The sequence below is a fragment of the Maylandia zebra genome, linkage group LG6 (genome assembly GCF_041146795.1).
Source record: "Maylandia zebra isolate NMK-2024a linkage group LG6, Mzebra_GT3a, whole genome shotgun sequence".
NCBI classification, from domain to species: Eukaryota; Metazoa; Chordata; class Actinopteri; order Cichliformes; family Cichlidae; genus Maylandia; species Maylandia zebra.
In genome coordinates, this window is record NC_135172.1 from 10,886,481 (window position 1) to 10,999,509 (window position 113,029).

A 113,029-nucleotide genomic window follows, 5' to 3' on the forward strand; every position below is an offset into this window, starting at 1 on the left:
TGTCAGCCACCCGTTCACTCAGTTTCTGATGAGGTTTCGTTGAACAGCAGATGGATCAACGAAATGACTTACAGATCTTATTCATCTCGTGTAGATATTTTTTAGGCCTGCCACTTCACATCTTGTCCTCCTCTTATCCAGTGTCCTCACATTTTCTGAGGGCACACTAAACATATTGCTGGGATATGCCAGCAACAAAACAAAAAAAAAAAAAAAATCACTCAATGGCAAAAGAAATATTTTGAAAGACTGTCAGAAAGCATGGAGAACTATTGCTGAAGACCACTTGATGTGGGGGTGGCTCAAGATTTAAGTTCTAAATGTTGTATCTGTATTTTTCAAAGCTGTAAATGGTCACAAGCAGGCTGGTTAGTCCACTATTTATAAGACACAGCTCCCCCTGCTGGCAGGAGTTTTACCCGCGAGTTCAACTGCAAGACAGCTTTTAATTTAATGCAGTTATTCAGCTTTTTTTTTTAAAACTTGCTCTTTCTTTTGTTTTAGTTCACACAGTTAACGTACTTTTAAAATAGTTAATTCGAGAAGAGTAAAGCTGCTAAGCGCATGTGTGGCTAATTTTATAATATGGAAAAATAGATAGTCTAAGCACAAAATACTAAATTAAGAATGTGTGCTACTTTTTTGGAAGGGCGATTGAATATATAGAAGTTTAGTATGGTAGTTTAAGAAATTACAATCACAATAAACATAAAAAGTGTAAAGCAAAAAGTGGTAGGTAGAGGTAGTTTATGGTAAACACATGGTGGCGGTATTGTCAAAGAAATCCGTTTCAGCAAAAAAGCAGAAGTCGGGAGTTTTTCTTCCTTTCTTTTTGTCGTTTTATTATTTATTTAAACAGTTTTTTTCAGTTTATTATTATTTACTTATCTTTTCCACTTTATAAATGAGGCAAATCAAAAATGTATTATGGAAATACAAAGCACGCTTAGAAAGAGATTTTAAAAAAGCCCAAACAAACAAACGAGCTTGACGTTATATGCTGCCTTCAAATACCATCAGAATTGCTGTAGCAATTTAGCAGACGAGTGTAAATCTTACCGTCTCCGATATCCTCCAAGGGACGCAGCCCCTGAATTTGGATCATGGCTCACAGACTTGCATGTGGAAGAATTAGGAAAGACGGGTATAAGAAAGCAAGACGTGTATGCAGTTCCTGTTGTTAAAACGCGATAACAATAATTTTAATATGTGAATACGTTTTATATCCGTATACTACCTGGTAATGGTGAATTTAGCTGTCGGTTTAGATATATATTTTTAGTTCAATTTTACTCTCGCATAGCTTGCCTTCCAACTTCAGACTTTGAAGCTAAGATTTTCTACCTCTGTGCTGAATCGTGAACGTAACGAGTTCCGTTCAACATGGCGGCCCAGCGTAGGAATTTGATGCAGAGCGTAAGTGAAAAGCCTGCCGTTTGTTACTCTCAGTAACTCAATATGTGCAAAGTTCCTCTGCTTTTGAAGACTGGCGTCTTACAGTCTTTTTCTCGGTGTTCATCGCTGGTTGTTTGGTCCAATGCTTCCTGTGTAGCTAATTTAGTTGAGCTCATGGAGTGTTTGGCTAACAGTTAGCTAGGCACCTTAATTGAAAAAAAAAATTGGACTAATACGATTTATTAGCGTCTGTATTCAGCACCGAGAAACGCTATCACTTGAAGCAGGAGGAGACAATAACACGACCGATGCTGTTGTTGCAGTTGCAGTGCCTGGGATATCGTCCATATAACCTGTGTGAATTAGCTAAACTTGAGAGTCACAAACTGGTAATTAGCCATATTGTGAACAACACAAACGACTTTTTCCGAGCGACTAACTTTTCTCAGTCGTTTTGTGATTATGTAGATATCTTATGACACTTTTAATTTTACATAGACTGCTTCCCATTTGCCCTACGCGGAGATGCTATCGGTCTCTCCTGGGCGTCAATGATTCACATTAAAACTTTAGGCAAGGTACGGCAGATACAGGTGTGGTAAAACGGAAGTACACAGTTTATCCTTCTGAGCAGGTAAATACAACCTCAGATGAACAACAACACATGACAGACACACTGTTATTAGTTCTTGTTAAATAAGTTCAAATGTAGAAGCAATCTGAAAGCGACCACGATTCAGTAGCTTGTTGAACCACCTTAAGCAGTAGTTGTTGAAGTTTTGTGTACGACTTTATCACTACCTCACATCATTGTGATGAACTTTGGCTGACTTTTCTTTGTTTGACTTCATTGTTCGGTTTATTAGTATCTCTTTATGCACATCCCCCACCACAGCATTTCAGTCAGGTTGAAGACTGGACTATTGCAACAAATAAATGGACTGGCTCTTAGCGCATTTCTGCTGTATTTGAGCACTGAAAGTGCTTCTGTTATAAGTGATAGCCACTCCATCTCTCTTTCTCTCACACACACACACATTTATAAAGTTCTTTTGTCTACACCTAAGTGTTAACACACACTCATCGAAGTCGAGAATTGATCCACCAACTTTCCTATTGGCAGGCAGCCCACTAAAGCAGGGGTGGGCAACTCCAGGCCTCAAGGGCCGGTGTGTTGCAGGTTTTAGATGTGTCCTTGATCCAACACAGCTGATTTAAATGGCTAAATTATGTCCTCAGCATGTCTTGAAGTTCTCCACAGGCCTGGTGAACTGGTCATTTGATTCAGGTGTGTTGACCCAGGGTGATATCTAAAACCTGCAAGACACCGGCCTTGATGCCTGGAGTTGCCCACCCCTGCACTAAACCAACTGAGCCACAGCCCCCACACCTTTTCCACCATTTTCCTGTAGACTTGTTACTTGGATCATTGTCCTCTTGAGTTGCATTTGTGCTGATGTGGTGTGTTTGGTTTTGTCCAAACATGTCACTGTGCACTGTGGCAAAACCTCAGAGTATTAACCTGCCCATGTAGATTATAATCTGCTGTATCGATATCACTATAAAGACATTGGCTTATCTGTAATAGAAAGTGTCGTTCACAGTCACAGTGAAAAGTAAACACACCCTCTTTCAGTCCTAAAGTTGTACCCAGTTTCAAATTGTTTAGAAAATAACTTCTAACCTTTCCAACCATCCCCAGACTGATTGAGACAGCACTTACTTCTCTAAGATCATCGCTAGCGTCTTTCCTTATGCGTGTGACACACATCTCAACAGCCAAAATGTCTGATGTTATAGAGGTGTTCACTTGGAAGCAGTGTAAGTAACGGTGTGCTTAGTTTATTCACACACAGTTTCTCCATTTTGGCTTAATTTGTGTAAATAATAAAAACGTAACTTTATAATAATAAAACTTTAGAATTGAAAGAGGATGTGCTTTGTTTTCACCACGACTGTGTGCGACACTTTCCATTACAAGTATACTGAATGTGTTTATAGTGACTGACACCAGGAACGTCATCTACAATGTTAACAGTGAAATATGCTTAAGAGTAATGCAAAATAAATCGTATAGTATAGTATAATAGGAGCACCTAATGATGAATGACCTATTTTTCTGGCTCAGGGAGGCTGCAGTACAAACAAAAGCACCATCGGTGCTGAGTGTGTTGCTGCATCTGACAGAAGTGTTTGTAATTTCCTGTTGGACCATTTAATAAATTCAAATGTCAATGAAACCTCATCATATCAAAGCTGGTTGTCTTCATTATGGCAACTTTATAGGATAAAGGTGTAGGGAAAATATCTGTGATGACAGTTTAATTCATTTCTGTGTCGGTTTAAATCTTTTATTTTAAACAAATACTGCTTTCAAACTTGAGTTTAGCACGTAGGCCAAGTATTTGTTTGATTTTTCTTTTTTGATTTCTTTCTTTTTTTTTATTAGCAGCATCAAAGCTGGACAGATGACCTGCCTCTGTGTCAGATGTGTGGGGTCGGAACAGCACCCAACTGTGTGTACGGCCCTGATGGCAAAGGAACTCAGAGCCACCCCAATGAGGATGGACACCTCAGGTTCAGGTACACGATTCGTCCAGTGTGAGACAAATAAGGGTCATCGTTTTGAACTGTGAACTTGTTCAGAGCTGCTTTAGAAAGTGCAAGAATTAAACTAATACTGCGCAGGGAACATGCATAATGCATCCACTTTGAGTTTGTCTGTTTACTTGGGCCAGTCCTTGCTAATGTTGTAAGGAAACTTGCTGACTTAAAACTGTACTGAGATTTATGATCAAACTTATCGGTAGCAGTGTTTCTTACCAGTAAAATCCTGAATAGTTTCTTATTTAATCTCACAGAAAAACAAAGATCTTGGACTTAGCAGGAAAACACAGCAATGCCTGGGCAGAGCACATAAACATGTAGCTTTAAATGTGCACTGGTAATGTCTGAGTCACTGAAGCGGTAAAGAAATAGGTAGTTGGTATATGTCCCTTTTTATAGAGGCTCAGGCTCTGCCAGAGAAATGTGTTTCATCGTTGTGACTTTGCTCGTCTAATTATTTGTAAATGAATCATTTTTATACAAATGTTCTTACATTTGTTACTGCAACAAACACAGCGAAAACGTGAAAAGATAGCACGGCTCTGAGAGTAATCCATAGTTTTTTCAAACATAGGTGCCATGTTTGTTGAGCTTTTTTTTTTTCCCACAGAGGTGACGATGGCTGTTTCCTGTACGGGGTTTTTAATGGTTACGATGGCAGCAGAGTGGCCAACTTTGCTTCCCAGTGTCTGACAGCGGAACTGCTCCTGGGGCAGCTAAACTCCGGTCACACAGACAACGACGTCCGCAGGATCCTCACACAGGTCTGTTAAGTTAACTGCTGTAACTGTTGAGGAAAGAAACTAGAAACATTTTCTTGCTTTTGCAGTCTGTTAAGGCAGAGCCTGTGACAAAACACTGCACACACAAAATGAATCTTTAAGCCTCTTTAGCCCAGTCTGTGTCAGCCCTGCTTCTGGTCCCAAGCTCTTACTGCGTTTAATAACCAAATATATGAGCGATCCATGAAAGAATCATTCTGAGGCTTTCAGTTGGAACATGTAGCTTAAGATCAGGAATTTTTTCACAGCGAGTCGTCAAAACCGTGCACAATGACTAACCTTGTGTTGGTGGCAGGTGGATCAAAGTAGAGCTGGTAGAGCTCCTGGTAGAGCAGCCACACTGATCATTTTATTGACGATGACAGAAATTGGGTCATTTTTATTTTTATTTTTGTACATTTCATCATCTCTTTGTCATCCTCCTCTTCTTCATCTGCCTCCTCCAGCTCCATGCTCACCTGAAGCCCCATGTCCTGAACTGAATACAGGGATCTTACACGCAAAAATGTTTATGAACGTTCTTATTTATTCCTAGTATTGTTGTAGTTGCTGATTTTCAGCAGATCAGACATGTGACCCCTCATGTCTCCCGACAGCAGACAAGAGCCAGCTGTGACGGCAGTTGCTAATTATAAGCTAACGTTATGCCAGAAAACAGGCTAGAGTGTCCTAAAAAAGCACGCTTTCCCTCTGCTAAACAGTTTGATTACATTCTCAGGTTGTATGGGAGTTTATTCACTAAAAGTCCAAGTCCAGCCTTGTACTTCCACTTTGAAGGAGGTTTCAGTAACACAGGCTAACAGCAGCTAACAGTGCCAAAAACAGCAGCACACACTTACGGAAAGGTTCTGGAAATCCTCAACAACTCAGTTCAGTATTGCTGTGTTCAGGAAGAAGTGAGGTTCACTGACTCAGCGACTTGTATCGCTTTCCTTTCACAAGCAGCCTCCTCCATAGTAAATAGTTGTGGATGCTCCACACCTGGTATTACGAGGTAACCGGTGATCTGAGAGAAACACTGACCGCAGTGTTTGAGGTGCCTCAGGGGTAAAACTGTGAAAGATCACAAAATATTTCATCTTCACGTTTTTATTTTTAGTCCTGGTCCTTTGCTAAGTGTTGATATTATTCAAAAATGTTAAAATACAGGGTGTTTTATACAAAATCATAGAAACGCACTGGCCCACCGTGGTCGCTATGTGAGGGTTAAATGTTTAAACTACCCTCAGATATGTTTAAAATAAAGCTACATTGAAGTTATTACCTTTTAGTATATAAATAATACTAATACATTATAAACAAGGCTTTATTTTCATATGGAAAAAAATATATACTCAGACATGCTGGATAAAACTTTTCGGAAACATGTCATTAATAAGCTAATCTGGAGAAACGCCAGCCTTATCATTTATTAAAATAATCAGCGCAGTTCCTTGAGGCAGAAACTGCGCTGATTATTTTAATAAATGAATAAAAGTGTAAAATCTCATTCTTGCCTCAAAGACATTGCTTGCGTTTGCTGCCGCTACATATTTTGATTTAATACTTAAGCCAGCGGTTTTATTTTCCCCCACATTACAAAAACGTTTATGGATATTATTTAAATCATATTAATGTGAAATGCCTGTTTCACTTTTTAACGATCGTTTAATGCGACTTAAAGCTTTTTGCGTTAAACAAAAAACGAAACATAACCGTGCAGTGCATTTAAGGGCTAGTCAGATTATAGAAAGATGCTCTGTGTGGGTCATTATGCACTACTGTGGCATAAATGAACCGTATTCATACACTGTGCTTCCCTCACATAGCAGGTCTCCCAGGTGTTTTTCACTTTTCACTACTCAGTCAGTAAAAATTCTCTGTTGTAGTTTATAGATTATAGATTTTCTGTGCACATATGTAATAAGTATTTTTTTGTGTGAACGCGGGCTGCATGTGTGTTCTTATCTTATGTTTGTCATGTCTTCAGTGCCATCTGCAATTCATTCAGTAGCAGACAATCCCCTCGTTGCTGTTCTGAAAGTTCACTCAAGTTCACTCTCTACTTCCTCTACCTGCTGATCTCGTGGTCCTTGTTTTCATTCATTGAATCTCCAACTTCTTGGCCTGCAGCTGGCAGTGATGGTCCTTGTTCTGCTCTGGTCACGAGCAAAACAAGGACCATCACTGCCAGCTGCAGTCCAGGCCCATTAAGCCTGAGTTGACATTTCAGTAGCATTAAGTGTTCAGTAGTGACGCTCGCTCTCACGTGTGTTGACACTTGACATTATACACGCTGTTGTTGCTGCACTGCAGGCCTTTGATGTGGTGGAGAAGAGCTACTTTGAAACCATAGATGATGCTCTGGCTGAGAAGGCTAACCTGAGCAACTACCTCCTACCGCACAATGAGGTAGGAACACTTTTTTCTTTTCTCTTTTGGTTTCCATAACAACCACAGATTTAGGCTTTGATGTGAGCAAGTATTTAGCCACGGGAGAATGAGCTTGTTATTCTTTTATTTGGGCTCATCACTCTCTTTCGTCAGATAAGATACTCAGCTCTTATTCTTTTCTTGCTTTTTTATCATTTGTCTAATTCTCTCTTTTTTCCCTTCATTTCCTATCATCTGTCCTGCTCCTACTTGCTTCATTTTCCTCTTCCTTTCCATCTTTTACTCTGTGTCTTCACCTCTCGGCCAATCAGAATGTTCCGTTCCACCAGCTTTCTCCTCAGAGTCAAAAGGTGATGGAGCGGCTGAAGGAGCTAGAGCAGGAGGTGTCAGGAGGCGCCACGGTTGCGGTGGCGCTCATTCTCAATAACAAGCTCTACATTGCAAACGTTGGTAAGTTGATTCTGGTTATGTCAGCGATGACGCTTTGATTTCCTGTTTAATGTGTGATCGCACTCGATCATTTGCAACAGAAACAGTTGGCAGCAAAACCACCAAAAGGCCAGCCAGTAACAGACAGCCATGACACAGTCTGCTTTGCACCAGCAGATGTCAGGCTTCACACAGATTTGTGTTTGGTTACTGGCCACTCTGTGGAAATGACCGAGGCCGCTTTCAGCATGAAAATCCATGTTAGCTCCACAGTGTCACAGTCTCTATATATACTTATGGAATGCACTTGTTCACTGACGGAGAATAATGCCTTCCTTATTAAAGGTTGGAGAAATGGCTGTATTGCATCCTGATGCAGTTGAGAGCCAATATAGTGTTACATTAGGGAATAATAGTTTGTGTCAATGGATGAAGCAGTGCAGTGTCTACACATAACAACTTGATAAAGAACTCATTTTAAATTGTATCTTTAGGCACTTTGTTACTAGAAGCTTGGCACTAAAACACAGAATTTGTTCCCATTTCCTAAACTGAACTTCCAAAGAAATGGTGAAGCCTCATCAGAGATGGTCTCAGTGGAAGGCTGGCTGTCAAGAAGGCATTTTTGAGGAAGGGAAACAGGAAGAAAAGGCTGAGGCATGCCAAATTACACAATAACAAACCGTGGCAACACAAAATATGCAGTGATTAATCCATTTGAAATGTAATATCTTTGGTTCAAGTCATCATCAGTATGTACAGAGAAGGTCAGGGGAGAGGTACAACAGTGAGTGTCTGCAGCCATCTATAAAATAAGGTGCCGGCTCTGTTATAATGTGACACTTCAAATCAGCCAGTGGTGTTGGGGATCTGCTAGATCTGACGTTTGGAAAACTGAACAACAGGTGGGAAAGGCCTCTGTGATCAGACTTTTTTTTCGAGTGAAGCTGATGAGAAGAAAGCTGTCTGAAAGGGTGGCACTAAGAAAGAGCATAATAGTCCCACTTTAAAGTATTCTTATTTAAACAAAGCAAACGAACACAAGCAGGGAACATTTTTGTGTCATTTCATTGCCTATCAACTAGGTAAAGGAGGGGGAAAATGAGTTGTTAATCCACACGCAGAAAGGTTTAGTGAAGACAAAACATACATATAAATCTATGCCAGCTGCCATGGAACTTGATAGCTACCTGACAGCACTGAGAAAAAATCGTAACACTCATAAATAGTAGATTTAAACTTGTGTGGCAGATTCTGCAGACTCCTATGTGACTTCTCTTTCTAAAGAGTGCTGCCAGACTCTCTTTTAAAGCCATGAAACCTCCATCTCTTCAAAGAGGGTATTTGGGGTTTTCTTGTTTTTAACCAACTATGTGAGCTGATGCTGAATGCTCAGCATCAGCTGTAGGTACTAGGAGTAGTCCAGCTGAAATGTTCTGCAGTGCAGATGTGTTCTCTGGAGTAACGAATCACACCTCTCCGTCTAGCAGTTCTGATGGACAAGCATGGGTTTGGTGGTTGTCGGGAGAACGTTACTTGTCTGACTGCTTTGTGTCAAGTGTAAAGTTTAGTGGAGGCAGGATTATGGTGTGGGGTTATTGATCAGGAGTTGGGCTTAGTTCCTGTAAAAGGAACTCTTAATGCTTCAGCGTACCAGGACATTTTGGACAATTTCATGTTCCCAACTTCATGGGAACAGTTTGGAGATGGCCCCTTCCTGTTCTAATATGACTGCAAATAAGTGCACAAAGCAAGGTCTATGAATAAGCGAATTTTAGTGGGAGAACTTGACTGGCTTCTACAGTTTCCTGACATCAACCCAACAGAACACCTTTGGGATGAATTAGAGCTTAGACTGTGAGCTGGGACTGCTCGTCCAACATCAGTGTCTGACCTCACAAATTTGCATCTGAAGAATGGTCAAAAATTCCCATAATCACTCCGAAACCTTGAGGAAAGCCTTTGCAGAAGAGTTGAAGCTGATATAGTTGCAAAGGGGTCAACATCACGTTAAACGGGAATGGGATGTTACTCGAGTTAGATGCATGTAAAAGCAGTCAAACATAGTTTTGGCAATGTAATATATGCTATATGTCAATGAAGCCTCGTCAGAGATGGTGATTTGGTTAGTATATAACCAAATGCCATCACGGCATTTCCACATGCTGTGTTTCCAGCAGCCCACAGACAGATGGAGTTATAGAATGATATTGACTCTTTTCATTCAAACCATACCAACAGTGTCCATCAATATTTTTAAATCCCAGCTTGCCGACTCGGCTCCCGCGGACAACAGCTGCAGTACTAGCATCATAACAGCTAGTTCTGCCTGCATGATTTATTGTGTGTGTTTATGTGTTCTTTAAGCTTCAGAGTGGAAAACGAGCATCTACTGTTAATATCTGAATACACAAACCCGCAGGCCATTTTAGATCCTTAACTGTAAGAAAGTTCAAACAAGGCAGCAGGGCGCAGTTCTTCCCACACAGACGCACCAACTTTGAAGAGCGACAGCGATTTTCCCCCAGAAGGATTTCAGTCTAATAATCATCAAAGCTGCTGCCAAAGGCTGCTGCATATTGAGCTTTGTTTCAGATAAATGTGAACACTGGATATTCCTATTTTTGGTGGATTTATTCACTAATCCAGGGGATGAATCTTACCTATTGGAAATACCTCAGTTTTGCAAAACCCTTTAAAAGCACTGCTTCACGTTTCTTTCTTTTAGCTTCCTGATTTGATGCTGGGGCACACACAGGAAAAGAGCCCCTCCCTCTCAGTTGGATTTTTCTTTTGTCCTTGAGGACGTGGAACAGGGCACAATATGGGGAGGTGGGTAGTAATTAGTAGATGGTAGAAAGGAGGGACTGTTGTCCCCTCTGGTGCTTTGTGTGAGTGAGGGGGGAGGGGGGGAGGAGGTCAAGAGTTCAAAGTTGACAGAACATGAGGCCCAGGGATGTTTAAACATAGGAGTAAGTGTGCTTGAAAATCACTCCCAGCTGTGTGTTGATGTGAAACGCAGTTTGACAGTTAAGGTCATGTGAGTCACAGTTTGAGCTGCAAGTTGGAGTGTTTGGAGAAAGGGGGAAGGGCGCCGATATGTAAACGGTCAATATCAGAAATGGTTGGCTGCTCTTTACAGATTAACAGACGTGCGTTTTCCTGACTATCACATCAGATTTAAACCCAACACTACCTGATTAACACAGAAGGTGACACGGACCCCTCCCTGTGTATTGGGGCTGATCCGGATGCCCTTATGTGCGGATTATATGAATAATGCACACATACACACACACACACACAGCCGAACATAAGATTTGGCCGGAGGCGGGGGCAGCGTGGAACTGCACCGTGCTTCGGCTCAGCGGCCCCAAACTATTAATATAAAAGTGAATTAATCATTGATCTCTCCCTGCTCAGCTTTTGTGTGGTTGCAGAGGCAAATAATTAATATTTAGCTTTTTAAAAGTACCACAGTGTCTTAGCTCGTTAATTGGTGGAGAGTCGGACCTGTGAGTAACCTCAGAGCAACATCAAAGCCTCTGCATGATTAATGCGTGCAAAAATTAGAAGCCCAAATGTCTCATGAATATGGATAGGGGCTGAGAAAGATGAGACAGTATTTTTTTTTGTAATTAACATTTTTTGTCTTGTTTTTATTTCATAAAACTTTTTTATATAAACTTTTATATGGAAGGTGCACCTTATGGCACCTGTTTATTGACATGTATATAATATTTTAAAAGCAATCCTTTGTTTTTGATGCTAAAAGAGACATGTTAGCTCTGTGGTCTTTTTAAAAAAAAAGGCTACACGAAAGAGCAACCAGCAGGGCTGAAGAATAAAGAAAATCCAGATGTGCCAAAAACTGTGCAGCTCCTTTGACTTGTACCGTAGTTTTGGACCGTAAGACGCACCGGATTATAAATCACATTAAGCAGTTAGTAACCCTACAAACGTCCCTGCTGTTTAGTTTTCTGTCTTCATTTATGTTGGAAGTGATGACAGAGCTGTACATTTAAATTTTTTCAGAAATCTCTGTCAGAACATGCTATATGTTTAGGTGGAAACTAGCGAGCTAACTTCCTTCTAACGTCTAACTCTGTTAAATTTAATATATTCTGTTTTCATGGATGTTAAACTTAATTTTTACACCTGGTAAAGCAGCAGCGCTGATCATTTTATTAAAGATGAAAGAATTTAGACAGTTTTTAACTCACAGTGTGCCGCAGTGTTCGTTTGACTTTGGGACCTGAAGCAGACGGAGTTTTGGACGCAGATTACTCCACAAGGCTCCTGACTACAGTAGCCGTAACGCTCCGACAATCCATCGAGCGGTGCTGCTTCTTGCTTACCAAAGTCGTACTAAAACATTTTTTGACAGATGTTTGAGCGCCGTGTATCACATAAAATTGGTTTGAGGTCAGTAAGCACAACCAGAATTCATACATAAGGCACACTGTCGTTTTTTGGGAAAATTAAAGGACTTTAAGTGCGCCTTATAGTGCAGAAAAAACAGTATGCTAAAAGGCCCAATTTTGCCTCAATATGCTTACAAAGATGCTTTTGGTCATTACAGCTTATTTTACCATTTGATGACTTACCTCTACAACCTTTAAAAAAAAACAGTTTGTCGACCAGATGTTCATTAGCCAACGCTGAGTAAAATTAATTAAAATTTAACAGGAATTAAGTCAGCATTAGCTTTGGTGAGTAATGAAAACACATAAGTGCTTTTTACAGATAGTAAAAAAATAATAAAGTATTGATCGTGTGTGTGGTGCTGTTCTCCTTGTAAAAGTAACACATACAACCATTCAAAGTTTGGTTTGACAAGAAACACTGAAATTAGTTTTCAGTATGATTCACCCCAGTAACCACAACAACTAAAGTCGAAAAAGGCCTGGAGGTGAATCAGCTCTTAGCTGAGAGCTTCAGTGAAAACATCGGAGGCACAATGGGGCCTTGTTAATAGCAGATATTTAGACTTGTTGAACACAGGGTAAAGTATAACAATAATGGCTGCTTTCAGTTTCATGATCCAGTAGAGCCTTAATATTTGCATAACATTTAAATGTCTTTAAGCAAAAACAACAACATAGGAGCAACTAATACTGTTAATGTTTGCTGTGTTCCAGTTCACTGTTAGCTGATCCACTGATCAAACATACTTTATACCTCGACACATCAGAGGGAAATACAGTCACTTGTATTACTAACTGCACCTGTGATTGAAAGACCTCAGAAAATGTGTCTTCTTCTTCTTGGGAAAGCAGATCATTTATACAGTTTAGTGTATCTACTTCAACCGACTCAACTAACAGTTTTACCTCTTGCTGATTTCAAGTTACCTTCAAACATGTTTTCCTTTGGTTCCAGGGACGAACCGAGTCCTGCTGTGCAAGTCCAGCAGTGACGGCCAGAACCAGGTGCTTCAGATCGGCCGACCGCACAGTACCGACAACGAGGATGAGCTGCAGAGACTGGCTGCACTGGGTGAGACACATTATATGTGGCATAGTGGAGAAAAATCATTATTTGATCCCGAATTTGCTGCTGAACATGTACGTTTACTCACAAAGAAATAAACAGTCTATTTATTTTTTTAATTTGAGTTTTATTTAGAGAGACAGATTATCAGCCAAAGATCCAGAAAATTAATCATTACATTAAAGTTATAAAGCACATCTCATTAAAGTGAAACAGGTATTTGATTTCCAAGCAATGCATGACTTAGTGCTTGATGGAAAAAACCTTGTTGCTAACCACAGCAATAAAAAAAAATTGTAGTTGGTCACCAGGTTTTCACACATCTTAGGAGGGATTTTGAACCACTCGTCTTTACAGAGAATCTCTAAATCGTTTAGGTTTCTTGGATGCTGCTTCACAACTGGAAGCTTCATCTCCCTCCACAGATTTATTATAGGACTGAGGAGACTGGCTAACCACTACATAACCTTAATGTTTTCTTGATCTACTCCTTATCTACCCTCTGGGTCATTGTCATGCTGGAAGACACATCTTCACTTTTGTTCTGGTTAAGAGAAGGAGGTTCTCATCAAGATTTTTCTTTGTTTGACCCCTCAGTGCACTGAAGTCTTCCTGTACCTCATACATTATTGTTCCCACCTCTGTGCTTGACTGTATGGATGTTCTTTGGGTCTTCCTCTAAACACAGCACTTTGAGTTTATGCCAAATAGCATTATTTTGGTTTCATCTGACCCCAGAACCTTCCCTGCACCCAAGCCTTTTGAGTCCATTAGGTGTCTAAAACTTGTAACCGGTGTGTTACTGAATTTGTTCTTGGTGACTGTTGTCCCAGCTGCCATCAGACCATTAAAAAGCTCCTCGTGTAGTTTTGAGCTAATCAACTACCTTTCATGTGATTATCCTCCATCTTCGGGCAAGATCTTGCATAAGCTCAGACAGAGTGTGCTTGATGTTGAAAATATTTCTATTTTCAGATAATCACACCAGCAGTTTGAAGCTTCTCACTAAGCTTCTTGCTGATGGTCTTGTTGTCCATTCCAGCCTGGTGCTGGTTTACAGTTTGGTCCCTGACGTCCTTTGACAGCTCTTGGGTCTTGCACATGTTGGTGATGAGGTGGGAAGAAGCTGCATCTGTGGACAGATGTGCTTTACACACACACACAAGTTGAGACCAGGAGTATTTGTAAGTGACTGATAGTAATAGTGGCACACAGCCAGGCTGTGGGAGCCAGAAACCTGACTGCATTGTTATACTCATCATCCGTGTTATAACTTTTATGTGATATGTGTTTTTCTAGATTTTTGATTGATATTCTGTCTCTCCATTATGACACTACCATAAAAATGAGAGACTGTTCATTTCTTTGTGAGTGAGCAAACTACAAATAACAACTCATTCCTCACGGTATACATACTTGGATATCCCTAAAACTAAACTGGAAATAACAGCAAAACAAGAAATTTTCCATAAAACAAACACTAGAATTTAAAAAAAGAAGCTACACAATAAATAAAAAGAGTGAAATGCTGATGCTCAGTATGTGAGGTTGAGAGCTTTAAACTGGACCCTGAATACAACTGGGAGCCAGTGAAGGGACGCAAGTAATGAGACCATCTGTAAGACCGAGTTAGCAATGTAGCAGCAGCATCCTGAAGAGCCCGCAAGCGACCTGGGGCTCGCAAGTGAGAAGAAAAATGCACAGCAGTAGCCAATAGGAAAAGAGAGATGAGCATCTCTAGCTGTTCTCATGAAAACTATAGCTCTCAGTTTACTGGTGTTTATTAGATGGGGGGAAATAAAGCTGCTCGGTGTGGGTGTATAAACGATGAACTTATCACTCAGAGTTTAAGTACTTTTCAGATACAGTCAGGGAATCTTGACATTTCTTTTTAACTCTTCTTGGTTCTGACTGATGGACAGAAATAGATTTTTGGCACATTACTATTGGAGGGTTTTGGATTGACAGTGTCAGACACACCTCGTCTTACATTCCCTGCATGTTGTGCTTGATATAACGCTCAGCACAGACACAGCCATTAGAGAAAGCACACAGTTGCTCATCCGTGGTGGACAGAGCAGGCTAATGGTCCAGTAATGAGGGTTGTGTATATAACAGAAAATGCATACATCGTAATTAGCTTTGCCAATAGAGCAGTAGGTGCAGCCTGGCCTGTAATGGATGAAATGGGGAAACGGACGCATTTTTGTGTGTTTTTGTTGTGTGTGGGGGTGTTTTCGCCGTTTCACAGCACACCATTAGAGGAGACCGAGCTCTCTGCCTTGCTTTGTTCTCTTGTCTCTTGCTGGGATTCACATTATTATTCCATTGTTCAGGTCCTTCTCTTAATGATTGGAAAAAAATGACAGTCGTTCCATTTACCCAGACCAAGGTGACCTCTCACCCCTCGCATTTTCATCCAGGCTCAAACACACAGATGCACCCCTCTCCCTTCCCGTCCCCACCTCTGCTTCTGCTTATCGGTTGTGTGCTTTTGCTCCATCCTCCCCTTCACCTCTTCTGCTAAATTTTCCTCTCTCTTAAAATCATCTCCTATAAGCATTCACCGTCCATGTGTCCGTTTTCCCTCATCTCCTGCAGGACTGGATTCAGCTCGGATAAGACAAGCGGGCCAGATAGCGGGACAGAGCAGCAGCAGAAGGCTTGGAGACTACCGAGTCAAATTTAACTACAACGAGATTGACGTGCTCAGGTGAAGCCGAAAAAACACAAAATATGCGTTTTCTTTCTTTCAATTTGTCAAATGCAAAAACTTGAAAAGGATACACTAAAACACCAGGCTGTCTAGAAATATTCAACTATCTGTGTCACTTGTTTTCTTCTCTTTGTCTTCCTCCATTCTCATTCTTCATCTGCTTAGCTTGTGTTCCTGTGTTTTGAGGTTATGATGAAAGATTAGAAGAAATATCCAGTATCACAAGATAAGACGTGGTACACAATCAACAAAAACTGTGAAGTTTGACCTGTCACCATGTGACCAGTTCTAACCTTTTCAGCTGGCACTGCAGTCCTGAGCAAAGTGTATAAAAAAAATCCCTCAGACTGCTCTAGATGCTCCGTTTTCACCAGTTTTTCAACTCTTGGCTCTGCATGAGGTCACTGAGAGACAGTACTAAGCATGGTGCGTCTATTTTAACCTGCTTGCTGTCGTTTCCAAAGTCTGTGTTTTGTTCGATTGTGCCTACATGAGATTATTCAGTGACTAATGAACCATTTCCTGTTCTATGTTGCATGTGAAAAAGGGGCAACACTATACAAATTCAAACGTTTAGAGGTTTTAGCATTCAAGCTTTCAAGAAATGTGCGAGTCATTTCCTACTGCTGCCAGCCTTTGTGTTAAGCTTAGCTTTTGGATATAGTTTGAATTTGTGCAGCAGGACAGTAGTATCGATCTCCTCAAACCCCTCAGGCAGTGAAAAAAAAAAGACTTTGTGCTTCAAAAGGAAGTCGGCCAGATACTGGAACTTTTTAATGTATCGTACCTTCTTTGTGTGCCGTGATAGCAACGGCTCCGTCTGTCTGACTGTGGAAGTTCCTGTTAATTTTGCTACATCCATTCACTGTGACTCATGATTAACTGATTTAGATTTTAGTGTTTAAAAGATCAAAGCCACAACATCCGCCCAGTTTTTGTGCACACAATAGCTGAAGAACGCCTGGAGGGAATTTCATTAAATGTGTCATAAGCGTCAGCTTAGATTCACAGTTTTCCGGTAAAAGACCGAGGTCAGCATGACCGCCAAAAATCCACTTTTGGACATATTTAAGGACATATTTCCAGTGGTATAATAGTGAAGCAGTGAGGCTGATCTTGGGTGCCCGTCTTGAAACCTCTGAGGTGTGTGTGTGTGTGTGTGTGTGTGTGTGTGCGCGTGTGTGTGTGTGTGTGGCATCCTGATTTTAGAGCTGTTTATTGGTGGTTCTTTTGATATTTTTTTAAAATGGGAATTTGCACTCAATGGCCACTTCATTAGTTACATCTGTTCATCTGCTCGTTAATGCAAATCTCTAATGAGCCAATCAACTTGATGTGTTTATGCATGTAGACATGGTCAAGTATACCTGCTGAAGTCCAAACAGATCATCAGAATGGGGAAGAAAAGTGATTTAAGTGACTTTGAATGTGATTTGGTTGTTGGTCTGACTATTTCAGAAACTGTTGATCTACTGGGATTTTCCCCACATGGCCATCTGTAGGGTTTACAGAATGGTCTGAAAACCAGAAGAGTGACAGTGAAAATGATTTGTTGATGCAGAGGTCAGAGAAGAAGGACCAGTCTGCTTCGAGCTAACTGAAAGGCTCAATTGTTATAGCAGAGTTAGGCTAAACACTCCTCTCATCTGTGAACAGAAAGAGGCTACAATTCACACAGACTCAACAAAAATGCACAACAAAGGACTGGAAGAAAAGTATGCCTCGATTTCTGCTGTGACATTCAGATGTAGGGTCAAAGTTTGGTATACATTAAAGCATGGATCCATCCTGTAACAGTCCTCCTCTCTACCTCCTCTCTACCAGTGGAGGATTGTTTAAAAGCCACAGTCATTGTCACAAAGCTCAGATCATCTTAAACTGGTTTCTTTACCTCAAAGATAAGTGTCCTGTACTCGAATGGCCTCCACGGCCTCCGGATCTCAATGCTGAATAGCATCTTTGGGATGTTTAAATGAGGGATTTACATCAAGGACGCGCTGCAAAACCTGTGAGGAATGTTTACAACCATGAAGAATTAAGGCGCTTCTGAAGGAAAAAAGGGAGTTCCAGCTCAGTAGTAGCAAGGTGTAACTAATGAAGGGTCTGGTATCTACGTTTGTTTGTTTTGTTTTTGTTTTTTCTTGAGTCCCTTGTTGACATCTCACATGGTGTCAGTTTCCTGTTATGTACAGCAGTGATCATTATGCTTTAGATCACCTTATTTTTGCAAACTTAACAACTTAGAGCTGTTGCTTCACCTTTCAAGGCAGACAGTCAATATTCATTACACGTCCACCAGCTTGAGAACTGAAACACCAGAGATATTTTAATAGCTTTATTCACCCCTACAAAAAACACCTGTCAGGCGCTCTGTGTCAGCACTGCTTCACAAACAGAGGCTTCGTCTGTGTCCAGAACTCAGCTCAGATACTGAGATGGTCAGAAAGCTGTGTGCAGGCTCTGCGTAGGACCAACACACCATTTCATTTTAGTTTGATAATTTTCTGTGAGAAATCACATTTATCTCAGGCAGACTACATCCTCTATCCTGTGACCTGTGGTTTGGATGTGGACTACACTGAATAAATCTCGTGAGATTGTAGATGTAAAGCGCAGCTTCACCAGCTGGTGGAGGCATATAACTGCACGGTGGTACTTCTGTATAACTATTATCAGATCAGCTGCTTTCTTACCTTCAGTTCACCGAGACCCTCGGGAAGAGGTGGAGGCGTGGCCTCTGTTTTTAAAAACAAACTTAAAGTTCGGCCCTGCGACAGACTGGCGACCTGTCCAGGGTGTACCCTGCCTCTCGCCCTATGACAGCTGGGATAGGCTCCAGCGCCCCCCGCGACCCTGAAAAGGATAAGCGGAAGCGAATGGATGGACTTAAAGTTCGGCAACTGCCCTCTCCTACTTATTCTAGTTTTGAGGTTCAACTATTGGAGCTTGCTGGACCCCCAACGATTCTATGTGCTGCGATTTATCGACCACCTAAATATAATAGGTCTTTTATTTGTGATTTTGCTGACTTCTTAGGTTCATTTTTATTGAGTTATGACTAAGCTCTTATTACTGGCGATTTTAACATACATATTTGCTGTGCTGATGACCCCCTAGCCAACGATTTCCTTGCCCTAATTGACTCTTTTAACCTTACACATCTCGAAACTTCCGTTTTTATCAAAAGTTCTAGAGAAAGCCGTCTTTCTCCAAATGCAGGCTTACTTAGTTGCAAATAATATTACTGACAAATACAGTCTGGCTTTAAGCCACACCATAGCACTGAAACGGCCCTGCTAAGAGTCTATCATGATCTTCTTGTATTTGCTGACTCTGGTCGCCCTGCCGTTTTAGTTTTATTGGATCTGTCTTCAGCCTTTGACATGGTTGATCATAATATTCTCTTGAGGAGGCTAGAGAGCATGTTGTAGGCATCAAGGGTTCTGCCCTTAACTGGTTTAACTCTTACCTCACAGATAGATCCTTCTCTGTTGTGATGGGAGGATACTCTTCCTCTGTTGCCCCTCTCTGCTGTGGTGTGCCCCAGGGGTCTGTATTGGGCCCTTTATTATTCTCTTTGTATATGCTACCCTTGGGCTTCATATTTGGAAAAATATAATATTTCTTATCACTTTTACGCTGATGACATTCAAATCTATTGTCAACTGACTGATGATTTGTCAGCATCACTGAACTCCCTGTACGATTGACTGAGAGAGGTTAAAGATTGGCTGTCAGATAATTCTCTCATTTTAAATGAGAAAAAAAACTGAAGTTATGGTGTTCGACAGCCATATTCCTCGAGACCAGCTTGTTGCCCTGCTGGGGCCCTTAGCTAACTCTCTCTCTGATTCTATACGTAACCTGGGTGTCTATTTGGATAGCTCCTTTAAGCTCGATAAGCAAGTGTCATCTGTAGTTAAATCTGTTTTTTGTTTTGTTTTTTTCCAACTGCGCCACATCTCTAAAGCTAAGCATTATATACCACACAGGGACCTGGAAAAACGTATCCACGCTTTTGTGACCTCCAGGTTAGATTATTGTAATTCTCTCTACTGTGGTCTCCAGGCCTTCTCTCTTCGAAGGCTGCAACTCGTTCAGAATGCTGCGGCTCGCCTTCTTACTGGAGCTAGAAAATTTGACCCTATTACTCCGGCTCTTGTTGATCTACACTGGTTACCAATCAAATATTGCATTGAGTTTAAAATCTTGCTACTCACTTTTAAAATCCTGAATAACATTGCGCCCAGCTACCTCACTGACCTCCTCAATCTGTACACTCCTTGTCGGCCATTAAGATCATCAGGTCAATTACTCCTGGCCCAACCCAAGTTTAGACTGAAGACCAGAGGCGATCGTGCCTTTGCTTCAGCTGCACCCAACCTTTGGAATAGCCTCCCTGCTTCTATTCGAGCCTTGGACTCAATCCAATCCTTTAAATCAAGATTGAAAGCATATCTATTTGACTTGGCTTTCAGGACCAGTTAATACCCTTTTAAATCTTTTAAACTTTAAACTTTTAAATTGTTTACATTTTTTATTAAATGTTATTAAATTTATTATCTTATTATTAATTTTACTGCTGTTTTTGTCTTCTTAGTGGATTTTGTATTTATCTAACTCTTCTGGTCTGTTAGTGCCTCTATCCTGTCTGTGCTAGTGCCCGATTTGTACCCTGTTATTGACTTATGTTGATTTTCCATATTACTGTGAAGCCCTTTGGTGTGCCTTCCGGTTTTAAATGTGCTATATAAATAAAACTGTATTGTATTGTATGAAATTCTGTTATCCGGGGGCCCCGTGCTCTCTTCTATCTCACACCTCTCTCTTCCTATTGTTGTCGAGGCCAACTGAATAAAAAAAAACAAAAACCCTTGAGTCATTCCAATTATGATCCTCAATAAAACACATAATAGAGTCTGTATAGAATTTCCTCCTTTGTAGCATCAAAGGGAGTGCAGGAAATGTGATGTGAACAATGTAAGCGCTTCTTTGGATCTATAAGATTAGTTTATTATATGGAGGTCAGGGGCTCTTATGTCTGCTTTTCATCCTGGATTCTCCCTCTGTCGCCTTCCCCCAGCATATCTTGCAGACTTGACCCGTACCGTCTTTCCTTTTATGTGTCTAATATTAATTTAAGTGCTGTCCGTCTCCTACGACAGCGCAGCCAAGTCAAAGCCAGTTGTTGCGGAGCCAGAGATTCACGGCGGCCAGTCTTTGGAAGGCGTCACAGGCTTCTTGTTGCTGATGTCAGAGGGACTGATAAATGCCCTCGAGTCCGCCCATGGTCCCGAACAGGCTAATCAGGTTAGCAGATTCATTCTGATAAGCTACTTTCACCTCATTTATCGTCATTCCTTCCTCTTCTTCCTTACTTTCACTAATATTTTTTTCTTTCGAGTTTTGTTTTCTTGCCTAGTTTGAGTCTATTTCTGTTTCCTTTATTCTCCTAGGCTCCTTTTTCTGTCCTTAGGTCTAATCCTTTCCTTACTTCTTCCACTCTTACATTAACCTTTTCTTTCTCTGACCCCGCTGTCTATTGTAGGAAATTGTTGCCATGGTAGCAGCAGAGCTAGCCCAGCAGACCAGTCTGGAGGCGGTGGCTCAGTCTGTGGTTGATCGGGTCAAGCGGCTTCACCACGATGTGTTCGTGTCCGGCCGTCAGAGGGCGACTTACTGCTCTCGACACGAAGACATGACCCTGCTCATCCGCACGCTCAACTACCCACTGGCTGATGCAGCGCTCACGCCCACGCAGGGTAGGATCTGGCATTTAGGCATTGATTCATATCTCAAGGAAAGCACGTCTAAGAAGCGGCCTTCTGCTGTAGCTACACCAACACAGTTTCCTCATTTAAAACTTTAGCGAGTTAGTCACATTAGAATGCATTATTCATACTGTACCGTTAAAAAAAGGCTCCTGACCTCAGGCACAAGTGTCAGGCGAAGGATTTTGCATGTTGTTGAGCAAACAGTTGTTTTAATTGTCGTCACAATATTGCTGAAGAAGATTCCCCATACAAGGAATATCTCCGGTTTACTTCCCTGGTTGTCTGCCGCTTTCCTGTGCAGGTGTCTGTCTTTGTTGCTATAAACATATTAACTTCTGTTTACTTTACCCTCATGTGTTTGAAAAGCAACATCATGAGGTGGCATGAAGTGGCTCATGCCCCAGGCCAGTCTCTTTGAAGCAAGACTATCTAGGGTCCTTGTTTGTGTTTGTGCACTTGGCTTGTCCTTCCTGTGCTTCTGCAGGCGTTCTTTGGTAGGATCTGGTTTCAGCCGCCGTGCAAGGTTGATGCCGGACATCTTGTTCTTGTCCTTACGAGGTTCATTGAATGTTAAATAAAAATTTTAACCGAAGATCAGATAAAATTTTTATATTTGACGATTGTGCATTGGCATTTGTATCAGAAGAGGGAGCAGTGTATCAGTGTGATCCCAAAGCATCGGATCACAGTTATTAGATACCCAGTTTAAACTCAGACCGCTTTCCTGGAAAAGAATCAGAAAATAACATCTGATCCTTGAGTCGAGCTGTTAAAAAGAATATCAAATAGAGCCTAAACAATCAGGCTTTTGAGAAGAATATCGGGTTTACTCCCAGAGCCAGGACCTTTGCTTTTCTAAAGTCCTTGTTGAAATTAGTTGGCGGCTCACAAATATACATGACTCAGCTTTCTTCTACTTCTTCTTTCAGGCGGCCGTATCTGTCCCGTGTCTGTGCCCTACTCAAACAGCCAGAGCACCAGTAAAACCAGTGTCACCCTCTCGCTGGTCATGCCCTCACAAAGCACCCTGACCAATGGAACCAACACGGCCTCCACCCTGGAGGAAGGCACCCCGACACCTGGGTAAGCCTGCATTGTCTTGAGTCCCTGCCTGCTCTGGGTCCTCACTCCTTCTCCCCTGCTGGGCATACTTTGAATTAGCCTCTTTTTCACTTTGACGCACCTCTGCCCTGTTTTTGTTTCATAAGCTCAATTTTAACTCCCTTGTTTGCACTGCTGTGGGGCAGATCCTCTGTGCCAGCTTTGTTCTGCTTTCACTCTTCACTCCCTGCTGTTAGGTTTATTTTTGCTGTCTTTTAAATAAGCAGAAAGTCCTCCCTCACATGCTATACTTATTTTGAGTCTTTAGGTCTTATTTTCACACACCCTTGTGTTCCTGCACTGCTATGCTTATTTATATGTTAGCATGGCTTTCGCTCTGCTGTTGCTGTTGGGATGGCACGCCATGATTAATTTCACTTGAAACTCAGAAGATAACACGTGCAGATAAAATGTATTTTAAAACTCCACTTCCTCATTCCACAGCTTGTTTCTTTTGTTTTGCTTTTCTTTATTTTTAAATGTCAGTGTAGAGATAGAGATAATGCAGGTGCCTGTTAATACTTTTTCCAAGAAATTGAGTGTTGTAGAACAAAAGCTGCTTAAATGTCCTCAGTCCTGCTGCCACTGCTGGCTGACGGGGACAAGCAGTCCCGTACAAGCTGTGCAGCAGAGATGAATGAGATGCAGATGGAAAAGAGTTGTGTTGCACCAGCGCAGAGGGGTTGCACTGCTGAGAGACTGAATACGGGTACAGACTATAGGAATATAGATCTGGATCATGTCAGGTGGAACAGCTGGAACTGCATACCAATTTGGGAATACTGACAGACAGAATTTATAATAATGCTTATATTTATGTTCCAGAGCAGTCTATGTGGACTTGATCAGCCAACAAAATACCTGTAACCTGTACCTGCACCTCACTGTAACGTAGCATGATGAAGCAGTTTCCTTCTTCTTTTTGGGACTCATGCGTTAGTACATGTGCTGCACATGCAACAGCGTGCTGAACAGTCTGAATAAGAATTATAGTTCTGTCATTTCAAATTAGATTTATTTTGTTTGGACTTTTTGCTGTTTTTGGTTTTCTTTCAGTTTCAGTTGTTTTCCTGAGGGAGTTTGATAATTTAATGTAGTTTTTACAACTTTTATATAGCGCTTTTTTATTCTAATTAGGCAAAAAAAGAAAAAAAAAAAAAAAAAAAAAAAAAAAAAAAATATATATATATATATATATATATATATATATATATATTTATATTTATTAGGGGTGCAACGATACACAAAATTCACGGTTCAGTTCGATACTTTGGTGTCACGGTTCGATATTTTTTCGATACAAAAAAAAATGTTCATGCCTTTTTAATTTGTCATTTATTAAAATTATAAATATATATTTTAACACAAAAGTACAGTTTTTAAATTTAACCCTAACCCTTGTGCGTGTTGTTTTTTAGCTCGTCATATTGCAGCCACAGAAATTCTTTTGTCCATGAAACCATAAAGCTGCACTTTCTTTTTGCCTTATAGTCTGATTTGTCATAACTTCTCCGTTTTGTGGTAAGCTTTTCTTTGGCTGTCACTTCTTCACCCTGACCTGTCTTATTTGGCTCAGCAGAACTAAAATATATATCTGTCTGTGAAGGTTCTCAGTCATCCAGGTCATCGTAGTGAAATATATATCCTGCTGCTTTTACACACGCACTCACATAAGCTCAGCGATTCTCTGCGCGATCAACCTCTCACATGTTTAAGCTGCGGGAGATTTCACTTGTCATGTTTGCATAGTAAGCTAACAATTAATAAGACGATGTCAGAGGAATTGGTGCACAAATTATCATCACTCACAGATCAGTGCTGTCGCTCTCTATACACAGTTCGCGCGATTGCAAAGTGAAAGCAAAAAAACAAGCGCAAATTCAAACACGATTTCAATATGTCATATATTGACAGTGGCTCACCCAATGACATAATTACCCAGCTACATTTCTGAAAGAATGCAAAAGCATTGACATATATTTTTCCTTCCTACAACAGCCCGACAGGCAGGGCAGAGATAGCCCCGGGACGTCGGGCTAGCGATATTGCAAGCCCTGTATCTGATTGAGGAATCACTCATCTTTGGAAAAGAGAGTTTATTACAGAGAAATGTCTCTTTCCAAAATAAAAGCTATACTATCCGCTTCTTCTGGGCTATATTCTCAGCAGCATATTAAACATATCAGGTCTCCATAAGGAGAATCCTGTGCTAACAGCTGTCTAAATGACTCGGCTAAAGTTTGTAGCATGCATGCTTGTTGTTTTTGTCTTTGCACTAGGATGATGTCGGTGTAAATGTGCAGTCATATTCGTTGTGTTCCCACTAGTGCTTTCAGGTTAATCTCGTTGAAATAACCTTAACGCCACAACACGGCAAATCTCCGTTAACGAGCTACCCTATACAGAGGGGCTAGACGGCCAACACGTTAACGAGCTAACTGCGCTAACACACTAGCTCCCACCCATGTAATTGAGCATTGCATGGCACATCCAACATACTGTTTTACTTTAGTCCATGACTCGCTTACCTTCAGGGTCATACGTCACATGAAAACCAAAATAATTCCAAACGCCAGATCTGAATGAGGGTGGGGAGGTCCACTTCTGTCTCGCTAGCTTGCCCTGCGCTCTTCCTTCTGACCATGCTGTCTGTGTTGAGTGCTCAGTGAATCTGCGTTCGACTACTCCGCCTAGGCTGCACTCTCGAGCCTAGGCGGAGTAGTCAAATGCAGATTCACTGAGCGCTCAACACAGACAGCATCGTCAGAAGGAAAGTTGATAAAATAAATTACAAATTTTGTATTGTTCTTTTTTTTTCTCCCCTTTGGTTTTCTTTCTTTCTCTCCCCCTCTTTCTTTCATTCTTTCCCCCTGTCCTATCCCACAGTCATGTCTGTCCCGTTTGCAACTGAAAATAAAATAAATTCATAATTATAATAAAGGTCAATCAAATGGACCAATATGATGATCCACTTAAAATAAATCCTCTTGGCATCTTTCTTGGCCTCAAGACAACAATTCTGATGGCTATAGATCCAAACGGGACACAAAAAAAAAAAAAAAAAAAAAAAAATTGTATTGTTCGATACATATGCGTACCGAACCGAAAGCACTGTATCGAACGGTTCAATATCGATACGAATATCGTTGCACCCCTAAAATATATATATATATATATAAAACTAAACTACAAAATAAAACTACATGTCGGGAAAAACATTTTAGTTCACTAACATTTACACACACACACACACACACGTGTGTGTGTGTGTGTGTGTGTAAATGTTAGTGAACTAAAATGTTTTTCCCGACATGTAGTTTTATTTTGTAGCTTAGTTTTAGTTAACTCCAATAACTTTGGTCTGACCGCGGCCTTTGTCAGGTTGTAAATTTAAAGGATTTGCTCAGCTTCTTTTGGTGGCTGACTTATTTTTAAAAACCTAGTTAGAACCAAAACACTTGGGGTGGAAACATCACTCTAGAAGAGCAGAGTTTGATGCCTTTAATTTTAACTGCAATTATTTTCCAATTTTTGTCCAAATCTTTTTCTTTCTTTTTTTAAAGTTGCATATTTAGATGTGCTTACACATATTTACTTGGATCAGGATGTCAGTGCACTAGATCTTGTTTCCTCTACCAAACTTGATGCTTCAGTTCCATCATTTCTTAGCACCTTCTCGGATCCCGTCATCCATCATCGGCACACTCATTATGACATATTTATAGTCAAGGTCAACATATAGTGTCAGAAACAACAGCCATTTATAACTGATTTACAGTGGTAATACATGTTATTGACGTTTATGACTTAGATTTGCACTCTGCCCTAAAACGTTCTTGTTGAGCCACAGAGGCTATTTTTTCTCCTCATGTAAAACTCTTTTGCTGTGTGCATAGGTGGTAATTGTGCTTTGTTAATTATATATGTGCTTACTGGAATGCACGGATGATTGACAGCCTCTCCTAGCATACCTGAAGTGTGCACTTGCCTTGTCAGACTACTTGCTCAAAACCGCCTGCTTTATAAAGTGAGCGAGCATGAAGAGCTCTCTGTGTGCGAGTGCATTTCCTAAACGTTCCCGCTGCTTTGATTGATACAAGTGCACGTTTTGATTCTTCCCTTTGCATCGTCGTCCTCCAAGATTGTTTCTTCAGCTCTTCTTCCTCTATGATTTCCACTCTGCTCCCGTCTGTCACTCGCCGTCTGACTCACAGCCATATTTCTCTTCCTCTTGGTTCCCAACTTGCCAATATCCATCCTGTGCCCTTCACTGTGTCCTTGCCTCTCCGTTTTCCGCTCCTGCAGCACGTTTCACCCCACTACCAGCCAAGCTTCCGTCAACATCCTACAGCCCATAATTGAACTCCCTCTTTCCCCTCTTTTTCCCCTCTCGCCCCTTCCCCCCCTCCCCTCCTCCACCTCCCTCCTTTCTCTTTCCACCATGCCTCGTCCTGCTCGGCCTCTCCCTTCATCCACCTCTCTCCTTTGTCTCTCCACTCGTGACATGGACCTCTTCCCCTCCTCTTGGTGCTTCTCATCCTCTTCCTCCTCTATTCCAACCCTCATACCTGTGTCTTCCTCTTCCCTCATCCTCTCCAACCACCCACCTTTCTCCTCCTCCTTCTGCTCCTCCACGCTCCCCAGCAGTCAGAGCCCCACAGCCACTCTGCAGTCCACCAACACCCAGACGCAGAGCTCCAGCTCCAGCTCAGGAGATGGAAGCCTGTTCCGCCAGAGAGGGAGTCAAGCGGCGCAGCCTGACGAGACGGGCAGGGTCCCACCCTACGTGGACTTCAGTCAGTTTTACCGACTGTGGGGGAGCGACCATGGCGATGGCCAGAGCATGCAAGGAGGCCTGGGACCGCAGTGAGACCCACTGGAGTTCCCAGCAAAGCTGACACATGGATTTTTTTAAAGGGACAAAGATTTAGGGACGTGATGGGACGTCTTATAATATGCTGTTAATGTAATGTTACTACATATAAGTGACCTAAAGGTGCATGGGGATGAACTTCTCAACAGAAGTTGAAGACAATGAAATGCTGGGAAAACATTGTCACTTCACTCCAAATTGATGTTTGGTCATTTGTAAAAGACAAAGGTGAGTGAGTGAATCCATGTAATCCAGATTGACAAAATTATTTTCAGATGTAAAGGCACCAAAAGGGGAATCTCATGGACTGGGGAGCTTGTGGAGCTGTGAGTTATTATATACTGTAAGGCCTTAAAACTGAATAAATGAATGCTTTATAAAGTACTGTTTAAGTTGTAATGACAGTATATCTCCAGATTAATTCCCATCAGCTTTCATTTTCCCAAAGAGTTCTTCAATAATTCGTTGCTTTGACATCCTGACCTTCGTTAAAGACCTCAACGGTCTGCTTATATGGTTGTTATGGCAGCAAGTAATGTAACTAGCGGTCACACTGCATCATTGTGTTGTCATTTCTACACAGCTCAGAGGTCTATTCAGGGATTGACAGTTTAGAATATAAACACAACATGTACAGCAGGGCTTATTAGGGATTTCATTATGATATTACAACCAGCTACCAGCTGGGACTGAAGCTGGTAATAAATAACTTGCTTTAAAGTGGACCTATGATGTTTTTTATCTACCACGAGTACTTAAAGTTGTGACGCTGTGTAAGATGTAAATAAAGATGAATGAATTTGGAAATGTCATAGACCCATATTTTATCACAATAGAACACAGTAAAAAATAGCAACTGTTTCAACTGAAAAAAGATAATTACCATTTTAGAAAAAATCTTAGCTCAATTTGGATTTGATGGCAGGGCCATGTTCACCACTGTGTAGCATCTGTTCTTTTGACAGCAGACCCTAAATTTTGGAAAACTGAGGAGAGCAGCTGGACTTCTGGCAGACGAATATTGTCCCATTCTTGTCTGATGGAGGATTCCAGCTCGGGTCTGCTTTGTTCTGTTTTGTTTGATCATGTGCCACTTGATTGTTGATGAAAGGTCAGCACCCAAACTCGTCTACTACAAAGCCATACCGTTCCAATGGCTGCAGTTTTGCATTGTCTTTCTGAGCCACACAGTCCTTCCCTGAAAAAGGGGGTCTGGATGGGACCATATGGTGCTCTAGAACTGAGCACTGGTAACAAGCTAGATATTGTATCTGACCTCAGAACAGTTGTCTGCTTGGCCTGAGTCCATTTTAAATGAGCTTTGGCCCAGAGAAGACAGCAGTGTTTCTGGATCACGTTCACATATGGCTTCTCTGCCTGACAGAGCTTTAACCTGCATTTGTGGATGGCACAGTGAACTGTGTCCACAGGCAGTGACTTCTGGAAGTGTTCCTGAGCTCGTGCTAGTTTTAATGCAGTGCCGCCTGATGGCCCAAAGATCAGACATCTGGTATCGTTTTTGGCCTTGTCCCTTACACACAGAGATTTCTCAAGGTGTTCTGATTCTTGTGATGATATTATGTACTATAAATCATGAGATACTAAAAATCCTCACAGGTTGACGATCATCTGAAATCTTTTTCTCAAGATGATGCAAATGCAGGTGAACCTCTGCCTCTCTAAGACTCTTTGTACCAAACAGTGTTTCTGACCTGTTGGCAAATAACCAAATTAGCTGTAAAATATTCCTCCAAGCTTTTTACTCTCACTTTGACGTTTGTTGCCCAACCTTTTTAACCTTTTTGCTGCAATCAATTTAAACTAAGCTAATAGAGTTTTTTTTAGATATATATAAAAGGTTGTTTTTCCTCAGTTCAAACATTTAATTTGTTTTCTGTGTTCTGTGGTTAATAAAAATACTGGTTTATGAGATTTGCTAAACATTGCTTTCTGTTATTGTTTACATTACAGACAGTATCCCAACTTTTTGGGTTTGTGTGTGTATATATGCACATTTTTAAAATGCAGGATACACGAGTTTCTGATAATGAGGCCCCTGTATGTGTAAGTTACTGACAACTGTTGCTAACAACCAAAGCTCTTTAGCATCAGCCATGAGCACATTTAGTGGTGATGTATTTTAAGACACGCTTTACGTATGAGAAATAGGTAAGCTGGACCATAATTACAGTTTTGAGTCTCGGATACGAAGTGTGGGCCGCTCCATCAACATGACAAGGAACAGGAAGATCCCTGACTCTCCAGCAGCTTCGTGGGACATTGATAGATGGTGGGCATAGTGACTGTAGAAGCAGCACACTGTGCTCGCAGTGCATTGAAGTAAACACTGATGTGCAGCGGTGTGATGGGTAAGGCTGGGGAGGATCTAGAAGAAGAGCTTAGTGAGATTAGTGGAGTAAATGGAGCCATCCATAAAAGTCAAACTGAGCCATTGGTCTTTGCTTTATTGTCCCGTGTCGCCATGATGTCAGACTAAACAATAAGACGTTGCTTCCAAACCTGAAAGTTTAAAATTAAAATGTTCATCTTAATCCAACACTGTTGGAAATCTTTTTTTTCTCTCCATCTGCTTTGTATTTCAGGATATACAGACACTTGGCTGACTGCAACTCTGCGTGCCTCTGATTTCCTGTTTTACAAAATTACTTTCAGAGAGCAGGAGGGGCTCTTCGAGCCGAGAAAAGCTTCACATTCTTTCACATATTCTGTCAGTGTCAGATGTACAAATATGCAAACTGTAACTGCGCGGCACTCTGGGGTACTGAGGCCGTGAACCCTTTCCCAGACAGTCTTACCTAATAGCTGAAAATTCTCCAGCTAGGAGACTTGAAATGTCTTAACGTTGTGTCGTTGTGCGAGTCTGATAGAATTAAAAACGTTAGTACATTTATCATCATGCAGCTTATTTTGCACAGCCCCCCTTCTTGGAAGTCAGGATGTTATCTCTGCCTAAATTAACTTCACACTGTTATGAAGCTCTAATTGGTTTAATCAGAGAAGTGATTAGAACACGAAGAAGAAATAAATGGAAGAAGAATCGTGTCGCATTAAACCCTCAAGTCACAAGTTCAAACTGTACCGCAGCAGAGTACTCGGTATCAAAGCCAACGCAGGAATGTTGCTAATTGCTCGTTTAAAAGCTCATTTTCATGGAAATGTAAAAAGTTCAAGCTGGCAATGAGACTTCTAAATGATCTTCACTGCACTCTGCTTGAAGCCTCTGTTTGTTCTTATGGATGCACTTTGAAAGCTTTGCTCACATAGCAGTCAACAAATATCTGCTCAGCTTTCCATTCACGTCGATCAAAGCCCCAAAAGTCCTGTAGGAGGGTCCGGTTTTATGTGTATAAAGCCAAATCACATCAACAGTCGCCTCAAGGGCAGCCATGTGCCACGACTGGTTTGGGTCCTCGTCAGAGAGGTGATTCGGACGCTAACATTAAATGAAATCCTGACTGGAGGGGCCATATCAGTGCAAAACTAAGCAGGTGTACACGCCTCGCTAATGAAGTGCTGACTGACTTTAGGAACTCTTTAACAAATATTATTTACTTCCATGTTAAATATAGTTATACAGCTGCCATACCTATTGTATGAAAAGTGTTTTGGCTTTCACTAGTGAGTAGTTAAATATAAACTCACTGGCCAATGTTGGATCAGACCAAGCATCAGAAAAAAAGTGATTTAAGTGATTTTGCATCTGACATGGTTGTTGGTGCCAGAGTCTGAGTATTTCAGGAACTGGGATTTCCAATCACAGCTGTATCTAGAGTTTACAGAGAATAGTAAATAATTCTGGAAATATGCAGCAAGGGGCATTTCTCTTAGTAAGAATGTTTTGTTGATGGCAGAGGTCAGAGGAGAATAGCTAGAGAGGAAGGAACAGTAACTCAAATGACCACTTTTTACAACAGCTGAAGACCACAACCCGGTGGCAATTACATAGCATCAACTCAGTGCATTTATACATGTAGAGCAGCAGAAAACTGGCGCTACGATTCACACAGCCTCACCAAAATTGAACAACAGATCAGAAAAATGTCGTCTGGTCTTATGAGTCTCCTGAGCTGCTGCAACCCTCAGATATCAGGAGCAGAATTAGGTGTAAATAACATAAAGGCATTAATCCAGCCTGTTTTGTATCAGTAATTCAGGCTGTAATGGTCTGGGGGATATTTTCGTGGTACACTGTGGGCCTCTTAATGCTACATCATTTGAACACCACAGCCTATCTGAGTGTTGCTACTGACCATCTTCTGATGGCTGCTTTCAGCAGGATAACACACCGTTGTCACAAAGCTCAAATCATCTCTGAGTGGTTTCTTAAACATGACGCTGAGTTCACTGTGCTCAAATGACCTCCACAATCACCATATCCCAGTACAACAGAGCACCGATGGGATGGAACAGGAGATTCACATCTGCAGCAACTGTGTGATCCTATCATGTCAATATGGATGAAAGTCTCTAAGAGATGTTTCCAGGACTGTTTCCAAGAACCGAGGCAGTTCTGAAGGCACTAGTGAGGTGCACCTAATGAAGTGGCCATTTCTTCTTCCTATCATATATCTCTGACAAAAAAAGTGGTTTTCTAAATTTATGTATAAGGTTACAACAAAGACCCACTTCATGAATTCATATCTGACTAATGGTCACATGTCAAATTCCTGTAACACAACCTTCTGGTCCGCAGGTTTTTACACGCCGTTATAGATTAGAAAACAAGCTTTCCCGATTCACCACTTAAAATTATGAATCAAACCGCAGACATATATTGATTATGTACATTGATTACTTTGCAGCCAACCTTTAAAACTCTTGCTTTGTCTTCCAGATGATTCTTACACTCCCTGTACTTGCACATTTTAATTTGTTAATGCTAATAAAGTTATTGATTTTCTTCGCCGGAGGAGTGCATGCTGATATCTTTGGTGGGGAAAAAAAAACTTGCATGCTTTTTCTGAATAATTTTCCTCTTCTTGGCTCTTGTTTTTCTTCCATCTTCAATCACAATTAGCTCAGCGAATGTAATCCAAACAAATTTCAGTTTCTTTGTGGATCTCAATAGATTCCTCGTGTGGACTTTCGGACTCTGGACGAGCTTCATTCTTCATTTCATGCCATGAGTGTTATTGGCATTTTGCTACTTTACTATACAATCAACCATTTTTATTTATTTTTTGAATGTCAGACCCACATCACAGTGCATACTGTGTCCCTTTTGCTGCCGCTGCTTTGCTGAAGAAGCAACGTACTGTGTCGTGTAAAATATGACCGACTGTGTTGTTTGATGCGGTTGCAGGATGAGCCAGATGTAGGCATGTGTGGCCTTGGAGGATGACAGCTGTTCCTTTCTGAAATAATTCATCCACTTTTTTCTCAGCATATATAAGCAATATTTGTCTGCTTTAGTGACCCAAGGTTAGCTCCTTGTTGTCGAGTTTCTAATGTCTAGGTCTTAGCCCAGCTGTACCTGTGAGTCTTGGGGTGACAGTAGCAGGGTCTCATACACCCATGTTTTATTAATTGTCGACTATAATAGAACAAATTTGTCAAATTTTTCATTTGATGGTGGGCCAAATTGTTGAAAGTTAACCCCAGGACTCTTCTAGTCCAAAGCCATGCTTTTATATGAGATGCAGCATGTGGTTTTGTTATTGTCTTGCTTAAGACTTCACAAGGCCTACCCTGTAAGAGACATTATCTGGATGGGAGCAAATGTTGCTCTAAAACCTGTTTATGCCTTTCAGCAATGATGGTGCCTTTCCAGATATACAAGCTGATGGAAGCGTTTCAGAACTGACCTCGGATAACAAGCCCAATTTCCATGTTCCCAGGAAATAATTTCACAATTTATTCATCTAACTAGAGTTTTCCCCTTTGCTTCAGTCCATTTTAGATGAGCTTTGGCCCAGAGGAGACAGCGGGGTTACTGCATCGTATTAACATAGGGCTTCTTCTTTGCATCACAGAGCTTTAACCTTGTGGTGGCACCACAAACTTTGTCACAGAATAATGCCTGTTTTTACAAAGATCACAGGCAGAGATCGTATTTTGGCACTATTTGTCTCTTTCACAGAGATTTCTCCACATTCTGTGAATCTTTTGATGACGTTATGTATTGCAGATGATATTCAGTGTCTTCACTTGCAGAAGAAATATGTCCCACCCTTTGTAGAGAGTTTTGAACAGAGGTGAACCTCTTCCCATCTTTACTTCTGAGAAACTGTCCTTCTCTTAGATGCTCTTTTTATACCCAATCATGTGATTGACTAAGAACCTAATTACGCTTGTGTAGCAACATTAAAGCCAGAGAGCAGCAGAATGTGCGGACGCTTAAGAAAGCGAAGAGAAATCGATGTTTCAAAGCTGAATTCTATTAAAGTTTATAAAAATGCTTTTAAAGGCACAGAAACCTTATTAAGGAAACGCATAACGTGTTAAAACACAGATGTACATGAACAGATGGTGTAACCAGACCTCGTTTTAATCTGTAGTTAAATCAACTTTAAACTATGAAGCAGCAGGTCACAAAAAACAGGAAAAACTTGTAGAATATTGAGCCATGATTCATCATTGTCAACACCTTGTTTCTATTGAAAGCTCTGTGTGTAAAAAGTGGAGCCAGTGAGGAAACGACTGTAGTCTGCATTCTTTTTTATACCAAGAGGGAGGCGATTCCTCTGGATAATAAAGAAAAAGGTTTTATAGACATTTATGGTAAAACAAGCCTTTGACTCCCTTTTTATGAGGTAAGGTAGGCAAGTCAGTCATTTCTGCACTGGCTCCATTTTTCCCTCCATCCTTTACATACAGAGTTTTTGGAGGTTTATTCTTTTTAAACTGTCAGTGTGAACAGGTGTCTGCATACAAGTTTTACTTCAAGTAGTCTCAGCAATTCGACATAAAGATATGTGCAGTGCTTACGCAGTTATCTTAAAAACAAACCTTTTCAAGATCATCTGATAAAAGTCAGTCAAAAGTGCTGTAAAAAAAAAACAAGGTGTTGACATGTTTTTGAGTCAAAATACGTGACAATCGATAGTTTTGTGTTATTTTTGTGTTGTTGTTTTTATGATTCCTGCAGCAGTAGCTTAACGTTGATTTAACTACAGATAAAAATGAGGTCAGGCTACCCCATCTGTTCAAAAACAGAGTACTGTAAAATTAAATGAAGTTAAGAGGCAAACCCTGGTTATAGTGTGAGTCGGTTGATAACCATTAACCATTGTGCAGTAGATCAAATATGTTTTCAACCCTCTTCTTTCTGTAATTCAGCATTTTAAAAAAAATAGAAGAGCAGTAACTGTCACCACAGCACATCATACCGTGTCCTCAGGTTTTGTTAACATTCTCAGGCATGGTGTTAAACAGTGACTTGATAGACCATCACCACGTGGGTGTGTTTAGGGCGTAAGCAAAACCACTGGAGTGTAATATTTGCTGTACTTTGTGACCAAGGAGATTGCAGAATGCTGTGTTTGTTCAGCCCACGCTCACCTGATACTTCTCACCTTTAATGGAAGAGCTCATTACCTGCCTGGAAAAAAAAGAAAGAGAGCACAACAGACAGGACGCTGTCTACCTGATCCTGGACCGCTGACTGTGGCTGCGAGAGGCAGGAGAAAACTGGGAAAGGTAAACATGCACCACTTTAATATTTAAAAACGCCGCAAACTGAAATATCTATGTGGAGGAAAAGCGGAGAGCTGTTAGTCCGTGTGTTTAAAAAGATGCAGCCGTGACAGCACGTCTGCCACTATTTTGATAGCGTGAGAAAGTTCTGTGGTTTTTATTCTGTCAAGCGTTTTGAAATGCTTCCTGTGTGCTGTAATGAAGTCTGACACTTTTGTCTCTCAGAGTAAACGACACAGCAAAACCTGCTCGTTCAGAGTGTGCTGATGAACACAAAGGGGGAAAAAGTCACTGGAAGTATGGAAGAGCAGAAATTAGTCCTCAGTTTCTCTTTCCGCCCTTTTGTCTCCCCACTCGTAACGTTTCCCTCGTAATCAAACAGCCCCGAGCAATAGTGATAAGCAAGCGCAGGAAGCGTTTCCCAGTCAGCAGTAATCTCCTACACATTGAACACATTACAAATCCACCTACAGATGACTGACTTTCAGGTTTTACGGGACCCTAACCACACCCTGGCTCCATGAAAAAAACAGAAGCAATTAAATGCTTCTCTTCCTGTCTCATAAAGCATTGATCTTTCCCTTGTATTTGGTTTACACACTATATCCGTCTGGAAAGTCCAGTGCTCTCGCTCTGTCTCCATATCCAGATTCCTGTCGCCCTAAAATTGTATCCAAGGAAAACTTGGAACAAAGGTGTCATCTGAGAAGAGTCTTTTGCTGAATATTTTATCCTGTGTGTGTTGCCTTGGGTGCAGACATTCTAGGAAACTTCTGTGAAAATGAGATGCGTGTTGAGAACTGGATCTTTGTTTGTCCCGTTTCTTTTAAACTGAGACTTTTCTGGCTTTTCTATATTTACAGAGACTGTTTTGTTCCAGTTTCATGAACCGTTTAAATCTGCTGGTATAAAGGTGTGATTGTGTTCTGGATGTGAGATGGAGATTAAATGACTATCTGGTTCACCCGGTAGATTTTCCTCTGGAAAGGCACGCTGGTGTTTCTCCTGTTCTGTGCTCATGTTAGAGCCCTGAACGCGTTCTGTTACATGCAGAACTTCCTAACATCGACCAGGATAGCAGTGACCTGGTTTGGTTCAGACTTCTCACTTATTTTCGGAAAGCTGAAAGGAATTATTAACAACTATAAGGCCAAAAGATAACATCTCATAGTTCCTGAAAACACTTGTTTCATTCATGGCTTAAAACAGAGCCTAACCCTAACCATACCAGTTTTTCCAGCGACTTGCAGAAAGTAACCAGGTTAACACAGTTTTGCTGATGTTACATGGTAAGGCACAAGGGTCAAGACATATATATGTTTTTCCAGAGACCGTTTTAGTGCAGTGAGCATAAAATAATCCCTGAAATCAGCCAACGTACCCATGATTGACCCAGATGAATCAGAGGGTGTAGCTTTGGATACTTTAACAGAAGCTATGACCCCGACAGCAGAGTGACAGTATGTGTCAGATCTGCTTTGGCTCTAGCTATCATTAAAAGCATCTTCATAATCCTGCTTCGTGAGACAGGACAGACTTCTGGTGTGAGCCATAAAAAAAAAAAGTGTCGCACTCAGACTGCTGACAGGCTGATATCAATATTTAAAGTGCAGACACAGTGTAGGTCTCTAACCCCCCTCCCCCCACCCCACAGTGGCTGCTGATTGCTCAGAGGGCGAACAAAGTGAGGCTTTGAGGTTGAAGATCTCAGGCTGTTATGAGGGATGTTACGCTCTAGGGGGCTTAGCATCCAGCTGTATTTACTGTATCACTAATAAGCAGAGATGTTGCCAACTTCACTGGCTTACTGATACAGACACTTGTTAAAAAGCAATGGATCACAGGCTATTTAAAATCTGAACCATATCACAGCTGCCAAATAATGAGCATCTAGACTCCTTGAGCTCCCTCGAGACCCGAGTCTCAGAAAAAGGGACTCAAGTGTAACCTGAAACTAAAATGGAAACGGGTGAAGTCACACAAAGTTGGGGAGATATGTAAATCCTTTGTTACACCTGCTAGCGCCAGGCAGATGTACAAAGGATGAAATACTAGCTGACTTTAGATCTCTCAGGTGTTCCTTTCAAAAACCCTGGACTAAATTTGTGAAGGACAGCGGGCTTTGTTTATCCACATGAAGTAGAAACCAGAGGGCAGCTTCTGATGCTTGACAGCATCGGTTTGTATAAAAACGTTTGCGTGATCAACTCATTGAGCCTCTTATTATTGTAACTCACAGCTTCGATTGCTGTAAGGCATCTACACACCGGACGTGTAAGATTCATGAGAAAATTCATGGGTTCAAAATGTTTTTCTGACTCACCTGTTGTTAATGCAGCTGTTTACACCCACTGAGTAAACGTTTCCAATTTTTCACATGCAAATAAAAAGATCTGACCAATCAGATCACTGCAATCTGGCAGTGACTGGCAACAAGTGGACTCGTAAATCAAAGTGCGCACTGCTACTTATATAGACATAAAATAATACTGTTTTACCAGGCGCTGCTCTCTGGACAATCAGCTCTCTACCTGCTCTGGTGCTAACTCTGATAACAACAGCTCAAACTACCTCACTGACATTCTGATTTACGTCTCTTTCTAAACGCGCTCGGCGTGTGAAGGTCTTTAGGCTACAGATCTACATTGAAGCGATGGCGGTCTCGGGTACTGAGGCAAACTTGTGCAACGTGAGCTTGTAATGTGCACATTCGGTGCATTAGGAATCACTTCCCCTGTTTCTGTCAGTCTTGAAAAGAACAAGCAGAGATGTTCTTTCTTCTTTAAGCAAGAGGCTTTCGGGCCTGGTCTCACTGCATGACTTCAGTGAAACCCTGAGTTAAGTTAAGCAATGTGACAAAGAGGAACATTCACCCCTCGGAGGTTGTTTCCTTTTAAGGGTCGGTGCAGTTTATTGTTCCAGTTTATTCAAGCATGCATAGCCACAAATAGCATGAATAGTCCTCCACCCTTTGCCACAGGCAGGAGGAGGACACAAGTTGGTAGACATGTTAGAACAATAACCAGCTTATTACAGATAGCCATTAATTTTTGCTAGATTAACTCTTACGCTTCACACAGTGTGCATGCAGGAATTTGACTTTTTCTCCAAAAAAACATTTGTGTTTGTTTGAGATTTACTTTGGTAAGCTAATTAAACCAATGGAAACTTTAGATATTTTATTTTTTTATTAGTTTTAAATTCTTTCTCTGATTTATTTATTTATTTATTTATTTTGCATGTAATGCGTCTTAATAGAGACGTGGGGATAAGGGAGGGGCTCGACGTGCAACGCTTGTCCACACTTGTTCGGTACCAGAGCCATGATGTTAGTAAAGTACAAACTATGAAGACTGTAGCTGACGATAACAATGGAGATACAGACTCACACTTTGTGTGCTTATTCTGACTACATCTGTCATTTCTTGGTGCAGAATAACTCAGGATGAACCAACTTTAGCTTCTGCCTGGACTCTCTTGCGTGGCACAGAGTAATCACAAAACCAGATAGACATGCTTTTGTTACATACTAGCGTAGAACATAATCGTGTCATTTAAAAAAATGTTAATGATACACAAATGTGTTTGCACACTCCAGCTCTCAGCAGATGCTAAACATTGCATTTGTTTGCCTGCTGATAGTCATGGTAGCAGACACTCTCTCCTCCTACCTACGCTCATATCCTGAGTGTAATTCATTTGCCATAAAGGGATAAAGAAACATAATCAGCACACTTACATTAAATCTGACCTGAAGCATCATTATTAAAGGGATTTTTAGAAAAAGAAATACATCGTCCCACGCCTTCAGCTCTTCCTCGTTTACTGCATACATCAAATTTGAAGTTTTGAAGTCTGCATATGTGCAAGCTGTGGCGTATAGAGGACCCAGATACAGGACGCAGAACACTAAATCAGAAGTGAGCCTTTGTTGTAGCTGATAGATATACCCCAAAAAAAAAATACACAAAGTCTACATAATATCTAAACATTGCCAAAACAAAGAAAAAACAAACAAGAAGACCAACAGAAATGTGCAATCTAAACAGGCAGAATGAGCACAGAGGCAACGATCAGCCAGAAGAAAGGAAGAGCACGACAAACACATGGGGAAGGGAATTCAGGATGCACGCACGCACACATGCTAAACACACGAAACACAGGTGCATGCAATGAGCAACAGGTGGAAGGAATGAGGGAATCAGGGGCCAGACAGGAAGTACCAGTAACAGTAACCTCCAAAATAAAACAGGAAGCCAACAAAAGAGACTGATAGAATAACTTTGGAGACAAAGAGGGACAATTGGAAGCAATGGGGAGATTGCTGCTACTCCTTCTACTACTACTAATAGTAAACATTATAATAATAAAAGGCAGTAGGATTAGAAATGAAAAGAAAACAAGCCAGGGCGAAGGCAGGAATTAAAAAAACAGAGTAGGAATAGTTACGGATTAAAAATGGTGTGTGTGTGTGTGTGTGTGTGTGTGTGTGTGTGTGTGTGTGTGTGTGTGTGTAAAGGCAGGTGACACTGGGCAGTGTAGTGTATATGTGTTGGATTTGTTTGGGAAAGGTGCAGGTTTACATCCAGCTCTGCACTTAATGGTGCCTAAAGAGCCAAATATGGATTTGTCATAGCAGCAAAGCGGCCGTTCAGCTATCTAAACACATGTGTAATGGATAGTATTATACTGAACTGGGCCATCATTTTAACCCGCTCATGACTGAAAATCACATGTTATTACTTTAAAAAAATACTAAAACTGAGAGAAAAATTCCCTGTGTTCCACTTTTTCCACTATTTACACATAACCAGCTCCTAGTTCAATAACACTGAACGAATATAAGAGCTGCACCGTTTGCGTTTAACTGAAGGGCAACATTGCCCGAGGTGAGCTCCGAGTTACAACCTGCTGTTTCTCTGGCGCCCCCTTCAGGACATACATCACATTGCCTGACAGCAGTCGGTGTGTGTGTCTCCTCACACTGTATCCAACAACAGGGTCTGGTGTGCCTCACGGGGTCCCTGCTATATGGACATACAGTTTTCTTGCAGTTCTGCAGAAAAAAAGGGGGTGGGGTGTCTTAAATACAGGCAGCGTTTACAGGCGAGCTCTGCGTGGATCACAGGTGAGGTCACAGCAATAACAGTCTTATATGTTCCAGCCGCTGCACGGTCATATCTCATTTTTCAAATCTCATGATGGGCGCCCCCTCCGTCCCGCTGATAAGCAGCATAACGGGGGGAGGAGCTCTCTCCTCACGGGGCTCCTCCTTCCGCTCCCTTAGTTTTCTTCCACTTGCTCCCCCCAACGCCACCCACCCCCCCTACACACACACACACACACACACGCACGCACGCACACTCATCTGCACCTCCTCCTGCTCTTCGCAGCTCCGATCGAGAGGAATAGAGGGCAGATTATGAGAATATACGTGAACGCCGAGGAGTAGCGGGGGTTCTTCTCCTCCTGTGAGCGGAAAAGGCGTCGCGGAGGACGGGAGAGAGAGGGACGCATCGTGGACAGAGACCGAGGAGACGGAGGGAGGAGGCGACAGCGGCTCGTAAACACGACGGAAAACGGCAATCAGCGCGGCAGAAAGCAGCTATCACCCCCTCTATCTCCCGCCTGGCACCACCAGCACCATCGACACTAGTGACACCCCCGAGTCCCTTCGCATCATTCCGTCTCCATCCTATTTTTGTACGTTATTGCTGTTTGGCTTTTGCTTTCCGTGCCTCTGCTGTGAGTATCTGTGGGGCGAACCGCTGCTCGTGTCTGTCGGAGGAGCAGCATCAGGGGCTGAGCTAGGAGAGGAGGCTGTGAGCCATCACCCATAGGATCCCCCCGCCCACCCCCAGTCGGGTCCAGCTTGGGACGATTATCTGCACATCCGATCCGGCGGATAAAGGAAAAAAACAAAAACAGCGAAGGCGAGATAACCGCACAGTAACCCGCCTTCAGCAGAGTGAGAGAGAGAGACCCCGGCCCCAGTTATCAGCCAGTCTCCAGCATCACCGATGCGATGGCATAGTGGCTTCTGCAGTGCAACCGACAGGCTCGACTCCGATCAGCAGGGCTCTCATCCACCATGACCCTCTGAAAGACATCCGGCACAGATGGGTAAGAGATGCTCCACTCTTTTTTTTCTTTCCTGTTGTCTTTTCCCTTTATGTTGATTCCGGGATGTGGAGGTTGGGCGGGGAGTGTGCAGGGGTGGGGTGGGCAGGGGCGGGTTGTGACGTGTAGAAGACCCCTGCCATTGCACTGAGCCCAGGGTATAAGACTGCAATGTAAGAAGGTGTGTTTGTGCCCGAGTCAGGTTGTGGAAGTTGCTGAAAACAGAAGAAGACAGGAGCAGATGTGTAGACATGATTGTTCCTTACTGGGTTCATTGGAAATGTTTTGTCCTGTGTATGTTAGACTTGATGTTCAAGCACCATGACAGGCTAGTCTGCTGGCCATTCTGGGCACTGGAAGGAGATGCGAAATATGTGCAGAGATGTATCAGCCTCAAAGAAGCAGCGATACAAGATGCTAAAGACTAAAGCTGAGGCTAATCGTGCTCATGTTTCACGTCACTCAGTGGGTTGACGGTGCACTGGAACTTTAAGGTTTTGGCATTTGATTCTCATTAAGATACATCCATTAGATTCCCAACAGTACTCTTCTTCAGGCTGTCTAAATTGTGAGGTAAAGATCGGGCAGCATAACGGAAGGAACCAATTGGCAATCAGCTGGCAACAGAAGAACTCCTCTTAACAGGAAGAATGAGAGCAGAACCTCCGTAGAGGCTAATTTCAGCCGTTTCAAACACCTGAAACGATGGAAGCCGTGAGTCTTGTCACCGCTGCTCACAGCTCAGCGTAAAGTTCTCCCAGCACATGACCTTAGAGGTCTGAATCATCCTTTTCCAAGCAGCTGACTTCTGTTTGCGACAGCTGAGGCCTTCACTGAATAACTCTACTTTCCATGTCTCGTCAAAGTGAAACCAAAACCAGAACACAACCTCTGCTAGCTGAATTCTTTTCTAATTTCCCACAGGAGTGAGTCTGCTGCTCCCTGACTGGTGCTTTGGGATATCCAACCCTGCTGCGGTGGGGGTGCGAGTACTACGGGGTTGAATAAGCTGATCCACCATTGAGCAGGCTTTGCGTGAGCTTGATCGAAGGTTTTGACTATTAGAGTTCTGTGGAAAGAAAACAGTAAACCTCTTCCTGTTTCAATACGTCAGCCGTTACTCTGGAGCATAACAATTAATCGGCTGTAGCTCCATTAGAGAGGCTCTGTGGTGCAACAATAGCAGACTGCACTACCTGGCAGATCCCAGGTGTGACTACACGAAGCGGTGCGTCAGTGATGAGCGCGCTCATTCAGTTCTCCGAGGATAAAGATGCTTCTTTTGGGCTTTTTCTTTTTTACAATGTCTGTTTAGTAACGACACAAATTTGAGAAGTTCTAAGTTGGTCTAAGCAGGTCTAAGTTGAATCCACAGTGAGATAGTGGGCTAACACTTCGACTTTTCCTGGCAGCTGTTTGGTACCAGATCAGTACCTGGCAGGGTGTAAAGAGAGCAGGCAGGAAATGAATTTGAGCTAGAGGGCAGCAGGAAGTTTCTCACCATGCTTACAGCTTACAGAAGGATTTCTGCTGCTGCGGTTGTCTGCAGTTATCACGACGTGCGTTCAAATGGTCCACCGATGTCCTAACAAACATCCCACAGCCCCACGTTTCAAACAGCAGCATCAACAAAGACCGTCTCTCACGGGAATGCTGGCCTTTTAACTTCACAGTTGATGCTGATGCTGAGAGACAGGGCCTCGTGCAAGAGTCTGTGAGGTGTGTGTGTGTGTGGTAACGGTGGTAGTGTTTGCAGGAGGAGGAGCAGAAACTGAAAGGGTTTGAAACACACTGTAGTCAGAATGAAGACGTGCAGCGAGCAAGACAGGGAGCGAACGGATGCACTGGATGACTAGTGAGGATGAGGGATTAGTACTCGGTAGGCCTGGGTGGAGAGAGGGGGGCCCTTAAAAACTGCCTGGACTCGGCAGATCCACCTGAGCCCCACAGCTGAAGCTCGCATCATTTGCCAGATTTGATTAAGAGCACACTCAAGAGATTTCTCCCGCTGTCGCTCATACGCTGTGAGTTTCTCTTCAGGTCTGCTTTACTGGCACGTATAAGAGAGAGGAAACCTCAGATAAGGGAGTCGAAAACGTGAAGCGTGCCGCGACCGTTACGGGTAAATCCTAATCTGCCAAATCTCACGTTTTGTTTTTTTTTACCCTGCAAATGCAGGAACCCCTGACTTGTGTCTAACTCCTGACAAAGAGGCGAATAAGCGTTGAACCTGTCGTTTAAGGCCGCGAAACGCAGACCGACAGATGATTTGTCCTCTGTCTGTTTTTCCCAGCGGCAGCAGAAAACAAACTTCGCTGCTGGTCCCATCATCCGCCCGGTTTCTAATACGAGGAATGCTGAAGCTTTTTCAAAACGTGATCAAATTTTAGGTTATAGTATACACAAAACCTCTTCTCTGTAGTTCAATCAGCATGCATTCTTTCATCCTTTTCTCCTCTCATACAGTTTTTTCATTAATGCGTGCCCTCTATCTTCCCCCGCCGCCACCCCCCCCCCAGCCTGCGACTCAGGTTGCAAGGCCGAAACAAATGGCTTTGCTGGCACACAGAGAGGCTGTCAGTTAAAATTGCCAGGGGTGATCTGGGTTTACGCGCCCAGATCAGCAGCCTTTTTCCTGTTGCACTACATCCTGTTTCGAAGGCTCTCCCTTTTCTTTTCTTCTTTGTTCTTCCTTTTTTTGTTAGGAAATCAGCTGTTAGTGCCAACTCGCCCAAGAGTCAAATGTCTTGTAATGATAATATTGCATTGACTGCAGATCAAGTTCGAGAAGGATTTTGACGCTCTCGAATCTCAGAAGGAAACGGCAGCCTCTCCGTTGCTTCTTGAGTCAAATGCGCTGAAATTTGTAATAAGAATTTTTTTTAAAAAGCGAGAATGTGTGCAGGAAACGGCCACAAACCAGTCTTGTTGTTATAAGCAGATGGAGGCGGACATCTGATATCCTGCAGTGTGCGAACGCCACTGAAGGACAGCAAAAGGGCAGTGAAGACAGATTTGCATGAACGAAGGAAAATCCCAAACAAAGCAAGAGCTGGCTGATTTTTGTTCACTAGGATTGGCTTTCTAGTATTGCAGTAGAGTGGATGTAAACACGGGTAGTGCAACAACCCACAAAACACACACAAAGGAATACTATTTTCAGAATTAGGGTGGAGCCACCTGCATGTGTTGCTTTAGCTGCTGGCAGTGGGTGTGCCCAACAGGTGTGATCATGTTAGTGCCAATCAGTCGCTCACCAAGTTAACAGAGCTTTGATTAGCACTCAGCATGAAGCAGGCCAGCTGCCTGCTGCCAGCTCTGTTCATGCGCTAACTCGCCGCCACCATCGTCACTTCCTGATGCCCAACAGCTGGCTGCACATGCAGCTGCTTCGACCTCTTTTTTTTTTTTCACAGATTGCTTGAAAAGTTCCGCTTTTCTTGGGTTTCAGCCTAAGAAGTGAAAGCAAAAAGTGACAAATTCACAGTTCAGCGTGACCGTGTGTGAGGGCACAGAGCGGGTTGAGGTAAGAAGCCTGAAAAATGTTTGTGTGAATGCCTCCTCAGGCCCCCTTTTTAAAGTGGCCTGCAAGGTGGACCGGGGTCCAGAATGTTGCGCCGTTTAAGCAGAGCTGTTTTCAAAGTGATCTGAAACGGGTCTTGAAGGGATCTTTGAGAAACGCTTGCATGTGCAGTGAGGGATGAAGTGAGAAGTGTCAAAAGTGGTAACCAAAAAGTGTTGCAACTGAAACTAGTTCTGATTCTGGAGCATGCAGTTTTAGCCCGTGCCACATTTTCTGCACGCTCCTGAAGTGGAACAGTTGTAGCCCGGTTCAGCAGCTGCTGGATGAATGTAAATGGATCCCGGTCGCCATCACTCGTTTGGGGGAAGCAAGTTTCCTGCTGAGCGGGTTTAAAATGGAGAACGATGTTGAAGGGAATGTAAAGGATGACTGGCTCCTGCTTAGAGTAACTCTAGCTCACCTCCACACTGAGGAGTGCTGCTGATGAAACTGGAGCTGAGGGAAGCCGAATTATCCTGGAGGCCACGTTGGTCCCAGCAGTTACTGCTAACATGATCTTTATTCCGTTTGTTGTGAGTGCGTTGTTTTCAGTGCTGAGGCACAGGGCGAGCACTAAAGCAGTTAGAAGCCATTGTCTCCTCCAGCCGGCGGGTAAACGACTCAGCAACACGGCAGGAAAAGCTTCAAAATAATCAGTGTAAATGTACCTGGATCATACAATATCTATGTTGCATCATTACCGCCATGGCTGTAATCTGTGCTGTGCACAAGCTGGAGTCGTCCCAGCTTCCAGGATGTGAAGATCGTACTGAGCTCACCCCACTAGCAGGTTACGTGCACAGCTTGCCTCTGCTGCTGCTGGGGGAATTGAGCTGTGTTCCACCTCTGATCTGGCATCTGTAGACAAACGCGCACACTCACTCACTGGGCTGGGCCTGCTGGCTGTGCTCCCACTATTCCTGGAGAGTCAGTCTGACAAACACATACATCTCTTTCCTTGTTTGACATCTTATTTCACGCCGTGTGCATACAGACCCTGCCCTAGAAAAGACTGAGCGTTGCATGAAACGTGGATAAAAAAGGAGAGTGCTGATTTGGAATCCCTCTCATGTGTTTATCCAGTGTAATCTAATCCAGATCTCCTGCACATACCTGCATCACGATCAGCCCCTTCTGCCCACATGTGCTGCAGGATCAAGTGTTTAAAGACAGCACTCGGGAAGGGGTATTTGGGGGAAGTGGGAAGGTGCACCCCCCCACCTCGCCTTAGGCTTGAGTGTTCCCAGTCCTCATTAGACGGTCGGGGAGTGTTTGATGCCTGGATGAACGAACAGCTACAGAGTTTTCCCGCCACTGTCGCTGTCACGCGACGAGCTGCGCTGATAAAAATAACATCTCGCAGCTCAACAGGTGAAAGGTGGCGCTCTGGTGTTCTATGCTGAGAGCTGAGAAGCTATCATGTCAGCTGCACGTGTGTGTGTGTGTGTGTGTGTGTGTGTGTGTGTGTGTGTGTGTGTGTGTGTGTGTGTGTGATCGAGGCCAGGTCTATTAAATAAAAACACCGGTGGTTTTAAATTTGTGGAGTTTTTGCTGCATTTGAATCCGTTTTACAGCGTTTCCTGTTGATAAAGAGCTGCACCGTGGCCGTTAATGCACACTGACAGGAAATAAATAATGGGCAACAAGCAGCAACGTGACATTTAAATGACGCAGAGGATTCTGTTTTTTCATCGTCTGTTGATGAATCACTAAAAACTTTGTTTCATAAATACAGGACAATCTGGGCGCTGAGCTGCCAGAACTACTGCTGTAATTTTCTGCATTTGTCATGTAGAAAAAGTGAGATGCGCTGCTGAAATCTTCTTTAATGTTATTTTAGGGACTCATTGAGTAGCTAAACATCTTTACAATAACAGAAGGAAGCGTTTTCACTCATCTGACCCACTTAAGATCAAAGTGGGCTGTGTGTGGCCCACGATGTCAAACAAGTTTGCCATCCCTGATGTAGGCCTGTCGCGCGGCCTTCTTTCAGTGGTCACTTTTATATTAGTAATTCTTACAGGTTCATTCACAGAAACTCTCCACAGTGACAGAGACAGTCATAATACAATATTTGTTCTTCTCTCCTTCTGTTTTTTTTTGTGTGTTTGTGTGTTTGCACGCCATATTTGCGCTCATGGCAACGAGTATTGTCAGTATCTAATTACGGATCATGAATGTTCGGTTCTCTGGATCCCCCACAGTGTGTCTGTTTTAATCTCATTGCAAACTAGAAAAAGAGCTCACTCGCCACGAAAGACACGCGGTGGTTGTTTTGCGTGCCACTGTTAATTTACGCGTGCAGTAAATTTGCTGTGCTGAAAGTGACGAGCAAGTGTTAATGTGGTAACTTTCACACCTCGTACAGAGAAGGCAGTGTTTCCTGATGGTGATAGGTTCATGATAGCGAGTGCAGGATGGGACGTTCACACACAGCCTTAGTTTGCTTTAGTTGTCATTTTGCAAAGGTTTTTTTTTTATGTATTGTCAGATGATTTTTTGATCACTTGGTTTATTTAGAGTTCATCAAATGCTTTGCAGGCTCTGCAAGTCTTTCTTTTCCAGTTCATTAGATTAGACACCGCACAATTGTTACATACTTCACGATATTATTGCAGTTTTTAATAATCTGTGATTATACTGTGTATTGCAAAACATATATTACAATTTATCAGCTTTTTTCCAACTACAGATTGTCCACAAAGTTAAACTTTGTGGCGCCATGCAACCCCACGCACGGGGCAATCTGCAGTAACTCGCTAACTGGGATTTGCCGCGTTAATGCGGTTATGGTGTTAACTTGACTTTAACGAGATTAACGCTGACAGCACTAATAGAAATATAACCAGAATACAACCAGCATGCAGACAGTTAAGTAGAGTCCAACTTGTACTCATTGACAGACTCATTCACACTGATGGCAACATGTTGGCAATCTGTGTTTACAATTTGGTGGATTATTTGCAAACACTGGACCATCTCTCTGAGAGTGATTGCAATCAGTCCAAATAAGAATGCAACTGTTTGCAGACAGGTTGCTTCCTAGCAGGTAAAACGTTATCATTAATAGTGATATTTGGTGTCCCTGTATCGATACAATGTTACCACACAAAATATCATAATGATATCTTGTATGCATGTACAAAGGTCTCTCAAGCATATATGAGTCTTGCTCACCGGTTATGAAAATTTGAAGGCTTGACTTATCAGCCTTCTGAGCTTTGTGTTTACCGAGACCCGACTATTGCTCGCTGTCGTATGTGCGCTTACTCTGCCTTTGTTTGCTTTGGCTTACAGCAGCATTCAGCAGTCTTTGTCTTGTGACATCTGCTAGCCTATAAAGATTGCTGTCGGACTCATTTCCGATGCAAATAGTTTTACGAGAAGCTGAAGGTGCTTTCGTCCTGAACAAATCTTCGGATTAATTAAAAAAAACAACTTGTTCTTCTCAAGTGTGTTAATCAATATTGTACCAACGGGCATCTCTCACAGAGTCTGAGATATTATTCATGCTGTATTTTAAAGCTCAGACTTATAATACAGTGCTGGTTCTAGTTAATAAATCCTCCTTCAAAAGCGCGCACACAGACAAACACACACACACACACTCTCTGTCTCCCAGGCAGGGTCTTTAGGGTGCTTGTTGTGATGATTAAATATGGATTTCTGCTCTGGCAGGTCAAACTTGAGTGCGGCTGGGCTGTATGTGTGGGTGTATGAAGAGCACTCCTCGTACCGCTGCTCCTTGTCACGGATGGTACTGACCATCAAAGGAGCAACATTTCCCTTCTCTTGCTTGCTCTCCCTCTCTCCCCTGTCTGTCCCTTACCTCACACTGTTTGGTTGGTACTCCCCCGTTCTAAAAAAAGGCACTTTCTCCCCTCATGTCCTCACCCCTCCTCTTGCACACAGACACACACGGCAGGCCAAAATAGAAGTTGTTTGTCCCTGAGCATGTATCGCTTCCTTTTTTTTCTTTTTTTTTTCTTCATCGCCCCATTTTCTCTCTCACCCACTTCTCGCCCTCTCTGTTTTTCTTGTTTTTGTTTTTTTTTTTGTTTTTTTCCCCTACCCTCTTCCATGCTCGGTCACCTTAGTGTCACCTTACAGCCACGTCTACGCTGTGGAGACAGGAGACCCACCTAGGTGAGGAAATGGTCCTGACCTGCCCTCAGCCTGGCATGTGTGTTTATTAAGGCTGCAGTGCCGGAATGTACCACTGCCACTCGTTTTATGGGGGTGGGTGTCAGTTGTATGCCAGCTGGAAATGACGCACAGTTCATGCCTGGGTCAGAAATGAATATGCAGAGATGTCTCTGTGTGTTTTGCCTGTGCTGTGGACCCAGATGGTTTGCATTTGGCTATCCAGAACAAAAAAGAGGAAGTTGAGATAAAGTATCGAGTTCTCTGCTGGGTAAGCACAGTTTTGGCGGTTTTGCAGATTAAACGACATCTGTGTATTTAGGTGAAAAAACTCACTTTGTGTGCAAACACTGTTTCATCATTTCAGTGACTTTATTTTGACCCTTGGGGTCACTTTTGTTCCCTAATGTCATGCAGGTCAAATATGCATATGTGCACATTTGCATTACAGAGAAAACCACACGTAATAATTATGTGTCAAAATTCTTCGAGTGGGTTTCCAATCTTTACGTGTGTCGTTGCGCTGCAGTGTATGCATTCCTACTAGTCCCACTTACCATTTTATATAGAGGAAAATATAGAAAACGTAGGCTCAGTTACGACTTGGAATGTTTGAGCATGGGTACATGAACAGTAGGGCTGCCACGATTAGTCGACTAGTCACGATTATGTCGACTATTAAAATCGTCGACGACTAATTTAATAGTCGACGCATCGTTTGAAGCTTTGTAAGATCACAAAGGACGCAGGAATGAGTAGTAGGATTTAAGAGTGTAATAACGGACTGAAACAGAAGATGGCAGCACTGCATGTACAAGGATGCCAGCTGCCGTTAAACCCCGAAGAAGAAGAAGCTGTGTCCCAGAATTCATAGCGCAGCTGTCAACAATGGCGGCAGCTAGTTAGTTTTAACTTTACTCTTATTATTCTTTCTGGGTCACAAAATAAACATTTAACATATTTTCAGGCGAGAATGTAGCTGTGTAAACCTCAAATATCTGCTCAGTTTATCAAGACACCACATATTTTCAAAAGCGCTCCGACGTTTTCGGAGACGTCTGTTACCCACTAGCTCATTAGCTAGGCGGGGGCTAGGCTAACTAGAGCCGTGAGAACACCGGACTCCCGGCAAATCGTTTTCAAACCCACCGCCATCTTTCGCTAGTCAGGTTAAACATATATATATATATATATATATATATATATATATATATATATATATATATAAGTCACTTAGATAACTTAAAAATGTTATTGTTTGGCTTTCTTTAGTATTTTATTTGTTCCTGAGTAAATCGGTTTGGCTGAGATTAAAGTTATAGTTTTTGCACAGCTAAAACTGTCAAGCAGACAGCTGATTATCAGAAGTGTGAGACGCTGGAGAATATACTCCGGTGTCCTGTTATATTTTAGAAAGCAAGGAGTTTATTAAACTTCACCGAAACAATCTGCAAATTTCATTAAAAATTAATAAACTACCATCTTGTCTTTATTTTTAGTTAGCACAAACACTTCAAGCTGTAAGCTAATGATAGTTATATAAGACCAGATGCTGCTGGTGCAATAAGCTGTACGCTGTACGTCCAATGGATGATGATCTGATTAGTCGACTAATCGCAAAAATAATCGGTGACTAGTCGACTATCAAAATAATCGTTTGTGGCAGCCCTAATGAACAGTAAATTCAACCGAAACATGCCTTAGGTCTGTCAGGGCGAAGCCTCTGACTTTATGCTCCTCATCACTTGCTTTTTGTTTGTAGCTTGCCTTGTCATTATCTACTTTGCAAATTAGCCATTCACTTAACGACTCAGTGATTCAGGAAGTCAGATTTTCATAATATATAAAGATAACCGAGATGCTACAACAGACTGAGGTTGAAAAGGATTTTCTGTGGGTGGCGACACCTGCTATTCAGGCGAAGGCCGCAGCCACTCTGACGCAAATCTGACAAATCGTCACAGGGCTGCGATGACGCCACAGTTGTCACATATAACAGTGGATGCGGTGACCACAGATGAGGCTTTAGGCTGGACTTAGGGCTGTTCGATATAACGATATATATCGGATGACGATATAAAAACGTCTATCGTTTCATTTGACGCTATTGTTTGTTGCGTGGTGTCGCAAAATAAACTGTTTACGGCAATATTTTTTTCATCGTTTTGAAAGTCACTGTAGTGGCTATATTAATTTCTTAAAGTTCTCTCTTTCTCTTATATTTAATATAACCACACTACAGACGGACAAGCGCCTGTTTTTATGCGTTGTTGTTAGCAACAACGACGGTAAAACCACTGCGTGTCCGCTTGTTTATTAAAATAAACTGAATCACGTGAAAGAGGATGCAGAGTGTTTACGGATGAGAAGTAAAAAAGAGCCGTCAGGTGCTAAAAAAAATCAACCTTAGACTCAAACGTTAGAACAGGCTCTTCCCCGCAGCACGACGTGTAATAAATACTCACAAAGAAAACGCCGGCCGTTACAACTTGCGTCTAAAAATGTATAGTTTCATGCATCGGTTAAAACACTCGACTCCAGGTACACGAGGCCCAGCTGCAAACACTTCACGCAAGTCGAGCTGCCCGAGATTCACAGAATTTACAGAAAATGTTACATTTTTGTGATTTATATCATCGTCGGAACGTCTTATATCGGGATATGAGATTTTGGTCATATCGCACAGCCCTAGCTGGACTGGAAACAAACAAGAAAAAAGGCTATTAGAGCCACAGATATGAGATGGAGGAGGGGATTATGATTCATATTCACCAACAAATAAAGCAGTCCGGTGATTCAATGAGATTTGTAAGGGTGACGCATGGCTATCACATCACATCATTTTGGCTGTTGAGAGATGCGTACGTCAATGAGGAGGCTGTCACCAGTAATGTGAGGGAGGTGAGACGTGAACACGAGGGTGGGAGAGGAAGATGAAGGCCAACTCTTTGTCTGCGGATGGACGGCCGGCTGAATGGATGGAGAGAATGAGAGGGAGAGGACAAGCAAAGACATTTTCATCAGGATTATCCTCCAGCCCAGAATCTCATCTGGGAAAGTGGCCCAGTGCTTACCGATCACACAAACGCGCAGACACAGACACACACAGACACAATGCCGCAGGAGGCTGCAAAAACTGGAAAAGCTGTACTTCACCTCAGTTTGCCCAGGAAAGCCCCTCTTTAAAGCTGCTTGCTACACGCCCCTCAAGAAATGTTGCTGGATGTTGTGACTGTGTGTGTGTGCACAGGTCATTTGTTTGTTATCCTCACTGAATCTCAGTGGATTTCCTCCTACCTGATTTTACTGTTTATTCATTGTGTATCTCCAAACTCCTGCCCACCCTCGGTGCACCGCAGCCAGGAGGAAAGCCTTGATAGCAGCTTGCTGCTTTGTATTCTGTAGCTACACGTGGAAGCTCGAGGCCAGGGGCCTCATTAAAAAAGTTCTTAGATCCTGTACTTAAACTTAGTCTTTGGTTAAATCCTGGCAGTGTTCTTACATCCAGTACGGAGCATAAAAACCCCTCTCATGCATGTCTGAAGAATCATGATTCTGTGATGTATAGACCTAATGGCCAAATGTATCTTGTACCATTTAGCAGCACAGTCATTATTGCTTTGTAAGTGGTAGTGACATTACTAGGGTTTGGTACTGTTCACAATTGAACTGATGCCGTTACCTGGAATTTGGTATCGATACCCAGCGGTACCTTTTCTTTTTTGGTACTCTAAGCATTTTTAATGATTATATTCAAAAATTTGTCTTACAAAGTAAATAATTAGTTCTCAATTAAAACATGAATTTATGTATTTATAACATTTTCCACATCATAGCACATAGATCAGTGTCTGACAATCTTTGAGACAACAACTTATCCAGTCACCTAATTAATTACCCGAAAAAGAGAAGCTGTCTATGTTTTAATAAAGTTTCATCCGTGGCTTTAACCATAGTATTCACCGCTGACCGCTGGTAGTGACAGCAGCAGGGGTACACAAGGGTTTACAGCATTTAGTGGTACCACCCGGTTGAATGTGGCTTATACGTGTGGTCATTTTTGTTGTAACTCTGGTCATTCATGTTACTGCTACTAGCAAAATATTGGAACTCACTAATGAGTCTACTTTGGTAGCGTTGATGAAGTCGTACAACTGAAACGTGCTTGTTTTGTTTTTTGATAAACTTAAACAAAACTCCTTTTTGTTTTATCAATACTCTCCACGCTGTAAAGATCTTAACATTCAGAATTGAAAGCCCATTTCACCCTTTACTGTTAAATTTCCCTGTGTTGCTCATAGTTGATGTAATTTAGCCGCTGAGCCTTAGCCTGCTAGTGTTAGCTAGCTATGCAATCTGAACTTCACTGACATTAGCAGTTCACCATAAACTCTACCTTCATTTTTTTATTCATTTATCATTAATTTCAGCATAAACATACTCTGAAAGTTTTATTATAACCTTGTGTAGCAATTTTTTTTATTTTTTTATTTTTCTGAAGGTAGTTGGCTGTATAGTAGTCTGTATGAGTTTCACTACTGTTGGCTAAAGGTTTCTGTGGTTTTACTGGGTACAAAATCTTTTCTGTTAATATTTTTAATCCACTTCTAGGAAATGTATTTTCTCCCCCCGTACACCCAGGCAGCCTCTCAAGCTGCTCTTGGTTTGTGTATTTCACTTTTTGGGTTTTTCTTATAAATATTGTTGCTGCTCTACACCTGTAGAGAGTTTTCTTGACACTATTTTTAAAAGTAGCATTACGTAGAAATGAAAAGCCTTGTATTCAAATGCACACACGTTACGGAGACTGAGGTTAACTAAAATTAAAAAGTAATTTGACAAAATTTGCCTTAAGATATTGCATTACCCTTTTAAACCATGTTCTAGCGAGACACTTAAATGAATTCAAAAAGGTGTATTAAGAAACTGTTCTTCTTAAATTGCGTTTAATTTTGGAGTAATTTATAAAACCATAAACTCTGCTGTTTGCTTCCCATTTAGCTGTTTGCTTCCTCCCTAAAGAAAAGTAAAGCTAAAAACTGGAAACTACGTATTCACAGTTGACTCCTGCCCTTCTGAAACAGTCACTTCGGTAAATTATCAGCCAATATTTGAGCTGCACTATAAAGGCTGCTCCAGATGTTTATATCCATACAAATATTCATACATTTAATTTGAAATGTAATGTTTTTTAAAGTAAGCTTTGGTCTTGACCAGGACTGTTTTTTGTATTTTGGACCAAAATTAAAACACTTCAATGTAAAACTGATCTGGCGTCCATATGTTCAAAATTGGGAAATTTGACAGCGCAGACAATCTCAGTGTGACATGATCTTCTGGGAATCCCAACACAGGATACAAGAGAAAACCTTAACAATGGTACATATTATGCGTGCATAAATAGAGCTTAAATACATTGTTTTATGACTTTATTTTTTGGCTTATGTCAGCTAATACCTTTGCAGAAGAGCTTTGTCCTGCGATTGTGACATTCTTAAATTAATTTCCTAAGAATTACAAAAAGAGGAAATGCAGCAAAGTCAGATTAAGTGACATGTACAGCATCAGTCTTACAGTTATGCTAAAAAGTGTACTGATTAAACTTTTTTTGTCCCCATGGATTTTATACAGTGCGATGCACGTTTCCAGCGAAACAGCAACCCCCCGCGCAACAATCATGCGCTTCCTGTCTCCTTTTTTAAGTTATTATTTTTTTATAATGCTTCTTAATGCTTACCGCACAAAGTGCAGTCAAGGTTGCGTAAACTGACACCACTCCCATTTGCACTGGATTTCACATACCTACAAAGCTGAAATGGGTGTCACAGGACCACAACTATTATCTATCAGCAGCTAAGGGAGGACAGATTGTGCAGAAAGGCTGTGCGAGAGACCCAGTGTGTTCGGGGGCTTGCGTGTCCAGGTCGCACACCATGCCTTATGATAAAATATCTATTTTTAAGTTAAACAAAATATTTTTTTAGCAAATGATTTCTATCGGTCAAACTGAGTTTCAGCCTCTGTGTGACATGCCTGAATGTGCACGTCAACCTATTGTTATTTTAGGATCGTTAAGCTACACAGAGATTATGTTAGAAAAATCTTACATGTACTGATGCAGTCACATTACTTTTTTTTATTGGAGCTGGTTACATTGATGTAATTTAAATTCAAAGATGGCTTTTTAAGTTTTCTGTGTATGTGTTTGTGGCTGTTCGGACACACACAGTCCCTCCCCACCAGCAGCTGTGACACAGCACTATTTCAGAGACAGGAGGTGGTTCCAGAGTTGAATGGGCTTTATTGTCTTTGAGTCAAGAGACACACACACACACACACACACACACACACACACACACACACACAGCGTCTGCCTATGTCTAAGATTCTTCATATGACATTTGACACATAAGCACAACGTGGAATGCAGTCAGTTTTCTTGGTGTCCTGGTGGAAGTCTGTTGTTTTGACAGTAGTTTAGCATCAAGAGCTCGTTTAGAGTTGGAGACAAGGACTCGTTTTTACTTGTGTTGCTATTTCTGGAGGAAAAATAAATCATGCACAGGAAAAATGTGCTTTGGTTTCTTAGAGCCATTTAGCTAAACTTGATCTATCTTTGAGTCTACTGAGGAAATCTAACTGAGATTTCACCTTCTTCTCAATGCTCTCCTTCCCCCCCTTTCCTTTCTTCGTCACCTCACATACACGGTAGACATCTGACCTTCCCTGAGCCTCGTTCTGCTGGAGGCGTCTTCCTGGTTAAAGGGAATTCTTCCTTCTTGCTTTACCCAGGAGTTCGATCATAGAGAATCATCTGATTGTTGGGGTTTCTCTCCAGTATTGGAGGGTCTTTATAGCACCTCGAGGCAACTGTTGTGAATTTGTGCTTGATAAATAAAGCCTCATTTAGAGTGGCCTTGGTGTATCTATGGTCCTTATCTCCTCCTAGATTACTGGACCAATCTTCATGAAACTGCCTTTCAGTTTGTCTCAGGCTTGTTAGCATGTGTCTCTATTGGAAAAACGTTAAAAAATATAACTAAGATAAAGATTTTACCAGCGACTGATTGGCTTCATGCGTAGCTGGTAATGTAAACTGCCACTGTTTCTGTCCAGATGAGACCTGAGCGTCTAACTTTAAGAGAACTGTTAACACTTTTTAGTTACAAAAAATAGTTTTATCCCAATAAATTAACACTGTTTGTTATAACATGTACAATTCTATGCTGGCAGCTCCACATAAGTGGCTAACCTGATAGTAAAGTGTCCCAGGCTTAGAATTTAACTTGAAGCTAAAGGGCTGACTGTATTACCCAGTAATGATTGTGTTATCTATTAATGATCTCTCAGCTTGTTGACCTCCTACCTTCCTTTTAAACAGAGGCGTAACTAACAGCAGTTGCAATATTTGACAAAGGTCATTTGTTTTGTTTTATTGCAGGTATAAAAAGCCTGAATTTTGAACTACAGTCAATGTTCTACACACATGATAATGTTCAACCGACAAAGTTTTCTTATCATAAATGAAAGCAAGAAGTCAGCACTCGTCTCATTTGGAAGTGAAGAATTCTGATGAGGAAGTTGAGCATCTGGAAGTTTTTAAGGTTAAAAATAGTATAAATGTGTTCCAGGGAACTGATTCCTTCCTAGTTTGTTGTTTTCATTTCAAACTGGTAAAATAACATCACGCATATCAACTCATTTGTCACAATCTCCTTTACATAAGATTTGTCAAACAAATGTAGTCAAACTAATGCAGCGCCTCACTGCTTACTTAGATGGCACAAAGGAAAAGCGCATGACCTCTGATCACCACAGATATGCTGCACTTGACGTAGATATGACGTACTTTAAATGAAACTAATTAATCCACTGCATGTCTGTCTTTGTAGCGCTGTTTGAGCATTCTCCTTTAGAAAAGTACGTGAATAAAGATTATATCAGTAATAAAAGCGACTGATTGGCTTCACGTGTAGCTGGTAATATGAACGTCCATCCTTTCTGAAAAGAATCGTCCGATTTAATATCGGCTGTTCCAAATAAGTGTCTAATCTGATGGTAAAATTGATATTTATTAGTATCTGAGAATCTTTTTTTTTTTTTTTTTTTTTTTTTTTTTTTTTAAAACAACCTTAATTTTGACTGTGTTATTGAACTGCTGATGGCTGTGAGCAGGAGACATGGAGATATTATGGATCTACGCTGATGGCAAAAAGAGTTAATAGAGGTGTGATGGAAAAAGTACACTGAGGTTGGGGGCACACGCACACACACACACTCTTAAGCGGACACATGCTTTTAGATGTGTTGTTGTTCACACTCACATATGCTCTGACACGTCTATATTCGTGTCATGCAGAAATGCGACCTCTTTTTGCTGTCGTTCTTTGATACTGTGAAGCACAATCTGTGGGTTTCTGACCCACACGGAAACAACAATATAAATTAGCTTGCAAAACATAAAGCTGCACTTAGGTGGTAGAAGTGGTCGTAAATAACTGCATGTATGCAATCGTGCTGTGCACAGTTCGCTTAAGAAAATATCTGCTTTTTCTGGTGTTGTACACATGCAACCTGCACGAGATGGATCTGAGCTGGGGTGAAACAGGTGGAAGCTTCCTCTTCAACAAAGGACCCACTACCTGTTTCCCAGCAACACTCACTTTCATGATGTCTTTGCTCTTTATCTGAATATCTAAAAAGAGGCTTCCCAGTACGGAATACCTGAAACACAAAAAGTAGGAATAACAGCAGCCATTCACATCTCTGACATCAACCATAACATCTCAACGAAGCTCACTCAACTTCTTGCAGAGGCTTTTGCTAACAAGCATTGATTCTTAGTTTCAAGATTACCGCAGTCATTAGCAGATGCTTACTGAGCTGTTTATTCCACTGAGGCTCTGCTATGAAGGATCTTGCTCTGTGGTCGCCTGAGTCAAGCCAACCCGCTCGACTTAATCACACCAGAAACATACAAGCTTGTTTCTTTTTTTTGATAAGTATTGCTCGTGACCTGTGAGGACGTTTGGCATATTAAATTGAGAAGCGCAGTTGTTCTCCGATCACAGGGCCGCGCGTCTGATCAGAAACTTGTTGTGACACATGTATTCAAAATTTCCTTTCTCATCTTATTTCCTGTCACAAGCTGCTTCCCCTTTTTTGTTTGTCCTTTTCCCTGACTGAGGTACAGCTTGTGCTGACTCTGCAGGTCGTCATTATCAAGCTGCCATCACTGTTTTTTGTCAGTGAAGGATTGTATTTTTCATTAATCAGCAAATGATTTCTTGCATCTGCACTTGGCTGTTGAGCTCTTTAATACGCACTCATGCTTTCAGATTACCTCCGAATGTGTCTTAGCATTGTCTTGCTGAAGTAAGAAAGCACTTCCCCGACGAACATTTCCCAATAATAGGATATGTTGGATTAAAAGCTGGAGTGATCATCGCACAACTTTCGCTCCCCAACTCCTGTTCCGCAGTAATACATCTCTTACATTAAAATGTGCATGTACTCTTCTGTTTGAATAATGGTCCTTTGACTGATATATTTGGAAGCTAACATTGACTGATATTAGCTATTTGCTATCAGTATTGGCAAAAAATATCACGTGGGAGAAACTCCTTTCAGCCTGGTCGTGGTGTTGATGATGTTTGCCTACCAGAGGAAACTCTACTCTCCTTCTTGTTGGCAACACATTTAGAAAGCTGAATGTCAACCTCAGTCTGAAGCTTTCGGTCAATCGGACTCGAGTTTTAAGCATAAAATAAAAGATTGTACTGAGATGCCTTATGACAGAGGATGTATTTAAAACATACTTTTAAACCGTTCTGGCTATTGCTGCTTATCTATGAGCAATTTGACTTGATGAGAAACAGGAACTGTGTGTGTTTGTGTATTCAAAGTGATGTGTGTTACATTTGAATGTCCATAATTTGCTCTTAAAGACTCATTGACTGGGCATGAAGTTGGAGGAAAGCCCCCTGACTGTTATGTACCCCTCACTGTTTCAGGCACATAATGCTGCATTTATCCAAAAAGAGAGAGGCTGGCTGTGTGTATAAACGATCCAGTTTATCTATCGGAGAGTGTGTGTGTGTGTGTGTGTGTGTGTGTGTGTGGACCGAATTGCAATTCAACCAGATGGACTGTCTCGCCATTGTCAGCTTAATTCAAGAATTTGTTGTCGCGTTGTCAGTTCAAAACTTTCTTTGTGCCTTAACGGGAAACTTCATTTGCAGCGAATCAATGAACACAATGCACACTCACTCAATAACATATACATGAATGCGACACATTAAAATGAACAATGGAGGTGGGTTGACCTTCGTCAAAGCGAGTTGCTATATGCAGAAAACTCATCATGTTAAGAATGCACTCATTTCACCCCACTGAATCACGTTTTGTCTCCTACATTGTCCCCCTCCTACTCGCGCTAATTAATCTCATTAAAGAAGTCCACCCACCCCTCTTACTTCACTCTTCACACGAGTCCTTTCTGCCACGAACCTTTTTAAGGTTAAAGGAATGTCGTTTTCCTTCTTGGTTGCTGGGGAGCAGAAGCTTTTCCTTCTGCATTTAATACAGCTGGTTGATTGAAACAGAAGTGATCCAGGAAATGAACCTTATTCTTCTCCTCGTGCCAGAAAATGTAAAATGTAAGCAATGCAAAGGAGCAGGAAATTGAATGAGCAGTGAAGTGGAGGGCTGCTGGTGTGTTTCAGAGGTGAAACTTTGCAGCACACTGTTGTCAGCAAGCATAAGTCACAGGCTTTGGTTTGTGAACTGTTGTCAGCGTATAGAGTTCAGTGGGCTGCGAGTACGTCGACTAAAGAAGGTAATTCAACTTCTCTGATGGTTTTATTTGAATGATTTATCATACAGTGGGTTTCCAACTGGGGTAGCTGTAGAGGTTCTCATATCAGCGAGGCTATAGACTGGCTTTAACTCTAAGTGAGGCTCAGTTCATGAAACCTCCGGGCATAAATAGTCAGATGGGACGCAGATGGCAAACAAAAAAGAACTGGGAGCAACAAATGTTGTTATTATTAAACTAAGAATAGAGTCAGAAGCAGGTGTTTGGTTTTGGGAACAGGTAGCTCGAGCTGATGGATGATTTAGAAATCGCAAATCCCAGAGGACGGTCATCCAGGGTTTAATCAGATTTGGCTGCTTATCCCAGCCCAGCAAATGTACTGAAAAATGATATCTGGTGATGTCACTATAGAAACATCCAGTCCATCCACGGAGAGAGCTGAGAGAAAAAATCTATTTTGTTCATGGTCACCCGTCGGAGAATGTTTCTTTTAAAGGTAAAGTTGGATATTGTACTTGTGGATATACGCAGAATAGTGTTTAATTACATAATTATATATGTTCCAACAAGCTGATACATAAAATTAGAAGTGGGTTTGGGGATTTTCGGAAGCCGCCATGTTCACCCACTGTGTTTCTATACAGTTGCTGGGAATGGCATCTCCCTTCTCACTAACTGCATTTTACATATGTGGCTAGAGACCACCCACACATGTAGTACGTCAAAGTGGAGGAGAAAAGGAGTCATGGGTGTTCACGTGCTGTGGAGAGACATCGAAATTCATGCCTGAACCTCCAGTTTCAAGATATGAAAGATCAAGTTGAGGTTTTATCGTCCAATCGGCAAAGGGACGCTACTGGCTAACTGTATGCCAGCTATCGTTAGGCTCGAGCGTTCTAAAAATCAAACTTTCTGCTGAGCAAAACTACCAATTCTCAGTTTTCAGTTTCAGTGGCTTTTATGTATGCAAAACGGCACACATGCAACTATACAACAGCTCGATTTGCAGGAACTTGGACTTCATTTGTTTATCAGGCGTGAGCAGTGCATCTGTGCCTAAATATACTTCATGTGAGTTTTCTGCCGGTCAGTCGAGTATCTCTAATTTATGCTCTCAGCGCTGCCTGCAGCATCTGTCCCAAAGCAGCTACGCCTTCACAGAAACTAGTCTGATGGTTACTTAAGAAAATGACCAAATTTCCAGTGTTATTTTTGTCTGCTTTAGTTGCCTGTGTGTGCGTGATTACATGTTCTCCCATCTTAGTAGGGGTAAGGCGCTAGCTGAGTGTCACATTCACCCACTGCCTGTATCATTAACAGGTTGTCTTGCAGAGTATAATGAGCTGCCAGTCACCTCTCCCTCCTTTCACTTTTCTCTCCAGAGGCAGGTGGAGAAGCCTGATGGACCGTTTGCTTATTTGCTTATTTTATTTTTTAAATTTGTCTCCCGTCACTCAGGGTTGTACCCAAGTGACATTCTGCGTCTATCAACGAGGGGCTATATTTACCTCAACAGAAAGGGTTTTCAGGACTTATCAGTGGCAGGTCATCACTTCTGGATTGTGGTGGCTTGTGGGCACAAATTGCACATGCTTGTTTTATTCTCTCTCAGTAATTTGGCATTAAAAATATAGCACCCAATGTGTGTTGCCAGGATTGGCTGGATATATCATTTGCCTATGTTCTTGCTTCTGCGTGCAATCTATGCAAAGCTGATGTTTTACGGTGGAGTTAGGAACCCAAAAACCCTCAAACAAAACATTTTTTATGTTGCTCCAGCGAACAGACGCACACTTACAATTCATGTCACAGTTTCACGAGATTAAAGCTTTCAATGTACAGTCACGAATAGCAAAATCTATTTTGTAGTTATTAATTAGCCTGTGCTCAAAAAACAACCACAAAACAACAAAAACATTAAAGTTCTTGCGAAACCAGACTTACATGGGTTCGTGAAACTGTCGGTGCTCCAGCACAGGGAATGCTTGAGAGAAGTGAGTTTCATCTTCCCTCTTCTAATGCAATCACTCCATTAAAGCAGGAAAAAAGCAGAGAGAGAGTGAGATCATTTGCATTTCAAAATAAAATGTTCCACTTGCCTTCAATCAAGCAAAGCAAGGCAGAAGCCTTAAGTGGTTCATCAAACCCCTGACAGCCATCTGCTCCAGTTTGATTTTGTAGAATGAGCCAAAAAAGAAGCAGCAGCCAAGTAGATGTAGAGCTAGTGTTTGTTTTTAATCTGTGTATGTCCTTATATATGACAGGGCTTAGCTTTTTGTTAAGTATATATGTGCTTGTGGGAATGTTGCCATCTCTGCAATGATTCCCCCTCTCGAGTTCCTTACTAGTCAGCTTTTGGCTGCATCGCTGTTGTGACGTTATCCCAGAAGGATCTCATCCTCTGGTCAGACGTGTTCCAAACTCCACCTTCTTGGACTGCAGCAAACCTACAGCAGGTGGAGAAGTCATTCGTGGGCCGGAGAGCAGAACAAAGAGTTGGGGACAGTCCGCAGGGTAAGGGCACTGGAAAGGCGCTGGAAGGATCTAAATGTGTGGGAAACACTGAGAGTAGATGCTCATTCAACACTGTGATGTTTGAAGAATTTAGTTTCTCCAAATGAAGATGTCACAAACGGTGAAAGGGCGGAGACAAACTAGGGGAATTTTAAAAGGTCAGCACCGGTCTTTATGTGGACAATAGTTTAAAGAAGGAAAGCTGTGCCACCTCCATCTGCCGACAGAATAAAACTCGATTTCGTTGCCTAGGTGTGATGAGGCCCGAGTCACATGGCAAAATATTAGTTGACATATTTCGATAAAGATGTGTAAAACAAAGTTATTTCCCTTCGTCATGGCGCTCCGGAGTGCAAACTCGAACCAGGTGACCTGGCTGTTTCCACTGAGCTCATGCACAACAGCTGTATTCATACCTTCATGTTGTGACTTGACCAGGTTTTCAGTCTTCAATAAGTCATTTCCAGGTTCATGTAGAGGTCTTTGTGAATTTGGAGCTAATCTGACACACCATCATGATCTGCTGCTACTTGGTTTCAAGCCGATGACTGAACCAGTCATAATTTCCTTCCTTTCAATATATTATTATCATTTGACTTTGTTTGCACATTACCTATTAATAAAATGTGTTCCAGGAGCACTCGCACCTTGGAGTTCATTGTTGTGTTGTCTGGTGATTTGTCAGGGTAACGATAATGAAAAATGTGCCATGTTGAGTTGATGTGCTGAATGGCTTCGCAGGGAGCTCTGAGGATTTAGCTGCTGATGTGTTAAGCTTTGCAAACCTTTTTTTTTTTCTCTCTTTTGCCCCGGCCGCCATGGGAAGCAGAAACTAGTGGAGACTTTATGTTTAAAGGCCTGAAACAGAGCTGAAAGAGGAAGACAGAGGTGGTAGAGGATGGAAGGAAGGAGAATGACAATGAGGTATCAGCTGGGGGAACTTTAAAAATGTTCATAGTAGTTGGTGTGTGTGTGTGTGTGTGTGTGTGTGTGTGCGCTCTCATCTCTGGGAAGAGTAGCATGAGCGCTAGCAGGCGAAGGAGCACGGCACAAAAGCACATCCAGCTGACAAGAAGCTCAGGTTGCCTGACATTTTCCTCCCCCACACACACACACACACACACACACACACACACCGTTCTGCCTCTACATTCCTGACCTTTCCAGTTGGTGCTTTTGGGCTGACGAAAGGGAAGAAGGGGTCGTCAGAGATAAGAGCACTTGAGATGCAAGTCGGTTTGCTCCTCTCTCCAGATGGTCAAGGTGGACGCTGGCAGGGAAACGTGAGCCAGATGTAGAGCTAAAAGGATTGAATGGATGCTTGTCCTCACGTCTGCTGCTACAAGAAAATTGGGGGGAAAAAAGAGGCATCGAGAAAGAACATGTTTTTTTTTTTTTTTTTTTTTTTAATATGATAGAACAACAGCACGACATGAGAAATATCAGTGGGTAAATAATGAAGCGCTCATATTCTAATCGGGTATTATCGTTGCAACACCAAAGTTTGCAAAAGTGATAACGTGAAAACAAGGTGACGTAGGAGCTTCATATTGATACCAGAGGCTCAACTATTAAAAATCTTGGACCAGGTCCAATCTCGGTGCTTGACCTCGAGATCAGAGTACGTTTTCTGAAAATCTTGTGAAAGTGATAACTAGAGAACCAGGTGCTGTGGGATTTTGAAATTGATACCATAGGTATGCCTACTTAGCAGGCTGAGGGGTAGCACTGGCAGTTCACCAGTAATTTTCAGGGCAGGTGACCAGCTCCTTGCACACAGAGGTGCCATCCAGCAGAAGTATGTGCAAAACACTTAACTGTTGCTCTGGAGGGTTGGAGCCTGCGCACTTCTTATTCAGGTGAAATCAAATCACCAAAATCCGCTCAAAGAAGAAACTGATGCACCTCAGAGGCCTCGTCGTGGGTGACCGTGGCTCAGGGGGTTGGGAATCGCATCTGTAACCGGAAGGTCGCCGGTTCGATCCCTGGGCTCTGTCCTGGTCGTTGTGTCCCTGGGCAAGACACTTTACCCTACTTGCCTACTGGTGTTGGCCAGAGGGGCCGATGGCGCGATATGGCAGCCTCGCTTCTGTCAGTCTGCCCCAGGGCAGCTGTGGCTACAACTGTAGCTGCCTCCACCAGTGTGTGAATGTGAGAGTGAATGAATAGTGGTATTGTAAAGCACTTTGGGTGCCTTGAAAAGCGCTATATAAATCCAATCCATTATTATTATTGTCGAATGTGACGCTTCTATGGCAACACCGCTGGAGGCGGATCTGAGGTGTCATAAGTGTGGCTCTTGAGTTGCACCAGTGTCTTGCAAGGTCTTTTCTCTTGTTTCACAAGCTTTTCTCGTGGTTTGCTTTCTTTTCTTTTTCCCCTCTTTCCGTTTCCCAGCTCACAGAATGGCAACATGTCAGCAGTATTTTGCAATTGTAAGTACAGTGGCAATAGATGGGATGTCCATTGTCACTATTCACGAATCAGGAAGTTTCTGGAAGTGGAAATGGATCAAAGGTCAGTGCATTTTTTCAGAAATCTGCCCAACCTTTTAGAGCCACTGTTGAATCGGCATAATTAGGAACAGAGCACAGCGCTCGTGGTGCTGTTGGAAGTATCACAAAAGCCTCGAGCTAGTTCCCTGGCTGTTTTCTTTAAAACGATCCTTTTCATTCTTGGATGGTTCACAGAGAGGTTAAAGCGGGACTTTAATCCACAGGGCGGTCATGGATCAGGGAAAAGGCAGTGGAACTCTGTTTTAAGAACTCATATATGTTGGCTGACATTTTTACTGTGGCGTAGTGCTTCTTCCAGACTCTGCTTCCCTGTGCGGTTCCTAAAATTAACTGCCTAAATGTCAAGCCTGAATATGAAAGAGGGTGTGGCGTTAAGAACGGTGTGTTGGCGAGATAACTGCAACGGACAAAGAGCCGAAGTCTCTTTTAACCAAATCGTGCTCGCTAGTGCAGGAAAGCGGTGTGGGGGTTTTCCTCCTGCCGCGATGATACGCGGTCAACTTTCCAAATACACACACGGAACCCAGAAGCTTTGAATTCCCACCGTGCACGGCGCACTTCCTGAACTGTGCCTGTAACAGATAAGTGAGCTGCGGCGTGCACACACAGGCCTTGTGGTTGCAGTTGGCACTGGTCTTGCTACAAGTCTGCACAATGCATCAACCTCCCACCCTTCATGTGCTCAGGCCTACGTTATAGATGTGCCAAATTGTGCCAAACTCAATTGGACACTTGCTCTCTCACATGTGCGACAGCAACTGCTGATCAATCTGTCACTCTGCTTGAAAACTGTGCCTCAGGCTGGAAAAAGAACCGTGGTAAGGGTGAGAGACAGGAAACAAGGTTTTTTCTTATTTTTACCCCGGGGTTGCACAAGGTGAGGCATCTGGTTATGGTATGAGTCAACAAATGGGTTAAGCTGGCAGGCTTACACTCTCTCATATGTATCGACAGTTTCATATAAATACGGGGGGATGACTGCACTTTAAAGCAATTTAAAGCTCGTGTCAACTTTTACAAGCAACTTTTTCAAAGCTGCGCATGACAAATGAAAAGCTTTCAAAGAAATCTGGGGGTTTTAATTACAGGTGCCCAGCCGAACAAGAGAAGGACATTTATTATTATTATTATTATTATTATTATTATTATTATTATTATTATTATAATATAAGTCTCAAATGACCAACTGAGTGGAATCTGGGGGAAAAAATCCTGATGAGGATTTCATTTGGTTTTAAAATGTTGCCAGCTGTTCACCGCTGTGACAGAGCTGTGTCTGTGCAGCACTCTGACAACCATTAGCTGGAAAATTGCTCTGAATGTAAACAAGTCCAGATTTGCAGCTTTGTAGTGGCTCCAGCAACAGTTTAGTCACTGTTTGTGTGCAGAATTGTGCTTTATCCAGCAGTGAAGATGAGCCCGTATACGTCCAGTGTAGTGTTTAAAGTGACATTTAGACTTAAACTACAGTCCTTTTCTGCAAACTGCTAATATCAGAATCTATTTTACACTTGTCTTAGTTGACCCATTTTTTCCGCTATTTGTTTCTCTCTCTGTATTTGACCATTTTATTGTTGTGCTTATATCACCGTGGAGATGGATGAGTTTATATTTTCAAAGCATCAACCTCCCACCCTTCATGTGCTCAGGCCTACGTTATAGATGTGGACAGTGCTAATAGCTAAAATATACTTTCACTATGCCGATGCTTAGGTTGGTCAGCCAAGTCGAGCAACATATTAATCACCTTTGAAACCACCTTTGATTATCTGCAGGATTTATGTTGCCAGCAAGGAATTTACTGGCAACATAGAAACAGTTTGGCATACAGACTTTACAGTAAAGTATTGCCAACTGTTGGTTTGCAGTATTATTCATTTCTTACTGTAAAGTGTGTATGTGTGGCTGTCACAGCACTTATTTATACATTAACTCCCTTTTTTCCTGGGGAGTGACAGTATTCTACTTACTCAACTTATTAGCAACTAGCTGATCTATGGATATTGGTGTGTGTGTGTGTGTGTGTGTGTGTGTGTGTGTATATAATGGCTAATAAATGGAAAATTAAGGAAAAAAAACACCCTTGAGCCATGTTAGGCATACCGGCAAGAGTGTTTGGATCCCCACAAACACAAAAACAGCTGATTACAGAGCAATCAGAAAGAGGATAAACAAGGAAGCCTTGTCCCTAATTTTAAATAATCAGAGATTGCCACTGTATCAGTTTTTAAAGTCCTATATGTAACATTTCTGCCTGTGTGCTAATCACTCACTTGTTGGCTTTTTAGTTGATGAAGGTTAGGAGGCGGCTGTGGGAGCAGATGCTCCTCCTGTTTATCCCAGACAAACTGAATCTCTTATATATGTACTTTATAACACAAGACAGAATCCACCAAAGCCCTTAAATGAAGAATTTGTGAGTCTGACAGGAAGTCACATCTCATCTATAACCTGTGTCACGCTGCACATCTCACCTTTTTTACACCCTCCTGCGTCCCCCCTTTTCAGGAAATGCTCACGAAGGTTTTAAGTACGTCTGAAGGCACGCGAAGGACCGGTACAGATGCCAAGTGCTCTTCTTTTTTTCTTCTTTTTTTTTTTTAAAGACTTTTTCACTGCTTGTGCTTTTGAACTGAGCCTGATAGAGCGTAAGGACTGATAGCAGCTTTCTACTTTTTCGTTTTCACACAGCTGACAGTGATCACCTGATCCTCTTTCATCTTTGTGGGCATCTCACTTCCTTCCCCCCCCCCCCAAATCTCTTTCTTGCTCCATTTTTCTCATGCACCAGTCTACCTCACCGTCTGCTCCTCTGTCACTTGCTGTGTTTACACATATTTTAATAATTTGATTAGAACCAGCGGGGTAATATTGCAACTGTCAGATAAACCCCTTAAGAGTTATCTTACTCGCATTAAGGTTGTAATCGCAGAAGCAGAACTCGATTAACCCAGCTGGATTACTCAAATTCCTCTTGGCACCTATACAGCTTAGCGAGTTCCTTCTGTGGGGAAAAAAAAAAACTGTCATTGCTAACAGCGATGGGAAAGAAAAACAGTATTTTGCACGGTGGCAGAAAAACAGGCCTATTTTTAAGGCTGCGAGTGACTGCAGTTGTGTTAACATCTGGTGAGAGAAGCAGCAAAGAAATTACACCATGTTGGACTTTTTTGGTTTAGCTGTTTTATCATCCAGCTGCTGTGATATTATTTTTAAAAAATGCCTATTTTGAACGTGTATATCCACCTTAGCTAATGTATGTGCTCGCAAACGTGCCCACTGTTTCAACTGTGTCCCCCTCAAAACGAGTTCCTCGACCTGGCTCTCCTCCTCCCTGTGATCTAAATCACACATGACCTCTGGCTTTATTTTGTTCAGCTCTGCCGTTGCTTTCCTCCCCCACATCTCTTTCTCTGCTTCTCTCTCTTCCTTCCCTCGCTCACATCTGAAGCCGCATAGCGTCCTGCTGCACCACTTCTAGCGCTAATCTTCCTCTTTCCTCGCCCTCATGCTTTCGCTTCAAACTGCCTCCGTTTCTCCCTCTACGTGCTTCTTTTTTTTTCTTTATCTCATTCCTGTCCCTGATCAGGCTTTCTCAAACGAGTGCTCGGTGATTAAAAGCAGTTGAACGAGCTGCTTTCGTTAGCCTCTGTTATGCAAGACAGGGGGGAAAAGTTTAATTGAGCAACGCCTGCCCCCCCCCCCAAAATATTGGATGTTGATTTGGCTGCTTTTTAAACCGATGTGGCCTTTTTCAGTTATGCATAATGCAGCAGAACGCTCTCTGGGTCCATCGGGCCTGATTCTTTGCGTTCAGCTATTACCACCTGCCCCGTGGACTAATGCAAAGACCCATCAGGCTTAACTGGAGCTGAAATGGAGGCTTTCTAATGGGCTCCATCTTCCTGTTTCCATAATAACAATGTTAGCTGTGCAGACAATAGCAGCGTGTCAGTGAATTCTCCAGCCTTGTTGTTGTTGTTGGGCTTTTTGGGTTTTTTTTTTTTTTTTTCTTTTCCTTTCTTTGGGTGTTGACCTACTTCAGTTAATCCCAGCTCTGTGCACACGCCTGCAATGTTAGGCTCAATTTACAAGTAAGCAATTTTAAAGGCTGCTGTCTTGACGCTTCGCTTTAAGATGGCGGGAAAAAGCTGAAGGCGTGTGGCGAGTAGGAGAGCGAGATGGTGATCGAGGAAAACCCGCTGGTTTTCTCCCACGATGGGACCTGTTGTGTTCTCCAAGTCGAGCCCGTGCACACACAGATCCACTTGCTCTCCAGCATCCGCCCCCCCAAACAATAATAATCACGTCGGTATTTCAGGCAGAAAGCCGAGCGACAGGCAATGGGTCTCAGACCAGGCTGCGTGGGGACGAGGGGGAGGAGGGGAAGGTGGGAAAAACCTGACAGGAGATTTGGTGTTTTAATTCTGTCTCGCCTATAATCACACGCCTTGGGGATAAGCCTTGCTGCAAGCCAGACATCTTTGTTTGTTGTCAAGCTGATTTGCGGAGCCCTGTCGTTATCGCACCGATATTATACAAAAACATTAGCGTGAGTCAGCTTAGCCCGCCCTGCAATCACGACGCGCGGCGGTAACGGGCCGGCAGCAGCCTAGATCTCGCAGTTGGCCTTTTAACCTCTAATAGAATGGAAGCGAGTGGGCGCGGATAACAAAAGACGGGGTGGATGCTGCAAGTGACTAAAGGGGTGAATCACTGCAGCGAGAACTGCTTTTTAAGAGAGCGGCGGTCGTTGGTGACGCCGCACAGTGAAGCACGGCGATGTGGGAGGTTAGAGGAAACTGAGAAGAAGTGACAGATTTAGCAAGTCGGAACTGGTGGGAACTAAGGTGATGGTAACGCCTAGAAATACAAAGTTTGTATAGTGAACCTTCTTCTCTGTGCGCCAAGCTGCTCAGACGCTTCAGTGACCTCTTCAGCCCGAGGTTCACACTCTCAATATTCCCCTCACTCCTTCAGCAGGTCATTGTTTTCCTGGGAGAAACCAAACTATTTATCTCCTTTTTAGTGCTTTGAAGCCAGCACTAGCTGTGGCATTGTGTTTGTAGGATTTTGCTTTTATCACAAAGAAAGGTCTAACCTGAAGGTCACAGTGACGTCTGATCTGCCTCCTCGTAAATGTGATATGTCGTCAGTACCTGAAGGGTACATGTAGCTGTCTGTTCTATTCTAATTCTGGATAGACGAACTGTAGAGCGAAATAAAAATAGATTTGATCTTCGAATAAGTTTTTGAAGAGGAAATTCTTTTGATGGACGATTTGTAAACTGCAGTTTTCAGATAACAGGACTTCGCAGGCACAGTCTGCCTGGCTAAAGACCGCCGACACAGTAACACGTGTCCTTGATCCAACACAGCTGATTTAAATGGCTAAATGACCTCCTCAACATGTCTTGAAGTTCTCCAGAGGCTGGTAATGAACTAATCATTTGATTCAGGTGTGTTGACCCAGGGTGCGATCTACAACCTGCAGGACGCCGGCCTTTGAGGCCTGGAGTGTCTCTAGGTCACCAATAGGCAGACTGCAGTCCGGATCTGAACCCAGATGCTGTTTGTTACATACTCAGATCTGTTAGTGGGCATTGATGGTCTGTTTGTGTTTTACTCTGAGCAACTTTTCTCATATTTACGGTAAGGTGAGGTTAATCTGCGCAGCCTTTTCCTGTCTTTACGATAGTCAGTGTATGTACACGGGAGTCGCACAGATCCGTCGTCTGTGTGATTCTGATGTTAAATTGTACTTGACAGCCATTAAACGTAACTTGAACACTGCTGATCTAAGCCGTATGAAGTACAGTTGTTACCACGGTCACGTCTGTTACTGAAAATAAATGGCCCCGTATTAAATCAGCGTTTCGCACAGCTTGACAGATTTTCTGACAGCATCTGAATCATTCCAGGCTACAGGAACATGTGACCTTTACAAGTGTGACCGGAGGAAGTGCGAGGAGGACAGAACGCCATTACAGTCAGAGCCACATCCTCGACAGGAATGAGACGTTTGTAGAAACGGAGCGAAAGAACCTTAAAAACAGAGGAAAATGTTTCGGCATGGCTGAGGGGCTCTACGAGATCACAACCTGTCTCTGTAAACCGCCGGGGTCGGATGGTCCTAGCTGAGAAATCCATTAAGAGAAAGCTGAAATGAATAGAAGGAAAGACGTGCGTGAGAAGAGACTGAATCAGCTGCGAGGGGGGAGAGTTCAGCCGAGCGATGCTTGATTGTCCCTGAGGTGGATTCACTGTGCACTTATTCCAGTTACAAACAGAAAAGAGGATCTACAAGTATACAGAAGTACAACACACATTAATAACACTGAAACAATATACAGTGCCATGTACTTCCTTAGATTAATAATAACAAATTTCTAGTGTAAACTTCCTCCAGTGGTTCAAAACAAAGGAAAGAGCAGTGCAGCGTGGGCTGTGGGGGGCGGGGGAAACACGGCTCTTCTGTTTCTGATGAGCTTTTACTGATGCTATCAACTGAAACCTTAGTTTTGTTTTTTTCAGTCTCCCACATGACAGATCTTTGTTACACATGACTGTATTTGAAGGATGGATGCAACTACCAGGTCCTAAAAGGGCCTTAACACGGAGTTCTTTTTAATGGCCAGCAGGGGGCAAACATCTGGTTTCCAAAAGGCAGCTGGTTGTATGGGAAACGTCAACTTTGGCTACGCTTTTCCTGATGACTTTGTGATCTTGGTTGTCATGTTCAGGTTTGATTTAACAGACTTTGATGTTTATCACGTTCTGCCAAGGGGGTCGTGTTTCTGGTGGCGTTATTCTGTCTGTAAACATCATAGTTTTGAATGAATGTAGAGCGGAGTCGTGTTAACAATGCCTTCAAATTTAGCTTAGGTCTTCCATCAAGGTCTTCAAGGATCACTTGATGGTTTATTAGTCAGAAATTGACAAATGGCCTTAAAAATAAAGGCTTGTATATCATGTCACATTTGACCTCTGATGTCTTCACGTTTCTTACTGTTGTTTGTATTGACAACATATAGGAATATAAATAACTATGATTTTGTTACAACCATTTAAATATGTACAGCATAATATGTAAAATGTTCCTTTTTTTTTTTTTTTATACAAAATGAAAAAAATAACTTTTTATTTCCCCCCCCCCCCTCTTTTTTTTATTTTTTATTTTTTTTTTGAAGGAGCAAGTATTTGGGCAGAGAACGTCTCTCTGAAAGGAACCAATGAGTTATGTTATAGGAAATGTGGGATCCAGTGTTTTCAGATCTTGAACCATACAGTGGAGCCAAAATCGACTTGAATCCTTGTTTCAACTTTAAAGATAAGGAAGGGTTGCTGCATGAAAGGAGTGGAAATGTATCTATAACTTAATCGCGATTCATTCAGATTTAGCAGCCGCTTCCTTTTTTAAACAAATTGCGTTTCTTTGTTTTTTACACGTGTAGTTGAAAAGCAGGAGGCGGTTTTGTGCTGTTTCTCCTTCAGTAAAAATAGTTTTGTCCCAAACCTCTACTGTGGGGATGGCCACTGCAAAGATGCACAATCGACTGAGCTACCATAACCTCAGGGACACATGCTTTATGATGAACTCAGATTATCCATAAATGTTGAGTCAAGAACATTTTAGAAATATTCTAGGTAAAAGATGTCCTTTTACTTTGTGGGCAAAGTAATGCTCACTTTGATCTTAAGTGGTCCGGACCAGCCCTGAGATATCTTCATATAAGAAAAAGACATGCAGTCTCAACAGTATGTCTCAGATTTTTCCCATCTGTTAAATAAATGCTGCTGTATTAAAGGAAATAAATGTTTTGCATGACTGTTTGGGCTTAAATTGTAAGAAATAAATGTGTAAAATTACAGAAAAAGTAGTTCTGTTAGCTCCTTGCCGAGAGAGCGCTGTAATTATAAAACAGAACGTTTCTGTTCATTTGCAGAAAATGGTCTTTTTCATGTGTGGACACATTTGTTTAAAAAAGGTGAATAGATAAACAATTAAACAATAGAAAAGTTCCTGGTTTTTGTTTTTTTGGGGTTTTTTGGTTGGTTTTTTTTGTTTGTTTTTCCACTAAGATATAACTGTGGTGTAATATGAATGACTCTGGGTTAACGCTTTATCGCCAGGAAAAACTGCAAAACCGTTTTAAATACATAAAAAAAAAAAAAAAAAATCCAAAAATTGATGCCCTCCTTCACATTATTCAAATCTGTCCAGTGGGCCGGATTAGAGTCTTGGCGGGGCCGATTCTGGACCCCGAACCTTATGTTTGACACCCCTGCTCTAGATGGCTTTAAGGCTGAAGCAGGCAGGCCTTACCCAGTTCAACACATTCTCTGGATTCAGAAGGACTTCATTCAGTGAAACGCGCTGAGCTGCTGCTCACAGCTGTATGGCCTCCAGAGAGTTGGCGGTAGATGGGGAGAAATGGTGAGATGTACCGTAGAACACTCGTCTCCACCTTCATTACTGAAGGTAAACAGCAGAGGATCGAGAAAAAGACCTCACAGACCGCTACAGTGCTGAATTATAGATGAGATCGGAGGAATAGAGGCACTCTGCAGGCTTTTCCCATCCTCTCACCTCAATCCGTGCTCAGTCACGCATGCATGCACGTTCACATCTGCTGCACCTGAAGCGGTAATTCTTATCACTCACCTATCAGGTCCCCTCAGAGGCAGCACGCATTCACACCGCAGCTCGCTTCCCAATATTCATGTCCACCTAAACCCCAGCTCCATCATAACATGCAGTCGGCACATGCACACAACCTTTCTGAGGCTCTCACTGGGCTTGCATTATTGAAATCCATTTAGCACTCTGGCTTTCTCCTGAAGTCTCGCTCACCAAAGCAGTGACCCGTGAGCCGAGAGGAGACGAGTGGGATTTCCTGATTCTGCTGCCAAAGAGACGAGCGAAGAGGGGCTGCATTTAGCTACCTGCCAGCGTGTGCCTATGTAGGAAGTTTGAACGAGGAACGAAGTATAATTTATGGCAATATGGGTGAAGCAGTTTCCAAATATTAACCATTTTTAACCACAAGTGTACAAAAGTGGCAAAATCACCCATACGGAAAAGAAATAGTAAAAACTTACATGATTTACTCATGAAAGTGGCCACTTTCGCATTACTTTCATATATTGTTTTAGGAAGTATCCAAAACATACAAGTTTCATTATATAATTTTTCAAGGGATCTTATATCTGTTTTCACACTTATATGCTTTTCATACAAGTTTCACACAAGACAGATACAAACTTTATAAGATTTATACATATCTTTGTATGCTGAAGTATGCTGAAAGTCATTTGTGGTGATCGAAACCTGTGTTAAGCTAACCAATGGGAGCTATTAAAAATAGTTTTTGGTTTCCATGACGCACATGGATGTTTTCAATACCACAGTCAACCTCAAAACTGATATGGACTCACATAGTGTGATGGTGACGAACTTCAGGTTTTACGACCTTGTGATAATCTCATGATTCAGTTTTATGATCCCACCTACCCTGAAATGACGCTCCGGATGGTTGTTAAGCCAGATGGTTTGTTACGCAGAACTATGATTCTTGGAAAATGGCAGGCAATTCCACAAAATGATGATCCATAAGTAACATCTTTGTCCATCGACCGTTAGCTCGGAGCAATTGAATCAAGCAAGAGATCGGGGTAGAGCGCTCTGCGTTTTGGTCCAGGATTCGTGTTTTATTTGTAAATGTAAGAGGAACTGGCAGAAAGCCACTTTGTCGGAGAGGTGACTCTACTGGCCAGCAGTCCCTCACTGGTCTAGACAACACTTTTTAAGCACAATCTGGAGCTGCAGGTGAGCTGTGTTCCAGAAGGGCTTCAGAGCTCATTTTTTTTGGAGTCGCTGTGCAGAAAGTACAAAAACTGGCGTTTACAGCACGAGTACAACGCGTACTGTTATGCTTCATGTGTAGACTGAAATGGATCGAGTTAAGACAAGGGCGTATCTGCACCATCAGATTACCTGCAGCGTGCATTTGAAACAACTTGTGCAAAGAGAAGTACTTTTCTCAGATTCTGCTCTTGCACATGAAAACTGTGCCTTTCATCTAAAATTAGAGACTCAAAGCAACGAAATGACTGAGCAACAGCTTCAGTCATTCCCCGTGCATCAAGTGAGTAAAGAAATGCAAAAGTATTGACTTAAACCTTGGACTTGCTCAGAATCCCTCTAGTGCAGGACACTTGTTTGCTAATGGAGGAGCTACCTGTACGATAGGCGCCTCAGCAGGCATTAAAAGCAGGATCAAGAGAAGCTGTGATCAGCGGTGCGCGGTGTGGAGCAGGGAAATTATTTTACTGCTATTGTTAAATAATCATTATTACCATTGCATTAATAATATAATCTGGAGTTTATATTATTAATCAGTAAATCAAACCCTGATGCTATAAAATATCTGTTCATGCTTTGATTAAGTTGAAGACTACTTGCTGTCTGCGTACAGAGTTGTCTTCCCACACGTGTGTAGTCATTAAAATCATTGTTTGACCAAGAGCTTCTGGACCATGGGTGGTTTGTACTCTCCCTCCTCAATTTTGAACCTTAACAGCGGCGACAGATTTACTGCGATACTCTGGGAGTAAGAGTGAGGCCAATAAAACTTTATGGGTGCTGTTTCATTTTAAAACTCTTCCATTTAGGAAGAAGTCGCTGCCTGATGCTTGAAAATCCACATCATTACAAGTATTTTTACTATTCTGTTTCAGTTTTTCTGCCATTACTCCCACTGATAATGTGGTCACAAGACTTAAAACAGGAATGTCTTGATAGCTCGAGCATTCCTTATGTGAATCTGCTTGGTGTCATTTTCAGCATCTTGATAATCCCCCGTCCACCCACATGATACTGATGCACTATTTTGATACTGACAGCTCTTCAGCCAATAACTTTGTATTGCAAATATTGCCCAAGGACACAATTAAGAAGTTTGGCAATTCCAGTTCGGCGCAATTAGGTGTTTGTTTTTTGTGAGAAGCACGTCTGCGGCTGACAGTTGAGACCCTTAACTAAAGACCCTCTGATTGGGCTGTGCTTCTGATTGTTTGGTTGGGAGCTGGTCTCACTAACTGCTGCACCCAAGGTGCTTTGTTTTGTTTTGATGTCTCCCCAGAGAGCTTGTTAGGTGAGGCCAGCAGACTGCTCAGAGACTTAGTGTGGTGCTGAATAAGCTGAGAAATTCTTTGTTGTCCAGATGAGACAATGCGAGAGACTTTCCCATGTGGAAAAATATTTGTGTGCCTGTGCGTCTGTGTGTGTGATCAGAGATAAGAAAAGTGGATTTCGAGGCTGCACACACACACCGCAGAAAGCCTGTGAGCCTTTCGGAGAATCTGGATCTCATTTATCATTCGACCTATGAAATATTTTGCTGATGTGGTAACATTTTCATAGCCACTTGTCCATGTTTGTTCAGGGTTCACACAAGTCCAGCTCTTGATCTGTTTGAGTACGGAAACAATCATGTGTGTAAAACGGTCTTTAGTGTGTGATTCATGCAATTTTGTCATTGTTTTTAAGTGGCGATGGGAAGTGTAATGAGCAAGTCTAATGCAAGAATGAGGCGTCTAAACACTGTTTGGACGGGCGAGAATGTTAACAGTTGTTTGAATGGCTTAATTGATGTGCAGAACTGTGACAGAAGTCTTGAGCCAGCTCACATTTTTTTATAATTTGCTTCTAAGGAGTCAGACTTTGGGTTTTTGAAGGTCTTTCAAAGTGATTCCTAAAGAGCTATTAGCTTAAAAACTTGGCACAGTGTGCAGCATGTCCTTAAAAAAATAGAGGAAACTGGACGATGCACGAAGACTTCTAAAGCACAGTGGAGGCTCTGTCATGGTTTTTGGCTGCATTTCAGTCAGTGGTGTTGGGCATCTTTTCAAATTGATGGAATACAGATGCACCGTGCAATTCCATCGAGAAAGCATCTGTTTGGAAACGGCTTTTCAGTATGACGCTGCCAGTAGTGAAACACTCGGTGTCCCATTGTGTGTTTTTCTATCAATCATAGATTGGCCTCCCATGAGCTCAGCAGTTTAATTTCATGTTGACAAGAACAGAAGAAAGCTTTGAATGTCCTTCGAACAGCCTGCAGAACTATCCTGTTCTTGAAGAACACTTAAGGAAATGAAAAGAAAGCTGCCTAAGAGTTCAGACTGTTGAAGAATGAAGATGGTCATAACAAATATTTTCTCAGAGTATAAAGAAATGAGAGGTAGCTCTAGACTTGTGCACAATACTGCATTTTGAGAGGTATTTCAAATATTTACAAAGCCAGAATGCTCAGACAAAAGCGTCTACGGTAATGTTCAAACACAAACGGCACAAAGCGCCTCACTGATCCTCGCTTCGCGTACTACACAAAGGGTGCGTTTGTCATCGGGCAAAATAATTTTGTGTACTTGAATTCTCATAAATCAGACTGAGTAACACTGTTGATCTTTAGTTACACTATTGCACTGATGAAGTCTGTCCTCAGACATCCAGACGGGACTGTGTAAACACAGAGTTCTCCACAGAGCACTTCTGTGGGTCAGTGGGTGTCACAGGACTTGTTTTGTTTCTTTTACTTTTTTGCCATAGTGACACGCATACTACGTATAATTAAGATTAGTTTACAGGGGGAATTCCTCCTCCTCCTCCCAGCACACAGACCTCATATCTGCAACTGTTTATCTCTTGGCTTTCAAGCAGCACAAACCAAATGTTTGTGCTGCTTTCGTCAGCCGGCAGTTTGGGTTTTTCTAAACCTTTTAGGTTTTACTCTTAAAAACATCCCACAGAGCTCCATTAAAGAGAGAAAATTAGAGATTCCAAAAGTTAAATTTTACAAAGTGTGAAATTTACACAGGCGGTGTTACAGGGAGGAGCTACGTTCTCTCCACCTTCACTGTTATCAGATTGTCGTCTGATAAATGTTTTGGCTGAAGTTTCCCTTTTCCTTCACTTCAGCACGTTCTGGTTGCAGTGAATTCTCCCCAGTTTTCCCAGTGAGCAGTGTTTTCCCACTCACGCCTTAAAGACATTCAGACAAGTTTAGCTGAAGCATGTGACTTTTTCTCTTCTTGGCTTTGTTTTTATGCTTTTTTTTTCTTTGTCTTAACTTCAGCATTTTTTCTGTTGCTGGAAGCGTCTTACATTGACAGATATAACCTCTTTAACTAGTCACGAGTGTTATGGTGACCCGCAATAAGATATTTTAATAATATAAGAAATTTACATATATATTAATGAATTGCTTTTATAATATTTAAACCCTCTTATCTTGAGGCACCACTGACTATTTAAAAAATATATATTTTTCTGGTTTGTGGTAAACACAAACCAGAAAGATTATTTTTCAGGTCATTAAAAGTAGAATTACATGTGTTACAGGTGGACAGACTCTGTGCCCTGTAAGCTTCAACCTTTTGCATTGCACTATCTGACAGGCGGCACCTCCGGGGCAAGGAAGGTTGCAACAGCAGACTGACAGCGAGCGCTGGCATGAGCACACTGGAATAAGTTCTGCACTGATGTCTTGGCTTAGAGGTACCAGGGCATCCACGAATCTGCACAAAATCCCGGCACGATGCGGGCGGTTGCTGTGTTTGTAAGTGCTTTTGTATATGGATTGGTGGTGGGCTGTGCAAACTGGTGATGGGCTAAATCAGTACAAACGTTCTTTCTGTGATTTCTCTGTGAAATGAAATGTAAAATAAAATATCCCTAAAAGCAGAGATGTGAGCTCTTAAATGAAGGTAGCTGTTAGTCTCTTAGTGAATTAACCTCTCTTCATAGCTCGGATCCAGTGATGTTGCTAGAATCGTACAGTATGGTTGTGCTCGCTCTGTTTGTTAAAATGAAACCTCGTCAGATTAGTGGAAAGGAGTGCCTGTTGATGTCAGCTCTGTGTTATACGTCTTGTCCTGTTGCAGCACCTTCTTCTCAGACAATGAAAGCCACAGCAGCAGGATGTGAAATCCTCACACTCACTCCTCATCCACACACACTGAAAAGCTCAGATAATGGTGCAAAACCATTTTTCTTGTTTTCACTAATACTGCCTAAAGCTCTGGCTTCAGTGCTCCAAACACTTCAGACAGCTTTTGTTTTTCTCTAATGTTTGGGCTTGGTCTGCACACCCCACCCACCGACCTGCCCTTTATATCTTTTGTCTGCGAAGAGCAGCCGGGCTTGCAAAGCGGCCTAAAAGGAAGGTAAAATGGCTCGTGTCAGACGGTAGATAAAAGTAAGAGGAGTAACAGCACGACATTTATATAGTCGTCATTTCAATTTCTTTTATTTGCAGGTTGAAGCTATGCAAAGGTTGTCATTGTAGGCAAAACTGAAGTCTAGACTCGTGCTGGGACACAAGGTCAACAAGTGCTGGTGCAGAAAAGATTCAAGAGATGCCTTCTTGCCCCTAAAGTCTTTAGTCATTATTCGGATGCTAATTGAATCAGTTCCAAGAGGCCAGAGTGTCTAGGCAAAAAAACACAAAACAAAAAAACCCGAGACACACCTTATCCACACACACTGTTAACTTTAATGTTCGCTTCCTGCCTGCAGTCCTCTTGAGTCTTGACTCTGCTGATGCCACCCAGGACGATTAGTGTGCGTTAAGCCGACTCTTTATCTGGTCATCTGCGAATCTTCAAGTGGAATCTGTGCTCATGTGAAACCAAAGTGCTCAAAAAAGGAGGAAAGAAATCATGTTTACTTCCCTCTCTGTAACTGCTTCTTTCAATTTCTCTGCGTGTGTGTGTGTGTGTGTGTGTGTGTGTGTGTGTGTGTGTGTGTGTGTGTGTGTGTGTGTGTGTGTGTGTGTGTTTGGTGGGGGGGCTTTCAGTCCTCACTTCCTCCTTTCTTGCATTTCGTTTCATGTCAAGTTGTGTGGGAAACGGAGACGAGCTGAACGGGGAGAGGGAGTGAATGTGAAGGGGAATTAGAGATGATAAATAAAGTCGGGAATTGAAAGGGTTTGGAGGGAGGATGTGGAGCGGCGGCGCTTCAGTAATAAACCAAGCAGCACCAGCTTTGACCTCATCATATGCCTGCTTTACCTTTGACCTCTTCCCCCTTTCTCCACCCGTAGGCCCAATTCACTGAGATCTTTTGTGCTGTCATCTAAAATGGGAAAAGACAGTAGTTGCGTATTTCTCCGAGTTTCTGCAGTATCGGGGCTCGTTAACGGCGCGATGTGCCGGAGGATGCTTTCTCACAGCATTCCCCCAAAACGGCACCGACGTCTTATTTGAGGATCGCTTTTATCTTCTTGTTGTTGGGCTGGAAGTTACTTGTTACAGTCTCATGTGACCTTTTAGTTAGCAGCGTATTTCATTAACCTGGTGTCGCTGCGATTAAGTTTGAGGAGAATTGTGTTCATTAGCATGCAAATTGAAAAGGTGCGGCGCTTGTTATCTGTTATTTACTATTAAATTATGAATTTTTTTTAACTTTTGCGGCTCTGCATTCAGTTACTTGAATTAAATAATCCTTTTTTGTGTTCTGTCATGTACACTTAAACTGATATGTGGCAGGTGGAAAGGCTGTTTGCCTGTAAATGTGCTCTGTTTGTACCTGGTATTAACCCACGATCCGTAGATGCTTATCTGCACTCTAATATCCAATTCGTCAGTGTAAACGCTAACATGCCAAACTGCCCCCTCTGATGGGACATTTCAAGATTTTGACCTTCTCAGTATTTTTGTGGATGGGGCTGAATGGAAGGCTCTGTAGTGTCATGTTTTTCCCTTCATATGAGCCTCTGTGCAAGCTGGAGATCAGATTGTGTCGTGTGACCGTGGCAGGGAGATAACTTGTTGCTATAATTTTGTGCTTCTTGTTGTGAAACAGTGGTGCAGACTGCAATTGAGCTCTATTGTTGTTTGAGCCCTTTGCAAACCTCACAATGACAAGCTCTTTGTTTGTGTCGCTTGCTTTATTTCATATTTAATGATTATTCCAGTCATCTATAATCTCACCCACTTAAGATCGAAGTGGGCTGTGTGCGGCCTGCGGTGTCACACCCAGAGGTTTAAGAAACCTTCTAGGATTGCAGAAGCTCTGTTTGTGCCGTAGACGGCGACGGCGACAACATTAACCTGCTCTGCAACAGGTTAGAGCTGCAGCATGGGTTACCATGGCAATGCACCCTGGTAACAAACTCGAGTTAATGCAGAAGTTACCTGGATATTTTTTTTTATTTAATGCTAAGCTGCTTGCAAACACCTTAGCAGCTTTTTGAAACACAAAGTTTCCAACTTTAACCTGACTGTTGGAAAAAAGTTGTTCATTGTCCTCCTCATTTGAGTAAAACAAATCTGCATCCCACGACATCACATCCTCTCGTCCGCCCAGCTGGACCTCACTTCTTTTTTTTTTTTTTTTTTTATAAATAGGACAGGGGGAATGAATGAGAGAAAGAGGGGGAGAGAAAGAAAGAAAACCAAAGGGGAAAAGAGACGGTGAGAGGGGGGGGGAAGAGAGAGAGAAAAAAAAAAAAAAGAACTCCTGGGTCACCTGTATGGAGAAAAAAAAAAAAAACAAACAAAAAAAACAAACAGAGGAGACAGCAAACAACAAAGAGCAACATAATAATAGAGAAAACAAAGCACCATCACAATAAACTAGCTAGTCATAGATATCAATATTTACTAAATAATAAACGATATTGTGCAGCACGCAAGATAGACAGCGCACAGTGTGCTTTGAGGCAGCAGCCAAGAAAGCTTTAGTCCGCGTCTGTGAATACCCATGTGTGCATACCTGTGTGGATCAGCATGCTTGCATTCCAAAGGTTTCTCCATGTAATGATCTGCTAGGGAGTGTGGGGGGGCCACAGCCCCGTCCTCCAGGGTGTGAAGCAGGTATGGAGGAGATCAAAACTCCAGACATCCAGAGGCCCTCACTTCTTCCTGCTCCTCTTCACATTCGTTTCACATCCAGTGGAAGAGCTGTGCTGAGCAAGCTTCAAGTTCATTTCATGCACTGCTGGGAAATGTCTTTCTTTTCCTTCCTCAGTACTTTATCCCTTATTCATCTGAGCTTAACATTTTCTGGCCAACACTATTTTTTTAAAGACTGGCTTAAATGTAAGAATAAATTTTGCTGTGTAAGCACGGGCCGTCACCGTTACTCGACTGAGAAATCCTGCTTCAGAGCTGCTTTTTTGGCTCAAACATGGAAATCTGGGTGAAATGCTTAATATCAAGTGGACGTGGACATAAAGGAGTGTGTTTGAACTTGAAAGCAACTTTTCTGTTATGCTTTGTAGCTTTGGACGTCATAATCATCCATTAGTAGGGACACTTTCTTATTTTTGTTCTCATCTCATCCATATTAGGAAAATCGTCCATTAGCAGCTACGTCAGGATTATTAATGATACACACTGGATGCCTGGTTGTTTGTGTGTGTTAATTAAAAAAGAAGAAAAAAGCTACAGGATTGAAATTAATTCACGTTAACTCTGCACGATTATCAGCATGAATTATCCACAGTTCACTGGACTGAGTGAGGCCAAAGCGCTGCCGTGAAGAAGCCTGTTGGGGTTTGTTTTTTTAAATTTGAGCTCCACTTTGGTCTTTGTTGACATTTATGGCTCTTTAGCTGCTAAATAAGCAGTTTTTATTTCCGCTATTTTCTGTTCTGTTTGAAAAGTGTTTTTTTTTTTTTTTTCTCTCCCATATTTTACTCTTTGGAAACACATCTCGTCAAATCATGCACAATCCTTTTAAGCGAACCTCAATGTACAAAGACCACGGATCCCCAAGATTGTTTTTGTTTTTTTTCTATATCTTTATACTACAAGCATTCAGCTAAGGGAAGAAAGGGCTCTAAGATGACTCCACAAAGTGAACATTGGCAAGTGTGTGTAATATTAGAGGGAGAAAAGGCAGGTTTGTGGCTCTGTTTTTATCTTGAAAGCTTGTTGCTTCTCATGACTTGTGCCTCACCGGTGGAGGTAAATGGTGCACTGATGTCTCTTCCTTTTCCATTTGTTCCAGGATGAAAATGCGGCGGCACAGGGTGTTCTTGCTGTGCACGGTGGGCCTGTGTGTCATCTCCTTCCTCCACTACTACAAGGCCCTCCATTACGTCTCCCTGCTGCGGGAGCTCTCGGCTCCATACCCCAACATCAAGTCCTTCATCATGGTGACCGGCTTCTTCTGGAGGGAGAAGGGTATGGCCACCACCCCGCTCAGCCCAGCTTCTCCTGAAGAGGCCCCCCCTCTACCCGGTCTCCGGCAGTCAGATGCCAAAGCTAGAGGCGTGCCGGGTCTCGGGGGAGGAGGCGGAGGGCAAGGATTTGGCCCAGGGATCCCAGAGGCCATAGCTGGAGGTGGAGATGAGGAGATGAGGCAACGAGAGGAGCCAGCACCACCACATCCCTGGGAGAAACCAAAGGAAAACCAGCTGGGAGACGCAGCAAATGAGGTAAGATGGGTAAACCCGAACGCAACAGCGCGGTGTCGAACGCCTCACAATTTACACCTTCAGACAAATTTATGTTTATGTATTTCAAGCTTTCAGCTCAAACTCCCACACAGATCCCTTGATCTGAGCCCTGTTTCTCATCCATTCCCAGGACTGTTGTTTTGCTTTCTCTCTAAAGCCACCAAACGTGCGCTATTAAAAATGCAAATTTTACCTCACAGCGCACCTGGGTTTGTTTTTCTAGACCCGGGTGACTCTGTTTCTTTTAAGATGTTAGTTTGCATCACAACTGTTGTGTTAAAACGTCAGAGTCACATGGCAGGGCAAGCAAGCAACCAGCCAAGGCAGCAGTATTTGACTTTTCTCCAAGACTGATGTGATGCATTGTGCAACCAGATGAGATTTCCCCAGACCTCCAGTATATTAAAATGTGTTGGTGTAATCCTGTGCTTCTTTACCTGGGGATCTTAACCCTTTAAAGCTGGTCAGAGCGGGCACGCTCCGTTTTGGGTAACTATTTTTAAATCCTGGTAGCACTGCAACCACGTGAGCTAGCGCAATAATGTTTTTTGCATATGAAACCGGAGGAGTTGTACTTACATCTTATGCCATCAGCTTGTCCTACGTCACGGTTTCCTTCCACATATAGCTTTGCAAAAACTGCACAAAAGCACTTGCAGCTATATATATATATATATATATACACACACACACACACACACACACACACACACACACACACACACACACAATATTCCAGAAACACGCTTATCCAATCAGCTGTTTGTAACACTTCCTACGTCCATCAGCGCGAACTATCGCATGTCTGCCATGTCCTGCCCGAAACAGGAAGTGACATCATTTAAAGGGGGGTTGCACTTAGGTACCTAAAATAATTTAATGTGAAATGAAATCTTGCAGAGCATGCTGTGAGCTAATAACATCACTTAAATCCAGACTCAGAGTGGTGATTCACTACACACACGCACGCACACAGAGCTGACTCAAATCAACAAAATCTATTTAAAGCCATACATGCAACATGTTTCTCCAGCAGCTGCTGAACAAGTTGAAGCATAAGCATCTCTAAATGTTTCTGCTCATGTTTACCTTGCTTGCCTACTGCACCAGCATGTCTCAACAGCATTACAGTATCACTTGTGCCATAAACAAATTGCAGCATGTCTGGTGCTTCACTGAATGTGTGCTCATGCAATTTAGCCTCATACAATGTAATGTGAGGTTAGTACTTTCAAAGCGGCTTATCTCAACACTGTCTTTATAGTGTTACCTCTATATACCCCCACGGAGGGTTTTAAACCAAACAATCAAGATGTAAATGAAGTGCGGACTTTTAGCTTTGATTCAGGCAGACTGCCTGAAGTCGAGAGCTCGTGGAGAGCAGCAAATGTTGCGTTTCCTTCCTTGAGATGCTCTTCCAGACCTTTACTGCTGCCACCTACAGTTGCTGCCTGTTTTTCTGACTCTCTGCTTCAGTTTTTCGTTCAATTACTGAATAACATGCTCTATTGCACTAATGTAACTGACTTGGCCACCCAAGAATATCTTATTTCTTTGCCTTGAGAAACTCTAGGGTTGCTTTTGCAGTATGCTGCGGGTCATTATCTGTTTCCACTGTGCAGTGTCATCTGATCATTGCAGCATTTGGCTGAATCTGAGCAGGAGGTATAGCCATGTACACTTCAGTTCATCTGACCGTCTCGCCCTTGAGTGTTCCCAGGGGTGTGCACCTCGTTGGAAACTCTCTGTACGTGACTCTGATTACATGTTGTGAAGGGTTTTTTCTTAACCATGTTTTTTGCTGTCACTCATGGCATTCTTCATAACGAGAGTTCAGGTGAACAGCTACCAAATGCATGCTCAACATCACCAAATCCATTTGTTTTGTAATAAGGAGGGAATATTTAGTGTTCATGCAGTGATTTACTGCAAGAAACAGTAAAAAGAATTCAATGCTAAACATTAATATTAATTTGCCCTAATTTATATTGGCTAACCGTTGTGTTTAGACTTTAAGACTTGGGTCTCTGAAGTTTAAATTGTACCTGCTGTTCCCAGGCACCTGGACACAAATGGTGCTGTCAAAAAAGAATGACTCATATTAGTCTTTGAGTTTTCCTAGATGCTATGGAGAGCATGTAATTCGGACTCACTATCACTGTGGATCTTTTTTGGTTGCCAAAATGGACAGACTGGGTGTAAATCAGGCAGGAAAACCTGAAATACACCGCACTACACAATTTGCGTAACCACCAAAATTAGAAGAAACTAATTAGTCTCCTGCTTGTACCTGACAGGACACGGGTTTGTCGTGTTTGTTAAATACAATTTCGCTTTAATGTGAATCTTACAGTGAAGAGTATAATGAGTAAAGCTGGTGTTTTTATTTCAAGGCAGAGTTGTGTAACTGTTTCCCGTTACTCTCTTTTATCCAGATTAGAGATGAGGACCGCTTAAAGCGGTGGAATCCCGCCCACCCTGCACCGCCCGATAGGCTAGACCCTCCACAGGAACCAGCAAGAAAAGAGCATCATTTCAGGGATCCCATAGAATCCATGGGAGACCTCCATACTCGCACTTTCCAGCTTCAAGATGACAAAACCCCTTACTTTGTGCGCACCAAAGCTGGAGCCCTTTGCTTCAGGCAGGGGACAGAGGTAGCTACTCCTAAAGAGTACTATGGAAAATCAGGGGGGTCTGCGGCTAACGGAGCAGTTGGTCGGGCTGTTGCTGCCGGGCAACGGAAACCTCTGGAGCTCCAGCAGCAGCCCACCATTGTGCCAAAGGTCAAAGCTCGGGCCAAGGGCAACGGGAAGCGGCTGGTCAAGTGCGTTTGTCGGCCTGGGTGGCACGGACCTTACTGCGGGGTTCCCACAATGGTGTACCACTCCAATCTGCCAACTAAGGAGCGGCTGACGCCCAGAGAAACCCCGCGGAGGGTGATCAACGCCATCAACGTCAACCACGAGTTTGATCTGCTGCACGCACGCTTTCATGAGCTCTCAGAGGCCGTGGATTTGTTCCTCGTGTGCGAATCGAACTTCACCGCCTACGGAGAGAAACGGCCTCTCAGGTATGATTCAAAGTTGTTTTTTGGACAGGTGCACGTGAAGGGATTATAAAAACCGCCCAACCCCCCGCGGTCAAGGTGTATTTGTGTGAGATGTGTAGTCCTCTGTGGCCTTCAGTTTATGACTCTGTAGTGCCCGACAGTACGCATTGTGAAATAAAGTGCAAACTTTAAACTGGATTAAGTCACAAGAACAGTGTGTATATGTTATAAAGGCCATGTTATGTCATCTTTATGTCTTTATAATGATAAATGAGCTCACATGAGGACACACTGCTAAACAATAGAAGCTCCATTTGTGCTCTTTTTTTTTTTTTCTCCCAGCTGCTTGGTTACAAACACACACACATACTTCCCCCTTTTTTTTCTCCTTTATCCAAGTTGTGACGGCGCCGTTTCAATGAGTCGTTATTGTTTGCAGCTTACCCTCTTTGTTTACAGCCAGCCCTACTCGTGCTCCTCGAGTATCCGCGTGCGGAATAACAATTACAGTTAGCTTCCTGTGGCGACGACATGAAACGCCTCGAGGGCAAATTTTACAGCAGATTATGACAAGAGCAGCATGATTGACTCTGCGTGTAGCCTTGAAGGGAGAGATCGGTGTGTTCAATCATCGGATGTGACACTGCATGAAAGCGGCTATGTTCTGCGATCACCGTCTTTCGCTATGCATATCAACAGGTTAATTGAGTTGTTCTTCTGGACAGTTTGGCGTGAGGAGAACGGCTTTTCTCTGCTGAAAGGTGCTATTTGTCAAACAAGTGCCTTTCTGAACTGTTTCTTTATCTCTTCTGCCACATTTTGACAACCTTTTATAAATGGGCCACAGCTGGAATGTATTTTGTTGACCGTTTAATGCGATATTGGTTTGCAATTTTTTATTTTTTCAGAGGGGCAAAAAATTATAATTATAAGCCTTTTAAATTTGTGAAATCCATTACAGGGAACGTCACATTATGGATGCATGATACTGCAGTTCTGTTGGTGTGTTTCCCACCAGAAGGCATCGTGTAATAAATGCAGTGAATCAGTTTCCTTCATTAATTTTGTTTCTTGGCACAGTCACCTAATGCCACTCAGAGATGGGGAAACTCGGCACAACTGTAGACTGTGTCAGCAACATGCTAATACACAAATGATTAGTACCCCTATGAAATTTAAAGTTTTTGTCCAAATCTTCCCAAGACAGCATACTAAGTTTCTGTAGAGATCAAATTATTTCAGAAAAAAGACCAGAGTCATTATTAGAAACTGAAAAACTGTCTTTTTGTTTTTTTGTTTTTTTTAGCTGTAGCATATTTATTTTTAATGTTCATAGCTTGTAAAATCTAAAACGGAGGACAACCTTACAATTTACAAACCGTGAAAACTCTTTAGCTGTCACTGGAGAAAGCATCACACTAAAAAAAACCCATCTGTTTAGAGTAGAGAATAATGGTTTTCAATCACAAAAACAGGAGATAGATATACAAATTTAAAATAGTGTTTCAAGTGTCAAGAACTGGAGTAAGAAGTATCATCAAGAAATTTAAAACTGCTATTCACTTCTCAGTTCAATAATAGTTTTAAAAGGGAAATTTTCACAGGGGGACTAATTGTTGAATAATTATTAATAATTCTAAATGATAAGCATTTGTGTTACCCTTTAACACAATCCTAACGTCACAGACGGACATGTCTTGTAACTTTTGCTGCTCTTGTTAATAACATTACCGACATTGTTAGCCTTATTAATATTAGCCATAGCTAATAATAGCTACCCTTATAATAGCAGATTGGCTAATGTGGCTAACGGGTAACTGCTAATAGTCAAGCTAACTTTGGTGTGCACTTGCTAGCTCAAAATGTAGAAAGTGTAAGTAGGTGTTATTGAAACTGAAAATTCTCAGTGTTCGAAGTTTAGGAAAACTAAAATTGCAAGTGGCAGCCTTACTTGGACAAGAAGAATCTACGCTCTTGCTAACTTATGTCTGCTACATGTCAGTAAAGGAAAGCAATGGCTGCCTGGAACAGTAGGTAAAATTAATCTAAATGCAACTGTGTTACTTAAAATGCTGAGCTTAAAAAAAAAAATCCTGTTAATTTTCGTTTGGATCAAAGAATCCACGTAATTACATTTTTGTAATCCCTCCCTCAGTTTCCTGCGGCTCCTTCTAAACGGTACCTATGACTACATACGTCACAAGATCCTGTACGTGTTCCTCAACCACTTTCCGGATGGGGGTCGGCAGGATGGCTGGATCGCCGATGACTACCTGCGTACCTTCCTGACGCGCAATGGCATGTCCAGGGTGGTCGGTGCGCGATCAGACGATGTTTTCGTCATCAACGATGCCGACGAAATCCCAGCACACGAAGGACTACTTTTCCTCAAGCTGTTCGACGGGTGGACAGAGCCTTTCGCCATCCACATGCGCAAGGTAACAGAAGTATCTCAGCTTTCGTGTGTTTTCTACAAGCAGCCAGTTTGTTACGTGAAATTAAGATCTTTTTCACCATGTAAGATTAAGGGAAGAATAAATGTGGTAACAGTATCTCATTCTTCTTGCAATTCTCCTGTACTCTTTTCTCTGTGTGTGCAGTCGTTGTATGGCTTTTTCTGGAAGCAGTTCGGGTCTCTGGAGGTGGTGTCGGGCTGCACGTTGAGGATGCTGCACGACGTGTACGATGGCGACGGCATCAAACTGCGTCGTCGCGAATATTACACTATGCCGGGTTTCCGCAAATACGAGAATGACACCGGCCACATCCTGGTGCAGTGGTCGGTGGGAAGCCCGTTCCACTTCGCAGGGTGGCACTGCTCCTGGTGCTTCACACCCGAGGGGATCTACTTTAAGCTGGTGTCGGCGCAGAACGGAGACTTCCCGCGGTGGGGCGACTACGAGGACAAACGCGACCTCAACTACATCCGCGATCTCATCCGGACTGGCGGCTGGTTTGACGGCTCGCTGCAGGAGTATCCCCCAGTGGACCCCAAAGAGCACATGTACGCCCCCAAGTACATGCTGGAGAACTACGACAGGTATCGCTACCTCTTGGAAAACCCTTACAGAAAAGAGTCCAGAGCGAATGAAGGCTAGGTGTCAGGTGGCCAAAAAAATTTAAATGAAAAACATATGTGAAAAAAAAAAAACAAAACGCTCGTAGGGCCCAAGTGATTTTGGGGGGTGGAACGATACTGATGAACTGCTTCTCTCATTGGAGTGAAACTAAATGTATCTCCACCAGGCAGCACTGATGCTGCTCTTTAAAGTCATTACATTGGGGTCAGAAAAAAGGGAACACTGAATCACATCCATGGATTTTGAGAGGGAGCTTTGAGATGAGAGGATAATAACCACTGAATCTTAGATTTCCTCATTCCTCCCCTTTTCCGGGAGGCCCCGCGCTATCTCTCTATTTGTCACCCGTCCTTCCTTTTGTCACCCACCGATTCGACGCGCCTGTTCTCTGAGAGAAAATGGCAGCAAGAAAAAGCCAGGGGTCTATCGCCGGCAGGCCCCTCCATGGATCTGACAAACTCTGAAGGGAAGGACCGTTTTGGTTTTGTCTGTGTTTACTGAAGTTTACAGATTGACCGATGTTCCCACTTCACTCTCCACCTCCAGATGTCTTCCTGTCATATTTGGTGACCTCCTTCCAGACATAAACTCCTGCTCAGATACTTTCATTGCTCCCGAGTGTCGGTAGGACATTACAGAAACACCCCCCCCCCCCCTCTCACTGGAGCACCGACAGCCAAATGAAAGGGAATGACTCAGTAGAGATGTTTCAGCTCATACATATGCTCACGTTCATCTACATGCGCCTTAGAGTTGTCTGTGTGTGCTTGAAAAAGGAAGCGCGGGATTGGGGGTGGGCTATATGGGGTTTTTATTTGTATCATATTTTGAGAAAATGGAAAGGAAGAAAGAAACTGATGGGAACAGGAAAGGAGGATGAAACTGGGATGAGAACCTGAGAGAGAAGGCAGGAGAGAGTGTGAGGGGAGTATAATGAGTGAGGAGAGAGTGTGTGTGTGTGTGTGTGTGTGTGTGTGTGTGTGTGTGTGTGTGTGTGTGTGTGTGTGAGCGAGCAAGAGAGTGCGTTTCCCAGAGCTTACAGGCAGCTCTGAATAAATCATGCCCCGTCTATGGCATCTACGGCAGTTACTGCCATTATTGTTCGTCCAGTCCGATAGCAGCTGGAAGAATATCACCCTTCAGTTTTTCATCTCTCTCTCTCCCTCTCTTTCTCTCTCCATCTAGCGCCTCAGATAACTTTGTTTCCTTGGAAACTATGTGGAAAAGAGGAAATGGGGATGGGTGTTGTTAAGACGAGTGGGTGGGTTCATATCAGGCAAGGAGCTGCAGCATTCGGATGAGGTCGACCCCGACGTTGAGTCCCTTCGGTTAGATACTCAGCTTTCTGCTCAGCTGCCAATCACAGATCGTCTTTTTCTTTCACTTATCCTGATTTTTTTTTTTTCCTCCCCCTCCTCAAGTCTGTGTTTTCAGCTTTCTCTATTTTGCAAAATCTCCCAAGTCATCCTCCAACACACACACACGCACGCACGCGCACACACACACACACACACACACACACTGTGGATCCTATCTATTCTGTGTGTTTTCTGTTATCCTCACAGGAATGCACCATTTCAATAACAGGGGTCTGTTTATCTTCTCTCTGCCTCGTTTCTTTCCCTTTGTTTTGGGGCAGCAGTTGCCATGGCGATGCCTTTTCTGATGCCCTACAGATGATTATCATCATAAACATTTAGGCAGGAGCGCTCATGCCTCTTGCCTTCTTTCTGTCGTAAACAGCTGTCGATGTGGAATGGATGCCTAGATCACCCCCACCCCAACACACACAGACACAGACACCCACCCATCCGCCCAAGTTGTCTGGCAGAAGTTGATGATGATGTAGAGCCTTGGTATGAGTACATGGGTAGCCCAGTGGGACAAGGATTAGTTCTTGTTGAGGCCGTGGAAGTCGTAGCTGGAATATTTACCGTGCTGCGGAGCAGTTAAAGATGTGCGCTGGGCAGACGAGCAGCGATCAAGAAATTATGAGCACATTGATTTTTGTTTTAACTGCAGATTGACCATATCCACCATCTACTCTTCAAACCTGTCTGGGCTTTACTTTAGCTTCTGGCTTCTTTCGAGGTTAAGACCTCTAGAGGTATAAAAACCACTTTTCTTGTAGTAAACACCGCCTGTCGCTGACGCCGCCTGAGATCATATCAAACATTATTTTGTAGCTTTAATTTCATCAGACGCTGACACAGCCATGCATCGAATGCCTCAAATGCTTTTTGTCCCCATTATTTTCACCTCCAAACTCCTCAATCATTAAAACGCTGCTCTTCCCTTACAGTTCCAATGCCATTAATATGTTTTTGGGGACTTATTTCCATAAATTGGTTCCCTTCTCAGAGCTGGGAGACCACTTGGTGGGGAAAATTAGATTAGCCAGCAGGCCGCCGACAGTTGTCAGGGCCCGTGTCGCTGCCTCGATGGCAGCGCGGTCTGTGCCGGCATCTGTTAGGGTTTTGGTTTTGATGCTGGGAGCCAAATCCTGATCCAAACCCAGAGGGGCTGCGGCGAGAAAAAGAGCTTTAAGCAGGATTTGATGGGAGAGGAAGCGACGATAATGCGAGATTCAACGCCCTTTGTCTCAAAATGAGATTTATTTATTTTTATTTATTTTTTAAATAGAACGTGGGTAACATACTCATAGTACGACTCTAGGTCAAGTAATGAATGAGGTGTCACATTTTTGTACTAAAGCTCTCATTTTCTTCAGTCTTCTTGCAAAAAGCACTGACTGATGTTTTCATTTGAGACTAGATCTGACTAAAGTTTCTAATGTGACTCACTTTAAACAAACAAAACCTGCCAGCCTCTGATTTCAGGGCCTCAGACTGCACTCATAGGAAGACTCACTGCTGCAATCACTTTGCACATCTTGCATATCTGCGTGTCGGCTGACAGATAAGGATGTGTGGACTGCTGAAAGACGAGTCAGGTTTACCTCGCTTGGCCTGTTGAACTGTCATCACTTAGGTCGCCACGACACGCTCCTGAGATCTACAACAGGCTGAGGTCACCGGCCAAGATGGCCGGCCGGCCAGTGTAATAACAGGTGAGGGAATGCGCATGCAGTTTTCCCCTTAATTCCTCATGCAGAACCAGACGTGAGTAAGAAAGAAAAATGCAGAGCCTCTCATCACTCAATCCTTATCACTAAATGTCACAGTGCTGCAGAGCTGGGCACAGTGTCACACACACACACACACACTCACCATTACCCAGCACACACCCGTGGGTTTTCTTTTATATCTTTTGTGTTTTCCCTGGTTCATCAAAGTTTGCCAGTTTGCATGAGAGGCAGAAATGTCCCTAAATTAATCAGTTTGTGTTTTTTGTAAGTACAAGCCAGAGAAGAACCAAGAAGGGAAACGTATTTCAGACTGAGCAGAAACAGGAAAATATAAAAAAGACAAAGAAACGAAGAAGCAGCAGCAGTGGGTTTTTCCCAGTATACAAAGTCGAAGCTTGATGAATGGAGACTGGAATCCAGAAAGAGACATTTTGGAAATAATCCTTCCGCTGCTGTTCCCAGTGACGGACTCATTGAATGAGTGCGGAGGAGGGAGGTAATACGCTTGACGGAACAGCTTCGGTTTTTCCACTTTGATGAGGGAGAGGGAGTCATCATGGCGATGAAATAAAAACCATTCCAAATGAAGGGAGCGCCTCATCCTCCCTGTAAAAAGACAAATCTATAAAGCAGTGACAGTTTAAGTGAAGATGAGGCTGACTGGCTCGTGTGTTGTCCACGCTGCCTCCCGGGACTTGCGGTGATTTTTAAAGAGGCTGGCAGGAGTGCCAAATAGGGGTGTCTTTCTTGCTCAAGGACACTTGATTGTGACCACTCAGCAGGCATTAAAGCACTGAGGCACTTATGTTTTTGGACAGCTCTGGCCTGTTGCTTTCTCTTGGGTTTTTTTAGACACCGTCAAACGTAAAGCCTTTAAAGCAGTAACAGCGGCTGTAGTTGAAGTGCAGACTCGTATAAAAGAACGGGCACAGCCATTGTGGCCTCAGCCTTTGACGTAGTGTGCTTTTGAAGCCATCTTTTTAGACATAGTTGTTACTTGGTTAGTTAAATAACTGCACAGCAAGCTTATTTCTCTGGAAATGACATTTAAAAATGTTCCCACAGAAACCTCCAATATAAATACAGTGGAGGTCCAGTTCACTGGCTTGGATTAGATGAGATGAAGCCCAGTCAGCACTCACCTTTCCACTCAAAGCAGCCACACTTAAAAGCCTTAATGATAAATTTATGTGTCACACTTGTTTATTTCGGCTCTAAAGTTTTTAACCCTCAACCCCTCCCTCAGTTTTTCTTTTTTTTTCCTTTTCTATAAATGAGAGAACTGGATCCTTGCCATTTGTTTTTTCTTTTCCATTGTTGTTAGCTTGGTTTTTGGCCCACAGGCTGCCCTTTTCCTGCCTTGGATGTTGTGCGCTTACGTTATTATTTTTGGAATAGCCGATCTATAACTCCCAATCTCGCCTGACCTTAAGAATGTGAACATTTTCAATATCTGTGACGGGCGTTTTACCAAAGATAAAAAGTTTGAATTTCACTCTGATCAGGTTTTTGTTTTTTGGCAGTCTGACAACAAATAACCTGCAGTAACACCGCAGCACTGTCCAGTCCGCTTTGGGGTTATTAGTAGGAAAGAGCTCGGTGTCATCTCTTTTTTTTGCTTTCAGTTATTGATATTAATGACAGGAAATAACCACTGAGAAAAACTCTGTTTTGAACTGGAGAAGTCTGAACATTGGCTGTAAGTGCTGTCAGGGATGTTTGCTGAGGGTGTGTGTGTGTGTGTGTGTGCTCTGCACTTCCACCGCTTCCTTTCCCGTACACACGACTGCTGTTGGAGGTGTTGAGATAGCCTCCAAGCTTACAGATCCTACATTTCCCATAACGCACCTCTGTGACTTCTTTTTGCTTCCATGTTAAATATTCATGTCTTTCACATTCAGTGCTGCCAGTTTACACCACAACCTTGTTAAAAGACATCTCCAAGGCCCGGGTTAAGAGAGGTGATGATCCTGTTACCGTGACATCGCCAGAGTAAACGTGTCGGCTCCGCCCTCTTTTCAGTGCATGTATGCTAATCATCCACATATGTTTTGTAGCATTTGGCTTTCGTGTGTATCGTGCACAGATGTGTTTCTGCACCACCCACACCCATCTGCTGTTGTGCTCACAGAGTAGCCGACCGACTGCCCGAACGGGCTAACATGCCATCATGGCTCTGGCCCCCCGCCAGGCCCGTGGCCCCCACCGATTGATGTTTTCCGAGAAACATTAGCAGGAAGTAGGCCAGAAAGAGAGGAGGGGTAAGTGGGGAAAGTAGTGCTCCTTTTAGAGAGGTCTTTTTTTTTTTTAAGTCAAACTTTATTCATGTCTCATTAATGCCTCCTACACAAATCTGGGAAGCATGGATGGAATGTATGGAAACACGTGTGCTCTGTAGAGAGAGGAACATGCCTGCCATCGAGCTGCTGTCGTCTCGGCTGTAAACACATAATTATTCTCCCCATGTAATAGACAGAAGCGTTCACATTCCACAAACTGAGCAATCGGATTCACTCTGGCAGCTGCACTTCGATGTGTCGCTAATTGGAAAGAACTCTGTGTTAAACCACAAGCGCTACAGGGAAACCAGTCTCTACCCCAGTGTTTCTGCAGTTAGCTTTGATTTGTCAGTGATGCACCAATTTGTAATCCAAACCAATAAATGGCCGGCTCACTCAAACAAGAAAAAAAGGAGCTTTTTCCACTTCTATGTGACGATGCTGTGTTTTAAATATGGTTTTATTTGCCCACATTTCGTGACGTGAGATTTCTGCCGCCCCCTTAATGCGGGATTAGCTGTGAACGGGATTTCATGTATCGTTTTTGGTGCTTACAGCATTTAAAGATTAGTGTCACTTCAGTTTTGCTTGGAAATACCAAAGAACCGGTCCTTACGACAACTATTGACAGTGAGTCCTGTGGATTAGCTGGAGCAAGCACTGATTTCTGATGGAGAATCAACAGCAATCTCTATTTTTACGATATCCCACACACGCAACGACAACGGAAACTAGTTGCAAGCAAGACTATTTCAGTGAACGAGTCCTTTAAAGCATTCAAACGTTGCATTCACTGTCAAGTAAAAGCTCCCTTTTTTTTGTTTACAGTTCATCAAGTGGACGCACTCGCTGCAGTTAAGCAGAGCAGCCGACTGGTGTAAAAGAAAATAAATTGCTCTGTCACACAATGTCACATCAACAAAGAAGCACATTAACATATTAACCAGCAGTTTAGAAGCTCTGTTGAATGTGAAATAGTGGAATTGGCTGGCAAATTCAACCTCTGTAAACATAACGGGCTTTATCAAAGGAATGTGCCTGGAATTTATAGGACAGGTGAGCGTGTCTGGGTGTGTGTATGTGCGGGTGCGCGAGTGTACATGCTTGTAAGTCAGGAGTCATAACACTTGTGAATATGTTCCAGGACAGATTGTTGGCAAGTCCAGGCGTCCATATGTTGTGACACTGCAGATCAAAAAGATGAAAGTCAGCGGAGCACCGCGGAGACAGATGGACGCGGTGACACATACTGTACGTGCGAGAAAAGTCGGGCAAGCAGACAGGCCGACACCTGGCTGCAGATCAAACGCCGTCAGAAACTGAGGCGGAGGTTGGCGCGTACGCGTTTGTGTGCCATTGACGACACTCTGTGGCCAAAAGTACGACGACATCCCCTCGTCAGTGCGTTTATGCGTTTATGCTTGCTGCTAGCAGGGAGGTTTTTCTCGCAGCCTGGTTTTGGAAATAAATAAATTAAATACCTGGGACTAGAATACTAAAATTAAAAGCACTATTTATTCCGAGTTTACAACAAAAATAACTCCGGGTTTGGTTTAACTGGAGTCCGTCTTAAAAGAGCCTCTTTGCTTTTCAGCAATGCTGCCACACTGAAAATGGCTGCAGTTCACCTCGAGGGCGCTCATGGGAGCTTTGGTGGAGTAGCGGTGTATGCCGCTAAAACAAGAACGAGGGAAAGAGAGAGCCTTACAATCAGACACATCATTTCCACATTAACACCCCCCCCCCCTCCCCCTTCATGTGAAGTCAATCAGTGTGTTTGTCCTTGTGGAGTTTTTGCTTTTTAAGTTCTTATATTGTTTTCGGGGGTTTTGTGAACATCTGAGAAATGCAGAGATGACGAGTGTCTCTGTTTTTCTATTTGACTTTGTTTTTGTACTTTTTTTTTGTAATTTCATCCTCTTGGCAGCTTGATATTTAATGTCTTTTAAAGGCTGTGTGTGTGTGTGTGTGTGTGTGTGTGTGTGTGTGTGTGTGTGTGTGTGTGTGTGTGTGTGTGTGTGTGTGTGTGTGTGTGTGTGTGTGTGTGTCTGCTCAATAGCACTGTCTTAGTCTACTGCTAGATTCTAGATTAACTTCCCTCTCAACCTCACAGATCTTTTACCTCTTTTGATGCCATAAAGGGGACGTCGCACTGTGGCGGCCATCTTTTTTTGTTGTTGTTTTCTCTGGGATTGTTTATTTTTTGGGCTTTTTTTAAATTTTATGACATCATCCTTTCCTTGTGACAGCACAACATAACCACCTGATTCATGCATGTGTGTTTAAATCTTTTTTTCCTTACTATGTTGATTTATGTTCCCATAGTAGGACCGACACACTCGCACTCATTCACACACACTCACAGTCTACGTACATGCTCACAGAGACGCACACAGTCCAGCCTCTGTTTTTTTTGTTGTATTCTTACTGTGCTCTGATTGTGTCAGAGTCCTCTGCTGGTCGAACAGTCAGACTACTGTAGGCGCTCTGTTTGTGCCCTCGCTTTTATGCGATCGCTATGAAGGCTCGCCATTGTGTGACCAAAAAGCATTTTTGTTGTTGCTCAGCCACTCAGAACCGGTTTGGGCCAGAGTCTTGACCCAAGAACAACCCAAATGCCATTTATCTCCTCATGTTTGGTGTTCCTGTGTCTGTCACACAGCAGTGTGGTGCTGATTTGATGCTTTCCTTCCTGCTTTGTGTGTGGTGTTTGCTTTTTTTTTTGCTTTTTTTTTTTTTTTTCCTTCAAACAGACAAAGATGTCAAAAATGATCAAAACATATTTGGAAAAATAGCTTTTTTTTTATTTTGAATTGCATGCTGAAACACAGAGACTACTTCTGCCTACAAAACTATGAATTGCACCTTAACTGGAGGGATGTGTTTTTCTTTTAGGTGTTTTTTTTTTTTTTTTTTTTTGGTTTGGTTTTTTTTGTTGTTTTTTTTTTGCATACACACAAATAAATGCATGGGGGGGGGAGCGTGAACTGTTTGTGTACTTCTGAGATAAAACACGTAATTGTCAGCGTGTCAGGAAATCTGTATATCGTAAAACAGGGTTGTTTTGTTGTGCTTATCAATGCCAGATTTCACTGTAATTGATTCAGTCACCGGTGTTTGGGGCACGATGGCTTCAATAAGCAGCTTCAGAACATGCTTTTTTCAAACAAAACAATAATCAGTGCTTACGGGTTTTTATAAAAATTGATTTTATTCAAAAAAACAGACTGTATTTAAAAGATGATTCTTTTTGCTGCCAGATGGTTCGCCCCCTGCTGGCCATCAGAAGAAATGTGGCTATCCATCTTCTATATACAGTCAGTGGCCTAAAAACTTAACACAGCATTAATCCAACAAGTTATCAACAAAGTAACATCTGCATCTGCTTTCATTGGCCTGGCCTCACACGGTGACCGTTAAGAGGTTTTCTGCTCATCCCTGTCATAAAGCACATCTACCTGCCGTCCATCTTGTCCTTGTGAAAATTTAAAAATGACGCTAGCATACACAACACACACGTGCACATATCTACAGTGGAGCGTCAGCAGATGATTGGCACTCACCACGGCGTTGCCACCCGGCCTCGTGTCCCCAGGGGCAGAGTCATGTCTGCAGCCAATTAATCAACAGGGCAGTCAGCCACATCCATACCCATCTGATGCTCACCAACCTCCTGCCAGTGTGCCAGATTTAGCTTTCCCCTGTTTACACAGACTGCTTTTGGTTAATAAGAAAGGAATTTAAAACGCTACATGACAGGGATACTGAAAATGTTTTTGAGGGGTGTTTTTGTTGGAAAGATCCCAGTGAAATGTCTGGGTTTCAGCACTTTGTTTTGTTTTTTTGGGGGTTTTTTTGTTTTGTTTCTTTTTTTAATATTATTATTAGTCTTTTGCTAAATGATTGCATTGTTTAAGAACTCAAAACATGTTTGCAGAGACTGTAAGGTTTTTCTTTGTTGTGCAGTGGCATCATATGACTTTACCACCTGGGACGTATGTAATATAATTACAGAATTACTGCCGCCCCTGCCTCTTCCTGTCCCCGAGCACTGATGATGATTGTAAATGTTCACATAGTTTTATTTTTTATATCATTGTTGGGGCTTAAATTTAGTTTCTTCTTTTTGTTTTAGAACAGTTAATGGGTGTCTGTGGGGAAAGTGTGTGTGTGCGTGCGTGTAGTTACGTGTCTTACTGTATGCGTGCGAGGGATGATGCAGGGTGTACGTTGTTTCGTGGCTCCCGCTGCACATCGGCCCCTTTGCCCGTGTTCATCATCGTTCCAGTGTGTTCAGGTGTTCCCACGCCTCTGCGTCCATTCATCCAAAAGAAGAGCGAGGGAGAGAACAGGAGATGGAGGATGTGGAAGAGGAAGAGGAGAGTGCAGAGGGGCTTTTCCCCTCAGAAAGGGGGGGGAAAAAACAACCAAGAGAACATACTTTTGAGAGAAAAAAAAAAGATATTTTTCTCCTCTGCTGGGTCACAATGAAGAGTGTAAATTTTTAAATTAACTGAAAATGATGAATTAAAAAAAAAAATCATTTGTTCTCTATATGAATGACTATGTTAACCATGAACAAAAAGTAATGACTTCTATGACAAAGACATATAATAAATTAATTTTAAAATTTTAACTCTGAGTTCTTCGAGGCTTTGGTTGAAGGTGTTTGGCTGATGGGAAGTGTGTTTAATAAATTACGGCGACTTGCATCATCTCACTAGAGGGCAGCACTGCAACACACATCATTACATCTCATTAGGATGCATCACTTTAGAGGCTCTGGACACATTTTAATAGCAAACTTTTAATGATGAGAAATTCTAAGCGCTGCAGACTGAACATTTGTGCACCTCTGCAACGATCATTAACAAATCTATCATTTAAAGTGTTCCGGTTACTTTTAACTATAAGTCTTAAATCACAAAGATTTTGACAGAGTAAACACTTTAGGGTTGGAGCTCAAGGAACAATGCAGGTTATTTGGCATCTTTAGTTTAAATGTGCAAATGATTGCATCATAACATGTAATAAATAGGGAGCTCTGATCAGACATAACATTATGACCACCTGCCTAATATTGTGTTGCCCCCCTTTTTTGCTGCCAAAACAGCCCGGACCTGCTGAAGACTCCACTGGACCCCTGAAGGTGTGCTGTGGTATCTGCACCAAGACGCTAGCAGCAGATCCTATATGTAGTGGACGTTTTGAAGTGGGGCCTCCATGCATTGGAATTGTTTGTCCAGCACATCCCACAGATCCACAACTAGGTTGATATATGGGGAGTTTCACCAAGTCAACACCTCAAACTTGTTGTGATCCTCAAATGATTCCTGAACCTTTTTGTTCAGCATTATCCTGCTGAAAGAGGCCACAGCCATCAGGGAATACGGTTTCCATGACAGGGAAAGCTGCAGGTTTGGAGATGACCCAGTCATCTAGCCATCACAGACTGGGTCATCATCAAACTAGCTGTTATCCTCATGCTTGCCCAGTTTTCTGCTTCTAACTCACCAACTTTAAAGACAAAACGTTCTCTTGTTCCCTAATATATCCCACCCACTAACAGGTGCCATGATGAAGAGATACTATTAGTACCTGACCGATGAAGTGTTCACTTCACCAAGTTATTGATGGGTTACTGCCAGCTCCCTTTTATAGCGGGGTGAGGGTCGTTTGCTAGTTTCTATAAATGCAGAGAGGCCTGACAGTTTTAAGGAGAGGGATTAACCTGTGCTACGCTGCAACATAGTCGTTTGGCACTATATTTATATTTGTATCACCTGTTGGTTCATTTTTGCTCCACTTCTAATAGTCTCACACCTCCACTGGGATTATGACCTGCTCCGAAAACAGAACAGAACCCACAAAACTCATTTTCATGTGTAAAAAGTTCAAAGTTATAAAACAAAAACAACAACAGCAATAAAAGGCTGGCAAACTACTCAAAGCCCTAAACCTCTACCACATCAGTTAAGGGTGTTCATTTTTGAAAACAAAAGAGACGAAAACAAAAAGCTTTGAGGTCACGATGCATTCAGCTGGACAGAGGGAGCCACTTTATGTCTAAATCTTTGGTTAATGTTGAGTTTAAGTGCCAGATCAGCCACAGTGGACCAGGGTGTAACGGTTCCCAGCCCAACCACACACACCAAGGAATGTACTGCTGCTGTTTTTCTCAATCTGAAGTGGAGGCAACCACAAACAAAAGGTCTTTAAATATCTGAAGACACTCACACACACGCAGGCACACTGACGCCAACAGCTGCAGGCACAGTACGGACATAAAATAAACATTAATACTTTCAGCCAGCAGGATGCATGAAAACACACACTGACATCAACAACCGTGGATGTGCTGCACGAGAGTAATCGAGAACAACAAATGTCACTGTAAAACAAATAGGACATTCAAATCAAAGGCACAAACCACTGGCTGTTACACAGCCTCCAAGAACATATCCACAGTTTCTAATATGGTGCTATGAACTTTTCCCTCCTTAAAGCTATATATATATATATATATATATATATATATATTGTAACGTTCACAAGAACCAGACGGTTGGGGTCTCAGTTTGTCCGTTTATTCGGCACATAAGCCAGCGGGTTGTTAACTCAGGGGGAAGCGCTCTCGAACTACACCTCTCTTCAGCCTGGCACACACACAGAACAACCAGGTCCCCCCACCCCTTCCTGTACACCACCCTCACTACTTCCTGCAGCCCAACCAAACATGAATCTTAAAGGAACAACAACAGTGTGCAGAGAAAACCAGCATGTCACTGTCCAGTAACACTTAACCATCGTTACACTGCCCCCCCAGCAATAAGTTCCTCGTCCCCGAGGGAACGACACAGTCTCTGAGGCGGGGCGGTAGCCTACGTTCCCTCCTTGACCTCCTGAGCCCCTGAGGAGGACGCGGAGCTTCGGGGCTTTGGGGTGAAGAGTCCGAGGGGGGGGAACGCAGCCCCGGTCGGGGGTCCCTCTGAGCAGGGTCATGGACGCTCTGTACACGTCCCTCTGGAAAGGAGGGGAGGGACTGTCCTCTGTAGGGGGCCATCCGGTCTCTGTGCAGCGCTACTATCCTCCCCCTAGGAGGCAACTGCACCCTGTAAACAACCTCCCCCACTCGCTCTAGGACGCTGCAAGGCCCCACCCAGCTGCTATCCAGTTTAGGACACCGTCCCTTCTTCCTCTTTGGGCTGTAGACCCACACCAGCTCCCCAGCACGGAAGTGCCTCCCTTTAGTGGTGATGTCGTAATTCCTCTTTTGGCGCAGGCCTGCCTTCGCCAGCTGCTCTCGGGCGTAGGAATGTGCAGAATCCAGCCGGTCCTGCAGCTTCCTTGCGTAGTCCCGGCCCGGTGGCGCCTCTGGCGCGTCCGGGGGTTTCCCAAAAGCCAACTCTGCAGGAGTTCTCAGCTCTCTCCCTAACATGAGCAGGGCAGGCGTACATTGGGTGGAGTCCTGCACTGCCGACCTGTAGGCCATGAGGGTAAGGGGAAGATGGTAATCCCAGTCCCGTTGGTGTTCTGAGGTAAGGATGGCTAGCTGCTGGGCCAGCGTCCTGTTAAACCTTTCCACCAGCCCATCGCTTTGGGGGTGAAGTGGGGTGGTGCGGGTTTTCTTAGTCCCAAGGCGTTCACACATGGCAGCAAATACCTTGGACTCAAAGTTACGCCCCTGGTCACTGTGGAGGGTCTCTGCTGTTCCAAAGTGGCTGAACATCCCCTCCACTAATACATCAGCGACCGTCTCAGCCTCCTGATCTGGGATGGCGTATGCTTCCGGCCACTTGGTAAAATAGTCCATGGCCACAAGAACATAGCGGTTTCCTCTGTCTGTGCGAGGAAATGGGCCCATGACGTCCACAGCTACTCGCTCCATTGGGGCTCCTGCTGGTTGCTGCTGAAGCTGAGCCCGGGACTGGTCTTGTGGCCCTTTGTGTGAGGAACATGCATCACAGCTGCGGCAAAAGTCCTCCACATCCCTCCGCTGTTGACCCCAGTAATAGCCCTGGCGGAGGCGGCGAAGAGTCTTGGAGACCCCAAAGTGGCCAGAGCCAGTGCTCCCATGGCAGGCTCCCAGCACAGCTGACCTCAGCGACCTTGGCACCACAACCTGCCACCTCTCCTCCCCCGTGGCAGGATCCTTCCAGGCACGCTCCAACACCCCCTCCTTCAGCCTGAGAGCTGCAAACTTGGCCCACAGCCCCCTGGTACAGATGGAAAACCCAGTGACCTCATCCCAAAGGGGTTGCTCCCCCTTCTCCAGCCACTGCAGGACCGGCAGCAGGTCTGTGTCTTGTTCCTGCCGTGCCCTCCACTCCGCTGCATCCACCACCAGAAGAACCCTGCAGGCGAGCTGTGCTGCTCCGTCTATTGTCGTGAGTTCCCGCTCTATTTCCTCTCGCTTCTCACAGTAACGGCAGCCAGCTGCAGCACATGGGCGGCGAGAGAGGGCGTCTGCGTTAGAATGGTGCGTCCCTGCTCTGTGCTCCACGGTGAAATTGAAGGCTTGGAGCTCCTCCAGCCAGCGAGCCACCTGTCCCTCTGGCTCCCTGAAAGACATCAGCCACTGAAGGGCAGCATGATCAGTTCTGACAACAAATGCTGTGCCGCACAGGTAGTATTTAAAGTGTCTCACCCCCGCCACCACAGCCAACAGCTCTCGTCGTGTGACACAGTAGCGCCGCTCGCTCCTGTTCAGGACCCGGCTGAAGTACGCCACCACCTTCTCCCCTTCCGGTCCAACCTGCGACAACACCGCTCCCAGCCCCACATTACTTGCGTCAGTGTCCAGGACAAAAGGCAGGGCGGGGTCAGGGGGGGCAAGGACTGGGGACACTGTCAGCGATCTGCGGAGGGTGTCGAACGCCTGCTGACAGTCCCGGGTCCAGATGAAGTCACGGTCCTTCTGCAGCAGGTGGAAGAGTGGTGCGGCTATGGAGGAAAAGCCCTTCACAAACCTCCTGTAATAAGACGCCAGTCCTAGGAAGCTTTTGAGCTGTTTCTGGTCTGCTGGTGTGGGCCACTCGGTAATGGTGTGAATTTTTTCCTCCAAAGTGCTGATGCCCTCACGACCCAGCTTGTGGCCCAGAAACTCCACCTCCCTCCTCATGAAGTGGCACTTGTCGGGATGCAGCTTCAGGCCTGCAGCCGCCACCCTCTCCAACACTTGTCTCAGGGCATCCAGGGCAGCATCAAAGGAGCTCCCGTGCACTAGAAGATCATCCAGGTAAACCAGACACCGTTGCCGTGGGACGCCAGCCAGCACACTGTCCATGAGCCTCTCGAAGGTCGCAGGAGCGTTGCAAAGGCCAAAACTCAGGACTTTGAACTGCCATAGTCCCCTGTTAGTGCAGAAGGCTGTCTTCGGTCTGGATTCCGGGGACAGTGGCACCTGCCAGTAGCCACTCCGCAGGTCCACGGTGGAAAACCAGGAGGACCCAGCTACTAAGTCGAGGGACTCATCAATCCTGGGAAGGGGGTAAGAGTCTTTCTTCGTCACTTTGTTGAGTGGTCTGTAGTCCACACAGAAACGCATCCTAGGACTTTTTTTCTTAGGCACCATCACCACCGCGGAGGCCCACGGGCTATCAGATGGTTCTATGATGCCCGCCTTCATCATTTCACACAGCTCCCTGTCTGCAGCCTCCTGATGAGCCAGGGGCAGGCGGCGGGGGCGCACTTTAATAGGCTGGGCATCCCCGGTCTCAATGACGTGCTCTACCAAGTGTGTCAAGCCAACATCACTTTCTTTCAGGGCAAAAATGTCACTAAACTCTTTTAGTACCTGCCATAGACTCTCTTGCTGCTGTGGAGTCAGCCCCTCACAGTTCTTTGACCAGATACTCCTCACTGCTGAGAGCCTCTCCTCCTCCTCCGCTCGCTGTTCTGCTGGCGGGTCTGCAGGGGTCTCTGCGGTGGAGGTGGACGCCGCGGCAGATGCACCTTCTTCCCATCAGGGAGTACGAGGAGGCCTTTGCCTAAGTCCAGTACACCACCAATGGCTCGTAAAAAATCCAGCCCAAGGATGCAGGCGTCCTGCACGTCAGCCACCCAGGCAGCATAAGACACACCGAGGTCCCCCACCTTGAACTGGAACACTCCCTTCCCTCTCATTGGGGCCAGATCACCGGTCACAGTCTTAAGTTGCACGTTAGTCGGTTGTACAGCAGCTCCGGTTGGGACAATATCGGGTCGGACCAGCGTTGCATTGGATCCCGTGTCCAGCAGGGCCGTACAGGACACCCCCGCAATCGTCACTGGAACATGGCAAAAGCCGCCAACCTGGGTCCAGCCCACAGTGATGGCCGCACCGGGTGGAGGTGGCGGTGGTGTGGGGATGTCGTTCTCCCAGGCCCGTGTACTCCCGCCTACACGGGCCCGTGGGCGTTTCCCTGAACCGCTGCAAGCTTGGGGCACTGCCTGATGAGGTGTCCGACTTGTCCACATCCCCAGCAGCTCTGAGGTCGGCGGTGTGGGCCAGCCCGAGGGGAAGGCGACTGCAGCGAAGCTGTCTGCACCAAACTGCACAGGCCCGCTGGCGTCTCCATCTGTTCCACAGGTGCTGACACAGCCCTCACCACGTGTGCGTCGTCAGCGCCCCCAGAGGATCCTGCAAGCATCTCCCTCTCCAACGCTAGCTCCAGGGCTGCACTGAGTGTGGCCGGCCGAGCAAGCTGAGTTTGCATGCGGAGCTCTTTAGGGCTCAGGGCCTGCAGGAACTGGTCCCGAGCTAACTCCGTCTGCACTGATGGTGGCATGCTGTCATACGCCCTCCGGCAAAGGCACTCGACTTCATGGGCCAAAATGCGGAGGGGCTCACCTGGCAATCTGCGTCTGTTGTGGAACTCCGACCTCAGCAGCACTGGTTGGTTATACTGCCCGAAGCGCCTCTGAAGTGCTCCGACCAGAGCATTATAATCTCCCCTCTGCTCCTCGGTCAGCAGCAGCAGGCATGCAGCTGCATCCTCACACAGGCACAAAGCCAATTGGAGAGCTTTATGTTCCTCAGACCAGCCAGCTGCAACAGCTAACAGCTCGAACTGTGCGATAAACACTTCCCATGGCGTCTTGCCGCTGAACTTAGGCGTTTTTATATTCGCTGCAGCTTGCTGGGCGCCGCCATGTTTGTTTACATCACGTGACGGCGCGCCAAGCGAGGTCGACTCCTTCCCGCCGGAATCGCGGCCGCTGTGCGAACAGTTCCCGAGCCTAGTCAAACCTGGAGAAAATCCAGCCTCGGCAGACAGCCGCAGCGCCGTTTCCCTCACTCCATGGGCGGGCGAGCGCGGACGAACCTCCCTCTCCTCCGTCTCCTTCTTAATCCTGCCCGGCAACATCCTCGTCTCGTAACGGCAAGCGTCGCCGGCAACAGGGTCTCGGGCGTTCTGGGGTTCTTTTTTCTTTCTTCACTTCTGACACCAATGTAACGTTCACAAGAACCAGACGGTTGGGGTCTCAGTTTGTCCGTTTATTCGGCACATAAGCCAGCGGGTTGTTAACTCAGGGGGAAGCGCTCTCGAACTACACCTCTCTTCAGCCTGGCACACACACAGAACAACCAGGTCCCCCCACCCCTTCCTGTACACCACCCTCACTACTTCCTGCAGCCCAACCAAACATGAATCTTAAAGGAACAACAACAGTGTGCAGAGAAAACCAACATGTCACTGTCCAGTAACACTTAACCATCGTTACAATATATATATATATATATATACAGTGGGGCAAAAAAGTATTTAGTCAGCCACCGATTGTGCAAGTTCCCCCACTTAAAATGATGACAGAGGTCAGTAATTTGCACCAGAGGTACACTTCAACTGTGAGAGACAGAATGTGAAAAAAAAAATCCATGAATTCACATGGTAGGATTTGTAAAGAATTTATTCGTAAATCAGGGTGGAAAATAAGTATTTGGTCACCTCAAACAAGGAAAATCTCTGGCTCTCACAGACCTGTAACGTCTTCTGTAAGAAGCTTTTCTGTCCCCCACTCGTTACCTGTATGAATGGCACCTGTTTGAACTCATCATCTGTATAAAAGACACCTGTCCACAGCCTCAAACAGTCAGACTCCAAACTCCGCCATGGCCAAGACCAAAGAGCTTTCGAAGGACACCAGGAAAAGTATTGTAGACCTGCACCAGACTGGGAAGAGTGAATCTACAATAGGCAAGCAGCTTGGTGTGAAAAAATCAACTGTGGGAGCAATCATCAGAAAATGGAAGACATACAAGACCACTGATAATCTCCCTCGATCTGGGGCTCCACGCAAGATCTCATCCCGTGGGGTCAAAATGATCATGAGAACGGTGAGCAAAGATCCCAGAACCACACGGGGGGACCTGGTGAATGACCTGCAGAGAGCTGGGACCAAAGTAACAAAGGTCACCATCAGTAACACACTACAACGGCAGGGAATCAAATCCCGCAGTGCCAGACGTGTTCCGCTGCTGAAGCCAGTGCATGTCCAGGCCCGTCTGAAGTTTGCCAGAGAGCACATGGATGATACAGCAGAGGATTGGGAGAATGTCATGTGGTCAGATGAAACCAAAGTAGAACTTTTTGGTATAAACTCAACTCGTCGTGTTTGGAGGAAGAAGAATACTGAGTTGCATCCCAAGAACACCATACCTACTGTGAAGCATGGGGGTGGAAACATCATGCTATGGGGCTGTTTTTCTGCCAAGGGGACAGGACGACTGATCCGTGTTAAGGACAGAATGAATGGGGCCATGTATCGTGAGATTTTGAGCCAAAACCTCCTTCCATCAGTGAGAACTTTGAAGATGAAACGAGGCTGGGTCTTCCAACATGACAATGATCCAAAACACACCGCCCGGGCAACAAAGGAGTGGCTCCGTAAGAAGCATTTGAAAGTCCTGGAGTGGCCTAGCCAGTCTCCAGACCTCAACCCCATAGAAAATCTGTGGCGGGAGTTGAAAGTCCGTGTTGCTCGGCGACAGCCCCAAAACATCACTGCTCTCGAGAAGATCTGCATGGAGGAATGGGCCAAAATACCAGCTACTGTGTGTGCAAACCTGGTAAAGACCTATAGTAAACGTTTGACCTCTGTTATTGCCAACAAAGGTTATGTTACAAAGTATTGAGTTGTATTTTTGTTATTGACCAAATACTTATTTTCCACCCTGATTTACGAATAAATTCTTTACAAATCCTACCATGTGGATTCATGGATTATTTTTTCACATTCTGTCTCTCACAGTTGAAGTGTACCTCTGGTGCAAATTACTGACCTCTGTCATCATTTTAGGTGGGGGAACTTGCACAATCGGTGGCTGACTAAATACTTTTTTGCCCCACTGTATATATATATATATATATATATATATATAAAAAACACCCAGCACGCCCCTGCGGGCGGTTTATCCTTCAAGCTCGGGTCCTCTACCAGAGGCCTGGGAGCTTGAGGGTCCTGCGCAGTATCTTAGCTGTTCCCAGGACTGCGCTCTTCTGGACAGAGATCTCCGATGTTGTTCCCGGGATCTGCTGGAGCCACTCGCCTAGCTTGGGAGTCACCGCACCTAGTGCTCCGATTACCACGGGGACCACCGTTACCTTCACCCTCCACATCCTCTCGAGCTCTTCTCTGAGCCCTTGGTATTTCTCCAGCTTCTCGTGTTCCTTCTTCCTGATATTGCTGTCATTCGGAACCGCTACATCGATCACTACGGCCGTCTTCTTCTGTTTGTCTACCACCACTATGTCCGGTTGGTTAGCCACCACCATTTTGTCCGTCTGTATCTGGAAGTCCCACAGGATCTTAGCTCGGTCATTCTCCACCACCCTTGGGGGCATCTCCCATTTTGACCTCGGGACTTCTAGGTTATACTCGGCACAGATGTTCCTGTACACTATGCCGGCCACTTGGTTATGGCGTTCCATGTATGCCTTGCCTGCTAGCATCTTGCACCCTGCTGTTATGTGCTGGATTGTCTCTGGGGCATCTTTACACAGCCTGCACCTGGGGTCTTGCCTGGTGTGATAGACCCCAGCCTCTATGGATCTTGTACTCAGAGCTTGTTCTTGTGCTGCCATGATTAGTGCCTCTGTGCTGTCTTTCAGTCCAGCTTTGTCCAGCCACTGGTAGGATTTCTGGATATCAGCCACCTCCTCTATCTGCCGGTGGTACATACCGTGCAGGGGCCTGTCCTTCCATGATGGTTCCTCGTCTCCCTCCTCTTTCTTGGGTTTCTGCTGCCTGAGGTATTCACTGAGCACTCGGTCAGTTGGGGCCATCTTCCCAATGTATTCTTGGATGTTCCTTGTCTCATCCTGGACTGTGGTGCTGACACTCACCAGTCCCCGGCCCCCTTCCTTCCGCTTAGCGTACAGCCTCAGGGTGCTGGACTTGGGGTGAAACCCTCCATGCATGGTCAGGAGCTTTCTTGTCTTTATGTCAGTGGCTTCTATCTCCTCCTTTGGCCAGCCTATTACCCCAGCAGGGTACCTGATCACGGGCAGGGCGTATGTGTTGATGGCCCGGATCTTGTTCTTACCATTCAGCTGACTCCTCAGGACTTGCCTGACCCTCTGCAGGTACTTGGTGGTTGCAGCCTTTCTAGCGGCCTCTTCATGGTTCCCATTTGCCTGCGGGATCCCCAGGTACTTGTAACTGTCCTCTATGTCTGCAATGTTGCCTTCTGGTAGTTCAATCCCCTCAGTTCTGACTACCTTCCCTCTCTTTGTTACCATCCGACTACACTTCTCCAGTCCGAACGACATTCCAATGTCATTGCTGTATAGCCTGGTAGTGTGGATCAGTGAATCGATGTCTCGTTCACTCTTGGCATACAGCTTGATGTCATCCATGTACAGGAGATTGTTCCCTTGCCACTGAGAGTACACCTTTGCTGGTTCTGTGGAGAACAGCTGGTTTATTCTCCTGCCTTCTATCTCTCTGGTGTACCTCCTCAAGCGGCTGGCCAACGCTGTGAGTCTTTGCTTGGCAGTTTCCAAGGCCTCAGGTATGGACAGCTTGCTGTATTTCTTAGGCACCTTATTTGTCGCACCTTTCTGCAACTCCGTTAGTTGGCTAACCTCCCTCCGTGCTACTTTGATCTTGCCCTCTAGCCTCCTTCTCCATGGAGGGTACTGCCCCTTGTGGCTGTTCAACTTGTAGCCAAGCATCTCACTGATCACTGCTGCCGTATTGTAGATCAGCTTGTTAGTGTCGGTAATCGTGGTTGTAGGTATTGTCCGTAGTGCTGCATTAACATCATCTAGCAGACCTTCTGAGGGTACTTCACGTAATCTTGGTAACCGGCTACGGGGTATCCAGGTTTCAAGCTAGCGTAGTGGTTAAACTACACGCCTTTGGAACAGAGGATCGCAAGTTCGATTCCTGCCTGGGGCGTCTGTATCCAGTAAGGGTCCTAAAGGCTAGACCCCCTATGCTAAGCAAGCCTACCGCAGACATGAGCGAGACAGATAAATATGAAGGCATGCCGGCTCGGACGTCGCCCGGATCAACAAGGTCCGCGTCAGGTGTTGAGGAACCAGGGCACCCTGACGAAAAGTGGGCTACTGGAACAAGAAGGCATCGGTGGGCAAGAGACGAAAACAGGGCGTTGTTGGAATGCTACTACGCAAGTAACCCCGGCGGAAGGGGCTACATGAATAGGATGAGGGACCTATGGATTCTTCGATACCCAACATCCACAATGACGGCGAAACAACTAGTAGCTCAGTGTTCCAACATTCGAAAGAAGGGACTGCTCTCACAGCTAGAGATTGACGAGGTACAACACAAATGCTACGGCAAGGAGGAGTCAGGACGCCAGGTCAGGGGGGAGATATCATCACCCCCACCCGAGATTGGGTACATAGCCCCAAGTGCGATAGGTGAAGGATCGTTGAGTGCGAGAGGAACTGACCTGAAAAATAGGATAAGCTTGAAACCTGGATATATATATATATATATATATATATATATATATATCTATATACTGTGAGGTAAAGGCCCTACAATAATAATAAGCAAGCACTTGACAACAGTGGAAAGGAAAAACTCTCGTTTAACAGGAAGAAATCTCTGGCAGAACCAGGGTTGGGGGTAAATATGTGATTTTTTTTATGTGTAATATGATAGAAGTCAGAGGATGAGTCAGCTTTGTGTTTCTCTTTCAGCTTTCTGAAGCACTTTGGGGCCAGAACAGCCGCTGATCTATCAGCTATTATATTTATCATGTTAATGTGGACGAGACACAGAGGTGAAAGGGCAGCACATGCTGGCCTTACTTTTTTCATCTGGACTTTAAACAGTTTACTTGATGTCTAGTGTTGTGTTTGCAGCGTGTTTCCACTAAAACATTACCTAAACTGTTTGTAGTAGTATTATCTTATACCAACAGTATTCTCTGCATCCCAAATGAATACATCAGTTCAAAGCTGAAGAAGGTAACATATTTTTCTGTATTATTACACATTCAGAACTGTCAGCGTGTTGTATTTAAAGTGGTCTGACAGAAGCTGACCTCACCAGGGATTTTTCCAGTCCCAATGAGCTGATCAGGAATCTCTATAGATAGGTATCTGTATATGAATATGCAGCATTATTCAGAAAGCTTTCCTATTTCCACTGTAGCCCTGAAAATTCAAAATATCAAGTGATTCAAACACTTTCTTGATGTTACCAAGATTTACACTTTCAGACAAACGTTCTGACAACCTGAACTTTCCTAGCAGTCTGTGAAGGAACAAATGAGGGAACAGATTCATGAAGCACAAACTCAAAGCCATCAGCTATCAGTTGACAAGGACTTTTATTAGGTTTATAGAGAAAAACATTTTTTTAAGCAGCACAGGATACAAATATCTGTTAGGGTGTATAATAATTTTCTGAGTCATCACCCAAAACATCCGTCCAAGATCGCCAGTTTTACTGTAGGCAGAGTTTAGGTACCTGTATGCAGGGTTGGCTGAACACTGTATAAGCTTGATGGCGGTGTTTGGCTCAAATCACGAAAAACTGCACTTGCACTCACATAAGTTATATTACAACTGTACACGCACAGCACACTCAGTGCCCTGGATTTTCATATGCGTATGTTTATTTCTTGACCTGTTGTTTCAAGTGAAGCAAAATGATTGTAAAATAACTCAATTTAGACATACATAGCTGTGCCTTTATCATTTATTACTACAATGCAACTTAAAAATGGAACTCGAATCATAGTAAACTCCTGAATATGACTTGGTCCACAAAAATCTCATACTGGGAAAGTAAAATAATTTCACATAGAAGTTGGAATATGGTCCAGTGAGGAACCAAAAGTCAGCAGGGAGTTTAATTTTTTTTTAATCCATTTAAGAGGCATATAGCATGGTTTGCTTAGTGGGCGGGGCTAAGAACTGCAGGAGAGGCAGACCCAGGCTTTCCTGGATTTTTGCCTGCTGTAGGCCTGTGATGAAGATCAAAAAGATGCACGAGGAGACACAGAGCTCAGCCTCAGGGGAGTCACAAGCTACTGTGATAACACTCAGAGCCCAGATAAATAAGAGGAGCGCCAAATCAAATATGTGAATCCATCCACTGTGGTGAGCCCTAAGAAATAAGGGAGCCCTACCTGGGTCAACACAACTGATGAAACCTTCATTTTTATTTCATTTTTTAACAATCTTCTCAATTAAGATTTGGTATTTGATTAGAAGTCCGAGTTTTCTCTTTACTTCTGCACTTAACAGATCTCTGTTTGTGCAGCATGTCAGGTGTACTGTATAAACAAAAGTCAGATTGCAGTCTTTAAATCTAAGCTGGGCCTTTATTGTGAAACCCCCTCCTCCACATCTGGTCTCCTGACAGACATGGTCATCGGTCCAAAGCTATAATCCATCTTCCATTATTGATACGGGCTACATGCTGAGGTGGTGTTCCTGTCAGGGGAGAACTTCTCTGCGGTTTCCTTCACAGGTTGCATTTGAATAATAGCAGAAATCAGCAGAGGTACATTATTAAAATTGAAATCTGAATAATAACTCACAGAGGTAATTCACATCTGAATAGCCATAGGCACAGCGCTGTGTCATAACTCACACAAAGCACAGCTCTGCTCCCATTTTGCCTTCAAATCATTAGTGATCCACAGTTAAAGCTCTTAATCTTTGACTATCAGAGAGAAACAATGGACGCCACACTTCCCTAAACATAAAAACACAGGATT

At 43.3% G+C, this 113,029-nt stretch overlaps 2 protein-coding genes across 11 annotated transcripts; both read left to right on the forward strand.

Annotated features, from left to right (window-relative positions):
• The first annotated feature begins 1,133 nt into the window (after positions 1–1,133).
• On the forward strand, positions 1,134–30,095 carry tab1 (TGF-beta activated kinase 1/MAP3K7 binding protein 1). Of its 6 annotated transcripts, none has more exons than XM_012915871.5 (11): positions 1,134–1,416; positions 3,848–3,978; positions 4,613–4,766; positions 7,080–7,175; positions 7,487–7,607; positions 12,969–13,085; positions 15,681–15,792; positions 20,961–21,105; positions 21,344–21,557; positions 22,499–22,652; positions 27,318–30,095. In XM_012915871.5, the coding sequence occupies exons 1-11, from the start codon at positions 1,384–1,386 to the stop codon at positions 27,538–27,540; spliced, it is 1,500 nt and encodes a 499-aa protein (XP_012771325.1). In that variant the 5' UTR covers positions 1,134–1,383; the 3' UTR covers positions 27,541–30,095. The 6 variants fall into 6 exon arrangements, with proteins under 6 accessions (XP_012771325.1, XP_024658558.1, XP_004574742.1 ...); XM_024802790.2 differs by having other exon boundaries at positions 1,135–1,416; positions 7,469–7,607; XM_004574685.4 differs by having other exon boundaries at positions 1,136–1,416; positions 3,845–3,978; positions 7,469–7,607.
• Positions 30,096–40,329: 10,234 nt separating this feature from the next.
• Positions 40,330–99,475, forward strand: mgat3b (beta-1,4-mannosyl-glycoprotein 4-beta-N-acetylglucosaminyltransferase b). 5 transcript variants are annotated; one of them, XM_076884642.1, is made up of 6 exons: positions 40,330–41,322; positions 78,276–78,492; positions 82,890–83,319; positions 85,776–86,413; positions 88,548–88,830; positions 88,993–99,475. In XM_076884642.1, exons 2-6 carry the CDS (start codon positions 78,416–78,418, stop codon positions 89,488–89,490), a joined length of 1,926 nt encoding a protein of 641 aa, XP_076740757.1. In that variant the 5' UTR covers positions 40,330–41,322; positions 78,276–78,415; the 3' UTR covers positions 89,491–99,475. The 5 variants fall into 5 exon arrangements, with proteins under 5 accessions (XP_076740757.1, XP_004574746.1, XP_004574747.1 ...); XM_004574689.5 differs by having other exon boundaries at positions 78,332–78,492; XM_004574692.6 differs by lacking the exon at positions 40,330–41,322 and adding an exon at positions 43,739–44,845 and having other exon boundaries at positions 78,332–78,492.
• Positions 99,476–113,029: the final 13,554 nt, after the last annotated feature.

Bases quoted from the DNA above. Each gene is read 5' to 3' on its own strand.
- tab1 (XM_004574684.5), top strand. From the start codon at position 1,384: ATGGCGGCCCAGCGTAGGAATTTGATGCAGAGC. The intron at 4,767-7,079 runs GTCTGTTAAGTT...GCTGCACTGCAG, and splicing joins TCCGCAGGATCCTCACACAG to GCCTTTGATGTGGTGGAGAA. The intron at 22,653-27,314 runs GTAAGCCTGCAT...CACGCTCCCCAG, and splicing joins GAAGGCACCCCGACACCTGG to CAGTCAGAGCCCCACAGCCA.
- mgat3b (XM_076884642.1), top strand. From the start codon at position 78,416: ATGTCTTGGCTTAGAGGTACCAGGGCATCCACGAATCTGCACAAAATC. The intron at 78,493-82,889 runs GTAAGTGCTTTT...CATTTGTTCCAG, and splicing joins TGCGGGCGGTTGCTGTGTTT to GATGAAAATGCGGCGGCACA. The intron at 86,414-88,547 runs GTATGATTCAAA...TCCCTCCCTCAG, and splicing joins GGAGAGAAACGGCCTCTCAG to TTTCCTGCGGCTCCTTCTAA.